The sequence below is a fragment of the Stegostoma tigrinum genome, chromosome 13 (genome assembly GCF_030684315.1).
Source record: "Stegostoma tigrinum isolate sSteTig4 chromosome 13, sSteTig4.hap1, whole genome shotgun sequence".
Taxonomy (NCBI): domain Eukaryota; kingdom Metazoa; phylum Chordata; class Chondrichthyes; order Orectolobiformes; family Stegostomatidae; genus Stegostoma; species Stegostoma tigrinum.
This window is the reverse complement of record NC_081366.1, coordinates 76,971,090-77,091,518: the sequence shown is the minus strand read 5'-3', so window position 1 is coordinate 77,091,518 and position 120,429 is coordinate 76,971,090. Positions and strand designations below refer to the sequence as shown.

At 40.1% G+C, this 120,429-nt stretch overlaps 1 protein-coding gene and 1 gene segment (V, D, J or C); one reads left to right on the top strand and one right to left on the bottom strand.

The window, feature by feature from the left end:
* Window positions 1-8,767: 8,767 nt before the first annotated feature.
* LOC125458374 (matrin-3-like) lies at window positions 8,768-97,123 on the top strand. 2 transcript variants are annotated; one of them, XM_048543616.2, is made up of 15 exons: window positions 8,768-8,808; window positions 32,461-33,637; window positions 62,223-62,284; window positions 62,626-62,664; window positions 63,964-64,079; window positions 69,408-69,481; window positions 70,418-70,555; window positions 71,836-71,967; window positions 76,732-76,872; window positions 80,076-80,207; window positions 83,066-83,118; window positions 84,233-84,647; window positions 87,600-87,924; window positions 92,077-92,198; window positions 93,606-97,123. In XM_048543616.2, the coding sequence occupies exons 2-15, from the start codon at window positions 32,627-32,629 to the stop codon at window positions 93,669-93,671; spliced, it is 2,826 nt and encodes a 941-aa protein (XP_048399573.1). In that variant the 5' UTR covers window positions 8,768-8,808; window positions 32,461-32,626; the 3' UTR covers window positions 93,672-97,123. The 2 variants fall into 2 exon arrangements, with proteins under 2 accessions (XP_048399573.1, XP_048399572.1); XM_048543615.1 differs by lacking the exon at window positions 8,768-8,808 and adding an exon at window positions 9,160-9,245.
* Window positions 74,309-114,675, bottom strand: LOC125458375 (immunoglobulin heavy constant gamma 2-like). The segment is given in 8 exon segments: window positions 74,309-74,753; window positions 104,824-104,891; window positions 107,283-107,414; window positions 107,866-108,186; window positions 110,712-111,026; window positions 113,181-113,498; window positions 113,995-114,360; window positions 114,503-114,675. Coding segments are annotated over 8 exon segments (1,593 nt in total).
* Between the last annotated feature and the right edge of the window lie 5,754 nt (window positions 114,676-120,429).

Here is a 120,429-nt window from a genome sequence, read left to right as displayed (position 1 = left end):
TTCAGTCATAGTCATGAACCATTTCCAGCCCAGATTGGTTGTGTATTGGCCAAAATATCTTTTAATGCCTTGAAGCATCTCCTGTCCACCTTATACCTCCCAACATGAATAGACAGACAGTCAGACACACGCACATGCATGTGTGCACATTCTCTCACTCACTCTCTCTCTCGCTCTCTGTACTATTTTTGTTCACTGGAATGGAGAATGGAATTAATTGTCATTGCTTCACATCTCTGGGTTGGGACTTGATTCTGGTGAATTCCCACATTCAGTGTGCTGCAGAACTGAAATTTAGACTCCAGTGCTGCTCTTCTCAATGCTTTTTCATTACTGTACATTTGATAATACACTATGTTCCATGATCAAAGGGCACATCAGGTTGAACAATGTATGTTAAGGATATAGTAATGCCAATAAAAACTGAAAGAACTGCAGATGCTGTAAATCAGAAACAAAAACAGAAGTTACTGGAAAAGCTCAGCAGGTCTGGCAGCATCTGTGAAGGAGAAAACAGAGTTAACAGACACTTCCTCACAACTGTTCTGAGGGTAGGATCAGCTTTTCCAGCAACTTCTGTTTTTGTATGTGATGGTAATACCTATGCTGGAGCTTTATTTGAACTGTGATCCCTCAATAATAATGCATTGGATGTGTGCGGAACAGATTATCTGGCAAATAAACATAGCATATTGGTGCATCTTAACAAGAAGTAATTAGCTTAGAAGTATGATGAGGACTTAAACAAAGTTAGTGAAAGGTATCAATGATTTTAATGTATTCTTCCAGTATTGTGACAGAAAAAAAGAGAGTAAAATTCAAGAAGATAAGAACCTGTGATGGTTACACCAGAAAAGCGGAAAGTTTGATTGAGTGCCTGTTCTGCTTCTTTGGAGCAATCTTAAACTAATCTCTCAGTCACTGCTTTAATCTTGGAGGAAAAACATCACATGCTCCCAATAATCTTGTGTATGAAGGGTGGAACCTAAGGTAAGAGTTAAAACGCATTGTTACAATGTATCACTGCAATACATTTATCAAAGAAAATTACACTAACTTTCTATGTATTATTGTGTGTAGGAAATCGGAGCTACTTGGGACAACAGGCTAACACATCCCTTGCACCAAGTGACATATAGAATAGCACAGCACAGGCACATGACATCTCTCTGAAGAGCTAACCAATTAGTCCTGCTCTTTTCCTCCCTTGTACTGTTGCAGATTTTCTTCAAGTGTTGAAGAATGTAAGAAACAAATCACGTGCACTCTTCGAACCTGCCCTATCACTCATTAGAATCATTGCTGAATTTCTGCCTTAGCTCCTTTCCTATTTGCTCCCCACATCTCTTGATTCCCCAAGATATTTGAAAACTTATCTATCGAACACCACACCCCTTCGGAGTGGAAAATTTCAGATTCACATCCTTTGGGTAGGAGACATTTTTCCACCTAAGATGATAAAAAATAAGAACAGGAGTAGATTACTTGGCACGTCAAGCCCTCTGTGCTATTGAATTGCAACATGGCTGATCCAACATTCCTCATGTACACTTCCCTGCCTTTTCTCCATGGCTCTTGATTCACCAACCGATCAAGAATTTATCTGTCACAGCTTTAAATATACATAAGGACTCTGCTGCCACAGTTCTCTTAGGCTATCCATGACAAAGCAGCTTGCTGGATAGATGCCCCATTCTAACACCTTCAACAGTACTCCCTCCATTATCAATGCACAGTGGCAGCTTGTGTACCACTTACAAGATTTTTGCAATAGATCCTTTGACAGTACCTACCAAACAAAGGGACACCATCATCTGCAAGATCCCCTTCAAGTCATCACTCTGACTTTGAGTTACATTGTTTTTCCCTCCCTGTCACTGTGTTAAAATCCTGGAATTCCTTCCCTAACAGCACTGTGGGAGCATTTGCACTGCATTGACTGTAGTGGCTCAAGGAGGCAGCTCACTACCTTCTCAACAGTGATTAGGAATGAGAAACAAATGCTGTTTTGACAAACAATACTCACATCCCATTAATGAATAGAAACCATTATTAATGATAGTGCTTTTCTCAATGGAGCATGGCCTATGATATAGAAATTTAAGCAGTGCAGTTATCTTTTTTCCAATGTGCAGGACTACTTGAAGATCTTTTAAATTCATTCTTGGGGTATTGGCATTGCTTATCCATAACTGTCCTTGAGAAGCTTGAGGTGATATCCCTTTTTGAACTATTGCAGACCTTGGTAGGGCAGCCCACAGTGCTATAAAGAGCTAATCTGTCATGGGGCATAAGAGATCATGCTTGATGTACAGAGGACATTACATTGCTGAGTTGGAATTGATGGGAAATGTGTGCGATGAGGGGGAGTAAGAGTAAATCTTCGAGGAATGTTGTATTTCTTGTGGAGAGGTCAGGTACCATTTGGGTTTCAACTAGGGGAAACTTCGACAGAGGTAAGGCACCTTTTGAGTTTCTGTAAAGGCATACTGATATAAACAAAGTGCACAAACTTGTTTCGACTTGAAAAGTTGTGAAGTACAGAAAAGATGTTGCTAAGTATTTGTGTGTACCAATGATAGAAAACCATTCACTTTCACACTGGGCTGTCTAATGAGAATTGCTCCACCTGCTTCTTGATTGTAAATGTGTATTCAACTCAGTATTTTTAAGTAATTGATAGAAATGTTTATTGATATAAGATATAAACCACAAATGGAATGTTTAACATTGCATAATATTTGTTTTCATCAGACATTTGTTCATGCAGTTTCATGGCATTCAGTGTTTGTTTTCTATCAATGACAGTTTTCTTGTTTTGAATAGCGAGACACCCTATGGTTTGGTACCCAGTTTTTTTCTGATACACCCTGATTAATGCCCATGCTGTATAAAAGATGAGTAGGCATGGAGAGGAAAGGACAAAGAGTATTTTGCTGGAGAAGAATTGGCATTTGAGTTAGAATTGGGGCTAAAAAGGGGCATGGTAGTGATTTGGGGCATATTAGGTGTGACAAGCCCTGGGGGCTGGGGACAGGAAAATTTGAAGCTGTTGACTTGCTTGCTGAACTGGCTTGTTTTCATACAGATGTTTCATCACCATACTAGGTAACATCATCAGTGAGGCCTCCGATGAAACAATGTTGTTATACTCCACTTGGAATTCCGATCTGTATAGTGATTGTGTCATTTCTGGTTCTGTTCTGTATGGGTTTTCATATGGAGTCCAATTCTGTATGTTTGTTGATTACGTTGCAGATTGATAACCATGCCTCTAGGAATTCCCGTGTGTGTCTGTGTTTGGCTTGGGCTCCTATAGTTACATTGATCCCACTAAAATGGGTAGCTCTCATTGTCCAAGAGTACTGATATTGAGTAAAGTTTGTTGTGTTGTTTTGCTGCTAGCTGATGTTCATGTCTTCTGATGGCTAGTTTCCTACCTGTCTGCCTATCATTGCATGGTATTTTGTAAACCATGTTGGTTCTGCGTGTAGTGGGAATGGGGTCTTTAATCCTTGTGAATGTTTGATGTAGGGTAGCTGTGGGCTTGTGTGCTACATTGATTCCTTGTGGTCTTAGCAGTCTCGTTGTAAGTTCTGATATGTTCTTGATGTGGGGCAGTGTGGCCCAGTGTGTTACGTCATACTGTGTCATCTTGTTATCTGTTTAGAAGGCATTTGTGGGTGAAGTTGCATCCTTTTGTAGTGAATATTTGCATTGGCCCCCTTCCTCTTTCCAGTGTAATTCTGGCATGTTGCAGTGTGTCGTGGCCCATTTAAATAGTGTCCCAATACACTTTGTGGACGTTGGGGTGATTGCTGTAGAAGTTGAGGATTTGGTCATTGTGGGTTGCTTTCCCGTGTACTGAGGTTTGGAACTTCCTAGTGGTCATACGTTCAATTCTGACAGCCAGAAATGAAAGCTGATTGTTGTTGTTTTCTTCTTCCTTTGTGAATTTAATCCCTGTGAATACACTGTTGATGAGGTCATGAGTTAGTTTGTTCTGTTTAATAATGTCAAACATGTCGTCTATGAACCAGATCCACAGTTTAGGTTGAATGTGGAGGAGGATAGTGTGTTCTAGTCTTTGCGTGATTGCTTCCGAGATGGGTGATTCCGAGGGTGTGCCATTGATCTGTTTGTATGCTTGACCATTAAAGACAAAGTGTGTGGTGAGGCACCGGTCTAGTAGTTTGAATATGTTGTCATTGCTGTTGGAACTGCTAGCCTGAATTCCTGCTTCCTGTGGTAATGTGGCAAATGTTTCTTTGGCTAGTGGGATGTTGGTTGATGTGAATAAATCTTTGACGTTATAGGATACCATAATCTTGTTGTCACTGATTTTTATGTTCTTGAGGATATTGAGGAAATCTTGGGTTGAGTGGATGGAATGGGGTGATCTGTTGACCAGGTGTTTCAATCTCTGTTGTAGGTCCTTGGCCAGTTTGTGTGAAGGTGTGCCTGGTAGAGAAACATTGAGTCTGAGGGGGCTGTCTGGTTTTTGTACTTTAGGATATCCATAGAAGCAGGGTGTGTTTGTGTCTTCTGGTTTCATTCTCAATTAGTCTGTTCTGCATCCTTTAGTTTCTTCAGTGTCTGGATAATCCTAGCTACATCTAGGTAAGAGGAAGTAATAGGGAGGGATCATTTACTCCACTGCTGTTGCAGACACCACTGAAACAGCAAAGGAAAGCAACCAACCACAATCCATCAATGCTGGAGCTGTTGCTCAAGCCATGACTGTCATGGCCACAAGGAATGGACTGGATCCTCTGCTCAACAGCGACCCACAACCTAACACTGCAGCCACAGAGTTAAGAAAAGATGAATTTGATTCAAGAGTTAAACGAAGAAAAAATAAGATGCAGTCGGTCATTTGAGAGGGAGCAGATAGGCAAGGAGTCTGGACACTTCCAACCCTGCCGCCTCTGCCACCTTGATTAAATGTGCAGATTGAAATTGGCAACTATGATGTTGTGGGTATCACAGAGGCCTGGCTGCAAGGCAATCGGGACTGGGAACTAAATACACATTCTGTCAAAATTGTCAGAGAGGTCAAGATTGCCTTGTTAGTAAGAAATTAAGTTAAATTGATAGCAAGAAGTGATGCAGAGTCAGAAGACATAGAAGTTGGGGGCAGGGTGTAGACTTGAGGAACCACAAAGGAAAAAAGACCCTGATGGAGTTAAGTACAGGCCTACTAGCAGTAGTCAGGATGTAGGGAAGAAAGTAAATCAGAAAATAAATCAAATGAATAGTCCATTATTTCATTTATTAAGGATGAGATTGTGGACTACTTGGAAGTGCATGGTAAAATAGGACTGAGTCAACACTGCTTCGTCAAGAGGAGGGTATGCTTGAAAAATTTGTTAGAGTTCTTTGAGCAGGCAATAATAAGGTTAGACAAAAGAGAGCTGTTTTGGAAGTGATCTGTTTGGATTTCCAGAAGGTCTTTGACAAGGTGCTGCACAGGAGGCTGCTAAATAAGTTAAGAGCCCATGGTTTTACAGGCAAGCTACTGGCATGGATAGATTTGGATAGGATTGGCTGACTGGCAGAAGGCAGAGAGTCCGGTTAAAGGGGTCTTCAGGATCTAGGGATAAATGGCTTTTCAGGATGGCAAATGGAGTCTACGGAGTTCTGCGGTGGTCCGTGTTGGACCACACTATTTATGTTATACATGAATGATCAGAGTGAAGGAATTGAGGGCATTGTTGCTAAGTTGAAAATGACACAAAGATAAATGGAGGCGGAGGTAGTGTTGAGGAACCTGGGAGGCTACAGAAAGACTTAGGTTGGGAGAGTGGGCAAAAAAAGTGGCAGATGGAAGACAATGTGGGAAAGTTTACAATTATGCATTTTGGTAGGAAGAACTGAGACGTAGATTCTTTTTGAAATCGGGAAGGACTTTGGAAATCTGAAGTACCAAGGGACTTGGGATCACAGTTCAGGTTTCTCTTAAGGTTAAAGTACAGGTTTAATGGTAAATTTGAAAGGCAACTGTAATGTTAGCATTCATTTTAAGAGGGCTAGAATACAAAAGCAGGGATGTACTCCAAATATTATATAAGGCTGTGCTCAGTTTGCATTTGGATTATTGTGAGCAGTCTTGGGCCCTGTATCTCAGGACTGATGTGCTGAACTTGGAGGGGGTCCTGGCAGGGGTGATGGGGGGAGACACAAACACCCCCTGCTTCTATTGCACGAATGATCCCAGGGATAAAGGGCTTGTCATTATGAGGAGCGGTTGAAGACTCTGGGTCTGTACTCAGTGGAGTTTAGAGGGATTGGTGGCAGGGTGGAATCTGATTCAAACTTACAGAATACTGAGAGGCCTGGATAGACTGGACACAAAGAATATGTTTCCACTTAGGAGATACTAAGACTCGAAGGAATAGCCTCAGAGTGAAGGGATCACCCTTTGGAATTTCCTCAGCCAGAAGGTGGTTAATCTGTGGTACTCATTGCCACAGGGGGCTGTGGAGGCCAAGTCATTGAGTGTATTTAAGACACAGATAGATAGGATCTCGATTAGTAAGGCAATCAAGGGTTACAGGGAGAAGTAAGGAGAAAGGAATTGAGAAAAATATCAGCCAGGGTTGAATGGTGGAGCGAAATGACCTAATTCTGCTCCTATATCCAATGGTCTTAAAAATTCAATGGTTGGAATGTGGAACTCATTACCACAGAAAGTAATCAACAAAAAATTGCAAAGGAAAAAGTAGTGAGCAGAAGTGAAAGCCTGAGACAAATAGATTGACAGGGAGGGAGTGTGGGGGTGGTGGTGTCAAACTTGCCTGAGTACAAACTAGTTGGGCTGAATGGCCTTTTGTGTTATTTAATATTCCCATCATTCTTCATCCTTTGTAAGATTTCCTCCTTAATTTGTACCAATTTCCCTAGATTTATCGAGAGGCCCATTTTTTTTTTTATTCTACTTATCCAAAGCATCCACACTTTTTACATCAACAGGTTGTACCCTATCTGTTTTAAACAGATGGCCATATAGGAATATGATACAGAAATGGACCATTTGGACCAACAGGTCCATCCTGATCTTTATGCTCCACTCAAACTGCCTCATCTTTTTCCTCCTTTTAATCTATTATTGTATTCCTTTAACCATTTTCCCTTGTATGCATTTTGTTAAATGCAACTGTACTGTTTGTTTCAATCGTATTAGGGAGTTGCCTCCTAGCCTGGTGTGGTGACCTCCTGGCCTGGCATGGCAGACTTTTGGCCTGTGCGGCAGACTCTCATCTTAGCATGGTAGTCTCTCAGCCTGGCATGACCTAACAGGACTTCCACTCTTGAGGTCATTCCTCAAAGTGTGGTTTACCTTGGCTAAGCGCTTAAAAAAGGTTGTAATGTTTGAACTTTCAACTTTATTTTCTACTCAGATTTAAGAAGGTCTGTAATGTGTAACCTTTAACCTCACTTCCTATGTTTTATGCGATATGGCAATTACTGCAATTTTTAACTTTGTTCTTTCTTTCTACCTTGTTCTTAAGATTCTGTACATGGGTACTTGTACCTAAAATGGTGCTTTTATTGGCAACATTATATATTTTTCACTGTAATCCTACACTTTTGTATTTAAGTACACATGACAATAATACTTTAAAAAGCAAATCCTTCACTAGAGGTTTCTTCTGTATTCACTATTACATTCATTGGTGACTGTTTATATTAATTATGCTCACTCCTACAAAGGAAACACTTCCTCTACAATCCACACCTCTACCACATCTGAACCGATCATATTGTTTGTGTTCTGCCATTTATTTTTCAAATTTCTTTTATAGTTATTTTGTCTGTTTCTCTTAATGGCAATAATGCTACTTTATTTTCTCATGATACATCTTTATTGCCTGTTTACTCTTGTTGTCAGTTCTAACATTGAATCAAATGTTTGTAACTCATTCATGGGATGCCTGAAAGCACAAGTAGAAGCCAGCATTAATAGTCTAATTGCCCTTGAGATACAACAGGGTGGCTTTTCGTATTTGAAGATAATTTGACCCAGAATATAATGAAAGCAAAATATGAATGATTCATTTTCAGCTTCTCTCTGATATTAACATCTGAGATCTTCACAGACTTCAGTAACTCTTCAAAAGGACAAATATTTTGCTGAAATAGCTGATGTGAACAGCTGACGTGAATTCAACGCAGACAGATGGTCTACCTCACAACCAAAGACTATGTAGGAATGAACTGGGGAAACAATTTTTTCTGTCAAAGGGCAGTGAACCTGTAGCATTCTGTATCATAGAAGGCCATGGAGATCAAGTGTCTTCAAGAAAGAGATAGATTTCATTTTAATTGATTGCAGCGAGAGGTATTGAGATAAAGGGTACACCATGATCCCATTGAATGGTGAAAGCAGTTGGAAGTATGTTTTGAAGAAGGGTCCTGGAATTGAAACGTTAACATGGTTTCTGTCCGCAGATGGTGCCGAATATGCTGAGTCTTGTAAAGACATTTCTGATTTTGTTTGATTACTGGCACCTGCAGTTCTCTGGAAGACCTCTACCTGATTGAGGGCATCTAGGGAGAGAAAACATTAAATTTATTTGTACACTAGCTGTGCAGCCATAACCATGTATGCCTCCCTCTGTCTAATCATCTCATGTTCTGTGTGATCTTGTATGTTGTGATACGCAAAACAAAACATTTCACTGCAGTTAGGTAGGTGTGACGCTAATAAATAATCTGTATATCCCACGCCCCATGAGTGAATTTGTGACGCAGTGGCTTCCCGTAGACTAGGAGGCCAACGTTCAAGTTTTGACTGCGCTACGAGAGGTGTGTAATATTTCTGAACAGGTTGCTTAGGAACATAATTTTTAAAGAAGAAAACAAAGTGGAGGGGAAAGAGGTGGGGATGTTTTCTGTCAAGGTTTTGGAGGAGCTGCTGGAATGGAACTTGCACCGAAAGGAACACTTGTTTGAGGCCTTACTGTCTCCAAGTGCTGAAGATCACTGGGTCAGGCAGCGTCCAGCAGGCCAAGGTTTCTACTCAAGGGGAACGGAACCACGCGTGCTCTGTCACGTGCTCCTCGCCTGTAACAAAAGTTTTCGGGGTTTGCACATGCGCCGTTGTTTTTTTGTTCCCCCTTCCCCTCCCCCGCCAGCGGAGTGGGCGGTGCGCGGTGCAGCATGGGAGTGTCGGGCCGCGCGGTGCGTGGTGGGGCCGCGGGTTCCATCTGGCCTGCTCCCACTCGCTCGAGCGGCTGCCGGAGGTAAGAGAGCGGCGTGGAGAGAGGGAAAGAAAGAGGATTAAATCTTCTTGTGGAGACATCGAAAGGGGGGTTGGAGGGTAATGTTTGATGACGGTGTGGGAGGGTGAGTGAGTGGGGGGGTGTGTGTGTGTGTGTGTTGGTCGGTGGCGGTTGTCGGTGCTGGCTAACGGCCGGTTTTTTTTCTCTCCCGAGCGGCGCCGCCATTTTGTGTTGGAAGGGGAGAGGCTGCGGGAGCCGCGTAGAGAAAATGCTCAGCTTTCGAGGCCTGCTCCTCACACACACACGCACACACACACGGTGTAAATAAACACACAGGTATTCCCGGGGGTGGGGGTCCCTCCGCGAGAAAAGCCCCTGGAAAAGCGGCGACCGTTCTCCCTCCCAGGAGCGAGAACAACAACAGAAATCCTCCCCCCTCCGGCTCCGGGCGGGCGTCGACACAGGGAGACCTCGCCGCGGCAAATCGGTCCCCGGAAGGCCGCAAATACACTGTAAGGCGGCGTTTTTCTTTTGTTTTGTTAAAAACACGCGCACGCTTTTCTGAGTTTTCTGTCGGGGAGATGCGGCGGCGGGGAGAAAAAAAACCGCCAGCCCGCCAGCCAACCGCAAATAAAATCTGTTGAGGGGCGCAAAGGGATCTGTGCAGGAGTGCTGCCCCCGACCCCGTTCCCCGCCCCCGTTCCCCGCCCCACTTTCTCTCCCCCCCCCCCCCCCGCGCCCCACTTTCTCTCCCCCCCCCCCGCGCCCCACTTTCTCCCCCCCCCGCGCCCCACTTTCTCCCCCCCCCGCGCCCCACTTTCTCCCCCCCCCGCGCCCCACTTTCTCCCCCCCCCGCGCCCCACTTTCTCCCCCCCCCCCGCGCCCCACTTTCTCCCCCCCCGCGCCCCACTTTCTCCCCCCCCGCGCCCCACTTTCTCCCCCCCCCGCGCCCCACTTTCTCCCCCCCCCGCGCCCCACTTTCTCCCCCCCCCCCCGCGCCCCACTTTCTCCCCCCCCCCGCGCCCCACTTTCTCCCCCCCCCCGCGCCCCACTTTCTCCCCCCCCCCCGCGCCCCACTTTCTCCCCCCCCCCGCGCCCCACTTTCTCCCCCCCCCCCCGCGCCCCACTTTCTCCCCCCCCCCCCCGCGCCCCACTTTCTCCCCCCCCCGCGCCCCACTTTCTCCCCCCCCCCGCGCCCCACTTTCTCCCCCCCCCCGCGCCCCACTTTCTCTCCCCCCCCGCGCCCCACTTTCTCCCCCCCCCGCGCCCCACTTTCTCCCCCCCCCGCGCCCCACTTTCTCCCCCCCCCGCGCCCCACTTTCTCCCCCCCCCGCGCCCCACTTTCTCCCCCCCCCGCGCCCCACTTTCTCCCCCCCCCGCGCCCCACTTTCTCCCCCCCCCGCGCCCCACTTTCTCCCCCCCCCGCGCCCCACTTTCTCCCCCCCCCGCGCCCCACTTTCTCCCCCCCCCGCGCCCCACTTTCTCCCCCCCCCCGCGCCCCACTTTCTCCCCCCCCGCGCCCCACTTTCTCCCCCCCCGCGCCCCACTTTCTCCCCCCCCCGCGCCCCACTTTCTCCCCCCCCGCGCCCCACTTTCTCCCCCCCCCGCGCCCCACTTTCTCCCCCCCGCGCCCCACTTTCTCCCCCCCCGCGCCCCACTTTCTCCCCCCCCGCGCCCCACTTTCTCCCCCCCCCGCGCCCCACTTTCTCCCCCCCCCGCGCCCCACTTTCTCCCCCCCCGCGCCCCACTTTCTCCCCCCCCGCGCCCCACTTTCTCCCCCCCCGCGCCCCACTTTCTCCCCCCCCCCGCGCCCCACTTTCTCCCCCCCGCGCCCCACTTTCTCCCCCCGCGCCCCACTTTCTCCCCCCCGCGCCCCACTTTCTCCCCCCCCCGCGCCCCACTTTCTCCCCCCGCGCCCCACTTTCTCCCCTCCCCCGCGCCCCACTTTCTCCCCTCCCCCGCGCCCCACTTTCTCCCCTCCCCCGCGCCCCACTTTCTCCCCTCCCCCGCGCCCCACTTTCTCCCCTCCCCCGCGCCCCACTTTCTCCCCTCCCCCGCGCCCCACTTTCTCCCCTCCCCCGCGCCCCACTTTCTCCCCTCCCCCGCGCCCCACTTTCTCCCCCCCGCGCCCCACTTTCTCCCCCCCCGCGCCCCACTTTCTCCCCCCCCGCGCCCCACTTTCTCCCCCCCCGCGCCCCACTTTCTCCCCCCCCGCGCCCCACTTCTCCCCCCTCCGCGCCCCGCCTCTCCCCCCCGCGCCCCATTTCTCTCTCTCTCTCTCCCCCCCCCCCCCCACCTTTTCATGCAGCTGTAAATAAACCTTATTCCCTGCAGGGCCTGTAAATAAACCACAGGAATTCTGAAGCTTAACCCGCTCCCTCCTCCCGCAGGGTTTTAAATAAATGTAAATTTCACAGGACAAGGCAAATCATAAATCCTGGCGGTTCACATTCTCGTGGGAAAGCATGATTAACCGCAGGAAGCAAATCGTAGAGACCTTTGGGGATGGTGATATAGATGCGACGGAACCACGCAAGTTTTAAACTACTCTCAGGGAATTTGTGACCCCTGCTGAAAGGAAAACTGAGAAATGTCCTCTTTTTGCTGAAGGCCATTAAATGACGCCTGGATCATTCGTGTCCATCTTTATGTCCACCTGTAAAGATAGCATTTGTAATCTCAGTATACTCTGTTTCCTAGATAACAAAGTGTGAAGCTGGATGAACACAGCAGGCCAAGCAGCATCTCAGGAGCACAAAAGCTGACCTTAGGCCAGAAACGTCAGCTCTTGTGCTCCTGAGATGCTGCTTGGCCTGCTGTGTTCATCCAGCTTCACACTTTGTTATCTCGGATTCTCCAACATTTGCAGTTCCCATATTCCCTGATCACGCTCTGTTTCCTCATTCCTCCACTCCACATGAAATTCTTCCATGCTCGCTGCATCAAACCAAGCATATAGTTGAGTCCTGAAGTAAAAATGATAAAATGCTGGCAGTGCTGAGAGTGAAAGCTTCAGTAGAGAGTGAGAAAAGAGGTAAAGTTTAAGATGTTGTTCATTTCCAGCATATTTTTTGTTTTGAAATCTCTATCAGTTAGTGTCAGGGAGCCTGAAGTGGACGTACACAGAACCCGACCAAGGCCTTTTGAAGGATAGTACAATTTAGAGGAAGAGGAAACATGATAGCTCAGTGAAACATCAGTACAGGAATGATCTTGTTTTGAGAGCTCAAAATTCAAATTATTTTGGATGAAAATAAGAAATAGCGAAGGAGAGTACTGTCTGGTGGGAGCACTCTATAGCTTCCAATGCAGTAAATCCAAAAAATTGGGACCTGAAAGAAATATGCTTCTTTAATTAATTGTGAACGACTTTAACTTTTCTTATGGCTTGGGGAAATCATATTGATGAAGTTAGCCTTGAAGGTAAGTTCATACAAGAAACTGTCCCAAACACGCACTAACTTTTAAAATTAGCTAGTTAACAACTGATTTTATCTGTTAATATATAATGAGAGAGGATTTATTAATGATCTCACTGTAAAGTGTGATCATTTCATCATAGAATTTTACAGTCAGTTTCAAAGTGAGAGAAGCAGTGGTCTGAACCCAGTGCACGAAATTTAAAGGCAGTTATAGAGATATAAAAGCTAAAGTGGATTGGAAAAATATATTAATAAGTAAGAAGAGGATAAGTGGTAGCAAGTATTGGAGGTGTTTTGTAGTCTCAATAATGACCCATGAGAACAATGGAGCAGTTGTGGATAACAAAAGAAGTTGAGGATGGCATCATGTTAAGTCATAGTGTCAGAAAGAATAATGGTAAACCAAGATTCAGGAATTTTTAGAACCCAGCAAAGGATAATTCCTAAAATATGAGGGGAAGAAAATCAACTGAGTATACCACTGAGAAACAGCAACAATATGAAAAGGAGAGTAACTTAAGTAAGCATTGATCCCTTAGAGGATGAGATTAGGGAATTTATAATGGGAAACAAAGAATAGCAGAGGTAGTTGTGCTTTGTATCTGTCTTGAAAGTAGAAGATATTAAAGCATCCCAATAACAGAAACGTCAGTTAGAAAAGAGGGAGCAAAATATTACTAGGCAAACTGATAAGACTAAAAGATTACAGGGCCCTGATTTCTTCTTAAAGTAAGTGGCTGCAGAAATTTTGGGTGCATTGTTTGAAATTTTTCAGAGTTTCCAAGACTTGGAAGGATGTCCGTGCACTAGAAAATCACAAATACAACACTTCTATTTAAGGGAGTGAGATACAAAAGGAGAAATTTTTTTCTCTAACAGTTGTCATTTGGAAATGCTGGAATCCATTTTTAAGGAAGCAGGGATAGGACACTTGTAAAAATATACCAATTGATTCTGCTTATTTGTATTTTAATGAGAAACAAATTTATTGGCACTCATAGGATCTTCAAATAAGGTGGATAAGGAGGAACTAGTAGATGGAGTGAAATATAACTTTCTGAAAATCATTTGATATGATGTCATATGCAGTTTATTGCACATGAATTCATGGTGTTGAGTAATATTATTCTAGTTGGAGAATTGACTGAACAAACTACGCAAATATGTGCAAGGATCGCAACAACTTACAATCTACACGTGTCTAAGATAACTAGGAATCTTTAAGATTTAATATTTGAACCTTTATTTTGATTTGTAACAAAGTTGCAGACAATAGTTCTGGAGCAACAAACTAAGATTACTTATTAAATAATTAAACTGTTACTAACAAGGCAGTAGGTTATGAACTACGTGGCCTTTCCTCAATGGAGCAGCTTCACCAGAGGCCAATGCTTGTTTTGGCCTGATTTAATTCTTCTGTTCATTCGCTTTTCTACTTTCTGTGAACCTGTGCAGCTTTGCAGTTTCGAAGACTTGATAGGTTGAATGCAATGATGACATTTCCTCTTGCTGGAAAGACTAGAATTTGGATATATAGCATAAGAGAACCAGAGCAAGAGGCCTCCTTGGGAATGGCTGAGATGGAACCAAACTGATCTAGTTCTTTGCGTGAACATGAATTCTGTCTGATGCTTTAAATTACAACACAGAAAGAGGCCATTAAACTCATTATGTCTGTGCTGGCTGAACAAACTTACAAAAACATTCTAATCCAGCTTTGTAGAGTTATACAGATCTATAGCACATAAAAAGACCTGATTAAAAACAACCACCTAACTATTCCGATGGTATTTTTCGGCACTTGTTCCATAGCCTTGTACACCCTCTGGGTGTAAACATTTTTCTGTAGCACTCCTTGAAATCTTCTGGCCATTACCTTAAATCTATGTCCCCGGTCCATTAAGGGGAAAGTTTGTTCCTTTCAACCCTGTCTGTGCCCCGCATACTTTTATACATTGTAATTGTGTACTCCCTCAATCTGCTCTGCATAGTGAAAACAACCCCAGTCTGTTGAATATCTCCATAGCTGAAACTCACCAGCTCGCACAGCGTCCGGGTAAATCTCCTCTCTACCCTCCAGTGTAATCACACCTTTCCAGAAATGTACACAGTACTCTGGCTCTGGCCTAACCAATGTTTTATACACTTGCAATATAACTTCCATACTCTTAAACACTCTGTCTTGACTAAAAAAGGCAAAAATACCAGATGCTACCTTAATCACCTGTCCTGATAACTCATGGGACTGGTGCACACGCTCACCCAAGGTCCCCCAATCCTCCATGCTTGCTAGAGTTCTACTGTTTGATATGTACTTTCCAGCATCTGGGTTGTAGCCTTGGATCTATGATGCAGATCCAGGTTCCTTTTACGTAGTTTACACTTCAGCTTCCAAACTAAGGTTAATTCCAGACACTCCTCACACTTGGGGTGAAAGTATATTTCCTTAGGCCAATTACCTCAAACCTCTGGTTGAAATTTAATTGTAAATGATAACTGTGAACTGTCATTACAAAAAGGTTGCAGAATCATTGATTCATACAGTGTGGAAACAGTTCCTTTGGACCAACTCGTCCATGTAGACCAAGTTTCCCAAACTAGTTCCAGATAACACAATGTGGAGCCGGAGGAACACGGCAGGCCGGGCAGGATCAGAGGAGCAGGAAAACTGACAATTTGGTTGGGACCCTTCTTCAGAAATCAGAAACTAGTCCCACTTCCCTGTATTTAGCCCATTTCCCTCTAAACCTTTCCTGCTCATGTACCTTCCAAAATCTTTGAAATGTGGTAACTGTACCTGCATCTACATCTACCACTTCCTCTGGCAGTTTATTCCACATATGAACTGCCATCTGAAAAAGTTGTCCCTTGGGTCCCTTTTTAAATTTTTCTCCTCTCACCTAAAAAAAAACTTCCCCTATCCTAGGGAAAAGACTTTTGTTTTTCAACTTGTCTGTGCCCCTCATGATTTTATAAACCGCTATAAGGTCACCCTTCAACCTCCTGTGCTCAAAAAAAAACCACGCGTTACAGAGCACAAGAATTGTTTTGACCCATCACCACTGCGCTGGCTCTTCACAATGTAACTGAGTTTTTTGCTGTCTTTCTGCTAATGTTTGCATAATACTTTAATTCATTTAGTAATCTATTGCCTCTTGGATGCCTCAATTGTTTCTGCTTTCACTGCACATCCACGTAATACATTCCAGACCTAAACCACTTGTGTTCGCTCTTGCTTCATTTTACAAAACCACACCTACGATTTATAGGCCAGAGTCTAGGAATTCTGCATTGAGCAACTTACCTGACTCCCCAGAGTCTGTCCACCATCTACGAGGCACAAATTAGGAATGTGATGGAAAACTCCCCACTTGGCTAGAGGAGTACAGCTCCAGCAATACCCAAGAAACTTGATGCCATCCAGGGCAAAGATTGCATCACACATCTGCAGGCATCCACTCTTTCCACTGCTGATGCTCAGTAGCAGCAACAGTGTGTGCCAACTACAAGATACACTGCGGAAATTCATCAGGGCTCATTAGTATTTTCCAACCCCATGATTACTTCCATCTTGGAGGATAACACCAGTGCATACATGAGAACACTAATGCCTGCAGGCTCCTCTCCAAGCTGCTCACCATCCTGACTTTAGAAATATATTGCCATTCCTTCAGTGTTGTTGGATCAAAATCCTGTAATTCGCTCCCTAATAAAGTGTAGCGTTTCAAGAAGACAGATCACCAGCATCTCAAGAACAGCTAGGGATGGGTGTAAATTCCTCACCCAGCTGGCAACTCCTACATCGCGAGAGTGAACAAAATAAAAAATGAAGTTTTAATTCTGTGCCCTCTCATTCTTGATGCTCTCATGAGTAGGAACAGTTTCTCCCTATTAACACCTTCTAGCCCTTTCGTGATTTTGGAAACATCCATCACATGTCCCCTTCACTTTTTCTCCAAGAAGTCAGTGCCATCCTTTGCAATCTGTCTCTTCCAACTGAAGTTTTGCATTGCTGGAGTCATTTTCGTAAACCTCTTCTGCGCGCTCTCCAACTTCTTCCCATGCTTTCCACATTGGGGGCCCATTCACCCTATTGATCAAGATCTCTTTGTTATCTTAGATAACCTTCTTCACTATACCACCAATTTGAGTGTCAAACTTACTAACTAGGTGGACTGCTTCTATGCTGCATGGATTCTGTGCCTCCTATTTTCTCATCCAAGTTATTTATATAAATGACAAATGTGGACAACACGGTGGCTCAGTGGTTAGCACTGCAGCCTCACAGCGCCAGGGACCCGGGTTCGATTCCAGCCTCGAGCAACTGTCTGTGCGGAGTTTGCACATTCTCCCCATGTCTGCATGGGTTTCCTCCGGGTGCTCTGGTTTTCTCCCACAAAGATGTGCAGGCTAGGTGGATTGGCCATGCTAAATTGCCCATTGTGTTCAGGGGTGTGTGGGTCTGGGTGGGATGCTGCAAGGGGCGGTGTGGACTTGTTGGGCTGAAGGACCTGTTTCCACACTGTAGGGAATCTAACTTAATCAAAAGTGGACCCAGTACCAACCCCTGTGGAACACCACTCACCACAAGCCTCCAATCCAAAAACCAACCCTCCACCAGAATCCTCTGTCTCCTAACATCAAGCCCGTTTTGTATTCAATTGGCAAGCTCACCCTGAATCCCGTGTGATCTAACATTACTAATTAGTCTACCATGTGGAACTTTATCAAAGCTTTACTAAAATCCATATAAACAAGGTCTGCTGCTCTGCTGTCATCAGTCTTTTTGGTTGCATCTTTGAAAAACTCAGTTGACATTGTGAGACAGAATGTCCCTTGTACAAAATAATTCTGACTATTCTAATTAATCCTTGCATCTCCAAATTCATGTAAACCCTATCTTTCAGACTCACCTCCAATAAGCTAACCACTTTTTTTGTAAAGCTCACAGGTCTGTAGTTCCGAGTCTTCACCTTTACAGCAATAAAGGCACAACATTAGCCACTTTCCAGTTCTTCAGCACCTCATTCATGGTTGTAGATGATACAGACATTTCTGCTAGGGGCCCTGCAATTTCTTCCCTGACTTGCTGCAACATCCTAGGATAAATTTGATCAGACCTTGGTGTTTTATCCATCTTTGTGTTTTCTGACACCTCTAGCACTTCCTCTCTTGTAATGAGATCTATTTTCAAAACATCTGTTTATTTCCCCGAGTTTGCTTGATTCTATTTCTTTCCACACAGTCAAAATGGATGCAAAATATGCAGTTGGGATCTCTTGCTGTTCAGCACATAGACGACCTTTTTGATCTTTAAAGTGCCCTGTTCTCACCTCAGTTGCTCTCTTGTTCCTAATGCACCTGTAGAATCTCTTTGGATCATCCCCAACCTTAACTGCCAAGGCAGTTGCATATTCCATTTTTGTCCTTCTCGAGTCCATCTTAAGAATTTCCCTGTAGTCTTCAAGAGATTCATTTGATCCCAGTTGCCTCTATCTAATATATGATTCTTAGACTACATCATCAACTTTATTGTCATTGACCCTTTTTGTCACCTCAGATAATTCCTGTGGCTGTGCTAAACATGAATTTCCCTTCAGAAATCCATACTGACTCATCCTAATCAGTCTGATATTTTCTATGTGACAACTAATTCTATTATCTATAGAGTGTACGTATGGAATCCCTACAGCGTGGAAGCAGGCTATTCGGCTCATCGAGTACATACTAACCCTGCAAAGACAATTCCATCGAGACCCACCCCTACACCATCCCTGCATTTCCCACTCCAGGCATTATGGGCAATTTAGCATGGCTAATCCACCTAACCTGCACATCATTGGACTGTGGGAGGAAACCCACGCAGACACGGGCAGAATGTGCAAACTCCGCGCAAAGTTTTTCGTTCTGGAATCGAACCCTGGTGCTGTGAGGCAGCAGGGCTAACTGCTGAACCACTGTGCCTCTCTCGCTGTTTGCTGTTTTCATTTCCTTTTCCACTTTGTCCCTGTACTTTATGTGTTCTTCTCTACCACTGAGGTTAAACTGCATTTGTATGACGACTGGTCTTCTCCTTTGAATCTTATTTGAACAGAAGCCTGACATTTGCAATTCCCTCGTCTCTGGCACTTCCCTTGAAACTTGGGAAGACTGAAACATTATGGCTAATACTCCAGCAACTTCTGCTTTCACTTCCTTTAATACCTTTGGTCCCAGTATTTTGTCAACATGAAGTACCAACAGTCTATTCAACAGTTCATCTTTTGAACCTATTTAGTGACTAGTTCCTCTCCTGATACCCTGATCTGGGTAGCAACTACTTCGTTAATAGACAGGTGCAAAGTATTCATTTAATACCTGAGCCATGCCTCTTGCCTCCACTTGTAAATGACCCTTTTACGTTCCTAATTACCCTTACTGCTCCCTTTATCACTTGTTTACTATTTATTTTTCATAGTGAAGACTTTGGGATTCCCCTTTTTTTGGCTGATATGTTTTCTCAATTCCTTTTTGCATCTAATTTTCACCTGAAACAAGAACGGATTGCTGGAGAAACTTCTTTTATTCATTTGTAGGATGTGGGCATTGCTGGCTGGCCAGTATTTCTCGTCCATCCCTAGTAAATTCCATCCCATAGCAGGTGTGGCAGCATCTGTGGGGGGGGAAATGTTTTGGGTCCAGTGATTCTCCTTGATTGGTCTGTGGAAGGGTGTTGCTGGACCTGAAATGTTGACTCTGGCTATGCGCCATAGATGCTGCCAGGCATGCTGAGTTTCACCCAGAAATTTCTGTTTTTGGTTTAGATTTCCAGCATCTGCAGTTCATTGTTTTTTTTTGTTGGGACCTTTTTCACCTCTTCCTCTCTGAGCCTTCTGTGTTTCTATTGGTTCTCAGTTTTTTCTTCTACTTGACACCTGTTGTATGCACACCTTTTCTACATTCTTATTTTCTGTCTTTGTTATCCTGGGCGCTTTGGATTTCTAGGCCCAACTTTTCTCATTTGAGGGGAGTATATCTTTATTGTACCTGAACCATCTTCTCTTTGAAGGCAACCCATTGCTAACTTAACTTTTCTTGTCAACCTTACATTCTAGACCATTCTGCACAGCTTTGTCCTTGCTCCATTGAAATACACCATCACAAGCATCACAAGTGGTTGGGCAAAGGACACTACACTGAGTAACTCCAGCGGTGCTATCTAGGGGGCAAGGTAATTGATCTCCAAAAACCACAACTATTTTTCTTTGTGCTGGTATAATTCCAACAGCTGAGAGTTACCCTTTAATTCCTATTGACCTCTTTTGGGCTAATGCCCCATGATGCAGTTATAAGTAAAATGGGGCCAAGAGCAGTCAGTTGCAACTCACTTTGGAGTTCGGTTCTTTTGTCATTGTTTCAAGGCTGAAGTCAGGAGCTGACTGGCTAGAGAGAAATCAAATTGAGCATCAGTGAGCAGCTTGTTTCTGTGCAAATATTGCTTGATAGCACTATCAATGACCCTGTCCATTAGTTTGACTCATAGGCCAGTTATTGGCCAGGTGGTTTGTTCTGTATTTTATACATATATTTGTGGGTCATTTCCACGCTATCAGGGAATTGTTAGTCTTTTAGCTGTACTTAGCCATTACAGGCACAGTTACTTCTTTAACACAAGTCTTCTATGCTGTTGCTCAGTGTGGTCAGGGCTCATTGCCTTTGCAATATTCAATGTTTCAGCTGATTCTTGATATTTATCATCTTTGATTCTATAATCATAAGAGGGGCCCCTCTTGTGGCAAGGTGGTAGTGCCTCTACTGTTGAACTGGGAGGCCCAAGTTCAAAACCTACCTGCTCCAGGGGTGTGTAATAAGATGTCTGAATAGGTTGTTTAGGAAACTAGATTAAATTTGTCAGAAGGGGGCCAAAATGAATTAATCGCTTAGCACTTTTGAAGAACCGGTGCAAACATGCTAGTGAGGGTGTTGATATTTGTAAAGTCTCTTCTTTCTGTTAGCTGTTTAATTGTCCATCAGTGATCGAGACTTCATGTGGCAGGACTGCGGACCTTCAATTTGATCAGTTGGATGTGATTGAATACGATTCTGCTGTTGCTTTTGAGCGCCCACAGTATCTCGTGCATGTTTAGTTTTGCGTTACTGTATCTTATTGAAGTTTGTTCCATGTAGCACAGCGTTAGAGGAGGGCCTTGTGAATGTAAAGATGGGAATTTCCTCACTGACAGGGCTTGTCAGTCTTCACTCCTTTATGTACTTTTATGTGTAGACATTATCTATGACAGGTTGATCACCAAAGATGGGCTCAAGTAGATTTTTCCCTCTTGGTTCCTTTACCACCTGCTGCAGGTGTAAGTTAGTGCCTGTACCCTTTAGGTATCAGTGAGCTCAATTAGTAGTGATGCCACCAAGCGTCTTTTGGTGATGGGTATTGGCATCCTCCATCCAGAGTACATTATGCACTTGTGCATCCTCAGAGCTACCACTAGGTGGTATTCAGTGTGGAGGAGTGCGGTTTCATCAGCCGAGGTGAACAGTACTCAGTAAGAGGTTTCCTTATCCCGTGAGACTTAATGGGGTCTTGAGTCGATGTTCAGTGCTCCCAGTGCCCAGTGCAACTCTGATTGAATGCCACTGTGCAGCCACCACTTCTGGTAGGACAAGACATACCCTTTGATGTGTTGGTTGCTACATTATCAGTAAGGTATTCTGTGAGTCTGACTGTGCCTCTTTGCTTGCTAAGTTGGTGGGAGAGCTCTGATTTTGGCTCAAGGCACCAGGTGTTGCTAAAGAGTACTGTGAAGTGTACGCATTGGCTTTTTGCCAGTGTTTCTGGTGCCTAGGTCCATGCCTGGTGATCTGTGCTTTTTTTTGTGCTTGTAGCCGTACAACTGAGTGGGCAGTCAGAGGGCAGCTGATATTCAACTGCATTGCTGTGTTCCTAGTTATGTACAGGTCAGATCAGGTAATGACAGCATCACTCGATTCTCTATAGGCGATTTGTGAACCAGATGGGTTTTTATGACAATGGGTAGTAGATACATGGTTGTCACTTTAATACTAGATTTTATTCAATTCAAATTTCACTATTTGACATGATGGGATTCCAACCAATGTCCCAGTCATTAGCCTGCGGTTTTAGATTACTATTCCAGTGATGTTATCGTTTTGTCATTGCCTTCCCTGACTAAGAGTTTTAGTGTATCAGCTGTATCTTTAGGTTTTCTTGTATGTTACCAAGGGAGGCATTTGTTGTAGCGTTTTTTTTGTAACTTATTTTAAAGAATAAATTTGAAGAATGCTATACATTTTGTACAGAGTATTCTCCCTCTCAATAATGAGGGAAGGAATGAGGGAATTCCTCTTGAAATATCTTGATTTAACAAAGATGTATGACAGGGGCTGTTATTTTTATATCTGTTCATTTATTAAGTCACTCCATTGACCTGTGTTTTGAGTTGTTGCTGTTAAGGTCTTTGGTCCTGTAAATCTCCTAAAGATTCTGTATAGTGCATTGTGTGCTGACTATCTCATCTGAAAAAAAACCTTGCCTCATACTTACGGTGAGGCAGTAGGAATGGCTAATCATGTACTTTATTGGCTAATTGACAGTGCAGGCCCAGACATTTAATGCATATATAAGGAACTATGTTAAACTTGGATCCTTGCAGGTTGGTATGCCATTCAGTGACTATTCCAGCTGAAGCCTTCCCACCTACAGGAAAAAATTGCAAACTCTGTATTGAAGCATATTCGGGAATGATTTCTTCTAGACTATGATACCAGAAATGAGGATATTTCTGTGGTGCTTGCAGCTGAAGTACTTTGCAATCTTGGTAGAGGTGGAAAATGGTGATTATTCACATTTGATGAAAATAAACAATTAATTTTACCAAGTAGAAGATACTTTTTAAATTAAGAAAGGAGCTAAACCTTACAAAGAAATTATATTTTCCTTCATTAAGTGGGATTGGTAGTAATGTTACTCCTGTTGAAATTCTAATATATTATTTTAAAAGTTCTAATGGAGAATTAGGACACTTTTTAAGTTCATAGAGGGCATGATTTTTATTTTGAAGACCAGACTGTAAATAAATGGAAACTGTCAGATGTAGTAAGCACATTCCAGCTGTTGAGTGATGCAGCTTGTAGGCTGAAATGAGGTAAGTTTTCTTAAACGTCACTATACTGTATCTGTGCATATTCAAAAATATTTGTAACTCTGAAATAAGGTGAATAATCAGTTGAAACTTGACTTTGTTGCTACAGTTGCTTATCTCAGCAGAAGTCAGTTTTGATTGTTTCCAAGTGACCTATATTTTCAGCAGGATGTTTAGTAGATTTGATGAATAAAACAGTGACTTCCACGGAATGCTTAACTTTTAAATGTTTTGAAAGATTTGTAAAACAGTACTGCTGCTGTTCAAGTAAAGGAAATCAACTGCAATACATTGCCTTAAGATGATCCTCTGGGTAAATGCTTTAGGACTCATTTGTACCTGAGAAAAATCGTCGTCACGTTATATGCCTTAGTAAGTACTCAACTTATGCAATGCAGAAATTTGCATCCTGTTGGAAAGTAATATCCGCTTTCACTTCAGTTAAATTTTTTTACATCATTGTATTATTTAATAGGCCTTCTTGGGATTGGTTATGAGGAACTTCACCAATGCTGGCCTTCATCAGATTTTTATGATGTCAAAAATTATAACTTCATGAATGAGTGGCTCATAGAATGCCATTTCTATAAGCACACTGCTGCTGATGCGACAGTGTTTCTACGTACGCTGTACTGTCAGAATCTGTGGTCATTTTCACTGTCCTCTAAAGACATGCTGATTTCTTTGTCCTACATCCAGGACGATGCTGTTGCCATTTTACGCAAGTTGTATCACACGCTTTCACCTGTAATTTAACTGTGAACTTACAATCATTATCCCTGGGCAGGATTGATAGCCCGGCCATCGCCTCTTTGTGCCCTAAAAATATTCCTATCTGCTATCCTTTACCTAGCAGAATTATATCTCACCTTGAACAGTTTCTCCTTTCACCACTCACTTCCAAAAAAACAGATAAGTGAGGGTCCTGACTGCCGATTCTTTTTGTAAGTTATGGAGTATGTTTTGCTTTATCCGAATTCACATTACCATTTCCATGATGTTGATGATTGTGTTGATGTTGCTTCTCATTGTCTGTTCAATTTTGAGAATTTTATTCAGTATAATTTTGATTTCCGTTCATCTTTTAAATCTTTGTAGCACATTTCATCCTGCGTCTCTGTCTGTCCTGGTTTTCATATTATCTGTGGTGGTGGACTTTCCATAAAGATGTAATATAAGAGCACTGGTTACCACAGCTGAGTGGAATATTATTATTCTCACCCGGTCTCCTATAGTAGTTCTAAGATGGGGACTGTACAGTCCACGCCCCACAGATTAGGTGTCCGTGACTCAACAGTTTGTGATGCCCTTATGAGCTTTATGTCCTTTTCTGACCCTGGCCCCTTGAGATTGTAGGTAGTGCTTCAAATTAGATGGCCTAATCAGATTTCAATACCTCACCAATCCCACCAAGACCATGCGCTAGCATCTTCATGTGGTAATCTTCTGACACATTTGTGTGTGTGTATGTGTTCCTATTCAGTTAAAACTGTCTACTTCTTTTAAACAGTCAGAGAGACCCAGAAATGCTATCTCCAGTCAAAATTCTTTTCCCTTTGATCTGATGTTTCCATACTGCATGTTGCAACTACCTGCTGTGTTCCATGCAGTGGTCCATACCACGTCTGGTTACAATTTACTGAGAAAACGCATCAAAATGCTTACAGTTTTCCAAAAATCTCTTGTACAAGCACACTGATTTCCACAGCTATGAGGAATATTCTTCTCCCACCCCCACCCCCGTCTCCTGTAACAATTCTATTTCCTTCTGTGTCTCACTTAGACATGGTTTGATTCTTACCTTTTCCACCAAAAGTTCTTAATTTTCATTCTGTAATCTGATCAGCATTGTTTAGATATGGTCAACCAATTCTCTTGCCTATTCTGTTCTGACTATCTTGTCCATGCTCAACCAAAAGACAGTCTCCCACTTCTTATCTTCTATCATGACAGTCTCTCTATATTTGTCAGAGTCATATCAACATGATCAAAAAAAATTCTGAGTTTATCCTCCTTCCTAATCAGGCTTCCATTTTATACTGGCCAGAGCAATGGTTCCTTGGAATTGCAACAGGAAGTAAGTCTGCAGCACTAATCTGCTGGGCAACAGGAGGGGAAGAAGAATTGAATAGCAACAGTGGTAGTGAATTTATGGTCAGGAATTCAGCAGGCATATTTGCATTACTAAACTTGACCCTGGGATGGTATGTTGCTGCCCTGGTGACACGGTCAAGAATGTTTGCTGGGTGTTCTTTTGTTGGAGGATAATAGCCAGAGGACATGATCCACAACTGTACAACAACATGGGTAGGAAGAGGTATGATATCCTAAGGCATATTTTAGGGCGTTAGGAAAAAAAGATCTCATCATCAGTAATCTCAGAATTATACCCAGTACGCAGTGCTATTAAATAAAGAAATAGGAGGATTGATCTATGTAACACATAACTTGAGAATTTGTGCAAGGGGAAGGCACCAAATGTCTGAGAAATTAGGATTAGTTCTGGGACAGATTGGACCTATGTAAATAGGTCAAGTAGTATCTTTACACTGAAGGGGGATTTGCTAGTGTTTTTGGCCAGGATTTAAACTAGCTTGTGGAACCTGAGAGGTACCTGAAATTGAAATTGGAATAACACAGCCATTTGCAGGAAATAGAAAAGTGGTAAATGAAATGAGAAGGCAGGCAAAATGAAGGTGAGCGATAGAATGTGAAATAATGTCAAAAACACACAAGGCCACTGCTTGAATGCGTGCAGCATTTGCAAGAAGTTAAATTATTTAAAGGCACAAGTAGAGGTAAATTCAAAACGTGGCTGCAAGCTCACCAAGGCTGTGAATTTACTTAGAGATGTTCTCTATTTAAGAAGGACAAAAATAAAGGAAAAAGAGGTGATGTTGTGTTGATATTAAGGAATGGGATTAGTCCATTTGTGAGGAACCCAGATGTGAAAAACAGAATATGGAATCTGTTTAGATGGAGCTACAAAACAGGAAGCGGCAGCAAGAACATGCAGGAGTTGTTGAAAAGCCACCAAACAGTGGTAGTTTGAAGCATGTTATTAATTGGGAGATTAGAGAAACATGTAGCATAGGTAATACAGGTGAGTGAATAAAGCTTTTCAGCACATGCTGCGGAGGATGGGTGTTATGGATGGCCTTTTGGGAGCGTGTTGAACTGGTAGGCTATTTTAGATGTAATTAGAAAAGACTAATAATCTTGGTGAAGAACCATTTGGTGTACATTATTTGAAAGTGAGGTAGTTCATTCTGAAGCCAGCGTGTTAAGTTTGTACAGAAGAACTTATGAAAGTGTGAGGGGCAAATTGACTGGTAAATAGGCACAACATAGGTAATGGACAGTCTTTAAAGAATTATTATGTAATTTATAGCAACCATTTATTCTTTCAAAAAGTCCAAATATGTCATTCTGCTGTTGCTAATGAAATGTTAAGGATTTTAGAAGATTTTTTAAAAAGGCCCATGAAGTTGACAAATAGTAACAAACTTGAAGATTTCAGAATACAGCAAAGGAAAGCTAAAAAACTAATAAAGGGAAAATAGAATATGCATGAAAGTTAGCAAAGCAAAACAGAAAAATGAACAGTAAAAGCTTCTGTAGCTATGTAAAAGGAAATATTTGGCTAAAGCAAACGTGGTTCGATGCACGAGAGTTGGACGCAGAATTTGAGAAGTGGCAGAGAAGCCAAATTTACTTTCTATATTCCGCAGTTAAAAATAGGCAGCGCAGAAACCTCCCAGTGTTGTGGATCTCAAAGGAGTAAAGAGAATGAAGAATTGAAAAAAAATAGTATTAGTAAAAAGAAGTGTTAGAAAAATTAATGGGACATGAGTAATAAGTCATGAGGACCTATTAATCTTCACCCTAGCGTGTTGAAAGAAGTGGCTATGAAGATAGTGGATGGTGTAATGATCAACCTCCAAAATTTAATAGATTTTTGGACGGGTTCCTGCAGTTGGTAAGGTAGCAAATGTCACACTAATCTTTAAATAGGAAAGGAGAGAAAGTTAGGAACTGAAGACCTGTTAGCCTTGCATCAGTAGCATGGAAAATGCTATTTTGATAATTTGGATAATAACGACATTTGAGTAATAATGAATGATTGCATAAAGCATGGATTTGTGAATAGGAAATCATTTTTGAGAAATCTGATGGGAGTTTTTTTAAAGATGTTACTAACAGAATTGACAAAGGTTGAAGTATCGTATTTGAGTAGTATACATGCTGGGCTTGCTTTTGTTTTCCTGGCACTTTGCTATATGTATTTAGGAGATGCGGTACCTGCCCGTTCACCACTTTCCATGGTGTTGTCCTGATACAAACTCTGTGGTCTATTAAATTTATATGTGTTTCTTGTAAGCCACTGTGCAGTATTTGCTGTGTAGGGTGCAGTGGCCACAGTGATCATCTCTGGAGAGTCGACCTGCATGGCATCTCATTTTGTCTGTGTAGAACTGCCTAAAGCTAATCCCTTAAACTGTTCAGCTCATTTCCACTTTGATCTCTGTCATTGCCCTTCTGTCTTGTTCCAGACTGCTGTATGGAACAATAACCTCTTTATTCTGTGCACTCCCTAAGACTTTCATCTCAATTGATTTTAGTAATTGCAGTTTAGTTATAGTCTCCTTTTCAGATTTCTGCACAGTCTCTGTTCATAACTACCTTGGGATTTTCAAATCTTTCATTTTCTTGCACTTTCCTCAAACATCTTACTTCCTTGGCCGTTTATGGGAGTTTGTTTTATTTCTCTAGCATGCTGTTTTGATGCTTGACTGGGAGTTAGTCATTTAACCATGATACTCTGCTTCCTCTTGTGTTTGGTTTGTCATTTTTATATATATCCTTCTCCCTTTCTGACTGTATTAATATGCTTGTCATCTTCTTTTTCAGTTTTCCAGAAGGGTGCACATCAGAAAAGTATCTGTTTCTCCGCGGATGCTGAGATCTGCTGGGTGTTTCCAACATTTTCCGTTTTTGTTTCAGACTTCTGCATCTGCAGTATTTTGCTGTATATCCATTTAAATATTGACTTTAGCACTCCACTCATGTTGGAGCGCATTTGTTCATTCTGCAAGTTGCGTGGTTCTCTAAAATCCTTTTGCTGAATCCTTTCAAATTTTAGCAAACATTATGTAGATGTAGTACAGTTGTTTACATACTGTAATCTGCTGTTTGAGATTGCTCACATTTTGCTGAACTGGATAAAATTCCAGCATTTACTTAAGACATTGAATCATTCTTCAAAGTGAGAAAACACTGTCAGTCTAGCAGAGAAACCTTTTGCCTAAGTTCCCCCTGGGTAAATGTGAATGTTTACTGCTTTGTCGATTTATAGTCTTTGAATTGGAGCTTCAGACAACCCATTTGATTCCTTTACTATTAATAAAACAAGTTTCATCTTCAGGATGAATTTAAACAAATTTCAGTAGCATTTATCACACGATAGGCCTGGGGCATTGAGGAGATTATCACTTTCTTTGGAGACTTTCACTCTGTGGCCATATCCCAGGCACAGATTTCAGTCGTAAGGTTACTGAAGCTTGCCTTGCACCAGGCAAATTCACCTGCATTCTCTATGATTTTCTTATGTTACCTTTGAATGAGGGGTAGTTGTTTCTTTCACATATTTAACGAAAATGACTAAAATCAGTAGATTAAGGATCAAATTAATGGCATTTATATCACCAGATATGCTCAGTTGAGCCAAATGTAATTGCAGAAAAATTTTAAAGAAGTCCTGCCAACGGATAAAGTGTTGTTCTAGCTTAGTTGTACTTGTGGATTCAAGCCTCATCCATTGACTTGGGCACTTATGCCCAGGCTAACACTTAACTGCACTGCTGGGGCAGTGACATATAAGAAAAGTGTTGTTTTCAGGTATGGTGTTGAACTGAGGCACGACCTATATTCTCAGGTGGACATTATCAAGGTTTCTTTTCATATTTTCTAATTAACCTGTTCAGAAATAATTTACATACCTCTGGAGTAGGTGAGACTCAAACCCAGGTCTTGTGGCTCAGAGGTAGGGTGGCTACCACTGCACCACAAGAGATCCTTGTCATCAAGGTTTTTATGCCACGACTTCAAGAAAGGTTAGCGGAATTTTCTGTAATGGCCTGGGTAATTTGTATTCTTAAGTCAGCATTAAAAAGATCTGAGCACTACATCATTTTTGGGCCAAAATCAGTTGCTAATTTTCCTGCAGCAGCGATTGCAATTTAAAAGTCAGCACAAAAATGGTTGGGAGGTTCTCAGGTTTTGAAAGCCGCTGTGTAAATAAAATACTTCTCGTTATTGTTTTGCTGTAACCTCAAGTAAAGAAATTTGTTTTCACCCAACAGATTTACTCTTGAAGTGCAGTCACTATGTTGCAACACAGCAGACATTTTGAATATGTCAAGATGTTGAAATAAATTTAATTGATTTGAAGCTGAAAATATTACACATTCTGAACTAAACAACGAATGTTATTTCAAATTGCAATGACTATTTGCATTGACTGAAAGTTAATGTGCACTCTTTAAGAAAGGAGCACAGTCATTCAGCTCAGTATGAAATGTACATTCCTCCCATCAGAGCAGTTTGTGTGTCTAGTACTGTGTTGCTTTTTTTGTACTTTGTATATTCATAATTGCTTAGATTGGATTGTATGAGACTCTGCAATTGGGGCAAGAGAACTGATTTTCTGCAGTGTAAATTCAGAGATTCAGTGCAGGGACTGCTCTTTCCCAATCCAACCTAAAAAGCCTTGATGTGAAAGCGCCTTTTAAGAACACGAATGACCATGATAAGATTAGAAAATCTGAGATAATAAAGGATATCAGACCTGTTCCTTCCATTAACATTGTATCATACATGTCACCTGGTCAGTTTAATCTCCTGAGGCCTTACTCATTATCAAGGACCTCAATCCTGGTTGCTTATGTATTCATTTATCATGCAGTGTGCAAGGTTGGGTATTTTTAAGCATGACCGTTTCTGATATAGAACATAGAGAACATAGAACAGTACAGCACAGAACAGGCCCTTCAGCCCACAATGTTGTGCCGACCATTGATCCTCATGTATGCACCCTCAACTTTCTGTGACCATATACATGTCCAGCAGTCTCTTAAATGAGCCCAATGACCTTGCTTCCACAACTGCTGCTGGCAACGCATTCCATGCTCTCACAACTCTCTGCGTAAAGAACCTGCCTCTGACATCCCCTCTATACTTTCCACCAACCAGCTTAAAACTATGACCCCTCGTGCTAGCCATTTCTGCCCTGGGAAATAGTCTCTGGGTATCAACTCTATAATATGCATGGTCCATTTTTCCACTTAATATTGATTCTCTTCATCTGTGCTTAAGCTGTTTTTAACGAAACTAATCAAAACATCTGGAAATGAAAAATCATATTTCTGCCCTTCTGCATGAAGGAATCAAATCTTACTACTCTTATATCTTGCTTAAGACTTTATTTTTAGGTAATTGCTGTTAGTATAGGTTAAATTTTCTGCTTGTATCTCTTTCATTTAATTCTTGTATTTATTTTAGAAATGATTTTGTCTTAACTTTTCTCGAGTGAAAACAAATATTTAGATCTTTCTAATTCACTTTTGACTCTCCTGGAATTATCTGCCTCACTCTTTTCTGGAAACCTTCACAGTACATTAATGTTCCCTTGAATGTATTGAGCCCAGAATGTACAAATAATCTAAATTTTACATCACTAATGTGCATTAGGAGAATTTCACATTCGTGTCTTCATAATGTGTTCTACTGGTGGTAGTCTTCCATATGGACCTCCTATTCCTAATCATGAATCCTCTCGGTTTTCCCAATTGCAGTTACTTAATTTATGTCATTGTTCTAGTGCCTGATACCTTTTGTTATAATTTCACTGAAAATCTCGCCTGTTCTTACAGATTCGGCCCAGCGCTCATGCATCTTGTCACCTTTTGCCTCACATCTCCATACTAGATTTTGTTTGGAATCAAAGCCCAACTGGTTGAACTTAGAAATATGGTATTTTCTATGGACATGACACCTGGTAACTTACTGTTTGAAGATTGCAATTATATAGAGACTTTAAAATTACTTTGAATAAACCGATTCTGTTGCTTGAAAGTACTCTACACTGGGAATTCTGTAAATCCATTGGAATATATTTTTTTTGGTCTCTAGTCTTTTCATGTGTAACTCCTTATTTTCTCTTAATATAAACTATTACACATTTACTCAGTTCTTTGAAGAAACAGACAAATGGCAAAGGTTTCTGCTTTGGTGGTAGGGAAAACGCTGAGATATTGAAATTATTTCTGAACAAACTTGCCTCGCAAATTGAGTGAGGATTAATTGTGTTGTCTTCAAAACTGGTTTACATGACATATGTTGAAGTTTATATATTTTTCACATCTATGCTTTTAAGCTCACTGTGCAATATATACCAATGTTGAAGTATTACCTGTAATCTTTTCTACATCAAATTACTACAGTAATGTGCTTCACATGCTTGGTGACCCACTGTAGGTCCAGAATGACATAGTTCAGAAGTTAATCTTAATTGATCAGAGCAGTCGCTGAAAGCCCTGGAATATAAAAAACTTGAATACCACAGTCATATTTCTGCTAGATGGAGTATTTAAAACATCTTATTTCTATATTTAGAGTAACATGCATTTGATCAGTTGATGTTACTTGTACACCATTGTGTTACGTGCACATTGTATATACTCCTGTTCGTATTGCTCTGCCCTTGATCGCATTTTTGCCTTCTTTAAGGTAAGTTTCATAGAATCATTTTTAAATTCTAATTTTAAGAGTCTAAAATTGGGTTCCATCATAAATTTCATGTAGAGCTGTGCAGGAAGTTCACGCTTAAAGTTGCACTTCTTAATGTAATTTCTCTTTCACATTATGTTCAGGCCTGCTTCTCACACGATGATCACATTCCCAGTCTCGCTAGCGTGGCTTAGCCCTTGGAGTTATTTTCCTACAGCTCACATGTCCTCACTCCCACCCCCACCCCACACACAAAAAAGAACCGACTTTGCATCTTTTTATTGTCTCCCTCTGTCCTTGACCCTGTGTTCATTGTGGCTGTGCATTTCTGACTGTGGTTCCAGATCTGTACCAAAAGGCTCCATCAAATGGCTGACGTTAGTCAGTGCAGCTCTCTGCACTGACTGCTGTCTGCCACTAGATGGACGTTGATCAATCTTAAAAATACAGGTGAGTGTGTTTTTAAAAGTATTAATAATCTGTTGTACAGGGTGTGTACAATTCTGTATTTCTTTTAGAGTTAGTAATTTTATTTTGAAGTTATTTCAGCACGAGTGTACAGTGTGGTCAGTGTTTGAACTTGAATATTGTTTTCTTCAGGGCAATAAACATCCAAAGGAACTTTACTCTGACTTCAACATTGATTTCGATGAGAGCCTATACAGTTAGTCATTTCACTTTAAGTCACGATTTTCAGGAGCATAACCACAACTTTAAGTGAGGACATCTGTATAAATATTGAACTGAATTCTATTTTAAGCTGCTTACTTCCTACAGATCATTTTTGAATTTTAGAACTTGAAGCTGACTCTAATCTCTATCCTTGCGATTCTTTCGTATTCTTGGATCTAATGTTTTTCTTTTAACTTTCAGCCTGACAAAATTCTTGGAGAAATTACATCCCTGTAGTTTATGAAATCGTCCATCTTTTAGACCAAATTAGACAGTGAAACAGCCTTTTTAGAACTCCTACTAACCAAGAAAGAACTTCTAGCCTGCTTTGACCGGTATTGAAATAGACACTCTCTCTTGTGCCACAATGGCAAGTTTTGGCAGAGGCCAGAGCAATCAAATGCGTACTAAGAGGAAGAGTCGTTTTCACGATGCAGATGCTGGAGGTCTCGTTGCAGGTCCACCTCTGAATATCCAGGCAGCTCTTGGGACATTGTGCCAGAATCCACACTTGGCTGGCTTAATAAATTCTGGACAGGGTCAGAATTATGGCCTTCATGGTGCAGGACAGGGTCAGAACTTTGGCTTACAAGTTGCAGGATCGGGTCAGAACTTTGGCCCGCAAGGTGTGGGACAAAGATCTAAAGGTTTGATGTCTACAGCTGGTGGGCCGTCACGATACAGCGATACTGCTAGCAGTAGCTTGCCTTCCTTGTTTGGAGTTAGAAACCAGAATCCACAATCTCATGCTGTTCAGAAACAGATTGATGCAGACAGGGCCAGTAACATTCTAGCTGCATTTGGTCTTTCATCCAGGGATTTGGATGAACTGAGCCACTACCCTGAAGATAAGCTTACACCTGAATCCTTGCCAGAAATTCTTACGGAGATAAAGAGGAGAAGAGCTAATGAAGGAACAGCTTCAAAATACAACAGAGGTGACGGTTCTCCACGACATGACCGTTCCTACAGAGCCTCTCATGATGATTGGGAGGAAGAAAGACACTTTAGGAAACGTAATTATGCAAGTCGTGACTCCAGTCTTGATTCAATAGTTGAATATAGTCACGGCCATTCTTCTCGAGACTCAAGTGCTAGGTATGACCGGAAGGACTATGAACGTGAGCGATTAAGAGGCAGTGATGACTTCTCCAGAGAGGAAATGTGCCTCTCTGAGCCCTCACACAATTACAATAAATTTGATTCTGATTATGGAAGAGCTGCTCATCTTCCTTCTCCTCGTACACATGAGAGGTCTCTCTTTGAGAGAAAACGAGGATCTCCTTCATTGAACAACATAAACGATTACCATGGTTTCTTGCCAGCAGTGTTCCCCCACTTGTGCTCGCTGTGTGACCTAACCATTCATTCTGTACAGGTGAGTGACCTCTAACTTCTTTAAGAATTGCTTAATAAAAAAAACTATAACAACTACAGCTTTTCTTGGACTTGGAAAACATCATTTGGTTTTAAGGTTCTCCCAGATGACTTTCTGGATAATCTTTGCTTCTGATGCATTTTTCAAAAATGTGATGCAGTTAAATCTACTTTCTACGCAGTCTTTTCTTTCAATGCACATGTATCCATATAAATTAAGCTCTTATTGAATTTTGGGCTCACCATAGTATTTTAGCTAGATTTAACTTCTGCACAGTCCTGACCGTGAACTTGAACTTCATTTTGTTCAAGTTTTGAGTAATGCAACATCACTATTAAATCAGTCTAGGTTAGAAATACAGAAAGCCTTATGACGTTTTCTAAGTCACTACTTTTTCGATCTGTTTTAAGAGATGATTTTATTTTTATTGCCTGGTCAATATTTAACCATAGTTCCTGACTTTATAGTCATATTTTCATATAGGTGACATCACCCATTTAAACATTTTTTCTGTTCTGTCAAGTGGTAGCAGAAATCATTTTCAAAGCTGCCACAAGTTGAGATTTGGTGTTCAAAATAAAATCTGGCGTATTTGGCTTTTTGACAGTTTATATTACTGTCTTTTTTTCCACCCCGTTCAAACTCTCTTTTACTCCTACCTTCTCTCTTTAACCTCCTATCAGTCTTGCATCTCCACTGATGGTGTTTCTTCCCTGTGCTCCTTAGCATAGGTTTACCTGCTTATGACGAACAATAGGTTCAGTTGCAAACAGCATCCATGGGTACTGCTTTCCTTGTTTTGCCTTGCAAATTCATGGGCAATAAGAGAAATGTATTGTAAATAACCCAAACTTTGCAAAAGCAGTCAGTCATACATTTAAAACAAAAAGGGGGTGGCTGGCATCTGGATTTCTGCCACCCTAATTACGTCTCGTGGTTTACAAATGTAATGGGAATGCAGTTTTGAATTTCAGTTTACCATGAAACGTTTATATTCAATTATGAGATTTTAGCATAACCCAAATCAAGTTGAACTTTATTTATCCCTGAATCTTTAAAGTTTGCTTCATAAGCATTTGGCTTCTAAAACTTAAATGCTTGGAGTGTTAACCCCATGGACTGTTGAGGAACCAATCTCGACAATTTATCGCATTGATTGGCAAGTTAGTGGTAAAACTGAACCCATCAATAAAGGTAAGTGATTATTACCTTCCCATAAAAATAATCAATGAAGTATGCATACAACAGTGTCTCACTTAATTTTAGACATTAGGTCTAAGCTTAATTTCAGACTCTAGATGGGAATAAATGGTGCATTGCTAAATCTTCGGTATGTTGTTGCAAGGGATGGATTCTACTGGCATTCCATACATGTATAATAATGTGTCCAATAATCTTAATATCTGTTTTTATATTAAATCATATTTTACTGTTCCCAATGATATGGAAAATGTGATGTTTTTAATAACATCAAAATAGTATATACTTTATTCATTGTCAAAGTTATTATTTGATAGCAATAATATAATATGCAGTCATAGATATCCTTACATGTACAGGTGGGAACTTTTTTCACAAGAACTGAAAATAATGTATTTTTCTTGACAGTTTTGGTACTACTTGCTGTCAAATGCAGCCAAATTATAGAAAAGCTAGTTTAGAAAAGATATGTGATCACATACGACCACATGAAATTGGAGCAGAAGTTGACCCCTCTAGTCTACCATTTGATAAGGTTGTAGTATTGACTCTACTTTCCTGTCTCAGCCCTATAACCCTTGATTCCGTTGTTATTGAATAATCACTTATGCAACCTTGAAATTATACAGTGACTTTCCCTGCACTCCTCTTTGGGGAAGAGAACTCCACATACTAATGATCGTTTAAGAGGTGAAGACTTTTCCTCAGCTCTTTAATAGGACTCCCTTTTAATTTTAAATTGAGTCCCCTGGTTCTGGTTTCTCTTCTTGGCATTCCCCCTTTCAAGCCCCCTCAGGATCTTTATGTTTCAGTAAGATCCTCTTATTCTTCTGAGCGCTGGTGGATAAAGATCCTTCCTTTCCTTATAAGATAGCCCCTTCATCTCAGGAATCAATTGAGTGAATCTTACCTGAAATGCTTCTAATGCCGTTATATCCTTAAGTAATGAAATCAATGCTACTTTAGTACTCACTGTGATGGAATCATGAAGTTCTGTGGTTTTTCTTTTCTGCCCTTGTTCAATTTGGGAATTGAAGCTGTACTTTCATGGCCTCTAATAGGTTGTCTTGAAATTATTCATGGCCAATTTTCACAAAATGTACTTGCAGACAATATCTGTGAGAAGAAAAATGACTAGGTTTTTGTTTTCTTATTCTTCAATTTGTCCCCATAGTTGCTTCGTCAGTTTTTAAAATACAAATCCTTTCTGTCTTTTTCATAATAAGTGGAAAACCTCCAAACCCTGTTTCTGGAACAGTTCTGCAATTGTTCAGGATGTGTTGCTGAAAACTGTAGAATGTTACGTTATTCATTTATGGACTGTGGGCGTTGCTGGCTGGGCCAGCATTTATTGCCTGTCTCTACTTGTCTTTGAGAAGGCATTGGTGAGCTCCTGTCCTGAACTGCTGCAGTTGGTTTTAACAAAACCATAATTTTATAACTGTTGGTTAAAGTGCACTGAGCAATTAGCAGTAATCCTTTAACAGATCTATGAAAAATTATTGAAGCATTTATTCAACACTTTGTTCCAGATATCATTTGACATAACATTTCTTTTATTCTCTTATTTGTACATTCCTTTATAACTAGATACAAAGCGCAAATTGAAATATTATTTTAAATGAATTGATTTTATATGCAAATTATGTGCCTCCTAGTTAACTGCTGGTCGTTAAACATATTCTGCCCTGTCACTATTAAATTCTCCATTTCTTATGAAGACCCCCAACCTGTGTTCTCACCAGATGGCATTGTGACAGGAATTTCTCCATTTTCAATCTGACTTAATTTTGTGCAGATTACTGCATAGATGTTTGAAGGAGTTATGTGGCACTACATTTTTAAAATTTCTTTCACTTTTCAGAAAATGAGATTTAAAAAATTGAGCTTAAAGGTCTGCCCAAGAATTTACAATGTTTCTTGCTGGCTGGCTGAATTCCCTTCAAACAGATTTTGCATATGTTCTCCACTACGAATTCTTGTTGCTCCAGCTTCTTAGTTTCTGAATGATCTCTCTTTCGACTTTCAATGTCCTGTTTTAAGCTTTGAATACCTTGCCTTTAGCTGCTACATGACATTTCCTGAGCCTTGCTGGCTTGACATTGGCCTTGAAAACTCTTTTCCCCTCCCATTCTTTGCTGTGAAATCTTCCTGCCACCTTTTAAATACTTTGCCGTCCATCTTGTAGATGATCCTGGTAATTGTCTGCATAAAATTAAGTACATATCACAATGTTCATTGTATGGAATGTATGAAATAAAATTCTTTGTTATTCTATGTAGTATGAATTCACTGAAATAGGTGTGTGTTGTGTCAGGCGAGTTTGGAACACAGCTTTAAAAACAGAAGAGGAGAGTGGAAGGAAATTGAATTGCTGAGAAATACTTTGAAGTTCTGTTGATTGGGTGCAATAAATCTGCAGTGAAAGAAAGTTATGTTGAAGATTGCATATTTAATAGTGGGGCTGGTAACTATAAAAGAGTTACTGAAGTAGCATTGTGAAGTGATGAGCTACATTTAAGAGTGAGTTCCATTTCAAGAAATATCCCATAATTTTAGCAACCCATTGGAGGGGGTTAGGGTGTGAGGATATGGTGTTGGGGGTTGAATCTAGGAATTTTTGGCAAATGAATTTTTGTTGGTGGGTGAAGGCTTATAACATGAAGATTCATGAAGGTCAAGCTCCATAACAATTAATGATGTTGAATTGGAAGAGAAGTCACTGCAGGAGACTTTCTGGCAATGACTGGATAGATACGGTCTTAGCAGACAGAGGGTAATTGTGAAGGACTGTTTTCTGACTGGGGGTCAGTGCTGGGACCTCTGTGTTCACAATATAACAAATATTATTTTAACCAGCATCTTATGAACTGGCACTCCTGATAAACTGGCAAAAATTATATACCTCAAACCGAGTGATGTTTACTGTATTATTATGTCCAATTATTATAGTTTTTAGGTTTATTTATTTCAATATGAATATATTTGTTCAATCAAATGGCCTCATGAAATCTCAACAGTTCATTCAATTTTGAGTCAATTTTTCCTCAAATACCGTGATCCCCGGTGATGTCTGAGTCAGTTAAGGGTGCGAGTGAGAAGGCTCACTGCTGGTAAGTTTTATTCCTGGCAATGTTGCATTATTATTTGTGTTGTATGCTGTAAAATATAACAGTGATGTGTATACCTGTTGTATTGCACTTCTATTATTTAGTGTCTGTTTTTGCATTATTAACGTCTTGATTATCTGGAATATTTGAACAATTGGCGCACTCCTGATTCCATAGGTATTGGGTAATAAATTTATATATAAATGATTTGGATGCAGATGATGGTCTGATTGGTATGTTTTGCATAAGATTGGTGCAGTTGTGGATAGTGAGGAAGGCTATCAACGGATATAGTAGGATATAGATCAGTTGGAAGGTTGGGTGAAGAATTAACAGATGGAGCTTGATCTAGGCAAGTGTGAGGTGATGCAAATTGGCAGATCAAACACAAAGGAAAGTTTGCAATAAATGGCAGGACCCTAAGGAGCATTGATATACAGAGTGATCTTGGGGTGTAAGTCATAGCTCCATGAAAGTGGAACATAAGTGAATAAGGTGATAAAGAAGCGTAAGACATGCTTGCTTTCATTGGTCGGGGCATTGATAATAAAAGTTAACAGGTCATATTGCAGCTGTATCAAAATTTTAGTGAGGCCACATTTGAATATTGTGCGTAGTTCTGGTCACAACACTGTAGGAACGATTTGGAGGGAATGCAAAGAAGATTTACCAAGCTGTTGCCTGGCTTGGAGTTTATTGGCCGTAAGGAAAGGTTGGATAAACTTGGATTGTTTTTGCCAAAATGTCGGAGGATGAGGGGCAACCAGATGGAAATGTGTACAGTTGAAAGGCATGATTTGGCTAGATCATCTGAGTCTTTTCCCCTAGGGTGGAAATGTCAAATTCTAGTATGTGTAATTTTTAAATGAGAGGGAAAATCTTATTAAAGAAGATGTGCAAGGCAAGTTTTTCACACTGGGTAATAGTTGCCTGGAAGGCATTGCCAAGGGAGGTGGAGGAAGTAAATCTGATAGCAATATTTAAGAGGTATTTAGACACGTGAACAGGAGGGTATGGTGGGACATGGACCATGTGCAAGCAGGTTGGATTAGTTTAGGAAGATATTGTGGCGGGCACAAACTAGGTGGGTCAAAGGGTCTGTTCGCTGCTGTGCTGTTTTTATTGTAAAGGATTAAGTTTTATTCTGTTTGATCTCAAGTCAGCAAATTTATTCAAATGGATACTCATGCTGTCTCCAACAGAAACAGTTTACATTTATATGTTTTCACAACCCAAGACATAAGGTGATAGGACAAGTAAACAAAAACTTAGTCAAATCAAGTAGGTCTGGGGAGGGGGGAGAGTGATGTTTAAAAAAAACAAAGTAGTGAAGTAACAAAGTGTGTAGGGAAGTGTGTCTAGTCCTTAAGGAGTGGGCAGCTGAAGGGTAAATAAAATTGGAATGCTCAAGATGTGGAATTATTGGAGTTCAGACACCTTGGAAGATATAGGGCTGAGGTGATCCGAGAGATGGGGAAGGACTACACCATGGAGGAATTCATTCTCTTTAGAACGAGAGCATACTAAAGCAAGACTCCAATCACATGAACATTTTCGAAATAGAGTAGTCAAAGTTCATGTTAATGGGCTGCTCCTCCATCATGAGAATGAAGCAATGGGAAAAACTTAAAGTTCATGCTTTACATGAAGGCTGTGTCATGTGTTTTGTTAATAAAAAGATTAAAGTATAAAACCTATAAATCAGTTGTACTCCGTGCAAAATTTCAGTTTGACTTACGTCCTGTGAAAATGCTTAAGGATATCTATTAATATAGAAAATAAACGTGAGCAAGGAGCTTTTAATATGTCTGTAAACCTCTGATTAGACGTTTGTCTTGTGTCATTATATGGTTGAGAGTTCTTCACGTTTAAGAAAGTTGTCCTCCTTCAATCTCATTGTTATCATAGCTAAAAGCATTGTGTTTAATGGTGATGTTTTACTTGGCTGATGATTCTGTTTTCTATTTAGCTTGGTATCTCAATCCATCATATCTGGGTGACACGGAGCTACTGGCAGGAAGCTGGGATGGGAAATATTTAAGTTCTCAACAGTGCTAGTTAGAATGAAACTAGTACATGATAGTTCTTTAAAAAACAATAGTCATCATGCTGGCTGGAGAATATACCTGCTGGGCTTCACCCACGTAATGATTAACATCCTTATGCTTGGTCCACTTGTCACTTCCAGTTCTTTACATTTCTATTTCAGTTCCTATGTAATTATGAAGAATAACAAATTTAGATTAATGTCTCATTCATATCAGACATAGAAAAGTTTCACATACAATAAATTACTTGAAAAGTTTGGTGACTTGCTGTGTAAGCAAATGCAGAGTGGGATCTCAAATATGTATGTGAGATGAATGACTATTTCTCTTCTTTGATCTAAAGAAAGCTGACCCTTAGCCAGGGCATAGGACAGCTGTACGTATCTTTGAATAGTGTTACTGATCTTTAATATCTGTTGAAATAGATAGAATGGCAAGCATGCAATCAAACTAGGTAACTTGTTACAAAAACTGTAAATTAGTGTAAATACACCTTTCAAAGTTTTGCACAAGCTCCCAATTCCCCATTGGGCATAATCGTTGATTGCTGTCAGTTTCAGAGACTTTGATGTGCTTGGCAGTATTCTGCTCAAGGCAGAGAAATGTTATGAAGAAATTTTGTGGGCAGATTTCCTGAACTGTGCTATATTTCTTTTAAAGTCAAATGTTTTAAAAGAAAAAGACTCGTACTAGTGTGTGAAAACCCTCCGTAGTTTTATTTCCCCGAGACTGCTTGCCAGGTATCTTCTATAACTAAAATAAGTACAATTAGTAGAAGGTCCTGATTTTCATTCCTAGATCAAGGGTGCAGAATCTGGAGACAGTAGGGTGGACTTCAGAATTTTCAATTTCCGCTATATTCTTGATTCCTGTGTATCTTTATCTTCCTCTCTACTACTTTCAGTGCTGTAGATGCACTCCACTGCTGACTATCCTCTGAGTCATAGTGTTACTTTAACATGTCAAACTCACTGATTTTTTTGCCCCCTACTCTCCGTCATGCTCATTACATGCTTCACCTAATTTAATTTTGTTTTGATTGGATGAGATCCAGCGAATATTGCTGTTAATGATTCATCAGAGACAGGAAACAACACTGACATCTTGCCTCCAGTGACAAAACCTTGTGCGTGGCTGTCTTTTATCTTGTCTAGTTTTTGTTGTTTGCTAAGCAACTTCCAAATACCTTGTTGACAACTCCCCATTTTAGTTAAATGTCCCTGGAATTTGGTGTGCAGGTTGGATAATCTCTTAACTTTGGCTTATAAACCCTTGTTTCATTAATTTCAAAGGTCATTTCACCTGATGCCCATAGGTCACTTTAAAGTAACGGTATCCTATGGACCCATTAGGGACATTCCTGATGTACACAATAACAAGAGGATTCCTTTATCACAATCATTCCAGAAAGTTGTAATCAAGGTGTTTAACATTTGATGCCACCTTTCTGTTGCTTTTTGCAACTGCAGGTGATAAGCTGAACATGGAAATTGTTTTATTTTGAAGCTACTCCTATTTCTTTGAATATTCATAGCATCAAATTTAAGCTTTTATCTGATTATATTTCTTAGTTTCATTCAAAATGAATGATCCACTGTTGAGCCTGGATGGCATCAATATCATCCTCTGAGCTGCCATCTCTTCATGTTTCCTTTGTTCTGATATTTCCTTCAGCCAAATTGTCTGATTTTTCTCTTTCTCTCTCTCTCTCTCTCGTTCACCAGTTCAGGCTTAATTTCTCTTTCCTTTGCTTTTTCCTAATTCATCCTTTTATTCATTTTTCTTTTATTCCTCTCCAAAGTTTGTTCATTTGCATCTGAATGTTAGGTAATTCTAACCACGATACATAAGTTGCATGTTTCTTTCTTTTTAATTGTAAATGTTGGCTAAACTCTTTAAAAATATTACTCAAGTAATTGACAACAATCAAAGCCATTTTAAAATTCTAACCTGTGTAATATACTTCACAGCCCTGCCTGTTCTTATGCCCAGCCATATAGTGTTTTTTTTTAAAGGATTCACAGATCAATCTTAAATTCCATCATATTTGATTCTGGATGAGCCTTTGCATTGGTCTTATCTTAGCTGTTGTTAATACTGGACCAGTCAAATTCTAGGGTGAAAACTGGCTTAGTAGACCCTAACATTTTTTTTAAGCTTGTGGAGTACTGTTGCTGAATGCATTTAGAAGTTTTCCAGTGTACTTTTCACAGAATAAAACATTTTTCAAACAAAATAAAAGTGAACTAGATTAAAGTAGATAAAAGGATTGGAAGGATTTCATTGCAAATGCCAGAAAAGCATTCAGATTCACTCTAATTGTTTTATCAATACACATTTCAAAACCTTAGTGAAGATATCCAGCTATTTCTACGTTGAGGCATCTTGCGCAAGCTGCAACTGGTTTGTTCCCAAGGTATTTCTCTGCATACACTGGATGCTTTCGCTTCAGCTGTCTCTCTTCCAAGACACCTAAAACAAACTGCGCACTAAACTCACTGTTGCTTCTAACTTCAGAGTTAGCACAAGTTCCGTACACTTAGTCTCCAGTAAGTTTGCAGGATTTCTGATTCAAGTTTAGCATTCCTACATCCACTCACTCACAGTCTTTCTCTCACATACTGATACGACTTCCAGATTTTTCTGTCTCCCTATGTCCTTGGACTGCTGTCACTATGCGACAGCACATTTTTTTTGCTTCATGAGACTACTAAACCCCATCTCTTCACTTCAGGAGGTTGCAAAGTTTCAATAAAGTGCATGTAAACAAGTAGGCCTTCAGAATTCTTATCAGCAAGCCCAAAAGAACAAATCATTTCTTTAAAAAGAAATTAGAACTGACATTCCTGCCTTGTAACAGATAACATCAAATAGAAATTAAACTTAAAAGTTATGCATTGTTCTGAACACATTTTGCAACATTTACCCGATCTGATTTTTCAGAACCTTGACGTTAAAATATATCAAAGCCATGGGCTAAAAAAGAGGATGATTTTTTGAGTTAAAGTTTTATCCTTAGTTAATCTGTTTCCAGATAATAGCAGTTGGATAATAGAAAACAAGTGCAAGTTATATATCCTGATGATATTAGAAGATATGAATAGCAGTCCAGGAGAATGCATGCATTGTGTTATACCATGAAGGTGATTTTTTGCAGAAATGAATGGAACATCCGCTTACATTGTTGCCCAAACTCACTTTTATAATGAATGTTTACTTTTTAGTGTTGATAACCTATTGAGAATCTGCAATTTTCACTGCTTGACCAATGCTGGCCATGTCTTCAGCTTCCAAGGCCCTGAGCTCTTTTTACTAAACCTCACTATGTCTCTGCTCGAAGCAAGTGCCTTCAATCTGCTTCTTTTGATCAAATGTTTGATATTCAAGCATTTCCTAATGTGTCCGTATTTTGTAATTCCGTGCAAAGAGCCTTGGGAGACTTTAAGATGCTGTATAAAGTATAGATTTTTTTAAAGGATAATAAATAGTTAGATTTAATCAGTGCATAGTATCATTGGTTATGGCTGATTGATAACATGCTTGCATGTCTAATTTTTCTTTAGTTTTTTTACTGCCAGACCTGGTTTGATGAGGATACAGAGATATATGAGCACAGTGCACATTTATACGATTTGTGGAAGAATACTTTCCAATCTGATTGTAATCTGATCCTTTCACTTAAACTGAGGCTGCCTGTAGCTTCATGTGATACGTAGACGAGTACGTGCATTCCCTGAGGTGTGAATAGGTTCTGTTCTTGAGTCCATTCTCAAGACAACTTTATATATTATACTGCATGCAGGATAATGTAAAGCAGTCGTTAGTAAGGCCAGGAAATGTTTGTATGTTGGATATTTAAAATTATGCACTGTGTAAGATCGTGTTTGTAAGTGTGAGCATTTGTAAGTCGGGAGCCCCATACTTAAGATGATTTTCCTGGCATTGAAATAGAAACCTAATAAATATGTGTGGATCAGCTGTTGAAAAGTCATATCATCTTAGTGGGATGTCAGAAAAAAACTACACTTGTGATTCTTGCATAAGATTGTGCCTCAAATCTATTTCCTTTGAGAAAATGCAATTTATTTCATTACTGATGTACAAGACATACTTTATCTAAGGAGAATTTGTACAGTGCAAAGCTCCCAATAGCTCTGAGAGTGTATTTCAAATATTTTGGTGAGTAGAAAATAAAATTAACTCATGGGGAGTTCCGTAGTGAAGTTGGTATTGAATGAGATGTTTTGGGTAACATTTACCATATTTACAGTTTTTAAACTTAGCTTGCATTACAGCTATATCTAAGGAATAATATAGATAACACTTGTCAGGTGAACGTTCTTTTCTTAACAGTTTGGAGTGCCTTTGATACTGGCTCAAGAACGGCTGGATTACTATATTATACGCTGAATCCCTACAGTGCGGAAAGTGGCCACTCGGCAATGTCTGCATTGACCCTTTGAGGAGTGTCCCACCCAGATCCAGGGCCAGTCCCGTACCCCGTCCCTGTAACCCCGCATTTACCGTGGCTAACGATTCAGAGTTCACATTCCTGGGTCACTGTGGACAATTTAACATGATTATTTCACTTGACATGCACATCTTTAGATTGTAGGAGGAAACTGGAGCACCTGGCAGCAACCCATGCAGATAATGGGAGGTTGTGTAAACTCCACGCACTCACCCAAGGTTGGAAATGTACCCGAGTCCCTAGCACTGTGAGGCAGCAATGCTAATAACTGAGCTATCATACCACCCAATTTAAATAGGGTGGTTCTCCTGCAGATTTCCAAAATGGTAAATTATATTTGAGAGGTATTGAGCAAAATTCAAAAGATTGGCATTATAACTTTGGCATGCTCCAACCTGGGAACTCTCAGAATGAAATATTGTTCCTTCGGACCAGAAAATCGCTGAAAAAAGCTAGCAAGGAATTGGAAATTTCTAAAAATCCTTCAGTCTCATTGTTTACTACCAATTCAATACTTGTACCATTTCAATAACATGCAAGACAACAGAGTATGTTTCAAGTGATTGGGAATTGATAAAATTTTTGCGAGATGGAAGGAGGATTGAAATGGTCATTTTATAGGTTTTATTCAAATATCATCAAATTTCTAATGAGTAAGATTCAGTACAGCTTGGCAGGAAAATCTACATGTCACAAAAAATAATAATATGGATTAAAAGCTTTAAGAGTTTAAACTTAATCTTTAAGTTTAAAACTCTTAAATTGAATGAAAAATTCAAAGATCTGATGGACAAGTTTTCCAAGTACTATGTACAGTGGAGTAACAGGCCTAAGCTTTGAAAGTGTGTATCTAATAGAATTATATGGCAATTTACATGGCATTTATACAGAAACTGCTCAAATCTTCAGCAAAACTGTTTGGTTTCTTGTTACCACCTGCCAAATTTAACAGATGATTACATTAATGGCAATGTAACCTTGGATATGATGCTTCTATTGCTGCACGCAAAGCTGATATTAGGTGTTAAAGGCCTAATTAGAAGTCAGAAAGGCAAAAGTTCAGATTCTGAATTTCAGCTTGGAACATTTCTAGGCAAAGTCAGCGTAGGCCTGATCTTCTCTGGAAACCTGCTTTTAGATTGCAGTGCTATTGTACAGTCTTGAGTTATATATTTGAAACTAAATGTACACCCAATACCAACAGACTGAAAAAATGTACACATACTGTGTACCTGCTTTGAGTGCTGAATTTGCATTTTGAGGTAGAGTTTTCTCTTCAATAATTGAATCTTTTCCGGCAGAAGTCAGTTAAGTAAAACCCTAAAGAGTCAAGGCATGGGGGTTAATTTCTCTAATTGAGAAAACGTGTAATGGATTGAATTGGGCAATGGCTTGAAACTGTGTTTTGCTGTGTGTTCTAGATGTTGCTAACTGAGTTTGACATTCTCCTTTCGTTCTCTTAATGATGGAGCAGAGATATTAAACAAAAAAAAATCAGCAATTTGTGATGTCTCAGAGATTAACTGCCAGAATAATTAACTGAACAGTAAAAATATGACCAGATTTAATTCTACGATCTGATCTGTCCAGTAGCACCATTAGCTGAGATCACAGTAAGTGCAGTCTGTTGATTGGGATTTGAACTAATTGAATTTAAAAGGTGTTGCATGCTTGTTTTAAAGAAATAGGGTCATGAAAGTTTGTGGACACAAAACTGGAGTGCTGTGAAGTTTGGTGTACGGACTGGATCTTCAGACTGACTGTGAATGTTGCTAAGATTTTTCTGGGAGTAGAAGATTAACAGTGAAATATTTAACTAAAGCTAAATTGAGAAAATTAGCAGGTGCATTGAAGGTGTAGATAAAAACAGGATCTTCCAAAGATAAGGTACTTAAGTAACTAAAGAGTTTGAATTTGAAGGAAATGGAGATATCATGGATAGAATTAGATGAAACACAGTTAAAAATGAAAATAACTTTGATTTAGAGGGGAAGAAATAAGAAAGATTTCAATTGGAAGCAAAGAGGAATGGAAAGACTGGGCAGAGAAAGGAAGAATTGGGAATACATCTTAAATTTGGAAAGAAGCGGAGGGAATGAAACAGTAAAGGTAAAAGAGATATAAAGCAAAGAATACTAGGATGGGAAACAGAATTTTAATAAGCTTAAACTCCTAAAAAGGAAATCGGACACCAAAATGACATAGAATAAAAGAAAGAAAAGGTATTTGTTGGAGAGTGATTGTGATCCCATTGAGGAATTAGATTTCACTAAAAAATCTACACTTTGTTCGTACATTTACTGAGGATGGAATCGTAAGACATTTTGCCTCATTTGAAAAAGCAGCTAGGCAGATGTACGGGCCTTAATGTTATGGTTTGTTTTGACAGGTACAGCTATGGTCATAAGTGCTAATTTTCCAGAAGAACAATCTGCAGCCTATGAAACTGTTTGAAAAAAGTACTCAATGCTTATGAGATAGTAGGAACTGCCGATGCTGGAGAATCTGAGATAACACGGTGTGAAGTTGGATGAATACAGCAGGCCAAGCAGCATCAGAGACAATAGACAATAGGTGCTGGAGTAGGCCATTCGGCCCTTCGAGCCAGCACCACCATTCATTATGATCATGGCTGATCATCCACAATCAGTATCCTGTTCCTGCCTTATCCCCATAACCCTTGATTCCACTATCTTTAAGAGCTCTATCCCATCTCTTTCTTAAAAATATCCAGAGAGTTGGCCTCCACTGCCTTCTGGAGCAGAGCATTCCTTACATCCACCACTCTCTGGGTGAAGAAGTTTTTCCTCAACTCTGTTCTAACTGGCCTACCCCTTATTTTTAAACTGTGTCCTCTGGTTCTGGACTCCCCCATCAGCGGAAACGTGCTTCCTGCCTCCAGATTGTCCAATCCCTTAATAATCTTATACATCTCAATCAGATCCTCTCTCATCCTTCTAAACTCAAGTGTATACAAGCCCAGTCGCTCCAATTTTTCAACATAATGATAGTCCCGCCATTCTGGGAATTGACCTCATGAATCTACACTGCACTCCCCCAATAGCCAGAATGTCCTTCCTCAAATTTTGAGACCAAAACTGCACACAATACTCCAGGTGCAATCTCACCAGGGCCCTGTACAGCTGCAGAAGGACCTCTTTGCTCCTATACTCAATTCCTCTTGTTATGAAGGCCAGCATGCTATTAGCTTTCTTCACTGCCTGCTGTACCTGCATTGACTGATGTACAAGAACACCTAGATCTCATTGTACTTCTCCTTTACCTAACTTGACTCCATTGAGATAGTAATCTGCCTTCCTGTTCTTGCCACCAAAGTGTATAACCACACATTTATCCACATTAAACTGCATCTGCCATGCATCCATCCACTCACCTAGCCTGTCCAAGCCACCCTGTATTCTCATAACATCCTCCTCACATTTCACATTGCCACCCAACTTTGTGTCATCAGCAAGTTTGCTAATATTACTTTTAATGCCTTTGTCTATATCATTAATATATATTGTAAACAGCTGCGGTTCCAGCACCAAACCTTGTGGTACCCCACTAGTCACTGCCTGCCATTCTGAAAGGGACCTGTTTATCACTACTGTTTGCTTCCTGTCAGCCAGCCAATTTTCAATCCAACTCAGTATTTTGCCCCCAATACCATATGCCCTAATTTTGTTCACCAATCTCCTGTGCGGGACTTTATCAAAGGCTTTCTGAAAGTCCAGGTACACTACATCCACTGGTTTTCCACTATCCATCTTCATAAATACATCCTCAAAAAATTCCAGAAGATTAGTCAAGCACGATTTCCACTTCGTGAATCCATGCTGACTCTGACCTATCTGCTATCCAAATGAGTCGTAATTTCATCTTTTATAATTGACTCCAGCATATTTCCCACCACTGATGTCAGGCTAACCGGTCTATAATTTCCTGTTTTCTCTCTCCCTCCTTTCTTGAAACATGGGACAACATTTGCCACCCTCCAATCCGCAGGAACTGATCCTGAATCTATAGAACCTTGGAAAATAATTACCAATGCGTCCACAATTTCAAGAGCCACCTCCTTAAGTACCCTGGGATGCAGACCATCAGGTCCTGAACACTTATCGGCCTTCAGACCTAACAGTCTATCCAACACCATTTCCTGCCTAATATAAATTCCCTTAAGTTTGTCTATTACCCTAGGTCCTTCGGCCACGACTGCATCTGGAAGATTGCTTGTGTCTTCCCTAGTGAAGACAGATCCAAAGTACCTATTCAACTATTCTGCCATTTCCTTGTTCCCCATAATAAATTCACCCGTTTCTGACTTCAAGAGCCCAATTTTAGTCTTAACCATTTTTTTTCATTTCACATACCTAAAAAAGCTTTTACTATCCTCCTTTATATTTTTGGCCAGTTTTCCTTCATAGTTCATTTTTTCTCTATGTATTGCCTCTTTAGTTATCCGCTGTTGCTCTTTAAAAGCTTCCCAGTCCTCCGGCTTCCCACTCATCTTTGCTATGTTATACTTCTTCTCTTTTATCTTTATACAGTTCTTAACTTGCCTCGTCAGCCACGCCGCCCCTGCCTCCCCTTAGGATCTTTCTTCCTCTTTGGAATGAACTGATCCTGCACCTTCTGCATTCTATCCAGAAATACCTGCCATTGTTGTTCCACTGCCATCCCTGCTAGAGTCTTGTACCATTGGACTTTGGCCAGCTCCTCCCTCATAGCTCCATAGTTCCCTTTATTCAACTGCAATACTGACACTTCCGATTCTCCCTTCTCCCTCTCAAACTGCAGATTAAAACTTATCATATTATGGTCACTACCTCCTAATGGCTCCTTTACTTTGAGGTCCCTGATCAAATCCGGTTCATTGCACAACACCAGATCCAGAATTGCCTCCTCCCTGGTAGGTTCCAGTACAAGCAGTTCCAAGAAACCATCTCGGAGGCACTCCACAAACTCCCTTTCTTGGGGTCCAGTACCATCCTGATTCTCCCAGTCTACCCGCATGTTGAAATCTCCCATAACAACTGTAGTGATACCTTTGCGACAGGCCAATTTCAACTCTTGATTCAACAGAGGAGCAGGAAAGTTTCACGTTTTGGGTCGGGAAGCAGGGATTTCTGAAGAAGGATCCCGACCTGAAATGTCAAACTTTCCTGCTCCTCTGACAGTGCTTATGAGGTTGTCCCTGAAGCTTATCAATCAAAATGTAGGGCTTCAAGAAACAAACTTCATCAGACAATAGTAAAACTTCGTAAGAAAGAAATATGGTAGGATCAATTCTTCTTGTGAAATGAGATTTTTATTTGAGAAATAAGAGCGTTCATGATTATGGAAGAGTGAAGAAATAGCATTCCTGTAAAACTAAAGATTTACTTGGATGAGCATCAAGACTCAAAGATCCAAAAAGCAGCACGTCTATCAGATACTTACGATATCTCTCTCACACCTGTACAGAGGTGATCATATGAGAATCCACAAGGAAACCAGGTGAATAGAAAACTTCGTGATAGAAGAAGTACCAGTTTTAAGGAATATATAGAACAATGGAAAAGTAATAAAGTTGAAAATATCAGAACTAAAATTTCATAGAAAATAACACAAATCCATTGCAATAACAACATACTGAAAATGTGCTGGAAATTAAATGCCAGACCAAGTGTAATAATAGGAACTCTGAAGGAATCTTTAGAAAAGGAGGCCTCAGGAAAGGAAATGGATGCTACAACAGTAGGTGTGATGCAAAGAGAATATGTTTCCTTAGAACTAATGAAGAAAGTGGTGAGTCTCTGACAATTAAGAAAATGCTTTTTGATTATGCAGTGAATTCAGAAGGTTCAGAATGTTTTATTTCAAAAGAAGGGATATTATTCTTCAAATCAGGTAGATAATCCAATAACAACGTAAGGAGGTACGAGAGAAAGTCAGTCACTGATGATACTATGTGACTTCTAGATGGGTTAAGAAAGGAGAAAATATTTATTGGAGATCTACATCAAGGTTAGAACATACAACAGTACAGCACAGGACCTTTGCCCACCTTGTCTGTGCTGACCATGATGCCCTTCCAAACTGCCTTCAAATTCCATCTGCCTGCACACTGTCTGTATCGCTCTATTACCTGCTTGTCTGTGTGTTTATCTAAATGCCTCTTAAACATTTCCAACCTAGGAAAATGACTTTGACAATCCACCCTATCTGTGCCCCTCATAATTTTATATACTTCAATCAAATCACTCCACAGCCATCGACACTCCAGCAAAAATAATCCAAGTTTGTCCAAGCTGTCCTTATAGTTGATACACTGCTATCCAGGCAACAATCTGGTAAATTTCTTTGGCATGCTTTGCAAAGCCCCACATCTTCCTTTTTAGGTTATAAACCAGTTCCAGTATGTAAACTTGGATGATAAGTTCTTTCGTAAATAGAGAATTTGTACTTGGATTAGTGAAACAAACACCTATAGGTGAATTGATTTCATCTTTTGTAATGAACTATGGTACATGATGCAACGAGAGGAACATTCTGGATTGTTTCCAGACTCGGTTGTGGACCTTAGTACCATAGAATTCTTTTCTGTCATATTCTGTGAAGAGGGACGTGACTTGGAAATTCATAATTGAAATTGGACTAACATGTTTAGCTTGTCATCTTTAACAGAAATGCAATGAACACCTTCTGAATTGGGAGAGTTATGCAAACAGTCTACTCAGAAATTGCATCAGAACCATGGACAGATCATGCTTCGAGTTTCAGACAAAAGAACAATAGCATTTGAGTAGGCTAAAAGTCTTTGTTTGATGAGCAATGAAAAGCTAAGCAGACAAAAACGCCAAAGGTTTGAAATTTTGTTTCTGGAGATAAAGCATGAGAATTACTGTCTCCTGGAATATAAAAAGCATAGATTTCCTGAACCTCAGCAAACAAAAAAAAGCACACACATTATGCAGTGAGTATTCTAGACAGCATCAAATAAAGTCAGTGTGCATTTAGGAGTAAACTAGGAAGTGATGTAAAAATATCTGACCTAGAGAACTGAATCAGAAATTGAAATGTCACAAATTGACCCTCCCGCAATTAGATTAGATAGAGATATTAAAAGATCAGATAGCAGCACTATTTTATCTCAGAAGGTTATCAAAGTGCCTTACAAATGCTATTGCTGCCTTCATTTGTGCGTATAAGTGAGGAAAAACATTTTTGGCAATACATTGTTAATGTAGGGAGGTCTGTTATTGACAAAACCAAGATCTTGCAGAGTCAATTCAGGGAAATTAGTTTAAATTAGGGAAGCAATTAAGTTCACAATGGACGAAATTATTGAACTGAATTGTAAATAGCTGGAGTTGGACATATTCTGATCGTACCAAAACTGGATGGATTGCAAAGATTCTGTATAATTGCAAACAGCATGGTGACAAAAGCTGACTTGTATTCCAACTTCCATTGACAGAGCCGAAGAAATTTTGGCTTGTTGATATGAGATGGACTTTTATCGATACCATTTTGAATGAAAAACATGCCAACAACTTTACAGTGTTTTGCGAATAAAGCCACTGATGGGGTGAATATTTGTAGCGTCAAATCATAAAATTGGTTGTGTTCAACTAAAACTGGAAAGAATTTTTACACCACTTGAAAAAAGTGCCAGTGCAGTTTAAAATATGAAATTGAATATGCCAAAATAAAAGTGAAAAGTATTCTTTGTGTCATACTGCTGGACAAGGGTAACTAGCACCTGCCTTGGATGTTCCCATTCCTCGGGCAAAATGTGAAATTCTGTGACATACTGGCGTGAATAGATTTTATCAAAGGTTTGTTCCAGTCTACGGATTGTAGTCGTTCCTTTGACAAATTTATTAAAGGTTGGCAGAAAATCTTTGAACAAGCACATTAATGTCAGCGTAACTTTGACAACTTGAAAGATTGCTGTAAGCTGCAAGCAAGGCTCCACACAGGAAGTAAGGTCGGAGTCTTTCTGGAAAAGCATTTAAATGCAACAGTTTGTCCAAAGAGCAGGTGCGTCAACCCTTGATGTTGGTGAAAAGACATTGATATTGTTGAGTTCATGGCAGTAGAATAAGCACATTTTTTAAAACATTGTTTAGGTGAGTCACAAACTTGAGTTGTTGGGGGGCGGTTGACAAGGCCAAATTTGGGAAGATGTGGCAAATGGAAGTTTAAAATGAAAACAGGAAAGTGTTAATAAAGAAAATGATAAGCAGACTGTGAGGGGAAAGGAAAGAGTTTGAAGCATAAGAATTAACCGACAGATGAGGCCATAATTTACAAACTCAGGAAAAAAAAATAAAACTAAAGGGTCTGTATTGGAATGCAAGAAACAGTCAAAACAAAACAGATGAACTGAGACTGCAAATAAAAATGTAAAAGTATGATCTGGTAGCCATTGCAGCAAAATGGCTACAGGATGGTATGGTGTAGACCTGAGTGTTGAGAGGCATAGGACATGTAGGAATTATAGGAAGAGGAGGAAGGTTGGCTGTGTTAGCTGATGATGGTATTGACACAACGGAAAGCGGTGACCTAAGTCTAAGAAGCTAAGAAGTGGAAACAGCCTAGGGAGAAATGATAAAGTAAAGGTGTTTGAGAGAGTTTTGTGCACGCCCCCTAACTCCACAGTAGCAGGGTTGGGGGCAGTGAACAGGAAGAAATTGAGAGCTTGTCAGAAAGGCACAGCCAGTAATCATGCAGTAATATAATCTACATATTGACTAGAATCATCCAGCGGGCAAAGATGATCTAGATGAAGAGTTCATAGAATGTTTTCAGGACACTTTCTTAGAACAGCACTTTCTCGAACTGACCAGAGGACAGGCTGGACTTGAATTGGCATTGTGCAATGAGATGGGGGAATTAATGATCGTATAACGAAGGCACCTTAGGTAACAGCAGTTATTTTATGAACGAATTTTGCATTCCATTTAAGGGAGACAGGAGTAGGCCGGAGATAATATATTAAAATTTAAATAAGGGGAATTATGACAGCATGAAAGCAGAGCTGCCTGAAGTGCATTGTCGAGTTGGTTAAAGGATAGGTCAGTAGCGATGCAGTGACAAATATTTAAGGACCTATTTCAGAGTGAACAAAATAAATAGATTCCGGCAAGGAAGAAAATTTCCTAGGGATGGTCCCATATCGGGTTAACTAGAAATGGTAAAGATAATATCAAACCAAAGAAAAGCATACAGTTATACAAAGACAGTGGAAGGTCAGAATATTAGACTGAGTATGAAAACAGGAAAGTAAGACCAAAATATTAATGAAAAGGGTAAAAACACAGTTACTGGGATAGGGAGGGGTTGAGTCTAGGTGGAATGCTCTTCGGAGAGTCATTGTGGACTTGTTGGGGTGAATGCCCTGTTTCCACACTGCAAAGATTCTGTGATTATACAGTCTGAGCGAAAGCTATCCAGAAAAATAGAAACAGAAACTTATAAATATTTTTCTATAAAGTGTTAACAAGTGAGCCGTGATTTTATACAAAGTGAAACTGAAGAATTATTATTGAAAGTCAAGTAAATGTCAGAATAACTGAACTGGTATGTTGCATCTTTCTTTAGTATAGAGGATACAAGTAACACTCCAGGAGCGAAAATACATCATAAAGTGAAAGAGAGGCAGGAACTTGGGGGGGAAATCGCTATAGCCAGAGAAGTGGTAATGAGTAACTTGTTGGAACTGTGGTCTGACAAATCCTGACTCCTGAAAGTCTTTATCCTAGGGTCTTACCAAATGTGACTAATGAGATACTTGATGCATTGGTTTAATATTCCAAAACTCCCTTGATTTGGGTGCAGCCCAATTCGTTTGGAGGATAGCGAACGTACTTTTTTCATTCAAAAATGGAAGGAGTCTGAAGGCCAGTTAGTTAGCTTAACATTTATCATAAGGAAAATACTAGACACAATTATTAAAGAGACTGTAATAGGACACTGATAAATTCAAGGTAATCAGACAGAATCAACATAGTTTTATGGAAGAGAAATCATACTACATCAACCTGTTAGAGTTCTTTGACAAGGTATTGCATGTTGTGGATAAAGAGGAACTTGTGCATATGTTTGACTTGGATTTCTGGAAGGCATTTAGTAAGGCGCCACATCATTGGTTATTGCAGAAAATAGAAGCTCAGGTTGTAAGGAGTAGCATATTGACATTGGATAGTAGATTGGTGGGCTAAGATGAAACAGGGAGTAAATACAAAGGGTCTCTTTCAGGTTAGCAAGATGTAATGAGTGTTGTGCCACAGGAATCAATGCTGGTACCTGAACTGTTCAAAATTTATGTAAATGACTTGGATAAAGGGTAGTTAAGAAGGTGTTTAGTACGCTTGCCTTCATTGCTCAGACCTTTGATATAGGAGTTGAGATGTCATGTTGAGGTTGTCTAGCATGTTGGTGAGACCTGTTCAGGGTACTATGCCCAATTCTGGTCACCCTGTTGTAGGAAGGATATTATTAAGCTGGAGAGGGTTCACCAAAGATCTACCAGAGTGTTTCCAGGAATGGAGGGTTTAAGTTATAAGAGGAGGCTGGATAGGTTGGGACTTTTTCACTGGATCGTAGCAGGTTGAGGGGTGACCTGAAAGAAGCTGATAAAATGATGAGATAATGTGAATGACCGGTGTTTGCTTCCAGGTTTGGGTTATTTCAAGACCGGGGACATAATTTTAAGGTGAGGAGAGAAAGATTAAAAAAAAATTCAGGGCAGATTTTTCACACAGAGAGTGGTTCATGGGTGGAATGAACTGCCAAGGAAGCGGTGGAAGCAGGTACAGTTACAACATTTTAAGGCATTTTGGATAAGTACATAAATAACAAATGTTTGGAGGGAAATGGATCAAATGCAGGCAGGTGCGACTCATTTCATTTGGGATTAAAGTCGGCATGGACTGAAGGGCCTTATTCCGTGTTGTCTAACTGTGTGTGGTTGTCAAATTTGCTGCCTGAACAAAGTCATAGAGTCACAGTTCTTTCAACATAGAATGAGGCTTTTGCCCCATTGTGTCTGTATCGATCATCAAACATGCATCTAATGTTTTAACAAAGATTTGTGGCTCGGGTTGTGGTCAGAGTTGTTGGTTGGTTCACTGAGCTGACTGGTTTTCGTGCAAACGTTTCGTCTCCTGTCTAGGTGACATCATCAGTGCTGTCTAGCCTCACTTGAAATGCTGTTGTTCTGTCCTGGGCTATCCTGAAGTTATATGTCCGATCTGTCAGGGTGGGCAGTCTTGTTTCTGGGTTTTGTAGATAGGGTCTATATCAACATGTTTGTTTATCGTATCAGTGATTGAAAACCAAGCCTTCAGGAATTCTCGTGCTTGTCTTTGTTTTGGTTGTCCTGGTACTATAACTTTGTTGTAGTTAAACTGATGTCCTTCTATGTTGGCGTGCATGGAAATTGAAATGAGGGAAAGCTGGTTGTGCAGTTTTGCTGCGAGTTAGTGTTCATGTATTCTGGTGGGGAGTTTCCTGCCCATCATTCCTGTGTAGTCTTTCTGTATACGCTGGTAAGAAATTCATCATTTTTGTTTGTTCAACAGGAGTTGATTGATGTTCTGACGTCTGTTGATGAACTTTGATCCCAGTGAATATGCTGTTAATAAGGTGGTATGTTACTTCTAACTTTACTTGTTTCCTGATCATGAAAGTATAGCCCACATTATCTAACCCATAGTTTAGGCTTGATCTTTGGTTGGGGGTGAGAGTTGCTCTACATTCTAGTCTTTGCATAATGGCATCCACTATGAGCCCTGAGATGAGTGAACCCATGGGTGTTCCATTAATTTTTTTAATATACCTGACCATTGAAAACAAAGTACGTGGTAAGGCGTAGGTCTAGTAATTTTAGCACTTAGTCTTTGATGATGGTTTCATTGGAGGTTTGTGTTTTCGGATTGTTCGGTAATATGGCGAGTGTCTCCTTTGATAGTGTTATGTTGACAGAGGTGAATAATACTGTATTGTTGAAGGAGACCATCATTTCCTCCTTATCGATTTTTATATTTCTGATGTTGACCAGGAATTCCTGTGCTGAGTGTACGGAGTGGGTCGATCTGTTGGTGTGGTGTTTTAATCTTTGTTGCAACTCCTTGGCCAGCCTCGGTATTGGTGTGCCTGGCAGGGAGACTATTGATCTCAGGGGGATGTCAGGTTTGTGTACTTTGGGTAGTCCATAGAGTCTGGGGGAGTTTGACACATCACTTTTCACTTTTAGGAAGTCTGTTCTTGTTACTTGGCCTGCCTGTTGTAATTTCTTTGGTGTATAGGTGATCCTGTTCTCTAACTGTGGTTTGGGGCTCGACTCCCTCTTGATAAGTGCTGGTATCTGCTTTTTCAATGTAGTCATCAAGCGGCCTTTGTCTGCCAGTAAGATTATGATGTTCCTGTCCTCCTTTAATCCTTCAGGGGCTTTTCTTCCTGATGTGCTAAGTGTGTTTGTCTGGCTTCTCCTATTCAGTGTGGGGTCTGTGGTTTGTTGGATGGCTTGTTGTGTTTCACCCATGAGTCCATTTGATTTCAATGCAGCCTCAAGTGCAGCCAGGGAGCCAGTTTTGTTGGTGTCCTTTTAATTACAGTTAAATCCCCATATTTCTTGCCAGCTTGTACAGAAGGACTACACAGACAGACCAAATCTTGAATTACAACAGTAGATGTGTCAAGACTCTGTCTAACCGAACAATAACACTGCAACACCCAAGAGTTGCGCAAAAACAAAGAACGCCTAATCAAAGACTTTACGAACATTGGAGTATCCCAACAGCTTCATCTGCCAATGCCTGGCAAATAAACAACACACTGGCCACCCTACCCTCTATTAGATACACATCAGAACTGACTACAAGACTTTCACGACCTCTTGGAATAAAGATAGCATACAAACCAACAGCCACATTTTGCCAGCTACTCAAAGACGAAAGGCCCCATGCCTACAATGAGCAGGACAAGTGTGATATCCAAAATACCATGCAGCAATTGCAGGAAACACTACATAGGACAGATGAGCAGGAAACTTGCCACATTCCAAGTAAATGAACATCAACTTGCAGCAAAATGGCACAACCAGCTATCCATCATTTCAATCCACGCTGACACAGGACATCAGTTTAATTAGAACAAAGTTACACTACTCTGACAAGCAAAACAAGAACAAGCATGAGAATTCCTGGTGGCCTGGTTTTCATGCACCGATGCAATAAGCCAATGTTAAAAGACCCCATCTACATACATACCACTGCGGGACAAAACTGGAAACAACTGGCTGCCATGACAGCCCAAACCATATAAATTCTGAGCAGGATAGAATTGCAGTGCTTCAGAAGAGGTCAGACAGCACTGACTGTGTCGCCTTGAAGGGAGATGAAATGTTTGCATGAAAACCAGTCAGCTCAGTGAACGAACCAACAGCCCCAACATGTATCTATTCTAATCCCAATCTGCACTGTTGTTTGTTGATTGGTTCTGCCTTGTCCATCTGCTCCATTTCCTACCACCTACTAGATTAAAAGTAGGGATAATTGTCCTATTCTTTCCTGTCCTATTCTTTCCTGTCCTATTCTTTCCTGTAGTTCCTAGTCCCAACCAGTTGAAGTTTAATCTGTTGCAAAAGTACCATACCTGGCCCAGTTCTCATGCCAGTATGCTATCCTCTGTTACAACATTCCTTTAGCCACATATTTATCCCTCTTGTCTTTTCAGGAAGGTTTTTGTGTTTATTCTCACCGTACCTTTTGATTAGGATCAAATGTAGGGCTTTATCTTGCATTTTCAGAAAGCGTTATTCTATTAACTTCAGATCTACATGGAGGAAATCTCTAATGTGTAAGTCCAAACTTCAGTCTAATATGTTGATTACCAGAGTTGCGGTACTGTTATTTTGGTTTGGTGTTACTTGTATATGGAAATTGTCAAATAAAGGAACTTGTTATTGTTTTCCCATTGTCTTCGGGAAGGTTTATGACCAAAAGAAATTGTATTGTGTTATCCGTTATTAGACTGATTTTTGGAGAAAAATTTAAAACTGCCATCGAAATTCTCGCTCATTATTTCAGTTAATCGTTTTTTCTGATTTGCTAAAAACTTGAGTTTTTACAAATAACTTGTCTCATGATTTTCTCTTGCTTCCATTCAGGTTCAAAGAAATAAGTTTTAAGTGTTAAATACCAGCATTTAAAATACTGGCTGACAGATCCAGTCAAATGCTTCTCTAGTCCAATTTCTTTCTAGGTTACACGTCACGAACCCCAGCCACACTGATTGCCCTATTTTCCCCAAATGCACAGCCAAATACTCAGCCATTGTCCCTTGGTTAAAATCACCTATTTCCAGTTCCATTTTCCAACGAGCATCCGTCCCACACCCTTTCTGCTTCTTAATGTTCTAAATCAATTTTGATAAATAATCATTTTTTTAAAAAAAATACGAAATGACATGTATGTTTCTATTTCCTTTTAGTGCACAATAAAGTTCCAAATACCCTTTTGCGAGCTTTTCTGACACTTCTGGAATTTTGTTGATAAAGCAGTCAGGTACCTGGCTGTTGCAGCATCCACTTGTTTAAAATTAGAGTTTTCTTCGTTCTCCAGTTTCAGTTTTAAAACTGCAATATTGACCCTCAGTCTAATTTCATGCATTTCATTGGATGTATGTTATCTTATGATATTTTCTTGATAGAGAGCTCCATGAGTCTTAGTTTTGAGTCTCTCTTTAAAATTTCTCCTAATGCTTCTGCTGCAAAAAGTGCCAGTATCCATGGAATGTGTACCCGAACTGTCTGGTTCCTATTCTATATCATTATTATTATTTTCCCATCTTTATCAAGCCTTTCTACTAATTAAACCCCTCCCTTTTTTATTATAAATGATGTCTCCCTGTCTGAAATTGTTTTCTAGTGGCCTTCCGTTATGTTTTGAGGTTCATCAGTTTTTCTTTCTAAGACTTTGGCTTTAATAGAAAGCATTTCTGCAGTTCAAATGCTCTAAGAAAAAATTCCAGCTGATTTAGTCCCATCCCAAGTTGGGGCCTGATAACTCATTATTGACAGAACTTTAGGATTTCTACCAAAAACTGATATGGATGATATCCTCCAAATGGTTACAGCTGTGTTTTGGCGTGGACAGCCCACGCTGCTGCAGCTGATAATTTACAGTTTGGTCAGACTGCCAAAACTTTATGTATCATTTTGCCTGTTGCCAAATTATTTCTTTAATACTTCATGTTGCTAAATGGGCATTCATAGTGATTATGTCCATTTGGGTGTACACACACCTAAATTCATTATTAACAAATTTAACCCGAATGTTAGTGAGACAGTTTGCTGACAGTTTAACGCCAGTTACTGCCCACTTTCCTATTACTTCATTCACAGATATTTTCTTTACTGTGTATTTGTTTTGACTAGCCAACTCTGGTTGCCAAATCTGCAAATTGTAAATTGAAAACGCTTCTCTTGGTCTCACACTTCTAAATCTGTAGCCACTGCTTCAATGAAATCGCTTGCTAACAATGGACTTGCTATAGGCTGTGATGGTGTCCATCACTGTTTCATGCAAATCTCATATCTACTGAGTCTTGTACGTTCAATAAACTTGACATAGTCTTCGTGCTTTATTCCTGCATGTTTTACTGACCTTCTTGAGATCAGATGGGAAAAAATGCCCATATAATTTAACATCATTGATTTTGACTCTCTCAAATTTCTGCACCTTGTTACCCTTAATGCTTTGTTATTTTCTTTTCTGTTGAGGTTAGATTTTCTACTAAAAGAATACAGTAGTGTGATGATTTGTGTAAATTACAGTTTTAGATTTTCCAAATTCCGTGTCACCTGCACTTTTTTCATCAATGACCTATTTAATAACAGTGGTATTTCACTGTATACTGCAGCTGTGTTAATGAAACAATTGATTCCAACTATTTTATAAGCAATGACTGATCATTTTGAAAGATTTTACTGTGATAATATCCCTCAAACCTGGAATTGTCAAGTTTCTGAGCTTTGTTCCCCTCCGTTGCTGTCCATAGTGAACATATTTCTACTGTCGAATATTGCACAATTGAAAGGGAGGTTATTATGGTTGTTAGAGAGCGTAATTCTGAGCTTCAGGACATTTCTCTGTGAATTCCACAGGATAGCATCCAATATTGTAGGCAGGTATTTTTTCCGACCAGAGATCAAGACTCAGGAGACGGGCAAGATTCGGACAAGTGGAAGATGTTTATTCAAGCAAAAACCGGTTCATGCAGGGAGAGGGCCAGAAGTTTAATGGCTATATTCCTGCGTGCCTTTCTCAGGCTTGTTTATCTTTAAGGATAGCTCGAATTCTGTTAATGTTGCCTTTTATCATAGTCAGTTACTCCTTTTGTTTTCTCACTGACCCAATTACATAATGTAAAAATAAAAAGTTCATTAGTTTTAACTAAGTGCTATAAAGTTAACTTCTGTTATGAAGCTAATTATAAGTGTAACATTACAACTACTTCTATTGTCAGCATTATGGGTCGTGAGCGATCTGTTTTGTTTAGGGCATAAGAACAGGCATCTCTGAAGGCTAGTTAACTGTCACATCTAAGCTTAAATGTTTTTTAAGGCTTGTATTATACTCTAGTTGTGTATTGAAATCATCTTCTATGATTAAGGGCATTTTTAGCTAGAAACTGTTATTGCTGGCAGCTTCAAAGAGGCTATTTACTGTGAAATAACTTGAGCTGTTATCCTTGCAGTTGTTTGAGGACTTAATCTAGCACCTCATATTATTCATTTACTGGGACAATCATCCTTTCATTAATAAGGCTAGAGCTGATTATTTATCTACCCTAAGGCATCCTTTTATCAGAACTATTTCGATTGGGAACATACAGCATTCTTTTAATGACCTCCTAGCAGTTCTGTTCAAAGGTACCATTGTATTTGACTGTGTGAGCAGGCTGCTTAGTTTTGCTTCGCATCTGTCTGCCATCTTGTAAGCAGGCATGGGCTGCTTCGTGTAGTCAGGCACAAGTTACCTTACATAGCCAGGTACAGGTTACTCCTACAAATGTCCAGCCATCTTCAGTTGCATTATCAATGACCTTCCTTCCATCATAATGGTAGAGGTAGGGATGTTCGCTGATGACTGCAGAATATTTAACAACTCTTTTTAAATGCTGAAACAGAAGTGCAGAAAAACTTGGACAGCAAGTTTATAACAGCATTGTGGGTGTGCCTACCCCAAATTGACTGCAGCAGTTCAAGAAGACAGCTCACCATTGTCTTCTCAAGGCCAACTAGAGATGGTCAATAAATGTTGGCCCTGGCAGTGAAACACAAATCCCCTGAACGAATTTAAAATATATGTAATCAAAGAACAAATAGGTGTGTTCATTTAATGTTCACTTGTTCTGATTAGCAAACAGCTTTGAAAGTGGCCACCAAATATTTTGTAAATCTGTAGAAAACTAAATTTCTAAAGGTCTTGACATATCTTATTTATCAATAAAATAATTAACTTGTCCTTTTGGCAATATCTAAAGAATATTTCAGATGTGAGAAATATGGCTGAAGATGAATTTGCATTTCTATTTACAGTGAAAAGTATATTCCAAATAATTGTAATAATCTGTCTTTTGATATTCTATAGTTGTATTCGCTCTATGAAGTCTTCAAGCTTGTCAGTTGCTACTTCATGTAGTTTGCAGATTGGATTTTTCAGTTGGTGTAGTTATTAATATTCTTTTCCTCTTTCTAGGATTGGAACCAACACAACAATAGTACGACTCACCGACGACTTTGTGACCTTCTTGTGGAAATGTATGGAGATTTTTACTTGCAAATCATGTTGTGTAGTCTGCTTTTACTGACTTAAATGCTATAATCATCACATTGTTGGTAATTATAGCAATTCCATCTACTTTCTTCCAGAAATCTGTAATGAGTATTTTGTCGGGGAAGATGAGTTAGTTGTAAACATTTTACCTGATGACTTTAACGCCTTGCACTGTGCTTTGATTCCTCTTCCTGCACCTGATTGCTCTTGCATGTGATATAAACTTAATTGTTTTGAAATGTCTTCTGTTCATTGATAAAACTGTCAATTTTTAGTAAATTAAATAATTGGGATTTGTGATGAATTGTAATGTCCACTTTTCCAGATATCCAGAATGGAATCCGGATGCCTTCCCACCACAAATGTAAGTGTTCAGTCCATGACTTCACAGCCGTTGTTCAAAAATATGAGTTAGTCCAGTTCTGTATTATGAGCCTTCTGTCAGTCTGGTAAGTTTCAGATGAGATAGCTTAATGTGCTACAGTTGGCCTCATGGATAACTATTTTCGTATGTTGATGAGAGAATTTCTCACAAAAGTGTCAAAGGTTCACTGTCATCGAAGAGTGCTGTCAATATAAAGTGTGATGGTTGGGTCACACTTAATGTACGATTGGCAGTGTATGTTTTAATAACCACTAGAAATGGGCTGCTGGGTACTCCTTGGTTCAAATGGGTTGCAAAAATACGAGTGCTGCATTATTGACATATCCCGAGCCCAAGATCATCAGCCTGATTTTACATGTTGATCCCTTGCACATTTCCTAATTGTCACTAGATAAATAACGCCAGATAAACTCCCTAGGAATCTACAATGTTGCTTTTTCATCCTGTATTTGTAAATAGTAGAACCATTGCCAAGGACAATCCCCATTGTATTTATGTCAGGATAGTGCAACATTTTATCCAGGTAACCCCAAAAATGTTTGGAGAAAGTTTTTTTTATTGAATAACATTTGTCGAATAAAATTAATTGAAATTCACTTGTTTAAAACTATGGACCTAACATGAATGAGCATATGTTTTTGTTTTATTTTGGGACACTAAACTTAACAGGACAGATGTTGACAGTGAAAGTGTAATTTCCCTACTATGCAGCATTAATGTCACAGTCATAACATAATGCATTTTATGTGTAACCAATGTGCATGATCTCTTGTTAAATTTGGGATTAAGCATACTTCTGTCAATCAAAACCCTGGAAGCCCTTTTTGAAACTGTTATTCTCTTTGCAGAATTTTTTTTAAGAATAGAGATTCCTTTTAAAATCCAAACAAGACCAATTATTACCAGTTTATTCATTTTGTTGCAAAGTTTTTGACCTCAGCATCAACTTTTGAGTAAATAATTTTTGTGTTTAATATCTTGCTGCCTGATATCAGTCAGCTTCTCATGTTCATTTCTCTAGACAAGTTAAATGACTTTAATGAAAGCTGAATTATGTTATATCATCTTGACCCGTGCTTTTTGAATGAGCCACTATCCATTGCTCCACTTCATAAGAAAGCTCAGATAATTTGCATAAAAGCAAGATCTATTCAGTTTTCTCATTTTCATTTAACTTTTTTGCAGTGGAAGTAATGTTAGGACAACGCTGATTTCATACTACTACATTTCTGATATTGCATATGTGAACTTTGCTTAAAGATATTTTATTGCTTCCAGGGGCGATCCTCTGGTTTTACAGTCAACAAACCTGGCTCCAGGGATTCTGGGTCCCCCACCATCTGGATCCTTTCTTGCATCGAACAGAGGCATGGGAGGGATGGAATCCCATGGGGGTAATGAACATCAACTGCCTTATTACATTTTAAGCGTGCAGGATAAAATGTAATTTTTGACATCATGCTCAGTGTTGAAACCTTTTGCTCTGTTAGTAATTTATTCTAAATACTCTATTTCTTATATTTTATCTCAGCCTTGAAACTTTATTTGAACGATAAAGCCTATGATAAAATTACACAAGGCACCAGATTTATGCTTTTACCTGTGAATGTAGCACATTTGAGATGGTAGTTTAGTCATTGGGGCCATGATTGATTTTTGCTTCATGTGCCTTTTCTTTCAACTAAATACCTTCCTTAACTTGCTTGGTTACGTATGGTTGGTTTATCCCTCTCTTATAATCTTCCCTCCTCACTGGGATATAGTTTTGCTGAGAACAGTGAATTGCCTCCTTAAATATCTGCCACTGCTCGCCTACTATCTGCTGCTAATCTACCTGGTCAGTCTACTTTAGCCAACTTTATCCTCATTTCTTTGTAATTCTCTTTTTATTTAGGTTAAACAAAATTTTTCCCAATCCAAGTTTCTCAATTACAAACTAAATATTAAATTCACTTATCTTATTGTCATTATTTTGTGGGGGATCTTTTTCTGTGAGGTCATGTATTAAAACTGCCGCAATATCCAAGCCAAATCTAACTGGTCTGATACCTGATTGGCTCCATGACACTTTGCTCTGGAAAAGCCTATTAATTTATTGACATGGCTACCCTTTCCAACTTGATTATACCAATCGCCATGAAGATTAATGTCATCCATAATTAGTGCTGTTATCTCTTTACATGCTGTATTACTTGTTGACTTGTATTGTTTGCTAGTGTGGCTATTGAGTGGGGGTGTAAATGTCACTTCTACCAAAGTCGTCTTTCCCTTGCTGTTTTTGCCTCCACCCAAATAGACACTACATCATCCAAGCTTAGATCATCTCTCAACTGTCCTAATTTCATCTTTTAACAGTGCCATCCCTCCTGCCCCTTTCTGAAAGATCAAGTTTCCATAAGTGGAATTTATATGGATTTGCACCATCAGCTTATTTATCTTATTGCACATGCTTTGTGCATTGCGATACAAAACCTTTAGACTTGCTTTCTTGCCATTTTTAACTGTCCTGATTTTTCTTTGTACTGTAGCAGATGCTCAAGGGGATATTTAGTTCTTCCTAATTTAAAATATATTCTAGAGAGATAGAAAGTTTGTAAAAGGGGTTTTTAAAAAAAATCCATGGCTAAGCAAAGAAGTTAAAGATCACATAAAGACAAAAACAAAGACATGCCATATTGTAATGGCCGGTGTCAGGCTGGAAGATCATCAAAGGCTAACAAAAATTAATAAAGAGACCAACGGTAAATGATATAAAACCAGCACAAAATATAAAAGTGATTGGTGAAATCTGTAAGTATATGAAAGAGAAGAGAGCAGCTGAAGTGAGCATTGGATGAGACTGGGGAGTTAATAATGAGACACACAAATGACAGGCACTAAATCAGTATTTTGTCCTAGTTTTCACAATGGAGGCATGAATTCCAATCCAATAGTAATGGATAAAGCATAGAATCTAGAAAAGAAGAAATTGAGAACAATTCTCATCACTAGCAGGAAAAGCATTGAGTATTTCGGATTAAAGGCAGACAAGTCCCCAGGCCTGATGGCCTGTATCCTTGGGTCTTAAAGGAAGTGATATTAAAGATCTATCGGTCATAGTATTCAAAAATTCCCTGGATGTCAGACAGGTTCCTGTGGATTGGAAAAATGCAAATATAATACCCTCATTCAAAAAGAAAGAGAGGCAGAAAGTAGGCAATGTAGACTAATTAGATTAATGTGTTGTTGGGAAATTGTTAGAAACCATTATTAAGCAAGAAATAACAGGGCATTCGGAAAGTTAAAAAGCAATCTGCCAGAGACAGAATGGTTCTTTTGAAGGGTAAATCATGTTTGGTTAATTTGCTAGCGTTCTGTGAAGATATAAGAAGCAAAGTAGATAATATGTATCCTGTAAATGTATTGCATCTGGACTTCCAGATGGCATCTGATGGGGTGCTGCACACGAAGTTAGTACACCCGCTAAAATCACGTAGGGTTAGGGGTAATTTATTAGCCTGGGTATGGGATTGCTAAGCAACATCCAGCGATGTCCAGCATTTTAGGTACCAGTGTTCAGCCAATTTGATTCACTCCATGAGATATCAAGAAATGTTTGGAGATATTGAAAACTGCATAGACTATGGACCCTGACAACATTCCAGCAATAGTACTGAAGACTTGTGCTCTAGAATCTGCTGCTCCCCTAGCCATGTTTTTCCAGTACTGTCGCAACAGTGGCATTTACCTGATAATGTGGAAAATTTTGCCCAAGTATTTTCTGTACCTAAAAAGCAGGACAAATCCAACCTGGCCAGTTGCCGCCCAATCAGCCTACTCTTGATCATCAGTACAGAGATAGAAGGTATCATCGATAATTCTGGCAAATAACACCTGCTCAGTGATGCCCAGTTCGGGTTCCACCAGGGCCACTCAGCTCCTGGCCTCATTATAGCCTGGGTTTAAACATGGACAAAAGAGCTGAATTCCAGAGGTGAGGTGAAAATGACAGCCTTGATGTCGAGGGCTATGTTCGACAAAAGTGCAGCATCAATGAGCCCTAGAAAAACTGGAATTGATGAGTATTGGGGCAAACTCTCCGTTGGTTGGAGTCATACGTGGCCTGAGGAATATGGCTGTGGTTGTTGGAGGTCAGTCGTCTCAGCACCAGAATAACTCCGCGAGAGTTCCTCAGGGTAGTACCCTAGGCCCAGCTATCTTCAGCTGCTTCATCAATGACCTTTCCTCCTTCATAAAGTCAAGTGGAGATGCCCACACTTGATGCAGTATGATAAGCCCTGTTCGCGTCTTCTCAGATACTGAAGCAGTTCATGTTCAAATGCAACAAGACCCAACTTGGGCTGACAAGTGGAGACAAGTAATTTTCACTCCACACAAATGTCCGGTTTTGATCAGCATCATAAGAGACTATCCATCTACCTCTCCCTGATACTCAATGGTGCTACTATCATTGCAGCCCCCACCATCAGCATCTTTGAGGTTGCTGTTAACCATTCAGACTCAACTGGATATGCCATATAAACACAGTGGGTACAAGAGTAGACCAGAGGCTAGGAGTACTGCAGTGAGTAACTCACCTCCTGACTATAAGATAATCATTAAACATGAACCTGCATTGCAGCTTTTCTATCAACCAATAACCTGGGCAACTGATAAAATTACTTCAACAAATGAAATAGAGTCATGAAAGTAGTAACATTGGTTTTAATTTCGCAAATCTCCCTTGATTTGGGAATGGTCCTATTAGATTAGAAGGTAATAAATATTATTCCTCTAGTCAAAAATCGAGGGAGACAGAAAACGGAGCTGCAGACCAGTTTGCTTACAACCTGCTTAAGGAAGATTTTAGAAGCTAATATTAAATGAATTATAGCCAGACACTTTTAACATTGAGTTCTGAGGAAGGATCACTGGACCTGAAACGTTAACTGATTTTTTTTCTTCACGGATGCTGCCAGACCTGCTGAGCTTTTCCAGCAGCTTCTTTTTTAGTTCCTGTTTTATGGCATCCACAGTCCTTTCGGTTTAACATAGTCAAGCAGAGTCTACACGTTTTTGTAAAAACCCTTTTTTGAGGTTTTCCTGATTGTGGTAATTACACTTTTTTTTCGGACTATTATGTTTATGGAGGTGGAGAGTTTTATAAATGGGTTAGAGTGTTAACTGACTGAGTTACATTACAGTGGTTTATAAATGTTTAGTTGTGTTTAGAAGTTATTTATTTGTAATAAATGGCAATTCTCGTTAAATATAGAAACCTATTCTCTACTTTCTGTTACCCTGGGTCTAAAAGTCTCAAATTCTATGTACTTGTCGAACTTTTTTGACTTTTGTGATGAGCCTGGGAACAGCAGGGCTTGATTTTCAGTGAGCTACTCCAGTGAGACTTAACAGCTCTGTGATAAGGAAACGACATTTAACCAGTCTTTCAGTGTTTCTGATTACTAGAGGCATGCGTGGGTTATTCAACCCTTCAAACCTGCTCTGCCATTCACTTATCATACCTGATCCTTGTCTCATTTCTGTGTACCCACTTCCTACCCATACCCTTGATGTCTTTAAAATCTTTTTTAAATAAAAATTTCTCATGAATATATTCAGTGACGTGGCCTCTGCAGCCTTCTGTGGTAGAGAATTCAACATGTTTACGACCCTTTGGCTGAAGAAATCTTCCCTCCTCTCAGTTCTAGGTGGTGACCTTTTGGTTCTGAACTCATGACCAAAGAAAAATCGTCCCTAAATCCAGTCCGCCCACCTTTTTTAGAATTTTATATATTTCAGTAAATACCCCTCTCATCCTTCTAAACACGGAAAACCAATCTCATCATAGAAAGACGGCATGGTGGCTCACTGGTTAGCACTGTTGCTCCAGGGACCCGGTTGAGTTCCACCCTCGGGGTGACTGTGGAGTTTACACTTGCTCCCCATGTCTGCGTGGGTTTTCTCCAGGTGCTCCGGTTTCCTCCCGCAGTCCAAAGATGTGCAGGCTAGATGGTTTGGCCGTGCCAAATTGCCCGTAGTGTTCAGAGATGTGTAGCATAGCTGGGTTATAAGGGGATGGGTCTGTGTGGGATGCTTCAAGGGTCGGTGTGGACTTGTTGGGCTGAAGGGCCTGTTTCCACTCTGTAGGGAGTCTGTGCTGAAAAGAACTGTGTGTGCTGAAAGTCGGAAACAAAAGCCAAAATTACCGGGCAAGCTCAGCAGGTTTGGCAGCATCTGTGGAGAGAAATCAGTTAACATTTAGGTCCAGTGACCCTTCCTCAGAACTTAGATGTCGATAGATTGTTATTAAGGGGATGGAAGATCATACATGTAATTGGGAATGTGGATTTGAGGTTACAATCAGACCGGTCATGATATTAGTGAGTGGCAGAACATGCTTGAGGGGCTGAATGGTCTGCTCCTGCTGTTTGGTATTTTTGTGTTTGAAATATTGGGAAAATGTTATGATTTGTTGAGATTCCTTATAAAATTGTTTCCTGATGCTGTGAGGTCAGTTTGAGAAGGATCGATGTTATAGACAGCACAGCCATTAGTTATATCCAATAAGAAATGTTTACATCACAGAGTGTGAATCATGCAGGAGGCCATTTACGTTCCAGTTGATGGCATCATGTCAGGTTCATAATGCAAGTAAATATAAAAGAAGGTGAGGAAAGTTGAGAGGATGCAATTGCAAGATGTTTTTATAGTGACATTGCTTAATTATTTCTGTTTTTTAGGATCAGGTCGCAAAGGCCCTACAGATAACAAACAAGGAAACAACACTCAGAGGCTGCAGAAGCCAGCCAGAATGGTTGGTTTTTCATACTCTTACAGGTTTTTGCATAGAAGATTCTCTTGTAGAATAAAGTCTAGTTTTGAAGGCTTGATAAATCATAATGAGAAATGAATAAAAGAGTAGTATTTTACTATCTTTCACTGATCTAAATCATGGGTGCAGTAGTAGTGGCCATTATAAGTTATACTGGAATTTTGATTCAGTGTCTTATACTCTACGTGGTAAGCTTCTGACCTCAGAATATGCTTGTGTTCAAAACACTAAACATATGCCTAGAAAAAAGGTCAGTTGTGAATCACTGAGTTATTCTTCCGAAACTACTTGTGCATAACCGTAGGACAGGATTAACAGATGTGACATGGCTTTCTCATGCTCGGTCTCCACAACATTGTACCTGGAGTAGCAGTTAGTGTACCCTGAGAAGGTAAATTATGTATAGATCAAAGAATACTTGAGGAGGTTGGGATGTAGTGGTCATACTGCTGGACTAGTAATCCGGAACCCAAGGCTAAAAAAAGTTGGGATTTAATCACGCCATGGCAAGTGGTGATATTAAATTAAAATTTAAAGAAAACTGGAACAAAATTGAGCTAGCCCAGTGGCAATGTTTGACCACGTTCAATTGTCAAAACTCACCGTGATTCACTGATGTTATTTCGGGATGGAAATTTGCCACCGTTACCATCTTGTCTATGTCCACAACAATGTAGCTGACTCCTGAGAAATCAGTCTAAGCTACACGCAGGCCAAGCCAATAACGCCTGTATCTCATGAACTTCTTTTGTTTAGCATCAGCGTTCTACAGGATCACTCTTCCACACTGGTGAAAACATTGGATATTTTAGCTGGACTTGGGCAGATTCTTTCAAGAGGGAAAGATTTTTAAATTTTGCTTCATGAAAGGTTTGAGTAAGATAACTTTTACAGCTAAATCCTTTTCGTCTGACTTAGAATGCGAATGATGAGCCTGGACGAGTAGTTCACATTAGTGAGTTGCAGCGAGGTAGATGTACGAATCGTGATCTAATCAAGCTGGCTGAACCTTTTGGGAAGGTTACAAACTACTTGTTGATAAAGTCAAAGGGTGAGGTAAGCACAAAACATGGCTAGACTGTCATTCCCCAGCATTTTGTTAAAGCATGTGAGAATTTAACAATAAAAAAAGACAGCTTCTCTTAATAAGAAAATTTGTGAGTTATAATACAAAAATTATGAAATTTTAGTGATAATAAAAGGCTGTTCAGCTCATCAAAACTTAGACTTTAGATTCTCTTGTTTACCTAACCTATCACTTCAACTTTCTTTAACTATATACTTTCTCTTTTTTTCATCCTGATAATTCACTGGGTGGGCTAAACTTTTTTTTTGCCTTACCTTAGGCATTTAATACTTAGCAAATCTCAGAGAGTTTTTCTACTTTTTTTAGAAATTGATAGTGCAGTCCTGGTAATTTTGGGATTATTCTTCTTCTCTATATTTCATCTAGATAAATATATAAGCACGGCAGCCTAAATTATGCAGTGCTTAAAAGCACCTTAAATCACAGCACAGCCTGTGTAAACATTTCTATACTTTAATGTTTTTTTAATGTTGTTTCAGCATTAATGCTTTAAGAATTAACTGACATCTGATTCTCATTCAAGTGTATACCATATGGTGCATTAATAATGTCCCTACGCTGAGGTAGGAGGCCAGGGTTCAGATCCCACCTGCACTGGAAGCATGTCACAATATCCTTGGGCAGGTTGAAAATTAAAACAATATGTTGCAGTGGCTGTGTCCCCACCTCTGGACCAGGTGGCCTGGGTTCAAGTTCTGCATGCCCCATATAATAACATCTCTGAACAGGTTGATTAGCAGTGTCAAGGGTTGGTTCGTTACAATTCGGACCTGGTTGGAAAGGGGAGCGAATAGACTGGAGTTTGAACTGAACTATCAAATGCAAACAACCTGTGGCAGATGGATTGACTTCTGCATTTAGTGTATGGATGATAAGCAGCATAATATCCCATATAAATTTAGTCTCCTGTACTAATACCATTCAGTGGGTTAGGGGTTCTTGTGGCACAGTGGTAGTGTTGCTGACTTTGAGCCGGTAGGTCTGGGATCAAGTTCCATTTGCCATGGAGAGGTATCATAACATCTCTTAAACAGAATGTTTAAAATAATTTTTGTGGTTTTCTTTCATTGTGTATGGGTGTTATTTTTCCCCTTGCCCCATTGTAGAACCATTTGTTTGCCTTGAATATTTATTCAAATATTTTAATAATGTTTGGCTTTGAATGTTTATATTTGGAGCTGGTCATACAAAAATTACCAGGTGATTTTGAGAATCTGCTTGTATTCAGTATTTGTATTTTTAATTATAGGGATTTGTGGAATTGGCATATCCTGAAGCAACTCAAGCCATGGTGAAGTTTTACCAGATGAAACCTACGTTTATTGATGGCAATGCTGTCAGAGTGGAACTCTCCCAGAAATATAAAAAGCTGACTATAATGGTATTTTATTTATAACAGGATGTATGGGAGTTAATAGCTTTACTTATGTTTATGCAGGTGTACTTTCATGTAAGTACAGTCTTATTTGATTCAGAACCATAGATAATAAACATGCAAAAGAATTGCACAAGCATGTGAGCTAATAGCATCTCATTCCAGTCAGTCAAAATAATCGGTTTGAGCTTTAGTACAGTAAATCAAATATAAAGAAGTATGATTTGTATTCTCCAGTAACTGTTTGGGCCTAAATTTGTTATTTTAGATGCTTCATAAGGATATTTTCAGGTTCTGCGTGAAACCTAATTAGTGACAGTTCAACTTTCATGATATCACGTAAGGCCTCATGATGTTTCAGAACTGTGTAATTGCAATATCAACACAGTTTCAAATCCTGGAAGCTGTCTTATTGTAATGCACCTTTGGAATCTCACTGTCCAGGGCTTTCTTCCAACTTTATCTTGACTGATGACACTGCTGTAATCATTTGCTGCCAGCTCCAGGATCACTATTTCAATGGAGGTATAAAAGATCAGGTTTCCTGATCCACCTCTGATCACTGTCTTGGACATTGTACATCCTCCTCTTCTGTACATTGGGAGAAATTGCAACAATAATGCTGTGTTGTAATCGTGCCTTCATGTTTGTGAGCGATATGACCATTATTGGCAACAGTAATCCTCAATTGGCTCCTCTTTATTCAATGTACTGGAGTTGAATATCCCCCACCCAAACTTCCATAACTCCTGTTGTCATGCAGAGTGACATGTCTACTTGACGCCACCATCAACCTGGGGATCAGACAAGACAATGCTGTAGTAGACCAACATCACATTTTATATCCATCTACAGAATGGGTTAGAGATAATGGGAACTGCAGATGCTGGAGAATCCAAGATAACAAAGTGTGAAGCTGGATGAATACAGCTGATGAAGAGTCTAGGCCTGAAACATCAGCTTTTGTGCTGCCAAGATGCTGCTTGGCCTGCTGTGTTCATCCAGCTTCACACTTTGTTATACAGAATGGGTTAGTGTGATGATGTTCTTTGGATAAACCCAAGGCTGCTGACAACTGATGTAACCACATCTATTCAGCATTTTTCTTTGGCAAGGAGGTTTCCTTTTCCTATTGTGGACTGAGAGTACCATCCAAATATCACTTATACCTTGAAGAAGGAGCTGCAGGGAGTTGTCATCAAACCTTGGGGCCATCCTTGGTATGAAACCCATCCCAGTACTTGACCCTGTTTTCTTTGTTGCTCATAGAGAGAGAGAGAGATCCAAAGTTCTGATTTTTTACTGTTTCCCTAAACGTTTGATATTCATTAGGGGAATAGGTGTGCTGCTTTTAAATTTTCTTTCCTTCCTGATAAAGGTTTCAAAACTAGCAGAGCAGTTAGAACCAAGCACTCTTCCCTTGAAATAATTCACTGAAATTTAAATGCCACTTTGACCTCCAAATAGTTTTTGAAGCAGCTACCACCACCACCGTGTCAAAGATCCCTTTATAGTTCCTAAATGTGTGACTCACTTCATGTTCATGGACTTCGCTCTCTCCTCAGAGACCTTGGTCTGTTGACTGGGCATGCTGCCCATCTTCCTGAATGTAATTGGCTATTTTCCTGAGGAGCAGCATTAATTGGGCACTAAAACACATTGTTGACCATCTTTCAGAGTTGGGGATGGGAATTGCTGATCCACACACTTCTTGGTTGGACTCCCATCCACAGTCAGGGAGCATTAAATTCAGTCTGTGCTGTCTGTCAGAAAACAACTAGCAAAATGTAGAGAGAGGTATACAGTTAGGTTTTGAAATTGCTAGAAGCAAGTATCTTAAAAGTGACAAAATGGTTGTATACATTTTTTTAGTAATTGGATTCGGCAGTTACATTTTTAAGTCAAATTTGTTGTGGCTTAAAAATCAGAAGAGAATAGTCAGAAAAGCAAGTTGATCTCTGAATTGGCAAGTAGTCAGCATTTTAACAATTCTACCTATACTACTTCAAAAATGCTGATCTTGTGCTTGGATTCCATGAAATGAGGGATCTGTTTGGAAATGAATGCGATGACTCAGTCCCTTCAAAGCAAGTTAGGACCATTTGGTCTCTGGAAAGATAATTTTGTGCTGCTGTTCCTTAGCCTGATGGTATTGTCATAATGACTCATGTATCCCCTGAACGTATTGGGAAAGTGAGCTGAACCAACCTAGCATGCAGTTAAATAATGAAATTATTGTAATGACCAAAGGCTTATCCAATGTGGTCTGAGAACTGTAAGTTAGTAACGTTCATTTGACTAGCCCTCTTTAATTACTAATGACTAATAAGCAAACCATCAGTTGAGATTTTTCTTAAACAAGTTAAAGGTTAGTTTATTGCATGTGACATTTCCTTATGAATAAAGAAAGTTATTAAGAAGAACTTAGAAACATCAAGAATTAAATAAATACACCCAAGACAAAAGATGAGTCCCACTGCTGATTCTTTGGGTTCCGTTGCTTCAGTTCATTGGTGCTGAAGTGAAGAGATTGACACTTGAAGTCAGATCCAGTAGCTGTGATATCTTCTGTAGTTCGATAGTTGATGATTTGCTGTGAAGTTGGACAAGCAAGACAACAGGTTTTGGGAGACGTGAGACTCCTGGCTTCTGGCCCTGAAGGTGTGGCACTTTTAACTGTTCAATCAGTTGATAGCAGTCCATTATACGTTTCAAGATGTCTCTTTCTGTCTGTTCCTCATCTGTCAAAACTCTGCTCAGACAGTGTTTCTTGATGCTTCTTCCTTGGAGGTCTGAATCGTAAATTAGCTGTATGGTCAGTTTTATATAGTTTCAGCTAGTAAGATACTTATTACAGACTGTTATTACTATTACTATTACTTTGTAGCTGAGAGTACTGATTCACCCACGTATTAGGGCAAGACTGGTCTTTTAGCTGAATTGATCATTTTTTGAAATATTGTAGTTACCCAGTAGAATGGCTCCCACTTTCATGTTTGTTGAAGTAGAAACAACTTTTGTTACTTACAAAGGATCCATTGTGCTGCACAAGACTAGATAACTATTTAACTATTTCCCTTTGCAATTTGAGGTACAGCTGGCACAGTTTGGTAGGCTTTGAAAGTTGACTTTAACAACCTGGTCAGGTGTGGCCTCCATCTTAAAGAAATATTTTATTATTTCCAATTTTTAAGACAGAAATGTCTTTTTAATATGTTTCTTTGCAGGGGAAGAAACACTACACCATCAGTCAGCACAGTTGTAAGAAGTGAGGACAGTGAGAATTATGAAGATGATATCTTTGCTGAGTTTTGACTTTAGTGTGCTTAAAATTGCTTTCTCTTTTTTTGTGATGTACAGTGCATCAGAATGCTTCCAGTAATTTGTTTTGCACAAAACTGTTGTCTGGTCTGAGGGAAAATTTGAAGCATTTGCTCATGTTTCGAATTATGAAGATCAGAGTCTATGTCACCTAATTTTCAAAGAAAAACATATTTATGGTGAAATTTAAATAAAAATTTCACTCTTCATGACTCTTCCCATTATTCTTAAAATCAATTAGAAATTATTGTAACCTCGTCCTGTCTGACAGAATTAAATTTGGCTACATTTTGAAAATCATTTGAAGTATACTTATACAAGTCCTGCTTGCTTATAAATACTCTAAATTCACAATTAATGTCACCTTTAATATAGTTTTCTTCGATAGCAAACACTTGTTTTGCAATATGAATTCATTTTAAAATAGATGAATATGAATGTTGTGAACCCACACCACAATAGCACTTCCTTACTTTTTGTTGCTCAAGAACAAAAATAAATTGAAGTGGAACTGGGCTTGGGAATCAAACGCACCTCTCCCACCTTTTGGTACATTGTGTTAATGTGGAGTTTCAAAGTGAAGAATAAGTTTTGTTTTATTTTGTAGGTTCTTCAGACTGCTCTGCTGTTCTGTGACTCTCATTCCGTGCTTTTCTGATGCCTCCATGTCAATGCCCTTTTCTACTTGAGGCAGTGTAGAGCTTGTAAACAATAAAACAGGGGGTGATGACCTAATGGTATTATCGCTAGACTATTAATCCAGAGACTGAAGTGATCTTCTGGACATCGAATTGAATAAGAATTTTGAATCATGCAATGACCTTTTTTTGTCCCCAACAATTGACAATCTGATTCACTAATGTCCTGTTAGAGAAGAAAACTGCAGTCCTTACCTGGTTTGGCCTACATGTAACTCGCAAGTCCACAGTAATGTGTGGTTGACTGAACTGTCCTTTGGGCAATTAACAAGGCCTGCATTCCAGGAATGAATTTTAAAAACTAGTTATTTTATGTAATAGATCATTCTAATCCATGCTGAAAATTATAGTTACTAAAAGTGAAGGAGTTTGGAGCCTGGTCTGCTATTTGAGCATTCAGAGTTTGAAAATGCTTACAACATTGAAACATTAGAAATAAGGGCAAGAGTAAGCCATCACTGAGTAATGGGGTACTTATTCCTCGCCATATAAATTTGCAGTGAAAATATATTGTATGATTATTGCTGGAAAGTGCTAAACTAACTTTGTTGTTTTCCTTGAATTTCTGGTTTAGCTCAAAATCTAATGATTCTCTCATTTGCAGTGCTGGATTGTTGGTGGCGGGAGAGGGAGTTGGTGAGATGATGTGTTTTTAGCATGCAGATATACAGGATGTTTCAGGCACTAAGTATCAACAGTTAAGTATTAAGGCTTGTGTTTAAATAATGTATTTCCATTCTTTCACATTTAGGGCAAAGAAAGTGAAGAACGAAGCCGGGTTGTCCACATCAGCAACTTGCCTTCTGTTGGCTATTCTGATTCGGAAATTGTATGCCTTGGTATGCCCTTTGGAAAAGTGACCAACTACCTACTAATGAGAGTTAAAAATCAGGTACTGTAGGATTAAAGTGCGAGCGGTTATGTGAAGTATTTTGCTAATATTCAGTAAGTCGGCCAAATAGTCATTCACATTGTATTCATAATTATTTTGACTATTTGTTTGGCATTTTGACATTCAAAAATGAATAGATGTTTACAAGGAGGAGAAATTTCCATTGTTTGGTAGAATTCTGACTTTTAGATGTTGGAACTCTGCCTGCTTTTTTTTTATTTCCATACTTTCCCTTCACTCACCCACCTCTAATTTCCTGCACCGACCCCTAGCTTTTCCACAACCCACTCTCCCAGCCCAGTCTCTGAGAATACACCTGCTGCTGGCACTTCGGCAGAGCTGTGGAGTTCAGGGTCAGCAGGCACAAGTCTCAGAAGGCTTCAGGACGGAGGGGAACAGATCAGCAGACCCCAAGACTTGAAGAGGTTTGGCAATGCAGAAGGAAGGAAGAAAGAGTGGAAGATGGACTTGATGTTACCACCCAGGTGGATAAGGTTGTCAAGAAAGCATATGGTGTTTTGGCTTTCATGAACAGGGGGATCAAGTTTAAGAGCCGCGAGTTTATGCAGCGGCTCTACAAAACCCTGGTGAGACCACACTTGGAATATTGTGTCCAGTTCTGGTCACCCTATTATAGGAAAGATGCGGAGGCTTTGGAGAGGGTGCAAAGGAGGTTTATCAGGATGCTGCCTGGACTGGAGGGCTTGTCTTACAAGGAGAGGTTGACTGAGCTCGGACTTTTCTCTCTGGAGAGAGGGAGGAAGAGTGGTGTACAAGGTAATGAGAGGCATGGATAGAGTCAGTAGCCAGACACTTTTCCCCAGGGCACGATTGACTGCCACGAGGGGTCATAGTTTTAAGGTTTTAGGAGGAAGGTATAGAGGAGATGTCAGAGGGAGATTCTTCACCCAGAGAGTTGTGAGCGCATGGAATAGCTTACCAGTGGTAGTTGTGGAAGCGGAGTCATTAGTGACATTTAAGCAACTGCTGGACATGCACATGGACAGCAGTGAATTGAAGGGAATGTATGTTAGGTTATTTTTATTTTTGGATTAGGATTTTTCCAGGCACAGCATCGTCGGCCGAAGGGCCTGTACTGTGCTGTACTTTTCTATGTTCTATGTATGTGGTTTGGGAAGTGAGCTAGTCAGTAGGAGATCCATGGGAAGAGGGTAGAATTTGGAGGAAGAAAACTGATTGTAGAATGTTCATAGAGGGGTTTCACTGCGTCTTTTGTTACTAGGGAATATGGATATCTTGGCAGAAACCTGCATGAGTACATAACCCTAACCACATCCTTACAAAGTACTGCAACAGGGTAGACTTCCAGATCTGAGATGCTGAACTTATAATATGCATACTTCGAAATTTAGATAGTGAACGCTACTGTCCAACCTTTTGCAGTTTGCTGATTTTTTTTGGATCACATGAACTTTCAAGCGTTCTTTTAATGTTCATTCATACAATTTGGGCTTTGCTGGCATAACCAGCATTTGAGACCCATCCATAATTGCCATTGAGAAAGATACTAGTGAGTTGAAGTGAAGTCTCAATGAAAAACAGTTTGCCAATCACTGTATTGTCCTTTGCTGTGCACCATATCTGTTTTCCAACGCAATCTTGTTATATTGTTCATATGGACTTTCAACTAAATTGAATACTAAAATGCTGAGGTCACTTTGCCACTTTGATATATATTTGTTGGTCCGTCTGGAGTTTTGACACTAATAGAGGAACAAAGGGTAAACTGCAGATAACTCTGCCTATCTGACATGGCCTAGAAGCGATCACAAATTGTGACAAGTGCCATAGTTATATGATTTCCTAACACACATTTTCAGACCGTTTTAATCTTCACCCACTTATCCTCGTATGGTTGGATTTTAATACTTCATATTTGGTTTTGAATGCAATTTTCTGCCATCTAAGCCACAGGCAGAATTTAGTTTTAAGTTTTGATATACAAACAATGCTGGCAAGATAGATTTTTTTTAACTGCCTGTTCATTGTTTAATTAAAGCTGTAGTGGTCTACTATCCTTGCCATGCAAATGCTTCCACAATTTAGTTAGGAAGGAATTATGATTCAGTAATGAAGAAGTAGTAGCAGTTATCCAATTTAGAATAGCTGCTTCTTGTAAATGATGGTGCTGGTGCGGTGCTGCTGTCCACCAGCATCATAAATGGTAGCTGAAGAAACCTTATTGAGTTACATCAAATGTTTGAAAATAATGGAATAAGTGGTACATGGCCTATCCTATTATACGTGTTAAAGTTTGTTTTAGGTGGATTTGTTTTGATGCAGCTTCTCTCTAACATAGTATGTTTGGTTTGTTGTGTAAGGGTTTTAATTTGTTCATCCATCCATGCTACTTCCTTTTTTTAAAGCTGTAACTTTTCAGCCTTAGACAAAGATGAACTCATCTGTCCTAACAGTTGCAACAACACAGAAGCAACTTTACTGCTCCCAGTGCTGAATTCATAATGAGTCCTTAGTAATAGATGTATATGAAAATATCAAGTCAAAACATTGACATCACAGGCATAAACAGAAAACTAGCATGGGGGTTGGAGGCATAAAAGTATGTATGAATCATTTAACAGAAATAGATTCAGTGAAAGAGTGCCTATATTAGTGTGGTATGACAGCATTGCTGTTGCAGGAGTTGGAAGAAGTTGAAACCGAGTAGGCAGAATAACTGAAAGCAAATTCTTTAAACTTTTAACTGAACAGTGCAAACTAAAATGATGGACAAGTCTAAACATTTTTAAGTGAGGTGGGAATTATTCTCTCTCGATGCACGTTATGAAGAAATATTAATGTTGATGCTTTGTTAGATTTACAGCACTTCCAATGCAATTGATGTTATTAAATATAGTGACTTTGTTAACTTCAAGTATCATTAGACACATAGCAGTAATATTATAAGTAAAATTGATTGCAGGATTCAAATGAAGGCCTGTTTAACATGAAAATTATCAACTAGCAGTGAGAGACTATCTGGAGCCCAGAGATAAATTTTCTCTGAAAGATTGTGTTAATTACACATCCCTGCTAAGATTGATGATAATTCTTAATTAAAAGTGCATTCTTTGAAAGATTAATCAAAGGTCTGCCTTTTGTATTTTGACTGTGGTGCTAAACCCATTACTTCAACACCTAGTTACAGTTATAATTCATGATGACACTTGTTTCGATCACAGGTTTTCCTGGAAATGGAAACACACCAAATGGCAATGGCCATGATAGAAAAGTTCAAGAAAATCCCTCTGATGTTCCATGGCAGAGAACTGAAAGTATATTTGTCTGAAAAGTATAGGAGCTTAGTGTTAAGGGTAAGTAGTATGGCTAATCATAAGGATTGAGGCCACTGAGTGGTTAAAGGATGAGATTGTGGAGTACTTGGAATTGCATGGTGAAATGGGGCTGAGTCAGAACGGCTTCGTCAAGAGGAATTAATGTTTAATAAATCTGTTACAATGCCTTAATGAGTGAGGTAGACAAAGTAGAGACAGTGGACACGATCTGTTTAGATTTCCAGAAGGCCTTTGACAAAGGAGGCTGTGAAATAAGATAAGAGCAAGGTAGTCGCATAGAGAGAGGATTGGCTGACTGGTAGAGGCAGAAAGTGGGGAGAAAGGAAGAGCCTAGGCCTGAAACGTCAGCTTTCCTGCTCCTGTCATGCTGCTTGGTCAGCAGTGTTCATCCAGCTCTACACCTTGTTATCTCAGATTCTCCAGCATCTGCAGTTCCTACTATCTCTGGGGATAAAGGAGTATTTTTCAAACTGACAGCCAGTGACTGGTGGAATTCCACAGGGTTCAGTGTTGGGGCACAGCTATTCATGTTATACATTAATGATCTGAACAAGTGAACTGAGGGCATTATTGCTAAGTACGATGACACAAAGGTGGGTGGAGGGTCAGGTATTGTTGAGGAGGTGGGGAGGCTGCAGAAGTGAGGAGAGTGGACAGAGATGTGGCAAATGGAATACATTGTGGGAAAGTGTGAGGTGATACATTTTAGGAAAATTAGAGCCTTTGACTTTTCTAAATGGGGAAAGGCTTTGAAAATGTGAAGTTCAAAGTGACTTGGGAGTCCTGGTTCAGGATTCTATTAACCTTAACTTGCACGTTCAATTGGTAACTTGAAGGCAACTGCAATGTTTGCATTCATTTCAAGTGGGCTAGAATACAAGAGCAGGGACGCACTACTGAGGCTGCATAAGGCTCTGGTCAGACCGCATTTAGAATAGATAATTAATCACGCAAAACTATATTATAATCCAGTAGGTTTATTTGAAAACACAAATTTACGGACCGTAGCCCCTTCATCAGGTGAAGTGAGAAAGGAGCGCACAGAACACAGAATTTATAAGATCAGAGGGTCGCAAAACTCTTGAGGAAATATAAACAAATCTAAGATGCTGTTAAATCTTTAATCCCTCTCTCTCTTCCTCTCTCTCCCTCTCTCGCACACATTTCAAACACACACACTCACACCCACACGTAGACCCCCTCCCCCTCTCCCTTCTCTACCCCCCCTTCCCTTTCTCTTTCACTTTTTTCTGTTTCTCTGTCTGTCTCTTTACCCCCACCATGCACGTGCGCAACATAAATTTATGGGATATTCTGTTTTGTTCAAAAAGCACCAAACTTATAGACAGTCAGTTTATGTGGCCTTTTATAAATTCCTACTTTAGAAATAAAACCAGCCTGACTCCAAACTAAAACACAGATTCTAAACAAGGCCTCACACCTAATATGTATTGTCTGACCTAAAATGTCACCCCTTTACACTGATAAAACCTGTACTTCTCTCAGGACTGTGTCTTGAAAGAAATTCAGGGATTTGCATATACATATTAATCAATTAAAACTTCTGGCTGCCTAAAGACTTAACAGCATCTTAGGTTTGTTTAATACATCCTCATCAGTTGTGTGACCCTTTGATCTTTTACTTATTTATTCTGTGTTCAGTGTGCTTTCTTCTCACATCACCCTACCAAGGCGCTGTTCTCTGAAATCTTGTGTTTTCAAATAAACATGTTGAACTGTAATCTGGTGTCATGTGATTTCTGATCTTGTCCATCCCAGCCCAACACCGGCACCTCTACATCACATTTGGAATAGTGTGAGCAGTTTTGGGTCCTGTATCTAAGGAAGGATGTGCTGGCATTGGAAGGGACCCAGAGGAAGTTTATAACAAGAATCACAGGGAAGAAGAGCTTGTCCACTGAGGAATGATTGCGGAGTCTGGGTCTGTACTCGTTGGAAATTAGAATGATGAGAGCGGATCTCGTTGAAACTTATGGAATACTGAGAAAGTTTGATAGAGTGGATGTGGGGATGATGTTTCCACTGGTAAGAGATTCAAGGGCACAGTCTCAATGAAGGGATGACCCTTCAGAGCTCAGCTGCACGGAGGTTAATCTGTGGAACTCATTGCCATTTAAAGCAGTGGGGGCCAAGTCATTGAATGTATTCAAGACAGTGATAAGTTCTTGATTAGTAAGGGAATCGGGTACGGGGAGAAAGCAGGAGAATGGGGTTGAGAAATATCAGCCATGGCTGAATGGCAGAGTAGACTGAATGGACTGGATGACCTAATGCTGATTTGGTTTGTGTTGTCAACTAGTGGTATCATTTGCTTCGACCAAAATATAGTGTTCCTGTGCCTGAATAGAACAAGCATTGCTGCAGTAGGCCATGCTGCCAGGTAATTTAAGTGGCTGTGTGATGGTAGGTGCATATTCAGAGCATGTACTGTAGATGCACATTTGCCTTCTAGTAACCAGAGATAATGGGAAATGCAGATGCTGGAGAATCCAAGATAACAAAGTGTGGGGCTGGATGAACACAGCAGGCCAAGCAGCGTCTCAGGAGCACAAAAGCTGACATTTTGGGCCTAGACCCTTCATCAGAAAAATCCAGCCCCACACTTTGTTATCTTGCCTTCTAGTAATCTTCTGTTTAAACACAGAATTTTCATTTCGATTAATGTGTAATTGCAGAATAATGATGGCATGTTTTGTTACACTCTTAACAAGCAAGTTATTTAAACTATCTAACAAGACAACCTCTTTACCCAAATAATGAGTTAATACTACTAGTTGTAATTTAAGAATTCTCCAAATAATTGAGGTATTAATTCAGGTTGCAATAAGGGATTGATATTTTTGTGTCATTTTCAGAAACCAGGCAAAGGAGTTGATGAACTCTTAAGGAACAGAGAACGGGAAAATCGGTATGCTATCTATTCTGTCACTTCAGCCTGTTTTATTAATCTGTATCTCCAAATTTCAACTGTAACATATTCAGAATTAGTTAAACTTGTTTGAAGGGTGACTGATCTGTAAGTGACTAATCTGCAGTTGATAAACGCCTGATCATTTGAGTATGACTTGTTCAGTAACATAAACATTTACCGTTTCAAAAAATGTGTTCGTAAAAAATGTAACATTTGACAGCATTGCTGTCTACGCCTCTGCTTCTAATTACCGAGCATTTTTAGTAGAGGCTTTTGGGATTGGTGACATCATAGATGGATTATGTATGTGGAAATGAAAGAAAACAATGAAGATCGTAAATTAATGTTTCTACTCGCTCACCCACACGTCTGTATTTCTGAGGCTAAGTTAGTAGATTTCCTTCTAAAGGTGAAACATGACTGCCTGCTGGAATTATAGGACAGAAGTTTGCATGTCATGTGATTTTAAGTTTCATAATTCCAAAACTTCCATAATAATGGATTAAGCAGTGATTTTGAATTCAGGGTATTTTCAGCCTTCTGGTTTTATTTTTTTTTGCGGCAGCTTTTTGACAACAGGAAACATAGATCTTGTGGACCAATGAGTTTAATTTCATATGTAGCTATTTTGCCTCTACCATATTTTTGTTTTGTGGGGAGTTTGTTAGCTCGGTGAGCTGGTTTGCAATGCAGGGTAACACCAACATTGTAGGTTCAATCTCTACACTAGGCTGGTGACCCTCAGGTTAAAACCACCAGTTGGCTTTCTGTAATGAGAGAGTAGCCCTATGGTCTCCTGGGACTGTGGCAACTTTATCTTTACATGGTCATTAACTGAAAACATAGATCAGTGACCTTCTTGATCTCTGCCATTATTGCAGACCTGTAGGAAAAGCATAAACAGCATTTCTCTGTCAGATTTCATTAGCTCATCCCTGTTGACAAATTACTTTACATCTGGTCTTTCAATGCCAGCTAAAATCACAAGCTCATAATCCACATAATCACTGATATAAACCAGTATTGAAACCCAGACATTTTCCTTTTCAAAGAAATACTACTTGTGGTACCTTTTGAAATACCACATTAAAAATACCAATTTTTATTACAGAAAAAGGGGTCGTTCTCATAGCCCTACTTCTAAAAGACCACGATCACCCAGCAACAAGAGAAAGGCTCAAGATAAATCCAAGAATTCTAAGGAAACAGACAATGAAAATGCACAAGTGGGCTCTCCTTCACTGGAGAACGCAAGTCCCAAACAGTTAGAAGGAGAGAATGTTGCAAAAATTAAGTCACAGGGTGGCCCTTCTCCAGACACCAAGACCTACGAAGAAGGTGGCCCAGAAGAATTACTGTTGACATACGATGAATTAGTGAAGGACAAATCTGCAACAGGTGACAGAGAGGATGTTTTGGAAGTGGAATTGGAACCGGATATAGAAGTTGGGCATTTCACTGAAAGTGAAATGAGAGATGAGTCTGATGCAGAACAAGGCTGTCGAGATGCAGCACACTCAGAGAAGGTAGGCATTAAAAGTTCCCAAATTTGCAACTTCGTTCAAGTATTCTAACAATTAAAATGTGTTAAAATGCATTATTTGGATTCCAGAAAGACAAGTTTAGGTAGTTTTGTTGCTCCCTACCAGTGTTCATAATCTTTTACTTGGCTGGTATCAGTGCTTTGGAATTCTTGCGCTTCAATCATTTTTCATTGTAGTTTCAAGCCAGTGTGTATTTTTAGTATTGTGAGTGTAATGTGTTAGTAATGGGTAGTAATGAATGCTATGCAACTGTCATTATAGTACACAGCATGAAGTAGGTGCTTTTAAGTACAGGAGTATCTGTCTTTTTTAAGAAGCCCAACTTTATCCTTTGCAGCTGGAAAGTCTTGAGATTAGCAGCAAGAGAGCCTGGGATAATTTACTGCTCCTAAGCTCCAGCATGGCAGCACTAAATTATGCTTGGAAGCACACCCAGTGTTTTCCATGCAGCCTTCACATACATATTGAGTATCACTATCCTCTCCTATGGGGAGTGGAACATAAAGTAATTGTTTTCTTTTATTCACTCATGAGACATGGGTGTTGCTGGCTAGGCCAGCATTTGTTGCCCATCTCTAGTTGACCATGAGAAGGTGATGGTGAGCTGCTGCCTTGAACTACTGCATCCATGTGTTGTAGGTTTATCCACAATGTGTTTAGGGAGGGAATTGCAGGATTTTGACACAGTGATATATTTCCATGTTGGATGGCGAGTGGCTTAGAGGGGAACTTGCATGTCGTGGTGTTCTCACATTTCTGCTGCCCTTGTCCTTCAAGATGGAAGCATTTGTGCCTTAGATATGCTGTCTGTGGATCTTTGCCAAATGCCTCCACTGAATTTTGTAGATTGTATGTACTGCTGCTACTGAGAGCTGATGGTGGAGTGACTGAATGTTTTTAGATGTGTTGCCAATCAAGTGGGCTGCTTTGTCCTGGATGTTGTCAAGCTTCTTGTGTTTTTGGAGCTGCATTCATCCAGGCAGTCCTGAAATATGCCTTGTGGATCATGGCCAGGCTTTAGGGAGGAATAAGGTGAGTTACTCACTGTGGTATTCCCAGTTTTTGACCTGCTGTGTGGCCACTCTGTTTATACGGTGAGACCAGTTCATCCTGGTAACCCCCAGGATTTTGATTGTAGGAAATTGAATGTCAAGTAGCAGTGGTTATAATGTCTCTGATTTGAGATAGTCGTTACCTGGCATAAATATGACCCGAGTGTTACTTGTAAAAAACTGATACTCGATGTAAGTGCAGTCATTATTGGAAAACTTATCTACCCAATAGATTTCTTTCACCTTTTTCTCTTGGATGTTGCTGTTGATGAGACAGTGGTTAGTTACTCTGTAACTTCCATACTATTGTGGTTCAATTCTTCAATATGGGGCATTTTCCATCTCCAAGAGGCTATCATTCTCTTTCCTGAAATGTAACATCTCTAGATGGGGCAGGTTTCATTTCCTGCCTGCTTGCAAGATTTTTTTTTCTGTCAATGCTGAAAAACTATGCATTGCCAGCCTTCTGAGAGTTCCTTGCTTTCAACACGTATTTTAGGAGCCCTGATGAATTTTTACAGTGAATTGACTATGTATTATGTGATATGGTGTACAGGTTTAAAAGCACAAAATCCAGAGCTACTGGACTGAGAATATATTATCCACCTGTTTATGTGGGACCACTGCAACGTAGTTCTTTAACATCAATTATATGGGCGGCACGGAGGCTCTATAGTTAGCACTGCTGCCTCACAGTGCCAGGGACCCGGGTTTGATTCCACCTTGGGCGACTGTCTGTGTGGAGTTTGCACGTTCTCCCCATGTCTGCATGGGTGTCCTCTGGGTCCTCTGGTTTCCCCCCACAGTCCAAAAATGTGCAAGTTAGGTGGATTGGCCATATTTAATTGCCCATAGTGTTCAGGGATGTGCAGATTATGTGGGTTACAGGGCACTGGGTCTGGGTGGGATGCTGTGAGGGTCGGTGTGTACTTTTTGGGCCAAAGGGTCTGTTTCCACTGTAGGGATTCTACATCTTGTTGAAACAGGCAAATTCAACTAAATAGGAGACAGCCATTTGCTGATCATTTCTCAACACATTAGGATCAACCTTCCTGGCTTAAGACTAAACAAAGTTTGTCACTTTTCTGTCATTCAGCATAAATGGATGCATTCTTCATGACACTGCCTTTACCAATTAGAGCCCCCTCGCCAACCAGTCTGTACTCATAAGTACGTATGTTGATTTTCTGCTTGAATTGGTATTCTTGCAGACTGTCTTGGTGAGTGCAAGACAAAAAGTTTTGACAAGCTGTCTTTTCTCTACATCTGGATCAATTGAGCCACAATGTTTTGTAGAACTAAACAAAAAATGTGCGGGCCTCCATGTTTCTGTGATCTACTTGAGAGTTGATGTAAAAGTCTTTCTTTTGGCCATTAATTTAGTGCTGATTGGGCTTTGTAGTTTGAGTTGTGACCATAAGTTGCTGACTTGTCCTTGGACCCTTCCATTGATTCTTGATGTTTACTTTGGCATTGTTTAGAAGAAGCCCCAGTTTTGACCCAGATGTATGTCACTGCCATGTTTGAATGACCTTTTATATGGTCTTCACCCTTTGCAAAAACATCCCTGTTTGCCTCCCTCGTTTTTTAAATTCTTGCCTCACTTTATCAAATTGATTTTTACTAATTTGCTCCCTTTCAGGGTGGCTGAAATTTATATCCAAAATAAAATGATATGCAATAAGAGTTTGCAGACTTTTGTATTTACACAGGGCCCGTTCAGATCATCAAACTCAAAAAGGCTAGTGCCCTATTCTTTTGTTACCTTAGCCAAAAACAACATTGGATCAGCCTAGAGATCTTACAATGGATATTGTATATGTAGTGAAGCTGTTCAGCCCTTTTCTGAATCAATGGCATTTTTTTGTTTTTTTCTGTTTAGCGCTCAGAAGGCATTCGATGTCCAGAGTACATGGATGAGTTTTTTGCCCTTGATGAGATTGATGATCCGAATGGTCAGAAAATCAAATCTGCTCAAACAGACAAACTGCTTACTGATGACATCAAAGATGAACAAGATGCTGAAAATGAAAGTTATCTAAGAAGTAATATGAATGAAAACACTGACATGGATGTAAAAACTGGTGAAGAAGTGAAGGGAAACATTTCCACGTTATGCGGAGAACCATCAAGTGAGCAAATCCAAGCTCTCTCTCCTCTTCCAGATGAATACAAACTTGGGCCATATAAACCCAACAATCCTGTAGGTAAGGTTAGTTTTGTTTTTTAAAATAGTTCATGGGCTGTTACTGTTAAGACCAGAATTTATTGGTCAACCTTAAAATCCTTAAATGCGGTGAGCCGCCTTATTGAATGCAGTTAATTGGTTAGCTAGGCTATTTCAGAAGGCAGTTTAAGAACATTGTTGAGTGTCGTGAAGTTATCTATTGTCCATACCATTTAGGGTTAGCAGACTTCCTTCCCTAAATGAAGTTAATTTGATTATTGTACTAGGTTTTTTTTGCAAGGCAATCTGATAGTCATGTATGGTGGTCATTACTGATAACTAGCTGTTTATTCCCAATTTTTAAATTGAATTAACTGACTTTAAATATTCTGTATTGAGATTTGGGCTCTTTTTGAATCACTAGTCCAACAACCTTAGCGTTAAATAATCCCCTAATATTTTCTTTCTCTCCAGGCAGCTAGATTCGTTAGTTGCCTTTCAGCAGAAAACCGAGGAGTCTAGGAGCTAGAACCATCCCTAAGATCTAACTTTTCGTGGAGAAATTGTTCAGTACTCTGTGGTCTCACTTGCAAGTAGGATCAGTAATAACTAATAATCCCTGAATGATATCCCTTTCCTAGCCCCACTCCCCTTAAGGGCTAGTTGCAACAGCTCCTCTCCCTGGCAGAGATTAGCTAATTCAGCACTGACTGATATCAAACCTGGAGCCTGTTTTCTATGGTGGAGAACTGCAGCAGCTTCAAATGTTGGCAACATGAAGCCAAGCAAAATGCTACTCTCCAAATACATTTTATTACACCTGGGTTACAATTGACTTCAAGTCCCCAGATTATAACAACCAGAATTAATTAGTCTGCATCCCAAATATATCCACAGATTGTTTCAGGCAGTTTAAAAGGGAAAAGCTGTTGTGTGATCTTGATTCCTTTAGAATTGTTTTGGATAAATTTTCTTTGCCTTTGTGCCAGCTGATGTCTTGACAATTCGGAAGCCTTAGTATTTTACATTAATGAAAATTCTGAGGACAATCCATATTGCCTTATTAGGCAAGCTAAGGATAGAATCAGGTGAAAGAAGGAAACTTATAATGGTGCCAAGAATGACGGTATTCCTGAGCATTGGCAGGTGATTTAGAAACTATCAAAAGGCAGTTGAAGAATTGATACACAAGGGAGAAAGTAAACAATGCAAGAACTTATGTATGTATATAAAAACAAATGTTACTAAAGATAAAGTTGGTCAGAAACAGGAAAAGTTTTCATGGGGGATGAGGAAATAGGAAAGAAGTTTTGCATAAGAGTATAGTGTTGGGCTATTTCTGAGCATCACAGACCAGAACTCGGAAAAGGTGACTCACAGGATCAGACTTTCTTTTCAGTGTGATGGGTTTCCCTTGGAAATGATCTGGAATAAGTGCAGAGGCAAGCTGAGCTGAAGTCTGCCTTGTGCATTGCCACTGTGTTAAAGTTAATTTCATTTTAAAATAGTTGTAGATCTCACCCCTCAATCATCCTGCCCAATAGCCCTTCCTTCCTCGCCACACACCATGTCCCAAACGCGTCACTTCATACTAACCTCGGCCAATCTCGTCCCAACTAGTACTATTGACTCTGTCTTTAAACTAACTCCCCCATATCTACTGTGTTCAAACTTCAGTGCCTTTGCAGAGATGAGGCAGTTTTTATTGCAAGGAGAATGGAATATAAAAGTAAAAAGTTTTGCTGCAGTTCTATAGGATGTCTGTAAGGCCATACATCTGAAGTACTGCGTACAGTTTTCACCTCCTTATTTAAGAAATAATGTAACTGTGGTAAAAGCAGTTTGACTGAAAACCTGGGATGGCTGGATTATCATTTGTTTATAAAAAGGAATTAGTACAATACAATTCTTCACCTGCCTAACTTTATAGAAATAAACATTCAATTGAAGTACACAATCCTCAAAAGAACAAGGATCGAAATGAATTTATAATTTAACTTTAAAGAGTCTGTAACCACTTGGAGCTGTCAATCAGACTGAAATGGCAGGAATAGTACTGTGATAAAGGATGGTTGTGAGATAAGTCATGTATCAGAATTCCTGTGATAGGGTCCCTCAAGTTATGTCAACAGACAGTGGGAAATAATAAGCAATATTCTGATTTAATACTTCAGATTGGCAGGATTTTAAAAGGTCTTGACAGTCCCTTCTGACAGGTCCCCTTGATATTTAATTTTCATGACTTTCACTTCTGTACATTTGCATTGACGGCCAATGTGTTTGTGCAATTTAAAACATTTCATGCCGACTTTGACCATTCCAAAAGGCGTCTGACCTCCCCCAAAGGGGGATCTTATCTCTCCAAAAAGATACCCTGGTTATCTAAATAATTATACAAAGTGTAGACCAGCTCTTAGATGGTCTGCTGTGCATACTTGAACTTCTCACTCCTGAGTGATCAAAATCACATTATTTAAATTGTTAGCTGTTTCCATAACTAGCTGATATTGTGAACTTTGCATGCATGAATCTCGTCTTGATCCCATTCCACTCATGTGAAAATGGCAAGCGCTATGTTTGAGGGTGGGACTTACAATTTTTTAGACTTAACCATTTTACACACAACCAAGAAGCTTTCCTGTAAAATTGTAGTCCTTTATGCTTGTCTTCACAGTACACAGGTTGTACATGCATATCACAAATTGAGAGTAACAAGACACCAATAAGAGTATCTAGAGGAAACTGACATTTGACAGATCCCCAAACTGATATCTTACATTTTAACATTCTAAAAGAAGTAGATGCAGAGATAGTACATCATCGTTGAGAAATTTCTTCAGATTACTGACCTGGTGATTTGGAAAGCTCTCATTTTAAATATGTGATCCATTCCTGTGAGCTAGTCCAAGATATGGGGTTCCTAAAATAATAGTAACTATTTATAGTCTGAGAGAGCAGGAACTGACTGCAGAACTGTAATTGGAGCAATGGGAGTTGAGCATGTGAAAATCTCAGAGTAGCTGCTCCTTCAATCTAAATTTTCTTTCTTGCGCAGTTGCTCTAGCTCCTCCAGTGATATGATCTGTGATTGGAGGAATGTTGATGACCATTGAATCATTTTGCAAAGTATCTGATCTTTCCTTTGATTGCATCCATAGTGGGGGTTCTTAGAAAAATAGTAGAGATCGTGGCTGCCAAAATACAATATTATGTTTGACAGTCTTAAGATTCTGTGGCAATAAAAGTGATAGCGTAGAAAATTGTAACTTGGCAAGTTTTAAATGGAAAACCCGGGTTTACGCACAGAGATGTTGGCTAGATAGTTTCGTGGTAACTTTAGAAAGGAACATTCGGGTAAAGTCCTTTCCTCTAGAGTGAAAATGAGTTCATAGAAATGTTATTGACAAAATACTGTCTAGATAATAATATTTGCCTTTAAATTAATTGTTCAAGATTCTGTACCAGTAGACCCAAATGCCTGTGTCTTGAATGGTACCAGCGCTCATGAGAACCCAGACTCCTTGAGGGTAGTGCTACTGATTAGAAATTCTAGATTTAAGAGAAAAAAGCATTTTGCTCCATTGTTGTGGTTGATTTCTGTACTTAAGTTGCAGACCAATGTATCTGGGACTCAGTGCAGTTTATTTGCAATAGATTCTTAATCGAACAGATTAAGTAACTGATATTAAGAAATCTACCCTAATGTTTAAGTTGTTCTGCAGTTTATTCAAAAGGGTCGACTTGTCTCATCTAAGAACTGAAGCAGGACTTGTATGGGCATTCCAGTCTTTTAAGCAATTTCTTCATTGTTAAATTGCTACCAACCATTGAATAACCAACAAAGAGCTTGATAAAAGCCCTGTGTTAATGGTAATGCATTTTATCGTCAGGTATCAAAGCGGGTACTATTATTAATTTTTAAAATTGAAACACCTCATCACCTTTATAAGAATATCCGTATTTCTTGTAAGTTGAGGTACATTGGTCCCAATGACGCTACATATTTATAGTATGGAGACTTCTGAAAGGTGGTGTACATAGTAAATAATGTTCAAACTGCATTATCCTTAAACACTGCCTTCAAGTGTATATTATGTACTAGTATGGTTAGTGTCTGTTGCGTTTATTTTGGTTCTGCTGTACTTGCACCAGAAGGATCATTTAGACTATAATACTCTCTGCGTTCTTTCAGGTTTAGATTATGTGGTTCCAAAAGCTGGCTACTACTGCAAACTTTGCCGTCTCTTCTACACAAGTGAGGAGACAGCAAAGCAGACTCACTGTGGCACCGTTGAGCATTATGAGAGACTTAAGGTAAGCCTGATTGTTCAGGGAAGCAGGTTTTTCATCCTTTCCCTATACATGTCCATTTTTTGAAGAAGTTTGTAAGTTGTATAATATAACCAAAGTATGATCTGTGAGGTAGCACAAGGTGCACAGAGGAGGAAATTCATTGCATTTAATTCGTGTTACAATTAAAGTATCTCAGACCATCTCTGTGGTCCACCTAGTTGAAGGATTAGTTTAAAGAATGAAAAACCATTACTTTCCTGATTTGTTGCTTTTCGCAGTTTTGTTGAGATGGGGGTTTTAGAAGCAATTTTTATTTTCTAGTTGGGGATTGTTAAAATTACACCCAACAACAGTTAATCCAAACTTAATTGAGCTGGTTTATATTCTGTATGAATGTGGAAGAATGTGTTATCTTTTATCATATTCTTATCAAGCAATTAAATTATGCCAAATTCTGTATACAGTATGTCTGATCTTGCTGCAATAGGGCATGGGCCATTGTTTATACTTGAAATTCCATGCTTAGTTTTGAAAATGTTTCCTGAAAATTTGTTTGAAGTGCAAACTGTTAACTGTTCAGTAAGGGCAACAGGCTGTGTGGAGGCTTGATGAGCAAAACAGGCCAAATATACGTATTTTCTTTAATCTTTGTGACTAAGAAGGCATTGAAGAAATACAGAAGGAGGATTGGCAAAGTGAGTTAGAGCTGGTAAATTCACTGTCAACGTAGGTGCATCAAGTGAGGGAAGCACTGATGCAAGAGAGACGTATAAAAAAAATGAAAAACTTTTCTAAAAATTTTGAGAACTAGACACTTTAACTCTCCTAAAACAATTTGTAAATTTTTTTTTGTGGAAATGAGTTTCATTAGCAACAATACATAATTATCCCATCCTTAAAAGGGTTTTTGTGCCATTAACTACTAGACTTGTATTTCTGTGGCAAGTTTACTGTACAATGAACATAAAAATGCAAAACTCGAAAAACATGATGCTGTTTTTGTGAAGCTTAAAGCAGGGGAATGCTAGGTGGCTATAAACCTATGGCAGGTCACACTTTATGAATATCTCATCCTCAATCCCACTTCCTGGCAAATTTATGCATTAATGTGGGAATACTTATTTATAAACCTCTTTCATCGAAACCTAGTCCATTCAATCACATTATGACTACAGTGATTTTGTGTTGGCAGATATGATGCCACCCTCAATTTATTGTACTGTAGACCAGGATTCATGTATGGCTGAATAAATTGCATAGTTATTTTTACTATGAAATCTAGCATGAGTACTTGTAATAAAAACAGGATTTGACTTCTTCATTCGCTGTTAATCACTCACCCTACTTTTAGGTGAGTAAGGTAAGGTGAGGGTCTTCTGTATCTTTGACAGTGTTAGTCAACTCAATCTTTCTGCTATATTTTCAAAGAAAACACTGGCCAAGCAAGCTATGGAGTACTGGAGAGAAAAACAGCAGCAATTCGTTCTGGAGTGACCGAACATAAGAACTGAGCAAAACATTGAGAAGCATAATTCCAGTATTACCCAAAACATTGAACACAATCTGACAACCCAGATGGATATGAGCTTTTTGCAGTTTTTAAACTAGAAAGATTTATATGAGTATCGTGCTGTAATGTTGAACAACTTAGGGCTGTAAGAAAGTTTGAATTTTGAAACATTGATGATAGATTATAACTTTAATGTTCATGTTTCTTTTTCGTTTTGAAGCTTCATTAAGTTCCTAGATGAGACAAGTCAACCCTTTTGAATGAACTGCAATAATCACTTTCTTCCAGCAGTGAAACACAGACCTGTGCTTCAATCCAATTATATCCTACAGTGTTGATCTCAAACTCGTTATCGTCTTCTCACAGTAAATTGCTTCTCAACACTTAACTATATTGATTATTTTTTATGCAACAGTGATAATGTTTTCAGTGCTAGCAGTATGAAGCTTCAAAACATTTTTTTAAAAGTTTGATTTGTTAACACCTGTTTAAAATAAAAGCCCAAAACGTTGAACTTCTAACATATGGTATTTGTCTCTGGTTAAATATCTGTGATTGGCTTGTGGAGACATGAAGCTTTTAATCATTCATTGCTAGTTATGTTTTGTTGAGCTAATATAAATGTTGACAATGTAACTGGCCGTAACTGGAAAAAGTAAAATACTGTTTAGAAAGAAATCCATTACAAGAATGAATGCAAGATTAAATGGGAATTAATCTCATCCATCATTGTTCCTTCACTGATTTAAGTTAGAATACTAAGTTGTCAGTTGTGTTTTCAATTGTAAAACCATAAGTAGAGAGTTTGTAATCTGGGTTGTGATATATTGGACCAACACTGATATCCATCCATCTCAGCCCAAACTAAGCAAATATTTTGGAGATTTTTTTTCCTTTAACATACATATAAACATTGGAAAAACATAACATATTCTGTTTTTGTTTTAAAGTAGTAGTTGTTGCTTCATTCAGTCACTGAATTTCCATCTTCAAGTAGGAATTATTGTCGCCTGCAGTATAAACCAGCTATAAGAAATGTCATTGTCTGGGCAATTTACATGTGCTAAGTGCAACATACTTGGGATTGTTTTGGCTCTTCCCCTCCTTTTGGATTAGCAGTAATTCATGTTTTTGTGAATGTTACTTTTTTCAGAGAATAAGGTTATGTACTGCAAGTACTCTGCCATTTTTACTTTTGTAAGCATGCTAAAGAACCATTTTTCAACACTTAGTGTGATATTTGGTAAACAAGCAATTATAACATAACAAATCTCAGTCTGCAATGAAGAGTGTTTTCCAAATATCATGCCTGGTTGTATGAATTTTGTTCATAGCAGAGCATATTTAGCTCATTTTATTGACTACTGTCATATTCAGTTCTCTTTAGGACCAAGCGATCAGTTAATGTAACAGCCGGTTTTTAAGGCACATAACCATAATTGTCAGAGATTTGGTCAATGATTGAATAGTGGAATAGGTATTTTTAAGATCTGTCTAATGTATCAATTTTAGGGTGTACATGAGATGCTGCATTTTCCGTTAACTTGTCTAGCCCTCAAGTAATATGTGGCAACCTCATCAAATTTGGATTAATCAAAATTCTAAATCTGGAATGCAATAAAAAAGTGTATTTTGGAAGTCCCCATTAATGTGTTTTCTAGACCGAAGTAGATTATTTCAGGACACTATCCATGCTGTGGTATGGGCACTCCATTTGGCTTCTTGGGATCTTTGTACTTTAGTTCAATCATTTAGATTGTAGCAAAATATCTGGCGTGCGTGGTGAAATCAGGGTCTCCATACAAAGTGACTACCTGAGACCGTTTAGAGCTAGGAAACGTGAGGCTTGAAATTTGCTGTGACCCCTGAGTGAGAACTAAGAGAGCAAGGGCCAGTTACAGGGAAGCATAGCTATTATAGTTCAGAGTTCTTCAGGGACCCTTACTACCAAGAGCTTGTGACCCCAAAATTTCAGCTCAAGACCTCAGTTGGACCTCCCAAGCCCCCACTTTGGGAAACCCTAATTTAGAAATCACCAGAGTGGGATGGAAAAATGGGGGGTATTTTGCTAAATTTATTTCACTGACTTTTATGCTGCGTTCAGTATAAGAACTTGCCAAACGGATAATAAAGGGGCATGAACTACGTTGGTTTAAATTCAGATGTCATGTTATCCAAAGCCTTGTGCAATTGTAGCTTATTTTTAGATATTCATGTTTCTGATGTCATGCATGTCATTGTGTAAATTCTTGCATATTGTCATAAAGATATTCAAGATATTTTTGCCATCAATAAAAAAATTGTAAATCCCAAAAGAGCCAAAGTAATTTGAAGTAATAGTTTGACACCATTGGATTAATTAAGCCTCAAACATTTTTGTCAGTTGCATATTTTCTAAGTACCGCATTGTGCAGTATTTAGAAAGTATAGGAATTCACATTGTTTGAAAAAAGCTTAAACTGTCTATACGGAACATACAGTGGCATTCTGAAAGTCTTATAGCTCAGAATTGCCACAAAAACTGATTTTTCAACTTGACAAGGTGTCAAAAGATCAGATTTGAGAACATTTGAGCTTTCTTTTACTGACCCAAATTTTATGTAATGTGACTCATTTTCAGTTTGACACAGTCAAAACCAGATTCTAATCTTCATTTGCAATTGAACTGAAATACTTGCTTTTGCATTTCTAAGAGCAAGCATGCTTGTTTATTAGATCTAAGAGTGTATTTAGTAAACTTCTGAGAGATGGTGTTGGTATTTAAAGTATACAGACATACTAAATCATTGCCGATTAGAACTGTGATGTACTCTTGCTTCTTGTTTAAATCTGTGGTCTTTGGTACAGACATTGTTTTGTATTCAAACTTGTTGAAATTTTTCTTTTGATTTTGATCTGTAATGAACCAGATGTTGTACAAAGAAGCCTTGGTAGATCACTTGCCTTCCAAATAGATGGCCAGAATTGATTGCTAGATTACCCTATCAGGAGAATCTTTCTGGCCTAGTCAGATAAGTGTTCCCAATTCTTGGGAAGCATGTGAAAGCAAAATGTTCCCTCTTAGAAGTGATCTGTGATTCCCAAGGGATGTATGGCATTTCTGAGAACAGCTAAACGTGGAATACTGCAATAAGCAGTAAATTGGTGAGTAACTTAGTGATTTGAAAACTGATAGTTAATGAAGTGGGCCGGCTTCCTTTTATTTCATGTTTGATTGCAGTGTTGTTAAAAACGGTTTGCTTTTAAACTCTTTCTTCAACTTTAATGTGTCCAGGATCAGTTGGAAAACCAGCTTTAAATGATAAAATGATAAAATGTGAAATTGTTGATTTATTTTGTTTGTTTAAAATTGTGCTGTTGAGAAGGTTGGCTGGAATGGAGAGCCTGTTATGCCTGAACACTACACAATAAAACTTTTATATTGTTACTGGTGCAAGATGGTGTTAGGAGAATCAACTTTTTTTTGCCTAGCAAGTATAAGGGTGATAAAGCTTGAAGTGCTGAGAAAGATAAAAGCAAGAATTTGAGAGCAGTGTTTGATTAGTTTATGTAAAAACAGAAGATCACAAAAGTAAAACACAACAGACTTATGGTCTATCTCTCGTGGCTCAGTTTGCTACTGATTTCTCTCCACTGAAAAACGGTGTAAATTCAAATCCCACTGCAGAATTTAAACAAGTAATCTAGGCTAACACTTCAGTCTGGTGTTGGGGTATGTTACATTTTTGAGAGAAGTTGTCACATTGTGGCATGTCTACCTGATAGGTGTATCAGTGACATTGTGCTAAAGGGCATAGTATTTTGCTGGAGTCCCTGTCCAGACTTAATTCCTTAACCAGCCTTGTCAAAAACAGACTATCTGACTACTTTGCCATCAGACACAGCCCCAGTTTGTGCATTTTGGGTGGGTTAGGGTAGCTGGTAAATGTTAATACTGCAGATGAAAGATTAAGTATAAATTGTTCTGATTTTTTTAAACATGCAGTTGGAGTTCAAGTTTCCACTCAAACTACTTTGAAATATCAAGAAACTAAAAGAATCAATGCATTTGGACACCATAACAGAATATAACTTGTCCTTGTGTTTAAAAAAAACGTATTGATGTGTTTCAGAATGGTAGCCTGCAGTTTTATTAATACAGCTGAAAATTGGATTATCACAAAAATATCAACTTTTAATTTATCTAGTCAATCGGAGCGGGCGTAGAACATACAATACTTTCAACCTACTCCACCAGTCAGTAAGATCAGACTAAACTATTCCATCAATTCTATTTTCTCTAATTCAATATCCTTTGATCCTTTCATAACCAAAATCATCCATTCTCAGCTTTGAATATCGTCATTGACTCAGCATCCAGAGTGCTTTGGAATTTGGAATTCCAGAATTCCATAATACCAACATTTATTGGTCTCCACTTTTTTCCGTCCTTCCTATTAAGTTTGATAACTTTATGCTTCCCAAATTATGGTCCATTTGCAAAGGTAAGTTAATACTGATGTACCTCTATTTGAAAAGCAGTGACAAAAATAAACCATGAGAGATTTGCCACCTGAGCTGAACATCCAAGAGTGTATCAGGTGGGTGAAATGAAATATTGCTTTTCAAATTATATTGTGTTCTGAGCAGTTGGCTTTTTTAAAAATTAGAAATCAGTCATTTTTAACTTCCACAATTCTATATTAATGCATCTCAACATCTGTTTAACTCCCTCTTGTGCCTCGGTTCATTTTTGGTCTGTTCTAGTTTTAATACTCCTTCACCAGTCACCAAATGTCAGTCTTGGGTTAGCAGCAGGATTCTTGCCTCTCAATAAGAAGAGCATGGGTTCAAGCCCAATTCCAAACTTCATGCATCTCTCGACAGTTCAGTGCTGCATGCGTGCAGTTGTTGACTCATAGATCCTTGCAACGCAGCAGGGGGCCATTCAATTCATCGTGTCTGTGCTAGCCAACAAACATCTGACCACAATAATCCCATTTTCCACCTCTTGACCCTTGATCCTGGAGGCTATGGCAATGCAAGTGAATAAACAGTGCTAAAAATGTTACAATATGATTCAACCACTGTTTTAGGCAATGAATTCCAAGCTGGGTGTTTTCTTAAATAAGTACTCCATTTCCTATTATCCTCTACCTTGAACCTTAAATCTATAACCCCAGCTAATGAACCTTCTACTAATGGGAAAAAGGTGCCTTTCTATCATCCAAGCTGTGCATTTCATAATGTTATACACCTTTATCAGGCCCCTTCTCAACCATTAAAGCTTCCAAGGATAACAACCCCAGCCTACCAAATTTCATCCTAGCTTAGACCCTTCAGCCCAGGCAGCATCCTGGCAAATCTTTGCATCCTTCATACTGCAATCACATTCTTCCTATGATGTATTGACCAGAATTACACGCGGTTTTGGTTGTGGCCTAACCAGTGTTTTATATAGATCTGGCATAACATCCTTGTTTTGTATTATGCCTCGGCTAACAAAAGGCAAGTATCCTAGATGCCTTCTTAACCACCTTAAATACCTGTCCTGCTACCTTCGAGGATCAGTCGATATATACAGCATGGTCCTTGCAATCTTCAGTGCTTTCCATTCATTGTTCAACCTCTTTGCCTCGGTAGACCTCCCCAGCGGCATAACCTTAGTTTTCAGGGTTGAATTCCTTTTGACAAATCTTGATTTCCTCACTATTTATCACCTTAAATACCTTCTGTATTTGAATCCAATTTGTTAACGTACACCATAAACAGCAAAACATACAGGACTAAGCCCTGAAGAATCTATACTGGAAATAGACTTCCAGTCACACACACATCTGTCCACTATCACCCTCTTCCCTCCTGCCTCCCTGCCAGTTTTGGAACCAACATGATTTTGCTTTGGATCCCTTGAGCTCCAACCTGCCATGAAATGACTTGCTTAAGTCCATGTAAACCACATCAAAGGATCAATATTCCCTAGTTACCAACTCAAAAGATTTGATCAGACTTATCAGGCACTACCTTCCCTTAAAAATCCATGCTGGTTAAACAATGTTTCTCCAAGTTAAAATATGTTCTAGAGATAGTAGGAACTGCTGATGCTGGAGAATCTGAGATAACACGCTGTGAAGAAGGGTCCCGACCCGAAACGTCAAGCATCCCTGCTCCTCTGATGCTGCTTGGCCTGCTGTGTTCATCCAGCTCCACACCGTGTAATTTAAAATATGTTCTGACCATTAAACTTTCTGATGACTTCCCCCACAGTGTGGGGATTCTGTGATGCACCACTGAGGTTAGACTGACTGGCTTCTAACTTTCTGGTCTATCCCATCCTCACTTTTTCATAACGCGTGGACATTGTCTTCCAGTCTCTGGCACCTTAGCATGTGAAAGTTACTGTCAGGTCCCCTGCTATGTTATCCCTTGCTTCCCTCAACTGCATGGAATACATTTCCTCTGGGCCTATGGATTTATCTACTTTTAAAGCTGTTATACTTGCTAGCACCACTGTTTCTTTCTTCTGTTATTTTGCACTCCTCCACCTTCATGTCTGTACCTATGTCATCCTTTTCCATGTGCCTTACTCTTTCCCTAGCTGGTTTCAAAAATAGACACATATGTGGGTTTTCCTTTAATCTTTATGCGGACGCTTTCTCAATTCATCTTGAAGCTTTTTTCTTTCCTACTTTCCTTTTTGAATTCCTTTGCTCTTTTTATACTCCTGTAGTCTTTGCAGGATTGAGCCCTCCTTATCTCCTGTAAGTTTTTGTTTTATTCTTCATCCTAATTTTGATGTCCCAATCATCCCGTCTTGGACCCTTTTTTACTGGAACATATTTGCCCTGTACTCTGGCTACTGGCACAGTTTTTATCTGCAGGTAGCTGCTCCCAGTCTATTTGGGCCAACTTGAATTGGAAGTGCAATCTTTCAATGAACTGTTAAATCCAGGCCTGACTGATTAGTGCAGATGAGTGTAAATATCGCACAGTTCTATTTTAAGAGGAGGAAGGGAGTGTTTCTGATGCTCTAGCCAATTTATCTTGCAGTCAGTGTCAATAAAGGCCCTTTTTTACTATTGCCAGGCTCTTGCTATGAGAAAATTGGTTGCTGCATTTCCTTTCGTTAAAGTTGCGTCTGCCATCTTAAGTGCTTTATTGGGATAGTTTGAGAAATGAAAAATCAGTGGGATACTTTTAAGATGTGAAACATGATATGAGTTCAGTTTCTTCCATTGTCATCTGACAACCAACTCAGTCTTGGTAAATGTGCTTTTCCACTCAATCCCTTCTTCAAATATTGTGTATTAAGGTTATGACATCTCATAAGTTACTAACCTACCTCAGGCGTTGTATATCCTTTAAGTAACCACACACTTTTCAAAATCTCCTTCGATTATCATATTCACATACACGCCTCTTTTGATCTTTGCAGAAGATGAATGTATCATGCTTTGCCTGTTACAAAGTTAATATTTTATATCTACTCCTTCAGATCTGTTTTTCAAATATGTTCACCATCAGTTTTCAATCTATAACTAGAGATTATTTAATCATTTATCAGATAATGAATCTTGTAAATGGAATATTTCAAAACCGTCTGTGCCTAACTTTATTTCTAATGAGGAAGGTTGGTGGAGTGTGCTGTCCTTCCAGCTCTACTACTCCATTGACCACAACAGGAACTTAAAATGCTTTGCACTGTTACCAAATGCCCAGTTATATACATTTGGATTAAAATAAGATTCATCAACCAGGTTTATTTTATAAGCTACATAATTGGTGATTTAGTGAAAACAGGACTTAGAATCGTAGAATCACCACAGAGTAGAAGCAGGCCATCAGCTCATCAAGTCCACACCAATCCTCTGAAGACCATCCCACCCAGACCGACCCCCCTGTCCTATCCTTGTAACCCTGAATACACTAGCTAGTTTGCACATCCCTGGACAGGGGTAATTTAACATGGCCAGTCCACCAACCCTGCACATATTTGGACTGTGGAGAGGAAACTGGGGCACCTGGAGAAAATTCTCTCGAACATACAGACAGTGGCCTGAGGATGGAATTGAACAGGGAGCAGTGACTTGAAATAACCTGTTGGGCTATAACCTGGTAACGTGTGACTTTTAAAGATGGTGACGTTGAAGTACAGATGATGTGTTTCAATCCTGACATTTGGGAATCTGCTCTAAGTCACTGTCTAAGATATTAATTAAAGCTGTGTTTAATTGTGTTCTGTTTGTGATTCCAATTCAAGTTGCCCATAAGCTTGTGAATTTGTTCGTTTTTTTTTCATTCAGTTGCAATGTTTTCAAAATCAAGTTCACATCTTTGAGTTTTTTCCTAAAACAATTCAGCTGCTAAAAAAAATTGGAATGTTACAGGACTGCAATCTAGCAGATTAAGTTACAAAAGAAGGGCTATCAAAAGTGTCCTGTTTGGTTGACTGCTAAAGGATGAACATTAAGCACAATAACAATTCATTGTTTAAGTTTAAAGTTGTATCGTTATTAAAAGCAGGACTGTTTACTTTCAAAATTTGATATAATTATCAATTTTAGGGAGGTGATGTCCTAGTCGTATTATCGCTGCACTGTTAGTCCAGAGACCTGGGTAATGTTCTGGAGGTCCGGGTTTGAATCCTACCATAGGATGGTGGAATTTTAATTCAGTGAAAATCTGTAATTAAGAGTCTAATGGTGACCATTGTCAATTGTCAGAAAAACCCATCTGGTTCTCAAATGACCTCTAAATACCATCATGTTCTCTAGACTCCACGTATCTGCAGACCCACAGCAATGTGATTGACTGTAATCTGTCCTCTGGGATGGCCAACAAATACTGGCCTGGCCAGTGATGCTGCCATCCCATTAATGAATTTTAAAAATGCCAGTTTAATGATACATTTGATTTAAGCAATAATTCTCATTTTGGCTTCACCTATTAGTCTCGTGTAATACAGAATTGGTTACTGTTTTAATCATAGATCACTGTAATTTGAATTTAATGATCTCATCTTATTTACACTTCCTGTTCTATTTAGTTGAAATCTTCCTTCATAGAATAGTGGTGGGTGTGTAACTAGCCTATAATGGTGTTTATACTCCATACAAGTGCTCTCACCTTATTTCATTTAATCCCATCAACATATCCTTTATCTGTTTGCTTCACGTGTTTTATCTAATTTCCCCTTGAATGTGTCTATGGTATTTCATTCAGCGTTTCATTCAGTTATTCTGTCGGAGCCGGTTCTGCATTCTAAACACTGTAGCTGAAGAGGATTCTCCTGAATTCCTTATTGGATACATTAAAGAATATCTCACATTTATGAGTGCTGCTTTTAATTTCCCCCAAAAACTGACACATCTGCAATTATCTTATGAAATCCTTTTAAAGTCTTAAAGGCCTCTCTTTGGTCCAACCTTTAGCGAGGGAACCATTTACTGACATTCACAAGTTCAGATCTTGTGTAGAATTGTTTTCTATTACATGTGATGGCAGGGTCTGTCATTTTTGTCAACACCTGTTCAAGTATAATTACTGGTTTTGAGTTTTGTTAACCATTTTGGATAGGTGTAGAAGGGTTGTGTCTTAACGTTTCCCATTGAAACAAGAAAGGCATTGTTCTATATCAGTGGGATAAATGCCAAATCCCAATTCCCAATAGAAAAACTCACGTCAAACCAGGGGCTTAGCCATTTATAATTTCCAATGTTCAATGCATCATCCATTTCCAAAGATGTCCCTCAAGTAAACTGACAACTGGCTGAAGCTCAACAACTAGCCTTAGTCCTGGATACTTAAGAACTCCATTGGCAACCATATATTGAAATGAAAAAATTAATTCTAGATCAACATTCTTTATTCCTTGTAAAAATTGCACTGTAAACTGAGCAAGCAGTGGGAATATGTATTATCCTTTAAACACAAATTGTGCAATTTGCTTAATATATACCAGGATCTGTCCATCTCCAACAAGATTCTACGTCATCTTTTACTCCTGATCACTACCCAGGTCGAGGTTTTCATTGAAGATAATGTTCTGCAACCTCGATGAAGATTTTCTCTTCACTGCTAAAATCAAACTCTTGTTAGTAAGTGTCCTGTATTGTTTTGACATTCCCTATAGTCTTCAGAAAATCATTCTCTATCTCTTTAGCCTGTGCAAAAGCAATCAATGTAGAGCAATGCAAAATGGAAATTAAAAGAGACAAGGCAGGTAAAGACCATTATTACAATGAGCTGGATGAATAGAACTCCGGATGGAGGGGTTGGACAAGGATACAGAAAGATGTACAATTTACAAGACAGAAGAAATAGGCTATCTACTATTTATATTTTAATATGATGAAGGATTCAAAAACATATCTTTGAAAGTGACAATAAAATGATATAGTTGAATGGTTTGAGGGGCTAAATAGGCTACTCTTTGTGTGCACCTTTTTTCCAACATGATTTATTTTGAAAAGTGCAAGAAATCAAACATTTCTGTAATTCCCAAATATCTCCAAAATATGATTCCAGGCAATGTCATCAAACTTTGCTGTTCCTTCCTTGGTTTTGCTGAAATAAAAATCTTTTGAAGTAAACCCAGAAACCTAATTGATATGAGGATTTTCAAGCATCTGCTCAGATGTTAGATGTAAAATAAAAGAAGCTGGAATGCAGAACTAATTTCAAACCACTCGGCTTCCTGATTTGGACATAAATTGCTGAGTCAAAATCTGGAACTTGCACTTTAATAGCATTGTCAGCCTACCAAAACCAAATGGAGTGCAGTGGTTCAAGAAGGCAGCTCGTTACCGCTTTTTCGTGGGCAATGAGTGCTGGCCCAGCAAGCAATGTCCACACCATGTGAATGAATAAAAAGAGTTGTGACTCTTTATCCCTAAAATTGTGAATTTTCTACTGATATGGGTTTTAATAACCAATTGCAAGTTCATTGGTGAAAAATTGAGTGGATATATCATTGCTTTGAATTATAGTTTGACAAAGCAAGACTTTGCATCACTGACAATTTCACTGAATACAGGCAAGACTTGCTGAAGTGTACATCCCTGTGATTTCTACAATCAGTTTCCAAAACTCATTAGCAAAACGGTATGGTACAGAAACCCCTCCCATGGTCTAAATTTAGGATTTTTGTCCAGATACCTTATGATAGACGTTTTCGTAGAAGGATTCCTGTCTGGTGTTCAGGCTCAGCATCTCACTGAAATTTGCTGCATTAAGAAATTGAAACATTTGGTTTACATCAATGTTTCTGCTGCCTTGTTTAGTACATTATTGTTTAAAAATGCTTATTGATGTCAATATTTCCTCACAGTTAAGTTTCAAAGCAATGGTTTAATAGAATCATGGGATAGCAAAGAACATACAAAACAGTTCCACCCTTCCCTTAGCAACATTCTAACCTCATTACAGCCTTGGTCCAAGCATGGTCAAAAGATCTGAATTCCAGAGGTGAGGTGAGAGTGATCAGCCTTTGACATCAAGGCCATATTTGCCAGAGTGTGACATTAAGGAGCTCGAGCAAAACTGGAATCTATAGAAATCAGGGGCAAACTCTGCTGGCTGGAACACAGGAAGATGGATGTGGTTGTTGGAGGTCAGTCATCTCAGCTCCAGGACATATATCTGCAGGAATTCTTAAGGGTAGTGTCTTAAGATACCTCGTCAATTATTATCAGTTATTACATAATAAAATCAATTATTATAAGCTACCTCATCATTGCTATTATAAGAAGTGGGCATGTTTGCTGATGATTGCAAAATGTTCAATACCATCCATGACTTCCCAGATGCTGAAGCCCTCCATGTTCACGTGCAACAAGATCTGGACAGCATGCAAACATGGACTGACAAATGGCAAGTGATACTTGTGAAACATATGACTGGTAGTGACTTCTTACTGGAGATAATCTAACTACCACTGCTTGGTCTATGACTGAATCCCCCACTATCAACATCCTTGGGGTTGCCACTGACCTGAAACTCAACTGACTGACTCTACAAGTATAGTGGCTACTAAAGCATGTCACAAGATAAGAATACTGCAGTGAGTAACTCAACACCTGACTCCCCAAAGCATGTCCATGATCAACAAGGCACAGATTGGGAATGTGATGGAATACTCCCCTGAACAATGCTCAAGAAGCTTGATGCCATTCCAATTGAAGCCAGCCCATTTGATTGGCTCCAGATCCATAAGTATCCATCACTGACATTCAGTAGTAACAGTGTGTACTATCAACAAAATGCACTGCAGAAATTCTCTAAAGATCCTCAAATTGCATCTTCTAAAGCCAGGACTACTTTCATTCAGAAGGACAAGGGCAGCAGATACATGGAAATGTCATCACCTTCAAGTTCTCCAAGTCAGTCACCATCCTGACTTGGATGTATAGCCATTCCTTCACTGTCACTGGGTCAAAATCCTGGAATTCTCACCTTAAGAGCATTATGGTGTACTTCCAGGATGTGGATTGCAACAAGGGACAGGCAATAAATGCTGACCCAGCCAGTGAGGCCCACATCCTGTGTGATATTTTTAAAATTGAGACTGAACCAAACAGCTTGTAGTGCTGATGTTTTATTTGACTTTAATTTCTGACCACATGTCCAACAGGTCACCAAAACCAACAGTTTCTACCTCTTTTGCTTCACCTTTGTATCAATTCATCTGTGTGTAATATCCTCCTATTCCCTTCATTACTCTGAACTTGACCATACGATTGGACTCCTGATTAACCTCCCATAATAAACTCTCTAGAAACTTTTGATTGAACTTTGCTTATTGCCCATATGCCAAGCCTCTTCTCCCAACACTTCACTCTTGGCTTACAATGGCTCCAAGTTAAGAAGCACCACAATTTTACGATTCTTAATCTCATTTTAAACCCTAACATTTTCCTGCCCCTTCTCATCTGTGTAAACTCTTGTCCTATGGCCCACTGAAATATCTACTCTCCTCGAATTCTGGCCCCTTGAGCATCTCTGAATTTAAGTGCTTTGCCATTGATAATTGTACCTTCAAATGCCTGAAAGATAATCCTTAAAATCTACCTCTTTCACCAGAATTTTGGTTGTATGCTCTCAGCAACTGTATTTATTGACAAGCCAGTTTTATCTTCACAAGTTAATAATTGTGGCTTGGTGTCGTATTAAAAGCATAAAGCATTTTATGATGATTTGCTTTGTCCTAAGCATCATAAAAATAAATCTTTTGACTTGGCACGAGTTCTATTGATGGATATTCATGGTAACCAGTCCTGATTCTCCAATTTATTTTCATCCTTCAAGTTTCCTTTTAAACCTCCTCTTAATCTGCGTCCATCGGTCTTATGGGGCGGTGCATTACAAATCCTCACAACTCTGCTAAAATAAATGTTCCATTCGGGTTATTGCTGATTCTTTTGCTTATCTTAAATTTGTGCCGTCTTCTTTCAGCAATTGGAAACAGCTTCTCATTATTTACTCTCCCAACTCTTGTGATTTTAAACAGCTCTACCAAATAACCCGCTAGTTGCCTGTTAGGAGAACAAGGTGTACAACACCTGTAATTAACAATGGTACCATTTCCTCTGCATCAATTGCAATTAAACCAGACTTACCAGTCTCAGTGCCAGACGAAGAAATGGCTTTCTTGCAGATCATTGTAACAGCAGTGATAATTAAAAGCAAACCACTAACAGCAGCCACAATGCACAGAGGAACCATTATCCTTGGGGATCCACTGGATATCCCTGTTTTTAGTATAAGGAGACAATAGAACTTTATTGAGCAAGGACGATCAGAATTAAACAATTTCCTGATTCACGAACAAAATGTGATGTTTTAGATGGAGTGACACCTGCCAGTCAAAATTTATCTTCATGACGTGCTGCAGAAACACAGCAAGCCGGGACAGTGTGGAACCATTAGCAATGGTAGTATTAGTAACCCCTTTGTTTTTGGCTCTGAGCACTCACAATCTGTTCTACAACATAAAAACGAACTTTTCCAAGCCCCTTCAGTCCTGGAGAACAGCTGGATCAGGCTCAAGACTTTAACTCTTGTTTTTGTCTCCACAACTGTTGCAGAATCTGCCAAACCCACGCTGCAATCCACCCCCATCACACAGGCATCTCCCCCTCCCATTCACACACCTGTATACACACATTACACCACATTCTCATACACTGCTGTGGACTTTACCCAGATCCTTAGTGACAGCTCTCTGCAGTGCCTGTCCCAGGGACACATGTTTCACTTCACAGCAGTAGGTGCGGTTACTCTCCCATTCTGCTGTCGGCACGGTCAACTGGGTCACTGTTCGGTAAGCGCTGGCACTGCCCAAAACTACCGCAAACTGGGTCACTCCCATATCCACTGGGCCATTCTCATCTCTCCAAGTCACAGAAATATCGGCAGGGTAAAAGTCTGACACCAAGCAAGTCATGGTAACATTTTGTCCTGCAGAGGCAGCGTCAGACAGAGGAGCGATCAGGTGGATCACAGGCTTCTGAATGAAGCCATCTACAGCAAAGACAGGAACAGACCATTAGAGAAGCAAATATTTACAACTTCAATACAGGCATCAAGTCAAATGTATTTCAGGAAAATTAAGTGAGGGCACTGCAGTGACTATGGTTTACAGCATCAATAATGTAACACTGCAAGCCTGGAGTAGGAATGTGGAATATTAACTTTGGGCTCCCCGCTACATCAGGTGAAATACTTGATGATTCATAAACAGATAAATTATAAGGGAACACTAGCCAGATGTCAATGATCTAGCTCCTTTGTGAATAATAAGCTCAGAACTCAAGGCAGAATATAGGAAGGTGGAAACCTATCCATTCCCTTCTTGGCAGGTAGGATTGGTGTTGTTACTGACTTTCCCTAATATATATCGTAAGCAAGGTGAACAATCATAGGCGTGGCTTCCAGGAAGAGAGACTATAAAACCATTCCCTTGACCCTACTTTTGCCTCCCTGAAGATGAATAAGCAAAAAAAAGGGAAGCCTGATTCATGGATATGGTATCGAAATACTCCCCGCTTGGTCCCAGCCTGGGTCCCACAGTAGTTTGTACGGCAGCCCTTGTTAGTGTGATTTACATTAATGATTTGGACTTAAAGGTAGGAGATATATTCAAGAAGACCTCAGATGACATAGAAGCATAAAATGAAATATTGCAGGGTGATAAATAGTGAAGAGGATAGTTGTAAACTTCAGGAAGATGTCGGTGGACTGGTCGGGTGGACAGAGAAGTTGCAAATAGAATTCAACCTGGAAAAATTAGATTTTAGGAACTGCCACCAAGGCAAGGAATGTTGGGGCCCTGTAAAGTACTGATTATCATTGATATGCATGTATTGAGACCACTGAAGAAAGGAAGACATGTAGATAAGGTGGTTAAGAAAACGCATAGGATACATGTCTTAACTGGCCAATGTATACAAGAGCAAGAAGGTCATGCTGCAATGAAAACAGAAGTGCTGGAGAAACTCTGCAGTTCTGGCGACAAGAGAAACAGAGCTAATATTTAAAGTCTAAAGACTCCTCTTCAGAGCTGAAGTATCTTGAGGTAATGTGCAAGTGTATAAAATGGGTCGCCACATTATAGGAAAGATGTGATTGTACTAGAGAGGGTGCAAAGGAGATTCACCAGGATGCTGCCTGGACTGGAGAATCTGAGCTATGAGAAAAAATTGGGTACACTGGGGCTGTTATCCTTGCAGCAGTGAAGCCAGAGAGGAGGCTGATAGAGGTGTGTAAGGTTACATGGGGTAGAGATAGGCTGGATAGGAGGGCAGATTTTTTGTGAGTGGTGGGGTCAATAAATGGGGTATAGATTTAAGGTGAGAGGTGGAAGACTAAAAGTGTTTTGGGGAATTATTTTCTGACAGAGGGTGACAGGAGTCTTGAACTCACTGTCCGAAACATTGCTTAAGTTAGAAGCTTACATAATAATTCAGCTGCATTTAGATATTCACTTGCACTGTTATAGCCTCCAGGACTATCAGCCAAAAGCTGGCAAATGAGATTAATGTAGTCAGATCTTTCTCAACCAGCATGCACATGATGGGTTGATTGGCCTCCTCAATGCTATAATAGTCTATGAATGACCAAGTGCACTAGTTCGAGACAATTGAACAACTTGTTATGGAAGACTTACTTTAAAATAAACTTTTGTTCATAGATCTCTCATACAAGGGTTTAAAGCTGCAAAAATAGTCCATTAGCAATTTATATCCCTATTGTATTAGTGTTAATTTATCTGTAGTTCTATACTAATTTTAGTAAAGCGTAGAATATGTAGCTTGTAGGGTCAAGAAGTGTTGTAACTGGGCCTAGGAGTAAGACGATTTATGATTAGCTTTTCCTCTAGTCATGTTAGGAGTCTGAAGGGAAGAGGATAAAAAGAGATGAAATAAATGAGGAACAGAGAAAATGGTGCCAGACAGAGCCAGGCTAGGGCAAGATAAAGCGCGCTCTGTTTGGGTGAGTAAAAGGTGTTTATCTGGATCTGGAGACACATGCTTTTTATATGATAATGGGAACATAAAATCATACAGTACAGAGGGGGCTCTTTGTCTCACTAAGTCTGTATGTACAAACAAGATTGGAATTTGAGTAATGATCGGTGTATGTGATAGGGAAAGTTGATTCCTTGTATTTGCTAGAGTCTGCTCTACTTAGTTTAGAATACACTGTGCGCACTTGTATAGATAACGGTAAACTCATTTTTACAATTCCTTCAGTCAATCATTAGAAGTAACATCAACAATAAGAATTCATTGGACATATCTTGGTCTCCTCAGATGATATTCCATGCTTGAGGTTTTTAGAACATGATATAATTTTGAGTGGACAAGAAGTTTTTCGCAGGAAGGAGAAATAAGAATCTAGAAGAAATTCTAGAAGAATCTAGAATCTATAAGAATCTAGAAGAAACTTGGCTGCATTCAAGTTAGACTTTGTGTAGTTTTAGCTCATTTAATGCCCTAGGATATATCAAGTAAACATTTAAAGACAAGCAAATTCAACATCCTTACCAGTTCTTTTCCTCAAACTGTGCCTTATAGGAGATGACATTGAAACGTGTTGAATTTGGCAAGTGTACAAAGATCCAGATTCCCACTCATCCGCAGTGACTGTTAACTCACTTCTGGAAGTGTAACTCCCATTTGTGTTTAAAGTTGGTGGAAGAGTTTTCGAACTAAACACAGTTTTATCGTTGTTAACCAGCCAGCTAAACAAAATACTTTTGGGGTAAAATCCAACAGCCAGACACACAATTGTTGCAGTTTTCCTCACATCAATCTCTTCAAAAGTTGGAGGGAACATGTAGATGGATGGCAGAATCGGGCCTAAATGAATAGAAGTGGTTATTGGTCAGAATAGTATTGTTCAGAAGTCAATTCATGGCAGCAGAATAATTTGCATTTAGATATCAAAGGTTCAGAACATCCCAAAACATGTTAGAACTACTGAAGTTACTGTTCCTTTGTTGGCAAAATGTGGGATCTAATTTGCACTCAGTGAAATCCTGCAAATGGCAGTGAAATGAATGTCAAACGAAATATTGAGAAAATAAATCTTGTTTCAATCATTATTCATATATCAAAATAATATTTTCTCTAATGTAATTGTGGTATAATATGGGTTCTGGGCATGGGAAGGTCTAGGGTCTGTCTGACACACTAATTTACAGAGTTCAAATAATTAATTTTGAATAACACTGGGTCCCGTATATTGACAAGAATCTTCTCAGATTTCTGCCTGTTTCCCACCAGGAAAATCAATACCTTTCAGGTTGAATTGGCTGAACCAGTGAAGAACTGGAGGAACTGAAACATAAGAGAGTTATATCCCATACCTGCTCCCATATTGAATTTGTGAAATTCTACCGATCGTCCTGATTTAATTAGGATCTTCAAATTTGCCAATTGGCTCACATACATAAGTTCAAGAAGACTTGTTTTGAAATTACGTTTAAAAAAATTACAAAAAATCTCAAGGCTGTGCATTAATTAAACAATTAAATTAGATCAGTATAACTTTAATGGTATTTTCATTTGGAAGAACACAGTCTACTAAAATTTCTTAATTTTGCTCAAAGACTCACTTTCAGCTCTATGAACAAAATTTCACAAACTTAGCTCTTGTAAATTCTTCAGGTATACATGTTGATGAAAGAAAATGAAAAATATCAGTGTGATTTTGGAAAATGATACTAATGGAAATGTGACACAGCCTAACCAATGCCATTCCAAACCCATGTTGAACTTGATTTCCCATGTGTAACCAAAGCAGAAACTTTATTGTCCACAGGAGCCCGATTCTCTACATATTCAGATCCCTACATGAAGGGAATTGTTCCTGGGATAATCCCCCATTTCTGCTTTAACTCTAGTAAAGCAAAAGGAATTATTGGAGGTAAGTTTGGGCCTGAGAGTGGATCTGTGGGACAGCAACATATTGATCAGAGGTAGAACTGAGTGCAACAGTGTAAGAGCTGAAACCAGACACGAGGATGAGAGAATGAGTTTTTGGAAGTCTTAATGTGTTGGCAAGGGGCAGTGGGGGAATGACTTGTGAGGAGCTGGTGAGCTTTATTTTAAGATTTAATGTTAATTCTGTTAATTGAATAACTGGCCTAATAAGTAGGGGCATGGTCAGGAACATAGAACAGTACAGCACAGTACAGACCCTTCGGCCCACGATGTGCTGAACTTTTATCCTAATCCTAAGATCTATCTAACCTTCATCTCTTCCTTATACTATCATCCATATGCCTATCTAATAGCCGCTTAAATGCCCCCAATGAGGCCGACTCCATTACCCTCTCTGGCAATGCATTCCACGCCCCGACCACTCTCTGAGTAAAGAACCTACCTCTGACGTCTCCCCTATATCTACCTCCACTCACTTTAAAACTATGTCCCCTCATAAAAGCTACCTCCATCCTAGGGAAAAGCCTCTGGCTGTCCATTCTATCTATACCTCTGATCATTTTGAACACCTCTATCAAGTCACCTCTCATCCTTCGTCGTTCTGAAGAGAAAAGCCCTCGCTCTCTCAACCTTTCCTCATAAGAACTCCCCTCCATTCCAGGCAACATCCTGGTTAAAAAAAAGCACATTCTAAAACACATTCTTTTACATGTGGGAATTCTACTTCCCACGGGCTGAACATAGCCGTGATGTGGAGGCCTCAGTATGGGGCTGATGTGGACAAAGTCAGGAGTCACATGACACCAGGCTATAGTCCAACAGGTTTATTTGAAATCACAACCTTTCATAGCGCTGCCCCTTCTCAGGTAACAAAGGAGCAGGGCTCCGAAAGCTTGTGATTCAAATAAACCTGGTGACTTTTGATCACGTTCTAGGATGGATTGAGAGTTGTGGAGGAGCTTGAACAATGTTGAGAGCTATGTGCCTGCTTCCAAATACTTAATTAAAGGGTAGCTACAAGAAAGTAGTATGCAAGAGATTTTGAATAAACCTGTTGATTTAACTTACCGTCTTTACTGATCACTCTTCTGATGGGGGAAGGCAGGGTTGTGTGTGAAACTAGGCAGGTGTATTGAAGACCACGTAGCCACTGAAGCGCTGGCACCGTCAGCTCGCTGATGATGGTGTAACTCCCTTCCGACTCCGTCAGTATCCCGGAGCTGGAAATGCCCGAGGAGAGCCGCGCGCTGCCAATGTACCAAGACACGGAGACGGCGTCCGGGTAGAAATCACTCACCACACAGGCCAGTCTGCAGCCCCCCTGCGGGGAAATTTGCTTGGGCGATGGCTGGAGGAGGCGAACGGAAGGTGGCCTCGGTGGAATGACTGCTTTCAGAAAGTGAAGAGAAGTTGGTTCAATTTTCCTTCGAGTGAATCTACAGGGTTATAGCCAATCCTTCACCGTGCTTCGCTGCCATACTTTCTAGCCACACTTCAGCGCCTCCTCAACGTGAAATCTAAATTTGCACTGACTCCCTAAACCTGTTCTTTCCCCCCATTGACTTGTCCTGGACTTATTCGGGGATGTTATGGCACAAGTTGGATTGAGAATGCTAGCCTCCTGGTCTAGAGGTGAGGTCTAGAGGAGAAAACAGCTTGTGAACCAGTTCAGCCTCGCCCCCCCCCCAACCCCCCAAAAAAAGCAACGAAGCTCCTGTGTTTGGGGGAGAGCGCCTGTTAGATTCCCACTTGCCCAGCCTGGGTGAGAGGGTCCTCAATCTCTCCTGGGCTCGAGCAATAACCCTGCTTTCTCTCTGCACTGGCCCTACTGAGCATTTCCAGCTTTCTGTGTCTGTGTTGCTGACTTGAGGCTGGCACCGACCTGGTTTCACGTTGAGGGTCACCGCACAGCCACACCAGTCCTTCGCCTTCGCCACAACGTCCTTACTTTGACAGTAAAACCTCATGGAGTCGGTCCGTTTCAGCTGCCCGATGGTTAAAGTGAATTCACTGCCATTGGCGCCGGAGAAACGGGGCTCAAACCCGGCCAGCCGGGTGAAGTTAGTCGACCCCGGGCTCAGGGACATGATCCATTTGATGGTGGAGTTGGCCGCTGGCACGTAGCCCCAGGTTAGCGAGCGCTGATCCTGCTGCTGGCTGCTTCTGCAGGCCAGCCTCACCGTGTCACCCTCCCGGGCTTCCTGTACTGCCTGCAGGATGATCAGGTTGGAGTTGGAAAGGACTGCATCTGAACACAGAGAGAGAGAGAGTCAGGGGAAAGGGACAGAACATTCAGAGAGCTCAGAAACATAGAAATCTTGCGGTTTCACTTTCTGGTTTACACCATCCGCAGTTCTGTCGGTATTCCGGGAGGGTCCTTAGCTCCTTACCCATCTGTAAGACCATCAGCAGCAAAGTCCAACACATCCTCAGCTCCCTTTGCCAGGCTCTGATGTGCTGGGAAGCTCAACAGACTGTGTCACTGCGAGCAAGGGACTTCTCAGCTCCTTCCTCATTTCTCAGAGCGCAGCAAGGAAGGGACGGGGCGTGAAGGACTTGTTCCATATTTAACTCTTCAACTCAGTTCGAACACAACTGTCAGCCCTTCTCTGCACTGTGAACCAAAAACGTTGGAAATCGCAGCATGCCTAAAGAGAGAGAGCCACTCCAAACACGAGCTTGCTCCTTCTCCGTGCATGCTGTTGTAATCTCCAGCATTTTGCTGTTTTCAGCGCAGCTTCCAGCATCCGCAGTAATTTGCTCCTACGTTGTGTTGTCTCCTCCCCCCCTTGAAGCCAGTCCCAGTGCACCTTCCAAACAAGAGATTTCAGTCCAAGCTCTGGACTCTTGCTAAGTTCAAGAAAGTTCTGACAGGTCCGTCAGCAAAAACAAAGTTGCCTGCCCTTTTTACAGCCCAGGATAATAAAGTGTGAAGCTGGATGAACACAGCAGGCCCAGCAGAATCTCAGGAGCACACCGTGTTCCCTGGCCAACATCTCTGTCCCAGGCTTGCTGCAGTGCTCCAGGAAAACACAGCACAAGCTGGGCGAACAGCATCTCCATTTCTGCTTGGGGGCCCTGCAACCTACCGGACTCGATATCGAGTTTTCAGGCTTGAGCTCTCCCATGCCCTTTTCTCAAACCCCACAAACCAGATGTCCAAGCCCACCGACTCCCACAGCTACCTAGAATACACCTCCTCCCACCCGCCCTCCTGCAAAAATTCCATCCCCTATTCCCAATTCCTCCGCCTCCGCCGCATCTGCTCCCACGATGAGGCATTCCACTCCCACACATCCCAGATGTCCAAGTTCTTCCAGGACCGCAACTTTCCCCCCACAGTGGTCGAGAACACCCTTGACCGCGTCTCCCGCATTTTCCGCAACATATCCCTCACACCCCGCCCCCACCACAACCGCCCAAAGAGGATCCCCCTCGTTCTCACACACCACCCCACCAACCTCCAGATACAACACATCGTCCTCCGACACTTCCGCCATCTACAATCCGACCCCACCACCCAAGACATTTTTCCATCCCCACCCCTGTCTGCTTTCCGGAGAGACCACTCTCTCCGTGACTCCCTTGTTCGCTCCACACTGCCCTCCAACCCCACCACACCCGGCACCTTCCCCTGCAACCGCAGGAAATGCTACACTTGTCCCCACACCTCCTCACTCACCTCTATCCCAGGCCCCAAGATGACTTTCCACATTAAGCAGAGGTTCACCTGCACATCTGCCAATGTGGTATACTGCATCCACTGTACCCGGTGTGGCTTCCTCTACATTGGGGAAACCAAGCGGAGGCTTGGGGACCGCTTTGCAGAACACCTCCGCTCGGTTCGCAATAAACAACTGCACCTCCCAGTCGCAAACCATTTCCACTCCCCCTCCCATTCTTTAGATGACATGTCCATCATGGGCCTCCTGCAGTGCCACAATGATGCCACCCGAAGGTTGGAGGAACAGCAACTCATATTCCGCTTGGGAGCCCTGCAGCCCAATGGTATCAATGTGGACTTCACCAGCTTCAAAATCTCCCCTTCCCCCACCGCATCCCAAAACCAGCCCAGTTCGTCCCCTCCCCCCACTGCACCACACAACCAGCCCAGCTCTTGCCCTCTACCCACTGCATCCCAAGACCAGTCCAATCTGTCTCTGCCTCCCTAACCTGTTCTTCCTCTCACCCATCCCTTCCTCCCACCCCAAGTCGCACTTCCATCTCCTACCTACTAACCCCATCCCACCTCCTTGACCTGTCCGTCTTCCCTGGACAGACCTATCCCCTCCCTACCTCCCCACCTATACTCTCCACCTATCTTCTTTTCTTTCCATCTTCGGTCCGCTTCCCCCTCTCTCCCTATTTATTCCAGTTCCCTCCCCCCATCCCCCTCTCTGATGAAGGGTCTAGGCCCGAAACGTCAGCTTTTGTGCTCCTGAGATGCTGCTGGGCCTGCTGTGTTCATCCAGCCTCATTTTATTATCTTGTTATAACAATGCCTGGTATTACACACAACCCATTGTTAGCCACTAACACTCCACGTTAATAACCACCACCAGACACATACTCCCATTCAAGTTATTTATGTAAGTGACAAACCACCAGACACATATTCCACTCGCCTCCCTTGTGCACCTTCCTCAGGGACCATTCCCTCTGGCACACCCTGGTCCACACTCCCTTCACTCCCACCACCTCCCCACAGTCCTATGGGGCCTTCCCCTGTAACTGGCAAAGGTGCAACACCTGCCCATTTACCTCCTCCATCCCCAGTATCCACGATCCCAAACATACCTTCCAGGTGAAGCAGCACTTCACCTGCACTTCCCAGAATCTAATCTACTACATTCGCTGCTCGCAATGTGGTCTCCCCTACATTGGGAGATTGAAGCGTAGATCTGGTGACCGCTTCACAGAACATCTGTTCTGCTCGCAAAAAAGACCCTGAACTACCCGTTGCCTGCCACTTCAATGCACCACCCTGCTCCCTGGCCAACATCTCTGTCTCTGGCTTGTTACAGTGTTCCAGTGAAGCCCAGCGCAAGCTGGAGGAACAACACCTCATTTTCCGCTCGGGGACCCTACAGCCCTCCGGGCTCAATATTGAGTTCAATAATTTTCGGGCCTAAACTCTCCCATGTCCCAGCTCCCCCCACCCCACACACCAGGACTTGTTACCACATGCCTGCCATTACACGCCCCCTGTTGTTAGTCACTAACAGTCCCCGTTAACAACTATTCACCCTCCCAGCCTGATCGTTAGCAACTCCTTTATCTGTCCAACTGTCTTTCTCTCTCTTTAGGCTCTATCCTATTGTTTACTCCCTCTCCCACCCACCTCCCTATTTTCTGCATATAAACTGACGTTTTCCCAGCCACCATCAGGTCTGAGGAAGGGTCACCGGACCTGAAACATTAACTCTGTTTTTACATTCACAGAAGCTGCCAGACCTGCTAAGATTCTCCAGCAACTTTGTTTTTGTCTCCGTTAATAGCTATTCACCCACCCTGCCTGCTGGTTATCCACTCCTTTGTCTATCCCCACCTATTGTTTACTCCCTCATCCTATCTTCTGCATAAAAACCAATAACTGAGTTCTTTTCACAGATGCTGCCAGACCTGCTGAACTTTTCCAGCAACTTGTTCTTGTTTGTAAGCTCTGATGGTTTGGTTTCACAGGAGCACTTGTGAGACTCCGCAATGGTTTTTGAATCAGTGTGACAGCGGGGAGGTGGTGATTTTTCTCCGGATGTGTGTAGAAGTTAATCCTGCAGCTGTAGATCAAGAAGAAGCTTAGAGATCAGGAATGGAAGAGGGATATGCATGGGACCCTATCATGGATAAAGAAGGATGGAAACAGACCCTTTGGTCCAACTCGTCCACACTGACCAGGTATCCTAAATGAATCTAATCCTATTTACCAGCAGTTGACCTATATCCCTCTAAACCCTTCCCATTCTTATTCCCATCCAGATGCCTTTTAAATGTTGTAACTGTACTAGCCTCCACCACTCACCACTCTGGCAGCTCATTCCATACACACACTAGCCTCTGTGTGAAGTTAACCCCTCCAGATCTTTTTAACTCCTTCCCCTCTCACCTTAAACCTATGCTCTCTAGCTTTGGACTCCCCTACCCTGGGGAAAACACCTTGACTATTCACCCTATCCATGCCTCTCAATATTTTATAAACTTCTATAAGGTCACCCCTCAGCATCTGCTGCTCCAGAAAAACAGCCCCAGCCTATTCAGCCTCTCCCTGTAGCTCAAACCCTCCAATCCCGGCAACATCCTTGTAAATCTTCTCTGAACTGTTTAAAGTTTCACAACATCCTTCTTACAGCAGAGAGACCAGAATTGCACGCAATATTCCAAAAGCATCCTAACCAAAGTCCTGTATAGCCGCAACGTAACCTCCCAACTCCTGTACTCAGTGTACCGACCAATAAAGGCAATCACACCTTCTTCACCATCATGCCTACATAGGACTCCAATTTCAAGAAACTATGAACCTGCACTCCAAGGTCTCTTTGTTTAGCAACACTCTCCAGGACCTTACCATTAAGCATATACTTTCTGCCCTGATTTGCCTTTCCAAAAGGTAGCATCTCACACTTATCTAAATTAAACACCATCTGCCACACCTCAGCCCATTGGACCATCTGATCAAGGTCCCATTGTACCCTGAGGTAACCTTCTTCGCTGTCCACTACGCCACCCATTTTGCTGTCTTCTGCAAACTTACTAACCCATACTTCCTACCTTCACACCCCAATATTTTATATAAACGATGAAAACCTTTAAAGTGTACATATTTGATACACTCCAACCATCTGCCCTGATATTATCTCATGTGGCAGGATGTCAACATTTATTTTCTAATGCTATTGTGAAACATTTTGCGGTGTTTTTATTACATTATAGATACTTTACATATTTACAGTGTTCTTTTGCTAGATTGCACTCAATCTAATTAAAAGCCGACTTGTACAAAATTGCATGTTTGCAGTAAGGAAGCAAACATAGGTTTTGTTAAAACAGTTGTGATCATTCGCTAATTCAAATAATTAAGGTATCAGTTTGATATCAGTTTGGCCAATTTCTCACAGTTTCTATAATACATAATGCATTTATTTCTGATGCATGCCTAATAAATGAAGCCATACACTTCTAAAAGAATTGGAATAATATGGACTACATAAAACAGAAAACTGTACAATGATTGCAAAGCATTTCCAAAATCTGACACGTGTTCTATAAGTAGCCTAGTACTGTGACGTACAATTTCTGGTAATTCATCTATCACTTGTGGTTAGTGAGATGTTGTGCTAGTTCGGATAAACATTCCCGAATTTAAAAAGAAGACTATTTGACTGCAGTATCCAATTTCTTCTTAGATTGTTCCAAAGCTCTGTCAGGAACTCAGTGTTTTACTGATGACTCCAAGTGTGGGACTTCTCAGACTAAGTCCTGTGGCAGAATCTTTCCGAATGATGTGGGCAATTGTCCCACGTACCCTACCGAAACTAAACTGCAGCAGTTATCCAGCAGGAAGTCTGAGCTGTTAGCTGGTGACTGCTAGCTCCTTAGCCCCTCAGGCCTGCTGAGCACGGGCAGTGGGGCCTGGCATTGGGCACGTAACAGCCTCAATGCAGAATCGTGGCACACATCTCTGACCCACTTACTATATGGCTGTGCACTTCAGTGCTGCATTTTGGAGCGCACTGGCATCTTTGGGGCCAGGCCACCGTGTGTGGAGGGGAAGGGGTGGCCCACGTCATGGATTACACTGGGGAGCATCTCAGGTCTCGTCCCCTGCTCTGTTAGTGCTCTATTACTTTGTGCCTTCTATGATGCTCACAGTGTCTCTGCTTTGCCTTACTAGTATACATTCTGTCCCCATAGTCAGAGCTTGAAGGCAAATGCTTTGCCTTTATGAGCGCGTTACAAAATCAGGCAGTTCAGGCACTAGCCATGTTGCTGTTCCATCAATCTCACACCCATATATGATCATGTTCTGAAGCTTGAGAAGGGTGGTCCTTACTTAGACCCCTGACAGGGTTTTCCAGAACAGAGGGCAGTGTCCAATATCAGACCAGGGGCATGGCTATGGCCAGACACCCACTAGTGTGGTCAGTGTTACTGGGTCCATTACCACCACTGTTTAGCAAACGGGGCACAGTTAGTCCAGAAAGGCCAATACAAGCAGTTTGTGAAAAAAATGGAGATCAGTCAGGGATCTTCACGGAGATCAGTCAGGGACCTTCACGGAGATCAGTCAGAGATCTTCACGGAGATTAGTCAGGGATCTTCA

Excerpts from the sequence above, each read along its gene's own strand:
- LOC125458374 (XM_048543616.2), top strand. The coding sequence starts at position 32,627 with ATGGCAAGTTTTGGCAGAGGCCAGAGCAATCAAATGCGTACTAAGAGG. Across the intron at positions 70,556-71,835 it reads TGATAAAGTCAAAGGGTGAG|GGATTTGTGGAATTGGCATA; the intron begins GTAAGCACAAAA and ends TTTTAATTATAG. Across the intron at positions 87,925-92,076 it reads TAAACCCAACAATCCTGTAG|GTTTAGATTATGTGGTTCCA; the intron begins GTAAGGTTAGTT and ends GCGTTCTTTCAG.